Consider the following 116,001-nt stretch of genomic DNA (forward strand, 5'->3'; position numbering starts at 1 on the left):
CTAAATGGTATGCGCCACACGCCCAACGGTGAGTTGTCGCACACTTCCACGCACCCTTTCAAAAATTACTGCACCTTTTTCGTAATTATGAAGATTTCCACGCACCCGCCATGATTGTCGCACCTTTTCAGCAATTTTCACACCCTTTTAGAAGCTACCGTACCCTTACAGAACCTGTAGCGCCTTTTCCGTAATTATCGCACCCTTTCAGCAACTACCGCATCCTTTCAGAAACTGTCGCACCCTTTCCGCAATTGCTGCAATTTCCACACACCCGCTACAGTTGTCGCACCCTTTTAGCAATTCCCGCACCCTTTCCGCAATTACCACACCCTTTTCACATTTGTCGCACCCCTTTCTGTAATTGTCGCATCCTTTCTGAAGTTGTCGCACCCTTTCTGCACCCTTTCTGAAGTTGTAGCACCCTTTTCGCACCCTTGCAGAACTTGTCGCACCCTTTCAGAAACTATCACACCGCACCCTTTCAAAAGCTGTCACACCCTTTCCGCACCCTTCTAGAAGCTGTCGCAACCTTTTTGCAGTTGTTGCAGTTATACCCTTTCAGTAATTCTCGCACCCTTTCAGAAGCTGTCGTGCCCTTTCAGCACCCTTTCCGTAATTGTCGCACCCTTTCAGAAAATGTTGCACCCTTTTCGAAGTTGTCGCACCCTTTCAGAAACTACTGCACCCTTTCCACATTTGTCACACTCTTTCTACACCTTTTTCAGAACCTGTCGCACCCTTTCAGAAACTGCCGCACTCTTTCAGAAGAAAACGCACCGTTTCAAGGAAAACATACTGTTTTCGATATATGCATTGTTTTCTATATAAAAGAATCAATTATTTTATAAAAATTAATATGTTTCTCAATTTATAAATTTTATTTATTTCAGATAAGTTGAAAAAAAACGTAATATTTTCGATAATTTGAAAAAAAAACGTAACATTTTCGATATATAAGAATGAATTATTTTATAAAATATTAATTTATTTTTTAATTTATAAATTTTATTCATTACAGATAATTTAGAGAAATACGTAATATTTTTTATATATAAGAATAAATTATTTTATAAATATTAATCTCTTTTTTAATTTATAAATTTTATTTATTTCAGGTAATTTAATCTTAATGCTTTTCGTGAAAGATAATCAATTAATCGACGAAAGGTAAGTGTTGCGTTTGAAAAATTAGACTAGGGATATTTTTGAAATGAAAAAAATGGTTTACTTAAAAAGGTAAAACGGAGTAATTATTGTCGAAAAAGGTTTATGCGAGAATATTATTGCCTATTTTAATTAATATCCCAAAATTAACGCTTGGGATGAGATTTTGAGTTTTTGGAAGAATTGAGTTATTGTGATGTGGAAAAAAAAAAAATTTGTCGTGACATTAGGTTGAAGAAATTGGTGGCTATAAAAAGGTTATATAGAAATTAACTTTTGGTTTGGGAATTGAGTTGCCGAGAGAGTTAGTGTGATGTGAAAAAAAAAATAAATTTGTGATGTTGGTGGAGGAAAATGGCGACTGTAGAATGATTATGTGGGAATTAATTTTGATTTGCGGACGTGAGTTGCTGGACAGTTGGTGTGAGGGAAAAGAAACATATATATATATATATATATATATATATATATATATATATATATATATATATATGGGAGAAGGACTATTTCCCACCCAACTTTTGATGCGTTCTCAACTTGCCACCAACGGCAGATGAAAATCCAGTTTTTCCACCCGTGACCAAACTGCCGTCCAAATTTTCAGTTAGGGACAGGGGCAAAATCATCATTTGCTATTTAAAACATTAAAATTTTTAAATTTTACCGTTTCCCCCCTCTAGGTTTTAAAAACTAATAACTAACTCATCCTCAAAGTTTAAAAAGTTTAGATTGCACCCTTGGGGTTTGCTTCCTTCTCCGGCCACCATCGACGGCCGATGCATTCGACCGATCTCCCATCTCCGACTACAAAGGACGACGAAGGACGACGCTTCGACGACGACTACAAACGACGACGCTTCGACGAGGGACGCTTCGTCTGTTCTTCCAGATCTCCGTCTCCGTCTCCGTCTCTTCGTTTGTTCTTCCAGATCGACGCCCCCCATCTCCGTCTCCGTCTGTTCTTCCAAATCTCCCATCTCCGTCTGTTCTTCCAGATCGACGCTCCCCATCTCCGTCTCTTCGTCGCATCGTGCGACGAAGGGATCTCCGTCTCTTCGTCGCACCGTGCGATGAGGAGAGGAAGATCTCTTCGTCGCACCACCGCCGTTGCACCAGGAGAAGGAGGAGGCCGGTGACGACGCCGGAGAAGACGTCCGGAGTTGAAGTTGGAGAATGGGGGTGAAATGCTAGTTTTGAAAGTTATGGGGGGCGGCTGTATTTTGAAAAATATGGAAACCCTAGGTTTGGGGTGAAAATGTTAGTTTTTAAAGTTGAGGGGTATTTTGTCATCTGCCGTGGGGTGAAAATGTTAGTTTTTAAAACCTAAGGGGGGTGAATGGTAAAACTCTCACATTAATTTTGAGAAATTAAATTGAGGGGTATTTTTGTCATTTCATCTAACAAGGGTAAAATAGACATTTTACCCTTATGCAAACAGAAATCATCCATTTTAACAGCTTACGGGTAGGAAAACTGGATTTTCATCTACCGTGGGTGCCAATTTGAGAATGCATCAAAAGTTGGGTGGGAAATAGTCCTTCTCCCAACATATATATAAAAGATTAAAGTTTGTGGCAGTGGTAAAAGAAAATTGCAGCAGACGAAGGAATTTCTTTTATCTACTTACAAGAGTTTAGTTTTTGCTGTCAAATTACTCCATCATTCAGTATAGATTTTATATAATAGTATATTTTTAGTGCCGTAAATAAATTATAAATAGTATTATGAATATTTGTACTATTTTGTAATACAATCTTGTATGAATTTTATTATTAAATTTATGATTAAATATAAAATGTTATGTGACATATGATTAGGATGAGGGGACAGAGAGTCCTAAGATTAAGAGAATAATTAATCACCTGTGTCGTACAATGATTTGAATTAAAAAAATTGTATTGAGAAAATATCTATGACAGATTATGTACTATTGAAAGGTGTTGGACCATTGAGAGGACATGTAAGCCATAATATGCACTTATATGGGGGGGCACCTATTAGAAAGTGATATCATTGAGATTGATTTATTTGTATCATAGATTGTGATAGCCATGAGAGAGATAAGTCATATAACTTGGATGTCAAATACTCGATATGGCCTAGACCGATCGACATTAAAAAATAAAATAAATTGAAATGATAATTATTTTTAGACAAACAAGAATTCTTAAAGACTAAATGCGTGATAAATAAAAATTTAAAAAAAAATTTGATTAATAAAATAAGATAAAAATTTTTACTTATTGAGTAATTTTTTATTAACTCGTTTTATATTCGATCTTATAGGTTCGGAATGAGCTTGTGGTGAACTACAAGATATCTGATTATAAACCTGTTTGTACAACATCATATCATAGGAATGGGACCTACAATAAATGATGAGAGATGTGAGCATGGCCCCTTCAAAGGCTAGGCTAGTCCTGTAAAAACCGAAGCTCACCTCATCCAATTATAATCACTGGAAAAACCCCAAGCAACTCTGTATCTGTACCCAATTAATTTATTGCGAGGAAACTTCACTATTAAATTTAGCAATATTTCATGCGTGATTATATTATATTATTTTGCAAGTTAATATTCAGGTCGCCCTAACGACAAAAGAAATCTAGAGTTGAGATGAGACAAGCAATAAAATTAATCAGCTGAAACTTAAGAAACAAAAACACAAGAAGCTTTTCTCTCAAAACCAAACCCACTAGTCATGAAAGAAACGTCTAATTGATTAAAATTTAGACCACTTAAAAAGGGTCAAACAGCCAAACAAATGGAAATTGAACAAAAAGAAAATCGATTTCTTCACGTCCTAGTCCTACTCTTTGAGCCAATCCAATGTACAAGCTACAAATGGGATAATACAACACAATGTTGCTTTATATTTTCTAAAGTTTTCCATACTAGAGTAGAGATGCTGTGACTTCACTCTGCTTTTTTGTACAGTCGTCTTAAACAATAAGATATACAGCTTATGATCCATCGAAAAATAAAGAAACCCACCAACCGAATGCGTGACAAAAGACCCAAAACTTGTCCCCACAATACAATGCCACGGCGGTCCATAAACCCCATCGAACTCCTGCAAACATTCCAAACCCCACAATAAACTCATCAGTATTCGCTAATCGAACATCAACTCAAAGACTAACATTTCAGATTAAAGAAAAAAAGATTAAAAACTTCGAAGAAATAAAATGTCAACCAAATTTATATTACAACAAACAAATGACTAAGAGATTAGTAATTTGCAATCACCTTCTTGAGAGTGAGTGCAAGGGCTTTGGCGGTGAACTTTTCTAAGCTGTCATAAGTCTTTCTTGCAAAATCAACCGCATGGATCTGCATAAACGGCGGCATATCAACTGAAACAACTTTCACACCGCAGTTTGCAAGAACACTACCCAACCCGACCTCTGAGTCACAGAAGGATCTCCTTCGCCCTATTGAAACTGAAAATCTCATAGCATCATGCCCTTGATGTTGTAGATTCTTCACGTCTGTATCTTTCACTAACACCAGTTTCTTAGAATTAACTTCCTCTTTACAAACTTCCTTCTGTTTACTAATCAATGGCCCACCTTTCGATGATTTCTTCCTTATCTCTTTTGAAGCTTCCTCCTTTATACGGCTATCTTTGTCATTTCTGGATGCTGTTTTCTGTTGGGGCTGCATTAATTTGCTTGGTTTAACGTGTGGGAACTTGGAGGAATCAGAATCAGCAGAAAAAATCATGGCATTAGCTTGCAAATGGATGTCTTTGGTAGGTGGGTTTCTGATGTGTTTTTGTGAAGTAGGAGCTTTGTTATGATAAAGGTTCAACCTTGAAAAACTATTGGTCAAATAACAAAAGGGTTTAGATGATGTTGAAAAATCAGGGTTCTTTTGTGTGGTTTTGGAAGAGATGTTTGTTTTGTTTGATTGGTTTTTGAGGGTGGGATCCATAGATGGGTAAGGATCTGGGGTTGCTGCTATGATGCGGTTGTGGTGGGTGATGCGGTGTTCCATGTGATGTAATATGGTTGGGGATAAGGAAAATGGAGAAAGAAAGAAGTGAAGTGGGAACTGTTGCCTACTCGTTTGGGGATGGTGGTAAGGACGTCCGTGTTTTGTGATTGGCAGTTCTGTGGTTAGATCTAGGACCAGGGCTGTTTTGTTTTAACATGCACATCCAAGAAGTAATGGAGGGTCTATGATATGTTTGACCATTGACTTGATCTGAATGAAGAAGAAATCTGATGGTTTAGGTGCCACAGTAAAACTACTGTTAGCCTAGGGATCTGACAGGGAAGAACCATCACCAAAAATGGTCGAAAAGCTCAGTGGCGTCATTTACAACTGTAGAAAAGGGGGAAATGCCATTTGGTCGCAAGCAACTCTTCAGTCTTCTTTATTGTTGCAATATGTAATTTTAATGAATGAATCCCCTACTTTTTCGTAGGAACGAGTGTTATTAACTATCAAATTCCTATTTCATCCCCACAAAAAATTTAAGAAATGTCACCATCAATCAACAAGACCAAAACGAAGATCATGATGATGACACAACAAGGACAGAATTTTGAAAGGGATACTACCCAACCTGATTCTTAAATGTGCAATAACGCAGTGTTAGTTGATGACCATAAATGAAAGGCTCCTCTCATTCTTTACTATTTTTATTTATTCTGGTCTAACATTAATCAAAATTAAGCATCCGTCTTCGTAAAACAGGAATACAACATTAATGATAAAAGCCTTTAATCTAGAGAAAATGATCTTACAATTACAGGTCAAAATGTACATTTCTCATTACTAGCATAACCCGAGTCCGGATATGGAATGACTTTCCACAATTTTAAATTTACAGCATTTTAAGGCAAAATCGTGAACCAATAGTATCTTGATGGTGCCTCTTCATTACGGGATACAAGTAGTATCGCACCACAGTTAAATTTCTGTTTTTCCTTCACCTGATAAAACAAAACGCACAAGAATAGAGGCATTCTCATCCCTCTGAACAAAGAATAAAATGGTGGAGGGGTTCGGCAGGATATGAGAAGTCAAGATATTCACACCAACCAGGATAATTGGAGCATTAAAGGATAACATCGGGTACAGAAAATAATGCTAGATGTTACATTATGGTGTCAAAACCACACAGCTTCTAATTCCATGGACTTGGCTGCCGAGCATCTCTAAATACAGAAGTGCCACCGGATGCAGCTGGGGAAGGAGAGGATGCTACATAATTTGTTCCAGATACAGATATAGCAGGCAGATTTCCAGGATTCCCTTGATGGCTTATAGAAACAAAGCATGATGGACTACCAGTGACCCCGATACTTGCACGAGAAGGGTGTGGAACCTGAATGCAATTGCAATAACATAGAAAAATGAATTATGGACCTTGATCTATTATGGCTACGACCACAAGATTTTGTAATACAGAGGGTTGGTAATGACATAACTCTTTACAACAAGCCAATGTCATTTAATGACACTGTTTCACAGTAGTATTTCAGGACCCAAAACATGGATAATGCATGAAAACTGCATGTCATACTGAGGGATATGTGTAGGCACACTAAGACAAAAGTAAGATCTATTGTTGATCCCCAGAGCTAAACAAACTGTAATAAGTAAAACTTATGCAGTTTAAAACAACTACTGGGTAACACACATCTGAAGCTATCAAACTTTCCATTCTATTTGAGCTCATAACCAGTGCTATTATATCACTTGCTGAAGAATGTGAGTGAATGATGTAAAGTTCAAGACATTACTACACATATGGTTATAAGCAACTGCAAATGTTTATGCATACATAGCATAGAGTCAAGCAGCATAATTGTGCATACAGGCAAACTTTTTTTTTTTTCCTTGACAGAGTGAAAGTGTTTAATATTTGCAGATTTACATAAAGAATTATGCCAAAACAAGTACGAAAATGATATAGTATTCATGGTCAGCAGTCAGCACCTTCGACATTACAAACAAATGCTATAACAATTGAACCAGCAATAAGAATTCCTTAAATTAAAATTTTAACAAGAAACCTTAAATGAAATCAATATATTATATTCAGAGTACCCTCGTCCCAAATCATATGACATAGTATTCCCAAAAGAAAATGCAAAATATTTTTGGAAATGGAATGATCAGTTGGATTGTACGGTATCAATATATGGGAATGTCAAAACTTTAACCAAAATAATACAGTAATCATATAAGTGGAAGAAACAAAACACAACTAAAACAAATAAGGTGCAACATTTTTTTTTTTAATGAACAGAAAAGCATGACTTGCTTGAGCATTTCACTAATCTGTATAAACTAATACTTGTACTTACCACATTGTGTTGGAAATAGGTAGTCCTTCTAAGAGGGGACTCTGAAGACGGTGACATGCTACTCATCCTAAACATATGGCGACAATGAGTGTTTTGGTTTGAAACATCTTCAGCTTCTGCCCCTTCCATATCACCACCAAGATTTGCCTCAGAGCCCATCCTTGCTGTAGTCTGTCTAGTACTGAATCCAGCGTCATTTGTGGTATCCACTTGAAGTTGACCAGCTGGGCGGGCCACCATTCCTTGCATACAATTTCGTCTCTTTAACTCCTCAGCATTTAATATCTGTAAAAAACCACCCATTAGCTAGGTCATTATAACCAAGAGTCTCATCTAAGAAAAAGATAGGGACAAAATCAAAGCTTACCTGCTTCAAAGCTAGCACTAGATTATGTTTTTTCGCATTCAAAGTTTGCAACCTATTCTCCACTTCCCTTTTCCTTTTCTCTTTCTCATCTAGCTCCTCCACTTTCTTGCTCGTCTAGCAAGTAAAACAGTCACTAATTATTAACAAAAACATCTCAAAGATAAGGTAAAAACACATAACTTGAGAATTACTCGGAGTTTCTACATTTAGAATCCCTTTGAGGTTTTACTTTTAAGTTAACTACAACACAATAGATTTGACATACTAGAAAATTAGAAAGCGTTTTCGTATCATTCACATAAAGAATTCAAAGATAAAATGAGTAAAGTCACGGGTACCTGTAAATTAGGGTTAGCCGGTTCAGCCGGTTTCTCCACAAAATCCGAATAACGCAATTTTTCATTAGTAACCGCCGTATCAACCACTTTTTCTGGTGCAACCTCAGCTTCAGTAACCGATTTCACTGTACAATCCCCACCCTCTGACTTCCCCTGATCGTTGATTTCCTGATTCTTAATAACTCCCTCTTCTTCTTTGCCACTAGAAGTTTTATTATAGTCTATTTGAGTTTTAAGATCAGGGGCAGCGGGATGGAGAGGCAGAAGCTGTTGTTTAGAGTTAAGATTAGGGTTTGACGTGGTGATATTGGGGGAACGTAGACGAGAAAGGGCTCTGTTACGACGGTTCAAGAGGGTTTTGAAATCTTTGAGAGAGATTTTGGGATATGGCATTAGCCATCGACGAGGCATCTCTGGAACCCTATGGAGATTCCCTCTGTATAGAGAAATTGCCACCATCTTCAAGAAGGATTCTTGATGTCACTTGTCTCAAACGCAGAAGAGCCTTATAAAGCGGTTATTTTTAGGGAACACAAATGACTGGCACGGCTGGCCTGATATTAACCGTATACCCAACTCTCAATAAGGCCAACTTATTTCATGTGGTTAAGTCAGAGTTTAACCAGTAATCTTTTAATACAACCATTAAGAGAATAATTTTATATAATTATAAGCTAAAACACCTCTTAATTAATTGAAAGACAAAAATTAAGCCACAGGTTCATACTGAAAAAGTTTGCTCAGAAAGACTTAAAAAAGTGTTCATCTGTTCTCCCAGGAAGTTGTTGAGCTATCAGGTCAATGGAGGAAATTGAAAGGAAGTCAGTTAAACATTCAAGTGACTTGATGGAGTAGGAACATAAATCGACTGACCTGCTACCGATGGCTGCATGAAGCCTAACGTTCAACTCCTCTCCTTGGGGTGTGTAAAATTTAGGCTGAGGTCTGCAATTTCTTGCATCTCCGAAGTCCTGGAGAACAAACTCACATAATAGCATTGAAGTTGACAGAAAAAATTCGACATGGTAAGTCTTATAATTGCAAAACCACTAAATAATTTTAACATTACAGACCCTCCAAATTAATCAACCTGCTCTTTTGGGAACAGAAGTCCAGTTTCTAGCTCCATGTTTTGCCGACATCTATGCAAGTATCTTTGCATCTTCTTCGGCAGTCCAAATTCCCCTTTTGACATTAGATAGAATTGAATACTCTAAACATAATATATAAAGTATTATCCAAAGGATATTGGAAATTATTTAGACAAAAAAATATTTTTTTATCTAAATAATATATTTAAATTATACAATTAATTAATTAAGAAATTTTAATAATCTTTTGGTGTTATCAAATTATCCCCTCTGATACTTGCTAAGCATAATAAAAATAGATAATGGGGAGAAAATACAATTCAACATGTGGTAAAACAACTAATCCAAAACTTTGGATATGTCTCTTAAATGAACATCCATGGGATTATAGTCATTTTAGCTAATTTATCGTTGTATGTTTCTATTTGCAGATTTATAACGTCGAAATCGAAAGTGGGTCAGTTCAGTAGTACACCAATCACAACTGTTATGTTACTTTGACGGCTTCCACAACCGAAACTGAAAAAATGAGCAAGTGTAAAGGTGTTCAACTACACAGAACCCACCTGTAATCGTAAGAGGTTGACTGCTGGACACCTACTTTAGTTTGGAGCCCAGAATTTCAGTCTGACTCAGCGCCACACTTCCTCCATAACGGTTATTCTATTTACCTTTTCTTCATATTTATCTCAAATTTTAATTGGTCTTCAAGTTGAAGTTCAACTCTCAACCAACATATTTTTATCTTGTCATCCAATCTTCTGACAAACTTTGTTTTCATTCTTTATCACCTTTTGTTAAATAAAATTGACATTTAACTGGATTCCATTTGAAACCAATTACAAAGTCAAGGCAAACAGTCTCATAAAATCTGGACTGGACCGACACACATCAGCAATCAGCAATCAGCAATCAGCAATGGCTCCTTCCACAAGCTTGCTGTTGTGTTGAGTCTTCATAACCCAACTCCTCAAATCAATCTTTCTTTCCTTCTTGGTCTTTTATTTGCAGTTTGAAGAGTATTCTTACTATTCCTTCTTGTTTTGTTTTAGCCAGAAATGAAAACACTAGCCAAGTTACCTTTGAAATCATCAGATAAATTGTACAAGTTTGGGGTGGATTTTTGTGTGGGCAAGCTAAGATCTATTCAAGTTTTGATTTTTACTGGTCTTCTCTACTTGTGTTTGGTTGGTTTCGAAATTCCATTTGTTTTTAGAACTTCTGTTTCGCTCGAACCGATAACTCGACCTCATGAACTAAAAACTGAACAAGATTTTCAAGCCACCAAGGCCCCGTCTCGTCCTGTGAAGAACTGGGTTTCGCAAAACTCTAACTCGCAGGCTCAGACCCAGACTCGACAAGTCAATCACTCAAAAAGCAGAAACAAAATTCTCTCAAACTTGTCATTTGATAACAAAACTTTCGACCCGAGCGGTGAATCCTGGTCTTCTGACCTCTACAAGACGGCCCGAACCGCTTATCAAGAGGGAAGAAAATTGTGGGAAGAATTCGAATCAGGGAATCTTCAAATCGAAACCGAAAAACCTGAAAACGTATCAGAATTGTGTTCACACTCCATTTCACTATCCGGGACGGAGTTTTTGAAGAACGGAAAGGTGATGATTTTGCCGTGTGGACTCACACTGGGGTCATATATTACGGTGGTGGGGAAGCCAAGGCGGGCCCACCCAGAGACTGTCTCGAAGATTTCCCTTGCCAATGGCGGTGAGGAAGTGATGACTTCACGGTTCATGATGGAGTTGCAGGGATTGAAGACTGAAGAAGGAGAGTACCCGCCAAAGATATTGCATTTTAATCCAAGATTGATAGGGGATTGGAGTGGGAACCCAGTGATTGAGTTAAACACTTGTTACAGGATGCAGTGGGGTTCGGCGTTGCGGTGCCAGGGATGGAAGTCCACGCCTGAGGAGGAGACCGGTAAGGAAAAAAAAATGTTATTTTTTGGTTTAAGAATTGATTTTAAACAATTGAAGGTTAAAAATGGATTTATCTCAGAGACCAAAAAGTTGTTTGTCCATATGTGAATTGTGAATAGAGGTTGTTTTTATGGCTAGGAACTGAGATTTTAGTGATTGATAGTCTTAAGGTTGGACTACAGAAAACTTGAACTTAATTTGGAAAAGAAAATATTAAATTTATCTTTTCGTGGAAATATATCTGATTGTGAGTAAAGTTTTGTTTCCTGGTTAAATTCTTGGCCGAAATTTGTTTTATTTTCAATGTGTGAACCTAATATTTTCTTTTGGGTGGTGTTTTTATTGTTCATGTGGCTATCATTTTACTTGCGTTTGGTTTCAAGTTGTTATGGTGCTGAATAATTTGAAAGTAGGATGTAATGTACTAGAAGAAACTAATTTTCTTTTCTTTCTATTTCAAGATTAGCCCTTAAGAATGTCCTTTTAATTGAAGGGGATTAGATAATGTACTTACACTTAAATTGTATAATTGCTGGCACATGTAACACATTTTTTGAATAACACAAACCATATTTTTTCAGCTTAACTATTTGCCTTTAATTTTCTCTAGAATTTCATTCATTTTAGTTTATACCAAAAATTGTCTTATTCTTTTAGACTTGCTGCAGTTGATGGTCTCGTGAAGTGTGAGAGCTGGACTGAAAATAATGACAATCTTGCTGAAAAGTCTAAATCAAAATGGTGGGAAAACATGAATCGGTTTCTAGGTGTAAAGAACAAAGTGACCATTGAATGGCCATTCCCATTTGTGGAGGACAGTCTTTTTGTACTGACTCTTCGTGCAGGTTTTGAGGGTTATCATGTTGATGTTGGCGGGAATCATATCACCTCCTTTCCTTTTCGAACCGTGAGTAGTGTTTGACAATATGTTCATGTCATGGTCAATTTTGATTGCTCTTAAGATTGTTTGATGATGCTGACAGGGATTTACTATTGAAGATGCCACTGGGCTAACTTTGGATGGGGACGTTGATGTCATCTCAGTATTTGCTGCTTCCTTGCCTATGTCACATCCTAGTTTTGCACCTCAAAGACATCTTGAGATGTCAACTGAATGGAAGGCTCCATCTCTTCCTGAGCAGCCTGTGGAACTTTTTATTGGAATACTTTCTGCAGGCAATCATTTTGCTGAGAGGATGGCTGTGAGAAAGACTTGGATGCAACACGAACTTGTTAAATCATCACATGTGATAGCTCGTTTCTTTGTAGCACTGGTAACTGAAAACTATTGTACTGTATTTACTGAAAGCGATTATTAGTTAGCATGTAACAATGTCATGTTGATTTTTGTGAACAGCATGCTAGGAAGGAAGTGAATGTGGAGCTGAAGAAAGAAGCAGAGTTTTTTGGTGACATTGTGATCATTCCTTACATGGATAACTATGATCTTGTAGTGTTGAAAACTGTTGCCATCTGTGACTATGGGGTGTGTGGTGAACTAATTATAATTACTTACTGAAGAGTAGGGTTTTATTATTTCTGGAGGTGATATTTGATGGCCTTCGTCGTTCACAGGGTCACACAGTATCTGCTAAGTATATTATGAAGTGCGATGATGACACATTTGTACGAGTAGATGCAGTTATTAATGAAGCAAGGAAGGTACCTGAAGGCAGGAGCTTTTACATTGGGAACATCAACTACTACCATAAGCCCTTGCGCAATGGTAAATGGGCAGTAACATATGAGGTTAGTGTAGACAAGTCTGGTCTGCTAACTTTGATATTCTTGAGTAGTTCAGGTGTGATTTTCTGTGTTCATGGTACCTCATCGTGTGGCTTCAACTCAAAACAATACAGCTTACAATTATATTGTGCTAATTTCAATCAAGTCTGTGTATTCTAATGAAAACAATTCCAGAAGCCTCTTTCTTTTTGACCCTTGCAATCAGAATTTTCACAGGCCAGACTTGTCTCTAGTAAAGAAGAGTCTGTTCTGTTCTGCACAAGTGATTATTTTTCGAATTTGTTGTCAGGCTTTGATAAGTTTTGGTTCTGCTCAGTTTTTTAAATTTGTCAATATGAAACTTTTTTTCCTCTGCAATATACTATTCTGTAGTTTTTCCTTTTTTAAGTTGTGAGGTGAGTAACTTAGATATTGATAATGCCCTCATTGTTTGCCAATGTTTTCAGGAATGGCCAGAAGAAGATTATCCACCCTATGCTAATGGACCAGGCTACATATTGTCATTCAACATTGCACGATCCATCGTGTCTGATTTTGAAAACCATAAACTAAGAGTAAGTGTTCTCTTCTTTCTCTTATCTCTGAGTGTAAAATTGTCGGTATGCATCTGTTATGTATGTGTCTGAAGGTCATGGTGGATTCATTCTTTGGGTCCAAGCTAAATTGGAATTTTAATTTGTAAGCAGTTGTTCAAGATGGAAGATGTGAGTATGGGAATGTGGGTAGAGAGTTTCAACAGCTCAAAACCTGTGGACTATCTACACAGCTTTAAATTTTGTCAGTTCGGGTGCATCGAAGGTTATTATACAGCTCACTACCAATCTCCAAGGCAGATGATCTGCCTGTGGAGTAAATTGCAAAAGCTGGGAAAGACTCAGTGTTGCGATATGAGATGATTGTGGTTTCTGGTGAAGAACATGGAAACAAATTTTGCAGTCAGATGGCACTAATTATTCATTATGTATCATGTGGTTAGGCGTATTTAGGTCTCTTTCAAATCCTTTCCTATTATATATTCTTTCATTGTTTCCCCCTTTTGTCTTAAACATTTCAATACACGTTCTGTATTTCACACAATAATGATAGCAGTAGAAGGAAACTGAATGTGATTAAGAATTAGGATCCAAAACTAATTCCATACCTTTGATTGTCATCCTCAAAAGCATGATCTAAAAGTCAAGAAAAGGTTCATCTAGTCGTTAAAAAGAAAAAAACATTGAGGTCTCATACAATGAAACAGAAAATCTTATATATAATAGAGTCAGCAGATTGCAAATTTGGCACCTTGGGGTACCTCCCTTCTCTTGTAGCTTCCTGGCATGGGGTTGGTGGGAGTTAACCATCAGTTTCTCAAGCCTAACGGCATTTTCAACTGGCAACATGGAAGTTCAAGATCAAACGGTAGCCCGACAAATCCAATCATTTACACAAGCTTGAGTTGTTAAGTGAACATTTAGGAAAAGTATGTACCTTTCTTCTTCCGCCATAACCAACATATAAGGACTCTGGAATGGAATGCAAGCACCATGTTATTAAGAAATTTGATCACCATGGTTGTAGGAATATAAAATAATAATAATAAACTGATATCCACAAATTTCAATATTAGCACAAAAACGCTGTTAATCTGGCCAATAACTCAAACAATCTAACTGGTAACTGGCAATTTGACTACCTATTTCCAAAGCCCAAATCTAAAGGGGTTTCGTTTTGCATTGTCGTCTGTAGTGAGAAAACAAATCTTTGGAGACGCTTTATTAGGTGCAGATGAAGTCGAGAGCAACATGGATCTGTCTTGATAAAGATCGGTGTATTAAGATCTGCATTTGAAAATTGATATAATCTCTCCCATTTAAGAGTTCTGGAGCCACATTTACTACGAGCATACTTATGTTAAATGTTTGCTTTCGGAACTTAGGGGAACATAAATGATATCTATGGCTGAATCAATCGTGATTTTGGGGTAAAATGTTAAATTCTGGGTAGTGCAGTGGTCATTAAGCACAATGTTGCTCATTGCAGATCTTCTTGTACCGTAAAGTTGGGAAGCGTATAACCTTTCTAAAGTAATGTGCTTTCTTTCTGTTATGTATATTATATGTAAGTAATGTAACTTCTATTCGAGTCTTGTGTGCTCACATGTATGTGCAATTCTGCCTTTTCCATAAAATATTCTCCAGTCTTCGATTTTCGAATTTAGTTTTATCTTGAAGGGCCTTTAGATTAGAGTTCCCATCTGCTACTATACATTGTTATTTTGACCGCAAGGAGGAGCTACTGAGATCCTCTTAGGGGATGGAATCTAGAAGCAATTGTTGCAGCTTGCCTCTACATTTCTTTTAGACTAGAAAACCAAATGCTTCAGACTATCTGGTTAATTTGTGGCAGGATATAATGCTTCAGACCAGTCCTTCCAGTGGTCTTTCTGGGAACATCAGCTTCGTAGCAATAGCTTTGTAGCTCCAGGAGACGATGGTTGTTAAAAGCACTACTTCCAGACTTATCTCTGCTGCCTGTAAATGTTATTTTGCTTTAGCTTAGTGGATTTTTTACTTCAGGAATTCAGGTGACAATTTGTGAAGCTTAAATGTTGACACATTATTTGACCCAGAATATATTCCAGTAAATGATCTAACTACGTGAAGTCACTTGACACTTGGGCACAAGACCATAAATTTGAAGATGAATATAACTAATTTTCTAGTTTCTTCTTCAATGCATGCTTCTAATTCCTGTTCATCAGATATTGGACTCAAATGTCCCGAACAAGTTAGGTCTAATGGTGTTATTTCATGCCATTGAAGCTGAATAAATTATGCCTAACTTAATTTACCCTTATCAAAACATCCCTTGTGCTGCAATTTTTGCCATCTTTTCATTGAGGAAACAACAAATTCCAGGTGCATGGCCCATAAACACAAAGATATTGAGTGCCTAATCCATTTGGGGTGTTTGCTTCCATAAAATAATGAGCAAAAAGGAGGCTGGTCCATTTTTTTCAGAAAGCAGAAGGATACAAATGAGAACAAAAGTGGCTTTTATCCCTATTAGATATTTAACCTTAAATAATTAGAGAAACCTTAAGGGGCTGTTTGATTTTAAAGATTTAAAAATTACTTTGATAATTTAACTTTTATTATTTACATTACCTTATTTAGTTTGTCAATAATAAAAAATTAGGCGTCATTTGGTTCTAGAAATTTAAAGATTACTTTGATAATTTATCTTTTATTACTTACATTACCTTGTTTAGTTTGTCAGTAATAAAATATTATAGTAGTATTCTATTATTAATATTGAAGTGATAAATAATATAGATGGTAATTTGATTATCACATTCACTTTAGGTATTAAAAGATTACAAGGTAATCTTGATTTTATTATAATTATATTATTATTTATTAATTTTTTGAGACAAAAATAAATTTATTTTTAATTAACATAATAAATAATATAAAAATATTTAAAAATAATTATATTCAAGAGATTTAAGTAAAATAATTTACTAGCATTCTTTTATTACTTTTAATCAAACATAATAATGATTTATATCTATTAAATTTTATCAAATATAATAATTATTTATATTTAATAATCTTTTAAATAATTTATTTTTAAAATAATTTTTTTATTTTAATAATAAAATATTATTCAAATTAAACGATCTATTAAGAATAATAAAAAATTAATAATAATAATTTGTATGGTGCATGGTGTAGGATTGCTAATGTCATATAAGAACGAAGAGGAAAAAAACGGTGAGGGATGAGTCGCGAAAAGTGACAATATAAGCTTCCGAAAGAGCAATAATTGCCATGTACTTCGAATAAAATTGATGAGCCAAGCCATAGGACTAAGCCACGTGAGTGATATGACTGGACGTTTTGTCTTCTTTCTATGATAGAAAATGACCTGACATAACTAACTGCTTAAGCGGTCCTATGAATCAGTGGCCACGTTGTTGCTGACACTCTTGTTACTGTATATATCTATTCAGCGCCTGACGATGAATCACCTTCAAAAACTGGTTTCTGCGTTAACCCTCAAACCGCTTTTGATTCTGTTATTCTCTATCAGTTTTGTAGCTCTGTGAAAGAAGGGCAGTCAAGTCAACTTGTGGCGTGGCCTTTTATTCCTTTACCTCCGGCACAGCAGAATACGAGGGCAGATGGCTGTCAGGTTGTAATAATAAGATCCTAATAAATTCCAAGGTTTCTTTGAAACACTGGAGACCTATAGACGAGTTCAATTAATTGAGTCAGGACTAAGAAGATTGAAGAAAATGTCTTATGCCAGCTTTCTGTGACAGGTTTTGCATATCTTTTGAAGTGGATTTCATGGAGAATGACTAGGCATAAGTTAAACAAGCAGCCAATGTAGGGACCCCATTGACACCACCAAAATTCGACATTTAGTTTTCACAATCAACTTCACTAAGTCCCACTTTACTTGTTGATGCGCACGAAGCTTCAAATGTGTGGACTTGTTACTCTGCATAATGTGTCTTTTTGGTCACCCTCCACGTATACCTACCAATTGAATTCCATATCTATGAACCTGGATAAAAACTTTATTATTTGTTTGTTGATAAACATGGCTCATTTGTCATTTTCTACCTACTTTGTTCTCACTTAATCAACAAGTGACTTGCTATGTCAGTACAAGCCTATCGCTAAGCCCGTAGAGAAGAAGAAGATCACAAATTCTATAAGAAAAAAAATTGTTTAAGAGCAGGAGTCAAGAGGGTCACTTACCTTAAACAAGATCAATTAAAGCAAAATCAAGGATGGTGCCATCAACAATGACAGAGATGTGGACAACAATGGGCTCAACAATTGCAAGTTTCATGTTTGTTTGGGCAATTCTTCGGCAATATTGTCCATATGAGGTTCGGTGTTACTTCGAGAAATACACACACAGAATCATGGGGTTCTTTTATCCCTACATCAAGATTTCAATCCATGAGTTCACTGGGGATCGCCTCAAGCGCAGTGAGGCTTATGCAGCTGTTGAAGCCTACCTCAGTGTCAACTCATCCAAGAGTGCTAAAAGACTCAAGGCGGAGATGGGAAAAGAGAGCACCAACTTAGTGCTCAGCATGGATGAGTATGAAAGAGTAACTGATGAGTTTCTTGGGGCCAAAGTCTGGTGGGTTTCCAGCAAAGTTGTGTCACCAACAAGGAGCATGCCGTATTATCCGGAGCCAGAGAAGAGATACTACAGGCTCACATTTCATAAGCGTTATAGGGAGATTATAACCGAGACCTATTTGGAGCATGTTATGAGAGAAGGAAAGGAAATCAGGGTGAGAAACAGGCAGAGAAAGCTATATACAAACAGTCCTGGTTACAAATGGCCAAGTTACAAGCAAACAATGTGGAGTCACATTGTCTTTGAGCATCCTGCGACCTTTGAGACCATGGCGTTGGAGCCGGAGAAGAAGCTGGAGATTATTGAAGATCTTGTGACTTTCAGCAAAAGCAAAGATTTTTATGCAAGGATTGGGAAGGCTTGGAAAAGAGGGTATCTTCTTTATGGTCCCCCAGGGACTGGCAAGTCTACTATGATTGCTGCAATGGCGAATTTTTTGAATTACGATGTATATGATCTTGAGCTTACTGCAGTCAAGGACAATACAGAGCTGAGGAAGCTTTTGATTGAGACGACCAGTAAGTCGATCACTGTGATAGAGGATATAGATTGTTCCCTTGATCTTACAGGTCAAAGGAAGAAGAAATTTGAGAAATCATCAGAAGATGATAAAGAAAAGATAGATAAGGAAGCTTCTCGAAGAGAACAGAGGGAAGAGAGCAATAGCAAAGTTACTCTCTCAGGGCTGCTGAATTTCATTGATGGGCTCTGGTCTGCTTGTGGTGGAGAGAGGTTGATTGTGTTCACTACAAACTATGTGGAGAAGCTTGATCCTGCTTTAATACGAAGAGGAAGGATGGATAAACATATAGAGCTTTCATACTGCAGTTTCAAGGGATTCAAAGTGCTTGCAAAGAATTATTTGAAAGTGGACAATCATCCCATGTTTGATACAATTGAGAGGTTAATGGATGACACCAAGATCACACCAGCTGATGTTGCTGAGAATCTTATGCCCAAGTCTCCATCGGATGATGTAGAGAAATGTCTTTCAAGTTTGATTCAAGCTCTTGAGGAAGGTAAGGAAGAAGAAGCTAAGAAGAAAGAAGAGGTAGCAGCTGAGAAGAAAGCTGAGGAATCAAAAGAGACAGTCAAGGAAAACGCTGATAAGTCCAGAGTTGACAAAGAAACAGAAGAGAAACTGTGATGCAGAAACCCAATGATCTTTTAGGGATAATTTTTCTATAAATTTTTGTAAGAGAGATTGTCTTATTTGAGCAATTATCATACAGAAATAATGATTCTGCAAATCTTAAGCTCCATTTAGTACGTGGAGACAGGCCATTTAAGCAACATAATAAAACAATTCGGAGGAACAGACAACATAAAATCAGGCACTACAAATCTAAGCGCAGAAGCACAACTTGGAGAGGGTTACTACAACAAAGGTTAAAAGTACTCAAGTAGAAAATTGTTAAACCGGTGAGAGAAACAATAGTTACCATTTGAGGGAGGATGGTGCCATTACAAAATGTAAACAAATTATATTTTTCTATTTTTAATCAACAGACCCAACCAACCCAAATGCCAATTTTTTTCAGCTACCATATCAGTTAAAAGGTTATTGTACATTAATTTGATAATCTAAACTCTCAATGGATCCCCATCCACCTTTCGTAGGTAATCTTTGAATGTAGACATACTAAAAAATGACTACCTAATCTAACATAACTCAGCTTCATGTTGCTCCCCACTGCAAATCTAAAATAGAATTGCAAGGCAGTAGTGGTTTAAGTTAAGCCATGGAAGGGCTCTGACCATAACTTCCATCATGAGTCAATGCAAAATTTATAGCTCTTACTATCATACACTGAGCTTCCTCGACAGAAAATTCTACTTGCTTTTCAGCAGAGGTAAACTTTAAAAATCATCTGTGCCTTCATCTTTTATTGAGTTTGGACCATCATCAAAACCAGAAACAGGAGCAAGCTCATTTAGGTCAAGGAATCGTCTTTTTTTTACACCACCCTCAACTTCACCTTGCCCTGGGCTATTTCGTTTCTCAGGTGGTGGCTGGCTTGGCTCTTTCTCAACTGTCTCAACATAACCTTCAACAGGCTGATCAACTTTTGCTTCCCGCTCATCTTCATGGCCATCAGACTCTTGACTAACTGTTAAATATTCTGCATTTTCGCTCCCATTTGAGTGTTCGTCTGATGCGTTTGACTTATCAGGTTTTGCTGACTCTGTTTCTGATTCTGACAGCTCATACTGCCTGTAATTGATGCGGTTTCTAGTAGCCCTTTTACTTCGTCTTAGACCTGACTGGAGCTCATCTACGGACCTTAATTTAGTTTCCCTTCGAGTACGACCTGGCAATTTCTTAAATTTCTGGTGCTCATCACTATCCTCACTAATACTCAAGGAATCTTCTTCTTCCTCCTCATCTTCAGCATTTTCTCCATCCCAATGGTATTCCTCATCCCCTTCAGAGCTGCTCGACTGTCTTCTCCTCTGTTTCCGTTTCTTCAGATATTCCTCATCATATACAACTTCTCCAACTATATCATCATCACTGTCGAAATCTGCCTCATTATCTGATACCGCTTCAATGAAGTCTTCCACTGAATATCGTTGAGGCCTCTGTCTTCGCCGATTGCTACATGTCATTCATGTTATGGTTAATTTATTATAAATTTACTGTAGGGAACGAGATATAAAAAAATGTATCGTACCTTCGATCTAATTCTTCAGCTTTATGATCTTCATCATTTTCCTCATAATTGGATGAATTAGGGGACAGTGCATTAAAAGTGACATCTTCGGAGGCATGCACAGGATCACTCCATTTACCGTTTGTGGAGGCTTCAGGTTTGGAACCAGGTTCTCTTCTTTGGAAAGGCTCTGGGGATGGCGGTTTCCGCCTGAAACCACAATATAAGAATGTTTAAATAAAGTAGTATCATACCGTACAAAGAAAAACGTAATTTCCCTGAAACAAAGAAATGTCCAAAAATAATTTCCATACTTGGTTATCTTGATGGCCTCGTTAATTGACCGGTCATAATCATCTGCAAGAAAATTTCACTTGTTAAATTTTTATAATTTAAATCATCATAAATTTTTATGATTTAATCATCAAATGAAATCACTAGTAATGCAGTCAAAACATTTCCCACCATGAGTAGGTCGGCTAATGATCCGACTGCCCAAAATTTAGTGGTCACCCAAAGCCAATTTCTTTTTTTTTTCCTTTTTATAACACAAATACATGCCATACTCCTTTAAAATTATTCCATCACGTGGAGAACTTTTTATTTTTCCATTTTAAAATCAATAAAACACCGAAATTCTTACATTAATATTCCCACTCATCATAATGTAACTCTGCAAAGAGAGAATTAATACCCTAGGATTTAAAAAAAAATAAAAAAAGAAATCTGGTTCAGGATTGAGCAGAATCAAAAGACTGATTTACAAAAACAACTTCATTTGGTTGAATTAAGAAATAGCTGACTTAGGTTGAGTAAATCACCTGAGGGGACCTAAAAAGTTCTTAGAGGGCTGGTGGGCATAAGATAATTTACGTTTTATGATCCTGATCTACCAACAGTTGGACAGGAATATGCTCACAATGAGAAAGGGCCAAATTGGAGAGTTGCGTGGATCCACTGAATGTTCATAGCATTGATTAATTTGATCCATAATCTCCAAAAACAGGGGAATGGGGAGTCCAGCAGATGGAATAAAAATCTCAACAGTGACACCCCACTAAATTGCTAATGAACCATCAGATCAAAATAAGGGACCCTCTCACAGGTTACCATAGTTTCTAGTCTGTAGCGCATGATCCAAGTTCCCAATGGTTAAAAAACCCATTTTGACAGACACAAATAAGGCTTAGGTTGCATCTACCAAGTGAGAGACAAAAAAGAAAGAATAAAAAATGCAACACAAACATGATAGATTATTGGAAATTCTTCCGCAAGTGTTTTATTTCCATAAACGTGCTCAACCTTAGTTAGAAATGTAACTGTAGCTGCTAAAAACTTGGTGTCACTTGTAATTGGATGCAGAACAAACAATTATAATAATCAACAAAGAGGAAGTCTGTTGCTCTTACCAAAGGTGTAAGTGACTGGTTTTCTGTCACGAAGTGAGCGTCCTGGACCAAGCCCATCTACATTCAGGAAGTTATCAAGAAGCAGAGCTTGCCGGTGTTGCTTTTTCAGCAATTTCTCTTTTCTCTGCAAACAGCAATCTATAATTTAGCAATATTTACTAAAGTGGAAATCATCATAAGCTAGAGAGATACTAGATTTTTAGTTAACAAACAAAATTATGCTATCAGATACAGGTCAAAAAACAGTTTTAAGTACCTTATGTTCCTTCTCAATTTCTGGAAGCATGTCATTCTTTAACTTCTTCCCAAGAGAAACCTCAGTTCGATTTTTACTTGAAAAAAGCTTTTCCTGCAGCAGAGAGGCAGAACCCCAAAGTACTTCAATACACCCACATATATTAAAAAATCAAACTTTTGCTTCTCTATGGACTTTGGCTGCCAAGGAGTTGCAAGAAAGCTTTTTTTTTTTTCGTAATTTAAATTGGGAATGGGTTTTGGGCTTGTAACTTTTTATAGTATCTTCTGAAGTGGCATACTGTTCAGGGATGCGAATACCAGGTCCTGTATATTTTCTCACTCGTTACAGTGTGACTGTTTTTCATGTCCAGGGGACCTCTACTTCACTTTTTGTATTTTCCATTATCTATTAATATACTTCTTTATTGATTCTTGAAATAAAACATTGTCAGAAATCACAAAGCATCCCATCCATAAGTTAAAAGATTTGATTATAAGGGCCATTTCAAATAGCTATAAAAATAAGATTAAGAAAATAAAAAACATTAACTATAAGAGAAAAATCTTCCAGCACACATCACTGTTTTCTTTCTGAAGGTAGATGGATAGGGTTGGCAAAGTTCAAACAATAAAAAAAGGAATGCAATGTTTCCATATTCAAATATCTTGAAAAATAAAATATTTAGGATTAAGCTAAATAATTGGACAAATCAAAGTGGAGGACTAGCTGAATATTCGAAAATGCAAAAATTCAAAGTTCATGACAAAATTATATTTGGAACAAATTAAATCATTTCATAAACTAAATCACAGTAAGAAATAAAAAATGAAGTACAAAGATCTAACCAATAAACATGTCTCATGAAATCTAGAGGAGCAGGCATACTCATGGACAGACAATTCTAGAAACTTACAGAAACATCTTGAAATTCTTCCAAATTAGTAGCAACAGTTTCCCACTGATATGTTGCATTTGGAAGGACATTAGAGCCCTTTGTTTTTGCCTTCTTCACCTCAACCTTTCTTATTTCCCTATACATCCGATGGCCTATTACCGGATCATCTTCATACCTGCACCAACAAGAAGCTTATATAATTAGCACTATAAACAATGCAGACTACACTTAAAACCAAAACTTTAAACAATCTCTAATAATCACTGGAAAGTCATCTGGTTTATAACAGGAAATTATTAAGAATTAAACTGATGATCTATAGAAGCTTAACTATATTACCAATAATTAATTCCATGTGAATCACCCCCAATCCGTTCTTTGCGAAATGCTGAAAGCTGAACACCATGTTTAATTGAGTTGTCAATGTAATTCCGGATATCTTCTTGCTGCAGATATCACTAAAAGTCAATTCCTCCCACAAAATAAGAAACAAACATAAGAATACATGAATACATACATACATACATACATACATACATAGGGCTTTTGATGAAAAAACTGAACAAAAAATTGAATTATGGTTGAATAATGATGGACATATATTTTCTCTGATAGAACGGTTATCGAGTTCCAAAAGTAAACAACTGCCATGACGGATAAGCCTTTTTCATAAATGTCAAAAGAATAAATCAATTCGGATAACAACAATGATTGTACATGGAAACTATTACTAGCTTACATAGACCGAAAAAGTTGAGATGTATTTGGAATTTATAACTTTGCACAAACATGAAAAATAGATTCAAAACAGACTTAAATCAATGAGCCTTCAGCATATATCACACTTCAAGGATTATGCTCCAAATCCCAGAAAAAAGTACAATGTTATATGTAAATTTCATTGAATACGGACTTGACTAACAAATTATAAAAGGGTCTCAATCTAAATCTTATTTATATGGAATAAGTCGATACATGGACATACACACCATACCAGAGGAATCAAACTGATGCTTTCGTTAGAAAACATCTAAAAAGAATATGCAATTTAACTTAAATTAGCTACAATCAAATTTAAATTGGCATTCAATGAAATTAAACATGTTGAAAAATTGCTTCTACAATTTTATGTAGAATTCCTTAAACATATAACATCAATTATTGACCATGAAAATACCTCAACACGAATATCACACAATGCCTTCAAGATCACCACACGAACTCCAGGATCAAGAGTCTTATATGCTTCAATCTCCAACCTACAAATGAGGAAAAAAGGGCAAATCAGTGATACATAAAGCATCTATATTAGAGTATCCAAAGATCAATAGCTACTCACCCATGTGAAGCAATTATAGGAAGATCCCCTTCTGCTACCTGCAGTAAAATTGCAAGTCATGTCAGTATTGCATGATTATGTATGACACATTATAGTCCAATATCTGTTGAAAGGTGTACAATTATTAAGTTACCCAATGCCACCAGTCTCTTAATTTTCTGCATAGAACAGTGACCCAAGTATCACGTGTAAGGGCCATTCGTGTGATAGGAGGGATTGCCTATGAAAAAGAAAAACTAAAACCAATAAGCAACAGTAAAATTTCCACTAGCATATCATAAGAAAGTTGGATAGCATTAAACAATCCAAATCTAAGCTGTGCAATGAATAGTATATTGAAGACTTAAGCCTATAGCAAAGAACAAGAACCCCAATGGTCAAGATATCTAAGGCATTAAAACATCCAAATCTTTGCCCCATAATGAACTATTTCCGGAGATTTAAGCCAATAGCCAAAAAAAAGGGTAAAGAAATGTTGGGCTGACTAATCAAACTGAACCATCCCCAATAACACTGTAGAAGTACTGATCATCTATGGAAAAAGTTGATTATCTTATTATCCCCACAAACAAGCCTTAAATATTTTTTAAATACATTAATCAGATTGTAAAAGTAGCAATAGACTCAAGAGCAGTCAACTGTGCCAACTATTTCCTTTTCATATAGAATTCTTCAAGAAAGCATAACAACACTTTGCATGAGCAATGAATCAGAAACTGTTGTTATAGAGTAAACAAAAATTCAATAGCACATCAAGTATATTTCAATTTTAATTGACCATAAGCATACCTCTTGAAAAAATAGATGGTTTGATAGATGGACAAGGCAGGAAGAGAGGAGGATACAGGAAACGAAAATAAGAGCTACTTCCTCAGAAAACGAAAAGAATACTTTCATTATGTTGACTTCTTCACAAAAAAAAAAAAAAAAAAAATCTAGAATGGAAAGAATCTTTTTTCATATGAGTCATTTCCTTGAGCTATTTGAGTGGACTCTTTATTAACATAAATATTTTTGTAAGATGTAAATTTTGAGTTAAATTATATATGTGACCCTCATTTTAAAGTTTCTTTTCTATGCTAACTAATCACACTTTAATATTTTATAGCAAAGTAAGAAACTCATAATCTAGCCATCTAACCTGTTCATCACCAGAACTAACATATTTATTGTGCAACATTAATGAAATTTTTCCTCTTGATGGTTCATAGACTACACGACTCAAGAAAACAACATTTCAAATTAATCTGCTTGGCTCATAAAGCCTTTTAAGATCTCACAGACAAATCATTTCTCAAAGAAGGAATCTAAATGTCACCTCTAGGTACTGGCCAGGTACACCAAATATAGGCTAATTTAAAAATTGCGCCAAAATCATGATAAGAATTTATTTGACTACTAACAAATGCACACTTCAACCTTCATGGAAGTTTTGGGTTGGAATAATTTTTTACATTATAAAGTCAGCATACAATCATCTGAAATATACATTCAAGTGAAAGCTCACAATCTAACTCCATTCTTCATGACCTTTCCAGCAAATTTCTCTAAATATTCAAGGGCATGCATAAAAGATGCGGTTCACAGCATAGCTCGCTACTTTTATGATACAGCGGAATTCTATCCACACCATAACAACTAACCAATCCAAAGAACAAACATATGTATCACAATACCGAATCCCAAGTTCCAACATTTAATACAAAGGCATTAGCCTGTCTGTTGATCATTTAAAAGAAAATTACTATTTACAAACTTAGCATTGCAAATGATAAAAAAATTCAAGCATCAATTTTCATGGTGTGACATTATATTAACAGCTAATTGTCTACCGAAAGAAACCCTAATGCCATCAAGTTCATCACAGTCACTCTTCAATGTTTCACATTCTTAAATCTTCAATTAATAATAATAATAAATAATACTACCCCCATCAACATAAGCAGCAGAACACTCTGCCATTACTTGACATCACATCCCAACCAAAGCACTAAAACTTGGTATGTAAATACTCACAATAACCCAATGCAAATACAACAAAAATAAAATTTAGTTGGCATTGCCCTACTTAGCACATCAAGTAAAAACACAAACTCTCAGGTTACAAAAACCAAGTTAAAAACACCAACCTTTAGAATTGGTATATGTATATCACCCAAAGTATCATTGGGTGAAATCAACGCCGTCTCGAACTCCTCAGCCGAAAACTCAGCCGTAATATTCAATAACGGCCTAAAAACCTACAACACATAACCCAAAACTTCATTGACTTTACTAAAACATAAACAAAAATCAAAACTTTACAGAACAAGAACACTCACATGCAAGAAATTGAGTATGGAAGCTAACTCCCACATGGCCCGGAGACTCCAGCGTGGCAACTGAGACGGCGGAGGGGATCCCACTAACGGCGTTACTATTTTACTACTAGCTGTGCATTGCTGCTGATGGGGCAGCGACTCATCTAAACTCTCTGGCTGCTCTTTCTTCTTGGGCTTTCGTTCGATCACGGTCTGGGCCTGAGCCGCGGCGTAGAGGCGTTGAGCAGCACGTATAGTGCACGCGCGGGAGGGACGGTTGCTTCTGTTAATTGGGGGAGTTGTTGCATCATTTTGAGGAGAGTGGGTGTCGTTTTGGGTAAAGTCGTTTGGTTGTTGCTGCTGTTGGGAAGAGATCGGAGAAGCAGGGGTGGATTCATGGGACATGGTTAGAGAGATCCAGAGGGTTTATGTTGGTTATGGTGAGATTACGTCTAGAAGATGATGGGTTTTGGCTTTCAGATAATTTTTAAAAAAACAAAAAAAACAAACTGAAAAGAGAAAGAGATTAATGTTGGTTGTGTTGTTGTGAAAGAGAAAGAAGAAACACAAAGAAACTGGATTATTATTAGGACCAAAGGTCCACAGACATAATTCACAACATAATAATAACTGTATCTATTCTATTCTATCTATGTTGGTTTTTTTTTATTTTAAGGTTAATTTTTGTTCGTATAAGTAGAAAATAGGAGACCATGAAAGAAAGAGAAAGGGGGGAAGATACAGAAGGGTACAACGAATGGGAAGGAGAAAGAGGGACAATAATAACACCTGGGAATTTCCATTTATTTTGGTGATTTTGTTGATTGTAACTTGGTTTCCATTCTTCTAGTTAGTGGTTTAGGGTAAAAAATTAAATAAACCATCTTCTTAAAAACCTTACCTTGTTATAATCGATATCAGAGAGAGGGGAGGAAAGGGATTAATCACAATCTGATTACAAGGAATAAATGCTGTACTCGTTGTGAACATATATTATCCAACTGTTGATACGCATTTGGGTTTCTTTTCATCATTTTTGGCCATTTTGTATCAACTCAACCCCATTGCTTATGTACTATTAAATTACAAGTGATTTTTAAGATAAAAACACATTCCCTATAAAATTGATGGGTAACTGGATCTAGAATATCATTGCTTTTAGTTTATGGCTATGTCTTGCAATTATATACTTAGCTTTGAATCTGCTAATTTCGGCAGAAATTTTTTAGATGAATTTCTAGTGGACCTGGTGACAACATTTATGAAACCATGAGATTCTAGTCTAGAGCTTCTCTACATTGATTTCTTGTGGCCTGACCTGGGTTCACACTTGATATTCAACTTGGAGGATGCAACATTGGTTGTGCATTCGGAGAATCATGTTGAGGGTTTTCTTTCTTTACTGGTTGTCGGTAGTGCTTGCCATATCGCTTCCAATCAATATTGATTGTTCATTTTCTCACACACAAGGTTTATAACATGCATTTATGTACTTTAAAAATATGTTATCTTCGTTATGTAGTCATTTTGAATCATGCTGTCAAAAGATGATATGCAGACTTGAGCAGGTACGACTAGCCTTTATGTTGGCAGGAGACACTTGGACTGGTAGCACAACAATTATGGTTCATGATGCCAACAAATTCAAATCTAGTAGCTTATTCTCGAATGATAATTAACTTTCAGAAAGAAGCTCAAACCCCTATCGCGTTTATGTCTAGTTAGTTATTGTATTAAATGATCAGTGATGACAGATTAGTCCTCAAGTAAAGAAATCCCCCACAAATTCTACCCCATATAAAAGTTGCAAATGCAGCTTGCTGAAATGGATTATAAAGGAGGTCAACCATCCTGATATACAAAGGGCAAAGGAAACCATTCTAGAGAGGGCCCAGTAGAAGAAACATCAAAGAGAATAGGAGCACCAGACTGCCGTATGTGCCTCTCAACTGGTTTGCATGTGAAGGGGCAGATGAAGTAGGACTCAGGGATGGGGTAGTTTCAATATTTTGAGCAAGACAAGACAAGTGCAGCGACTTGGATCAACAACTCTATAAACTCCCATCACTGGTAAGGATAAAGATATCCTTTTTGGTTATCAAATGAGAAGGAAGCAAGAGCCAATAACAGCAAAAGGACACACACAAATCTCATCTCTGGTATATCAAAGAAGCGCACACAAATCACATGTATATAGAAAGCTAGAACTGATGCTGGATGATCATGAAGTTTGAGGGCATCATTCCCCTACCTCAGTTTACTTTTTTCCCTGAAGCCAAGTTGGCAATTTTCGAGATAAGATATATTAATTTCATAGAGATTCTTAACTCTATGTTTAAGGAAGCTGATAAGAAGGATTATTGTAAAGCATACGTTGCAACAGCAAGGAGAGTAAACTTGAATTCTGGTGCAGTAGGGGCATACTCTGGATAAATACTGAGAAATCTGCATATTGACAATATAATAACTGAACAAAAATAAATTATAAATACGTAAATTAACCACGCAAAAGGCAACTCACACTGAACACACACACACACATGAAAAAGTAAAAAGGGGTGGGATATATGCCTTTCTTTTTTGAATTTTAATCTACTACAAATTTCCCTGTCCTCCAAGTCAGAGTATCTATCATTCACTGGACAAATCGCCCCAAAATTACATTTATCTAAAGAACTGACTAGTCTAATCAGACTTCACCATGAAAATGATGAATAACTGATACAAAGAGGTCCCTAACCAAGAAGAAATGAAGGAAACCAAAGGCCTGCAGCAACAAAATAATGTATCTGCTCCAAGAGTTGCCTGTACACAATTTGATCCTTCACATGCTTGCCTCTTCTCTATCTTGTCCTCTCACAATAATATCATTAACCATCAAGTGCACCAAGCACTTTCATATCTTCCAAGAATGCCATATACAAGTCATCAATACTCTTAGGCTTTGGTGCTGATGATGAGTTAATTGATTCTTGCTTCTTCACAACCATTGGAGCTGCAGGCTGAATGGCCAGTACAGTTGTCAACACCGAAGACTTCGGTTTTGCTTTCAGGAGAGCAGTTTCTCGCCTGACTCGGACAGAAGCAGGAACCTAAATTTAAACAGAATATTAGGCTAAAGATATATAACACCAACTATACATGATACAAGCAAACAAGGAGCTCTATCCAACCAAACCAAAATTAAAATACTAAGAATTCATGCAAGGATTTTTTAACCATACAAAGAAGATATTCTTGAACAATAACGCAAGAGTAGTTACAAGGGTTAGCACTGTGAAGTAGCAACATTGCAATTTATTTGACATGGGCCCCACAAAATTATCAAAGAAGCTCTCCACATAAATGCAGCACTTCATACTATGTGTAGGTTAAAGTTGTGAATGCATACCCTTCCAAACATCATAATTCCAGTAACAAAGAAAACCTAGACCTTCACAACATAATAAATAATATTCAAAATTATCAGATAAAAAATATACTTTCCCACACTGAAAAGTGGTGTAAACCTTATCATCGACTATTTTTACTAAATCAACAATTTATTCCCTCCTCCACAGGGTACCGTCATACCCATTCTAATAAACACACACACACACACATATGTATATCAAATGCAATAACACAGATACATCTTGCCACCCACCATTTCTGGAATTAATTTTACACCTCGCTTCAAAGTCCAAATGAAACATTCAAGTCTATGTCCACATATCATGGCCAACTTAAATCTTTTCTGCACATTAGAAAAAGCTGGCTAAGAGTCCAAATTGAAACCTCTTAAATGGACTGCTTCACGTCAATCAGTTACAAAAATTCAAGATTGCCTTGGCTGCAAATAGCTGTCTGTTCTAAGACCTACAAATCATAGCTTGCACAGGCATAACAACATCTTGCCAATTCATGTCATCCACTTATATCCAAAAATTAATTTGAACCCCAGACAACTCCACAATACTTAAACCTGAGGAATAATAACTCTCATCAGTCATCACAATATTTAATCTCCCTCATAAAACCAGTATCCTATGATGCTTTTTCACTATTGAAAAGTAATCTTGACCTAAGAAAGGCACTTCTACAAATGCATTTCCACAAATCTTGACACTGATAACAGATGACACACATCAAAAAGCACAATTTATAATCACAACATATCACAAGCACTAGAATCCGCAATACCTAGAGAATTGCAATATGAGAAAGGAAGAGGAAATCTACTTACCATAGCTGTAAGTTCAGGAGTGTGCTGAGCTAGTGGCCTTTTAACAACAGTTGAAGCAGCGGACTTCACATATGATGGCTTCTGTGGCCCAGGAAGCCTGTTAGCAGGATACTCTCATTCCTGTAAGGTAGGAGGGGGACCAGGTGGAAGTGGTGGTCTCATCATTGGAGGAACCATCAAACCAGGATGGGCAGCCCCACCAGGAACCACAGGTGCAGATAGTGGTGGGCGCATGTCTGGAGGAGGTGGAGGTGGAGGTGGAGGTGGGAGGAAATGCGATATTCCTGGAGGTAATACATCAGGCTGTATAGTTGGAGTCAATGCAGGTCCAGGAACAGGAGATTGTTGCCTAGGAGGTGGAGGTGGTGGTGGTGGTAGAACCACATTAGGAAGATCCTTGGTTGCTGGAGGATTATTGTCATCAGCTTCAGATGACGCACCCTCAGACTCATTACCTGTCGACTGTTGTGACATTCCAGGAGGTGGTAGAGGTAGGGGAGACACCTAAATGAGAAAGAAAAGAAGCATCAGCATTTTATCACAATGACAGTAATAATTGGGAGAAAAAAAAGATGACATACCTAGAACCAAGCAGAAAATTGCACCATACATCAAACAAACAAAACTAATAGCATAACTATGTGTAATGTTTATGATTCTCAAGTCAAAGCATATTCAAAGTAGCTGAATTAGAAAAGGCTTACCTGAGCTGACACCTTGGAAGGGTCATCAATTCTCTCCCTTTCATTAGTGCTGATGACAGGAGGAAGTGGTTGCGATAATTGTTGAAGGGATGGCAGACGAAGTGGTGGATGACCTGCAATTTGTTCTTTGGGTGGAGGTCCAGGAGGAGGTGGTGGTAAAGGTGGTGGAGGCAATGACATAACTATATTTCCTGAAACAGTAGGGGGCATTGGAGGTGGAGGTGGGAGAGGCAAAGACTCAAGGACATCAGAGCTCAATTTTGCAGCATCAGACAATGGAGGAGGTGGTGGTGCTATGGCTAAAGAAGCATCATCAGATTCTGTTTTTGAGGATGATGCCACATCACTTGATGAACTGCCAGACAAGGGAATTCTGGTCCTAAAGCCATAATCAAAGCAGGTTTTGAGTGAGTGGGGTAGAAATTTATCAGCAAATAAAACTGGAAGGTACTCGAGCAGAAAATAAGAAGGAGATGAAGAATATGCAGACCTATTGACGATAAACACATTGGAGGCTTTCCAGGTGGTGGGGCACCGGTAGGATTCAATGTTGGGTGATGGTAAGCAGAGTCCTGCAACAAAATAAAAAAAAAGTACAAAAAGAAAAGGGTAAACCTAGGTACACAAATGAGCAAAAAGCACTAAAATAGCAATCACAAGTCAGCTGATCTACTTCTGGCTTTGGGTGTTTCACTCTCCCTTCCTCTTCCACACGGGTCCTTCTTCGAGGAGGCCCCAGATGACTGAAACAGACAAAAAGGTACAGTTTGTAAAAGAGAATAAATCAGGTTTAATCTATAGAGTTCAAACAATGTACACAAAAATTGATCAGAAAGTGAAACTGATTTACCTAAACATTACTGGGGTCCCACCCTTCTCCATTTTCTCATGAAGTTCCTGCAGATAGAGTAAATAGTGCCACTCAATCATGTAAGATAATAAATCATTAAATAATGCACAAAATACATGAAATTAAGTCACTAATGACTTTAAAGCACATACAAAGAACATAATCCATAAATTTCCCAGTGGATTGATATGCTTTGACTGAAACTGAGATACTATAAAACTCATTGGTACCAGCTTCCACCTATAGACATTTGCAATCCCAATTACATTACACCAGGTTATTCATTGTTTCCGCCCTTTTCCACTATATACTTTCAGTAGAGTCAGGCATATGTTCATTCAATGCGGGACTTAGTTGAGAACCTGCTAGAAAGGTAAAAGACTACCTAGAAGGCACATTTATTTATATAAGTGGCATTGACCTACCACCTCAATAACACTCCACACTTAGGTCGAGAGAACAGTGGCAGAATACCATTCCCTAGTAGGTGAACCCTTGCTTTGGGTGTTAGGGGTTGGGTGGAGCATGCGCGTGTGCACTGTGATTTTTTTCTCTCTCCTCCACATTCTGCATACATGTCTGTAGCAAAAGGGGTGCACATTAATAAGTCTGCATCACAAGCATTACCTTTCTTTTCTTAAGAACAAGATTAAGTGTGTCCTCGAAATGCCTCTTCTTGTGCTTTCTTGCTTTGTCCAGTGCACCATCAGCCTCTGAAACAATCCATAACAGTAAATTAAACAAAAATGAAAAAACACTAACAATCCAATTTTAATTTGCAATTAAAATGATTAAAATTACTCAACACATGCACAACAAGTGAAGCACAGGATGAGCCAAGTTCAGTAAGAACAAAGGCATCATATCTACAGAGCTTAAGACTCTTAAATCTATAGACCAAGCTGTTTAAACATAACGTAGCAACTCAACAAAAATATAGAAGAGAAGTACTACAGAACAGAAGCAAATGAGATTGGATAGAGGAACATAAATGTGCAAAAACTGTAATTCATGTGTCAAATAACTTCATTCAATTTGAAAAAATATTTTTTTTAATAAACCTTATTAGTTTCCTTACCATGTTCTTGGTGTGCCAACATTTCATTTACAAAAGTTATCAAATAAAATTCAATATATATAAAAGTATAATGAACAGATATAAGTTGTATTGATTTCAGCTATAATATTGAAATTTCGTAAACAAAAACAAAAGAAGCATTTTGGTTGGAAAAAAAGACAAAAAATTACAATGTCATATTATTATAAATGACCAAATAAATCAAGACATACTCATCATTTCCAATTTCTCAATCTACTCCCTGATTGCCTCCGGGTCCTTCGTCAAAATTCCCACCTCTCTAACCTTCTTTCTTTCTTTTTTGTTCTGTCAATAAACACCAAGTCAAAAACGTTCTTAACTGGAACATGCCATGAAATCTACTAAACCTCGCAAGAAAATTCAGTCATATTTATTTTCTTAAAACTCAAAAGAATACTACATCAATTTCCGCCATCATAGGGCAATTATACGATAGTAAAAAAGTAAAACATGAAACTGCATATAAACTTTATTAGCTTTAGAAAAATGAATAAACTACGTAGTAATATATTGAAAAATACCCGTTTGAGTTCCTTCTTACGAAGCTTCTTACGGTAGGCATCCGTAGGGTTCATTACTTTGCCTCCCTTCGTTGTCTTCATCTCCTTATTTTATTTTTCTAAAGGTTCTTCTTTCAGTTTGACAGAAACCGAAGGCTGTAACAAACTGAAACTACAAAATTAAAAAGATGATGATTCAGAACAGAAACTTGATCGCCCCTTCCCCTGTGCACTGCACTACGTGTGGGACATAGAATTACGAATGCCGCCCCAACTAATACTGTTATCCTATTGGGTGAGGATAAGAGCCCGGCCCGAAATCTGAGCCATAGTTTGTTCTGTATCGGATCTGGACTGGGCTTAGCCCAAATCTTCTACTATATTACCCAAATCTTCATTTCAGATGCATACCAGGCAGGCAGGCAGGGGAGCTCATGATTCGCTGAAGAATCTTGCGCTGCGGAAAGAGCTTTGGGGATGTCGCTGTCCCAAGTCCACAAATGGACTCCTCTCCGCGTAAAATAGTTGTCTTATTCTCTCTGTATTCTCCCTCTGGGCTGTGATTGCGATTTTCAAAAGATGGGCCAGTAGAAGCAACTAATGTGTGCCCAGAATAGAAAGTGAAGATGTTCTCTAAAATTATAATGATCATAATATAGGCAGCCAAGGCGAGTGCAACTGCAGAGAAAGCATCCAAGTGCTTCTTATATCAACTGATGCTTACTAGACACTTGCGCCAAAAGGAAACAAAAGTTGGCTTGCTTATAGTTTCGTACGCTTCACTTAGACCTGCAAAGCCCTCTCCGAGAAGATTCAATTAAATTAAGGGGTATTCGGTTTGAATAATATTTTGTTATCAAAATAGAAAGATTATTACAAAGATAGATTATTTAAAATATTATTAGGTATAAATGATTATTATGTTTGATAAAATTTGATAGATATAAATAATTATTGTGTTTAGTTAAAAATAATAAAAAAAATACTAATAAATTATTTTACTAAAATGTACTTAAATATAATTATTTTTAAATATTTTTATATTATTTGTTATATTAATTAAAAATAAATTTATTTTTAACTTAAAAAATTAATAAATAATAATATAATTATAATAAAATCAAGATTACATTGATAATCTTTTAATACCTAAAGTGAAGATATAATCAGATTAATACCCATATTACCTGTTACGTCAGTATTGATAGTAAAAAAATTATCAGAATTTTTTATTACTGACAAATCAAATAAGATAATATAAGTAATAAAAGATAAATTATCAAGGTAATATTTAAATTTCTGGAACCAAACAGCCGTGAGTTCAATGCAAAGATCCAAATGTCTTAAAATTAATGACATAAAGATACCAAAATATATGATAACACTTGCACAAATCAAACTGTAGTTAATAGGATTAAATAGGAGGACAATGACGCTACAACCCAAGAATATAAGTTCAGCCTAATTACAATACAATTGGATTAGTTGCAGTCTTAGAGTAGTTGAAGTTATAATAAGATTAGGAGTCCTCATATTCGCAGGAGTCAATGAGAGCATGAGGAAGGAGAAAAGAAGGCCCGGGGTAACACCTGCATTGGCACCCATGTCTTTGAAGACAGACACAGTGGCTAGTGTTGATTGGCCAAAGTCTTGTGTAGATTTCGAAGGTGGAAGTATAGATACCGAAAGTGATGCACTGAATCCATATGCTGGCCACAGTAGCAATACATTTTGAATTTAGGCTCTCCCTTACCATGTCCTTGTCCTGTCTTTAACATTCAATTCTGTTCAGTGACTGTTCCTAGCTTACCTGGTCCATGTGAAAGCCTTTTCTCATTTTGTGAAGAAAATCTGGAGGCTGTGATAAGAAGAGTATCGCCAGATTCTTCCTTAGATCCCTAGAAAAAATCATACATAATCCAAAAGCTGATAATGAGGTTGGCAGTAATAACTCATCTGATAGTAAAGATTTATTTCCTTTATGTTTCTTTGGTGACCTGACATAGAAAATCCAATGTAACTGATGGTTGTAGCCATCGATCTGAGGACCTTTTCACTGCAGCAAATCCAGGTCAACTTTTAATGAATATGTGCTTTCCAGTTTTCCTGAAGTTGGCTGGTGAACCACATGTAACAAACTCAATACACCTCATTAGAATGAATATTCATTTTTTAAGCTTTCTTGAAGTTGGCCACATTTTCACAAATTGCCTGATTGATTTAAATTGCATTATGTAGACATTGTGCGAATTGGAAGACATAAAAATACTTGAAAAAAAAAAAGAAGTTAATGAAACTTGCCACTAATAATCACACTGTTTCAGCCGCTGGATTGCTGGACAACAGATTACTCATTCAAAAATATCCAACTCAAGTAGAGGGGAGGAGTTTCCCGGCCAGTATCTCTTATTGTGACCCTTTCAAACTGGTCTTTGGTAGCAAACACTGTCATGCGTACGTTTCCATGATGAGGTAGCATTCATTGGATAGGTAACAGCAATGTCAGTTGCTGGAAGTTTTTAAGTTTTCAAATTTTAATTTTCAGCTTCTTTTCGTCTTTCTGTGCTGATTCCAATAATAATGCAGGAAATGTATAACGAAGATGGTGTGCATGAAATGCTTTATAATTCAGACAGTTGGCCCTGCATGATCAACTGATTCCTGCAAAAATGTATCCGTGGCAAGATACATTTTTCAGCTTTTTCCAGATCTCCCTCAACATTTCGTAATGTTAATTCAAGAGATCCCCTTACCCAGCAGATCTAGAAGATATCATCTGTACATTGCATATGGTTGTCCATGTGCATGCAGGTGTCTTTCGACCTTGAAAATCAAATGCCTTGGCAGAGCAATCTCTTTCACAGTAAATATTTTGATTGTCAGTTTTATGTTGTTGAAGTATAATGGTTCTCATATTTTTCTATTCATGGCAACGTATTCAAATCAAAATGGGAAAGAACAAGCAAGAATGACAAGCATATTGGATGGGTATTCCAGTTTCAGAAACTGAAGAACCTGGAGCCGAGCTGACCCTTTGAATGGAGCACGAAGCATAAGGGAACTTTACGGATTGCAAGCAAAAATTGTAGCGGAAAATACTCAGTTCCTGTATATATCATTCATTTCAAGAGGTTTACATCTTTAAATTAGACAAATTAATATAAAAAATGTATAGACATAAACATCTTTTCAGCTGACAGAAGGTTCATATGGCAGCAGGAATAAATTGTGCCTTAATTGAGCAAATATGTCAAAAAAGAATATCCAATTTCTTCCACTTATAATTTAGAGAAAACACTCTACTGCATATATTTTTTGAATAATCTTAGTTGTTCGTAATGTCATTTCGGTCTGACATTTATCTTTAATTAGTTTCTAATTTCTACCAAGAAAGCATGCCTCCAGAACAACAATGATTATTCTATTCATTCCATGATTCAGTCATCAGATTGAACTCTGAAATATTGTATCTTAATTCTAAATCAAAGAGATGATATTATTGAAAAACTGTAAAATGTAAATTTATAAGTGAATGACTAACAAAGAACAACAATTGTCTATGAAATTGAGAAAAAAAATGGCCAAAATTGCGGAATCTAACCTATATATTATATAAAAATTTATGAATTGAGCAGAAAAGAATATGGAACGCACTGATCTTAGTCTGGCCTTCTTTATCTATTGATACTGATCAGACTGAAGCATGCAGCAGCACTCTTCAATTCATTTTCTGCAACGTGCTCAATCGATTGTGTTGTATCTTTCAGCGATTCTTCCGAACTGCAACCATCAATTTGAGAATCAAAACAACAAGAATGAATTGAAGTGTAGAGTAGAAGTCAATTAATTACCTTGAGTCGTAAGCCTCCTTAGAATCAATGTATGATTGTCTGTCATCAATGGTATCAAAAAAGGGATGCATCTCATCGTAATCATGAATAACCTCTTGCTGAATGGCCAAAGGTTGATGAGATTGAATGGCTATAGAATTGGAATTGTTGGTGGTAGGAGTAGCATATTGATGTTGAATCCACATAGAATTAACAGCATTATCTTTGGAATCCATGTCAGTTGTGGAGTTGTTATTAATAGAAGAATATGAGCCAGAAAGAGGCAAAGCATGTGGAGTCTGATTGAAAAGTGGAAGGGAATTGCTGTTATTATTATTAGGAGGAGCCATGCCCAATTCAAGTTGTGAAGGCACATCTTCTTGTTGATAATGATAATGATGTCTATACATCTCTAGTTGTGGATGAACAGCACGAAGCGCCTCTTCAGTCTGCCAAATTCTGTACTCTAGTTGACAAATAATGCCCAAACAACCATGAACAGGATACCGATCACGAATATCAGCTTGGTAAATAATGGAACGCATTGCTTCAGTCTTTTGATCAGGGTCTAAATTCTTTAAAATACCCAAGATATTGCGAACACCGAATAGTTTATGAGCATTTTGAAACATTTTAGGTTGGTCAGGAGGGAAATAAGGAGCTAAAGGGCACTCAGCATGGCACTTTCGTCGTTGGTATTTGCAAGCTGCACAGGCTTGACTGGTGCCACCCTTCAGGGTCATATTTGTAACATCAAAATGTTTGTGAGCAACAAGATAGAAGAGTAGGAAGAAAGAGAGGGGTGATGTGGTTGAACTGAAACAGAGCACAACACAAACAATACTTTGATCTGGTCTGATATCAGCGGATTTACTGGATGTGAAGAGACTCAGTAAAACTATAAGAAAATGAAACCCCAAATATCGGGGTGTTTCCTATGTGGGTCATTTTTTTGAAAATGGGATAAGAAAAATCCTTTTGCAAGATTCTATTCTTTCTGTCACAACAAACAATAACAACTGACGGTTTCTTCCAAAAATCAACCCACCCAGCTGCTTCATTTTTCCTGTTTTAACTCACTCTCATGCATACATGTATACATATATTTATTTATCCCTCCAGGAATGGAAAGAAAAGAAGAAGAGGTTTATGAGTTGAGCTTGAGAGTGTTCTTCCTTGTAGGACAAGAATGAGATGAGATCATCATTTTTAGGGGGATATGGGTAAATATGTCCAAAGAAAATATATGAATTGCCTTTTAACAGATTATTTTTTTTATACCGACATGGATTTCTCCTCAATTTATTACAAGAAAACTGAAAAATATAGATATAATTTTTAGGATGATTTTGCAGTACCCAACATGTATATTAATAAAATTATGTATACTTCACAAATGAGTAAACACTTTATATGTGTTATCAATAATTAGATAATTTTGAAGTAAAAATAAAATAACATCTAATCACATGATAACACATTATGTGTGTATATATATATATATATATATATATATATAAAAAATGTATACATATAACAATTTTCCATGTATATTTGCATCAACTAATGCCACTTCATTTTGGATATTGTTAGACTTTATAACAAAAACATCCTGTAGATTCAAGTCAAATCAATTTAAGTTTAAATCTTTTTAAGCTTAAACAAACCAAACTTAAATTAAAACTTTAATTCGAATTCAAAAGTTCATTAATATTTCAGCTCTCTGATATTACTGTTTAACTCTCCAATGTTACTATTCATCTCTCCTGCAACTAGCTTGAGTTGGACATTTTAAATAATCAAACTCAAATTGACTTTTATTCAAATTTGATTTAACCCAACTCAAATTCATTTTTATTTGCCATGATAGGGGCATGCATGCCATATCTTATAGAAGTTTTACATTATTGATAAAGAGTATAAGTGGCTTAATGATCATTCATTTGACAAGTCCTTTCTTTTTTCTTGGCTAATTTTTAGGAACTTAAAAGAAAAATGAGCCTGCTACAGTACAATTTCAATTTCATGCAAGAGTAATATGACATAATTCTTCATTATTAAAAATTATCATAATTTTTATGATTGTAAGATGCTAATTATTCATCAACAACATTATTATAAAATAAAATAAAAAAAAAACTTTCCCAAAATTACCAAAAAAGATATCTGCCAAGGACTTATCTATGAAATACCAATATAACATCAATTGACTGCCCAACTGCAGCAATAACAATATTGCTTTAAATCAGGAAACAAACAGATCCCGTCATCCTTCCTACCCAGATTTTCTATTACCATGCAGATTTCCCAATATACTGAGTTTCAAAATTTCAACCCTTATCATCATCAATTTTACTCTGTGATGGGGTACAAAGAGTTGAAGTGCCAAAGCGGCCATGATTATATCTATACACAACTTTAAATTTGGGAAAATATATTTCTAACCCAAAAAAATAATAATAATAAGCTAAAAGAGATTTTTATTTCTAATTAAACTAAATTCGCCACTTACAAGTATGCTCAGCTCCTGGCAACAGCATTACATGCGCCTTAAATTCATTCATGACTGGCCACTATTTACTTTCTTTTCCCTTCTACCAAGCCATTTTATTAATTGAGGCACCCAAGAAAAATATTCATTGGCAATGGCACCAAACACTACCATCTCAGGCTACTCTGTTATCTCCTTCTATCAACATCAAAAGAAATCTCCTTTTGACACATGTTCCCTCCAAAAACCAACCCTTTCTCCTACAAAATCCTTTACTTATATCACAAAACTCTTGTATCTTGATTTATAACACAATTCTGAAAATTTTTTCCAAAACTTCTTGACTTCTTATTTTAAAGCCAATATTCCAAGTATCACTGTCTGAACCGCAGGGTTGTAAGAGGTAACACATCTCTATAAACAACCTCACATCAGCGACAGTTATTGGGTGCCAGGTAATGACAAACTGATGCTTCCCCTTTGCAGCAAATAATTGAGATAAATACCATACAATATCTAATTTACAGCTTCAAAGGAAGGGCAAATGACTATTTCCCAACCAAGTTTTAGTCTAATCTTAAAAGTATATTTACGATAGTTTAAAAACTCATCCATAAACTATTTTCTGTTAAAATTTTTAATTATAAATAAGGGTAAAACTGTTATTTTACTGTTTATATTAAAGATATATCATTTATATTATTTTCCTCCAAAGATTTTGAAAAATGATATTTTAACCTAGCCTCTCAACTTTAAAAAAGTGACATTTCACCCCCACAAACCCTTAGGTTTTCTTCTCTCCAACGGCAACAATGGCAATAGCAACGACATTGGCCACCATTCTCCTCCCTTCTCTCTCTGCCACCGTCGACAACTTCCCATGACAGATGAAGAAACACAAGTGTGACGAATCGAAGACGAAGAAGTTATCATCATTTTTCGCCTTTCTCCCTCAGATCCATCACGTTTTTCGTCGAATCAGCTTCAAAAAAAGCTTTTGTCATGCAATTCGTCTTTGTCTAAAGTTGAATCGACTAAAAGCAAAGCCGACGTTGCTTCATCACACAGGTGCTAGAGAAGCCCAATACAGCCGAATATTTTCGTCTTTGATTCATCGAGACGATGCTTCTTTGTCAATCGTGAGATGTTGTTGGTGATGCCAGAGAGAGAAAGGAGGAGAATAGTGATCATCGTTGTCGTAGCTGTCGTCGAAGAGAAGAAAACCTAAGGGTTTATGGGAGTAAAATGTTACTTTTTAAAGTTGAGAGGCTGGGTTGAAATATCATTTTTCGAAATCTGGGTGATAAAATTATATATTTTTTAATATGAAAAGTAAAATGGCAGTTGTACTCTTATTTGTAACTGAAAATTTTAATAAAAGTTAGTTTATAAGTGGATGTTTAAATTTTTAAACTACTGTAAATATGTTTTTGAGATTGAATTAAAACTTGGGTAGAAAATAGATGTTCCCCTCAAAGAAAAGAACCTGAGGCTGCAAGCGTCCTCTTTCACACGTCAACAACATCAGCCCAGCTACCAATCGCCTGAATTCCACTGGAAAAACATCACCTTTTACATGGCAATGTTCAAAATAAAAGGTGGTCATACCTTGACTGTTTTGTTATCATACATAATCCACCGTTCATGTTCATGACTATAGGCAAAGCAATGATATTGTTGCTCGTAGTAACAAACCTGAGTCGCAAAAGCAACAAATAAATGATGTCAGAATTCGTGTCTACATCACAAAGATAGATGATTAATCAACCCAGATATTTTTCCAAGTTAACCTGTCTTTTATGAATGGTATTCATTTTATTTGTAAATTCCCCAATAAGTTCTGGTATCAACATATTTTTTTCAAAAAAAAAAAAAAACTAGAGAGAAAACATCCCTAAGTTATTGGCAATAAACTGAAAATTAATAAAACTTTCTCAGATGGGTCATTCCAGAGAATAAGAACGAGAAAACACTTGTCATTCACACTCTAAATCACAAGTCTCGGGCTTTACAATTCTCTCTTTTGACTTTTTCTTTTCCCCCTTTTCAATTTTCCATATATAACTGGCCAGCAAATGATGATTCAAGACTTTTAAGGCAAAATATTCAAAGATGTGTCAATTTGTAACTAATATGCATATATTAGATTTAACTCTTGGACAGTTTGCCTGTGAGGCAGTGCTCACACTATTTGCTTGTTTCAATTCGTTATCTCTCATTCTGCTACTACCTGTTATTCTCTTACCATCACCATAGAGAAGTCATCTCTCCTAACACCCATAAAAAAGAACAATATAACTTTCCTTCGAGATCTACTTAAAGATCCAAACCCATCCTTCCAAATTTATGGCCAAGGCAAAACCTTGAGAATTTGAATTATCAGCTTTACCTTTTGCACCATGATAGACACTTGAAGCATGTGATGCCACTATTGTCTCAGCAGATGATTTTGGGTAAACTTCAGAAAACTTTTCTCTTCTAATGATCTTCACATTCTTAGATCTTATACTCGAAAGTGGCCTGGTGGGATCAACCATACGGTTCTTTGAAGAATTTGGTAGACCACTGCCATCCAAGAGAAGAAGCTTATAATGCATAAAATCAGACAAAAAACTCATTGCAGCTATACCAGCCATAACAAACCGGTCACTAATATAGGAGGTGAAGTGATCACATCCTTTGAAACAGCATCAATGCCATTAGCATTACTAACACAATCTAATCTCCCTAAAGAACTGGAAAAGAAACCCTCTCTGATTCGTGAGAACACTCCCCTTTTACTGCATCTCCCAAAATCACAATACCTACTCTGGCAGAGGTGGAAGGCTTTTGTGTGTTATGCTGTCTTTGTGAAACACAAGATTCATCCTCAGGGAACGTACATGAATTTCAATCAGATGCTTTACATCGGGGACCATTATGCAAAAATGACCGAGTGGTACTTGAAAAATTAGTAATCTGCTTTGCCCGCAATATAAAATTACCAGTCTATGCAATATGCATAAAAACATTATGCTCATCATCACAAGTAAGAATTCACTCATTCATTACCTCAAGTACAAAGATTAACATACAAGTCCACTGTGCCAAACTAACCATTGGCCACAATGTTACAAGAAAAGAGTACAGGAACAAGAAGACATCCCCACAAGGCAGTAAAGTGCAACTGGGCGTTAAGTCAACATTAAGCAGAGACAATTCCATTCAATGAATCATAGCAACAGAACTGCTCAGATCCCATCCATGCAGTAAAACCACCAGGACATGCACTCATAACTTGTATTTTAATAAATCAAACCAACGGAGAAAAGTTTTGGTAAAATCAGTAAACATATGAAATAAACAAAGAAATCGTAGGATGAGAGAACCATTTACAAGAAATTTATTATACATAGGCAAATCTTATCAATAAGAAATACGACAAGAAACCTTGCTGTTATTTTGATATATTTTACTAAAGCTGTTGTTTGGAGTTATGCACTTAACTTCCTTATTTTACCATTTGCAGTTCAAAGCCCTATAAAATTTTTCTTAAATTTTGACATTGATGAGAACATTGAAACCTATTATTCGGATGAAAAAGGACATTGCCTACAGTGAAAGTTAAACAAGTCAATAATGAAGACGAAGTCTAAAGTTAAAAATTTTAAAAAAAAAAAAAAATGCATCTTTCAAACCCGAATTAAGAGTTAAACAAAATTTAGTGGAAAAGCAATTCATTCTAATATTTTCATGAAAAAGGAAATGGAACCCGTTGGTGGTCACGCCCCTTTCTTCTTCAAACTTTGGCCAGTTACCTCCTTCCACCCTTCCTTTCAAATACATGTAAATTTGGACTGGTTTAACCCGCAACAACCCCTTCAAACACCACCATCGATCCATAATAACACCCGAACACAACACACAACCAGCATGGGCTATTGTAATCTGAAGAAGCGTCTAACTGCTCAACAGGTGCTTGGTAAGCCAATCTGGCTATTTATACTTTTGCAGAAGTTGTGGCTGAGTTTTGCATTTTTCCTTCATACTTTGATTGACTACTTAAGGCTACGTGTTGCTCTAGTAATGAGCATCACTACCACTACAGCATCTAAATGAAAGCAAGTGCAGAATCACTTGAACAAATACATTCATTTGCAGCTGGCATAATGAAAAATCCTTGAAGAAAAAGAAATATTTTCAAAAATGAGAAAGAATGGTAAGATCCAACTGGCTCAATTTCATGTCAAACTGGAAGTATCTCTACGCGAATTGGACTCGTTCGATTCAAAGGTATTTTTCATAACAGTCTCACAGTAACATTAAATCGATGGTTGGTGTAATGGGCCAGGCCTACGTTTGTCATTATGGAGCCTTAGAAAATGCAAATAATAATAATAATAATAATAATAAAATCATAATCATTTCTGCCTAAACCTTTTTCAGCAACAATTATTGTGTTTTACCTTTTTAAGCAAACCGTTGTTTTCATTTCAAAAATACCCTTCGCCTAATTTCTCACTTTACCATAGCATTTCCCCGATTAATTGCTTTCCTTTCACGAAAAGCATTAAGATTAAACTACCTGTAAAATTTATAAATTAAAAAACAGATTAATATTTTATAAAATAATTGATTTTTATATATAAAAAATATTACGTTTTTCTCTAAATTATCTGTAATGAATAAAATTTATAAATTAAAAAATAGATTAATATTTTATAAAATAATTGATTCTGATATATCGAAAATGTTACCTTTTTTTTAAATTATCTGTAATGAATAAAATTTATAAATTGAAAAACAATTAATTTTTATAAAATAATTGATTCTTTTATATAGAAAACAATGCATATATCGAAAACGGTGCGTTTTTTTCTCAAACAGGTTGCGTAAAGAGATCCAGGAATTTGGGAAGGGAATGGGTGTTTTAAGAGGTGCGAAAATTTGAGAAAGGGTGCGGAAATGGTGCAAAAATTTGGAAAGGGGTGCGGAAACCTTGTGGAAAACGGTGTGGGTGCGGGAATCTGGAAATGGGTGCAGAAATTTCTGAAAGGGTACGTGGATGGTGCGGTAATTACGGAATGGGTGCAGTAGGTTCTGAAAGGGTGCGAAAAGGGTGCGACAGTTTCTGAAAGGGTGCGAGAATTGCTGAAAGGGTGCGACAACCATGGCGGGTGCGTGAAAATTGCGGCAATTGCGAAAGGGTGTGGCAGCTTTTGAAAGAGTGCAAAAAGGGTGCAGGAATTACGGAAAGGGTGCGACAGTTTCTGAAAGAGTGCATGAATTACGAAAAAGGTGCAACAGTATCTGAAAAGGTATAGAAAGGGTACGACAGCTTCTGAAAGGGTGCGAGAATTGCTAAAAGGGTGCAGCAACTATGGCGGGTGCGTGGAAATTGCGGCAATTGCGAAAGGGTGTGGCAACTACTGAAAGGGTGCGGAAAGGGTGCGACAGCTTCTGAAAGGGTGCGACAATTATTGAAAGGGTGCGGCAATTTCTGAAAGGGTGCAAAAATTACAGAAAGGTTGTGATAGCTTCTGTGAGGGTGCGAAAAAGGTGTGGTAGCTTCTGAAAGGGTGCGGCAGTTTCTGAAAGGGTAGGGGGTGCGGGAAGGGAATGGGTGCATTAAGAGATGCAAAAATTTGAAAAACGGTGGAAAAATTTGGAAAAGGATGTGGATGCGGGTGGGGGAATGGGGGTGCAAGAATTTGGTAAGGGGTGCAGGTGCGTGCGAGCGGGTGCGGGAATTCGGTAAGGGGTGCGGGTGCGGGTGCGCACACGCACGCTAGTTCGGCGTGTAGGTGCGGGTGCGCACACGCACGCTGGTTCGGCGTGCAGGTGCGCACTCGTTGGTGCTGTGTGCGAGCGCGCACGTGCTGGTGCATCCATGTGTGCGGGTGCGGGAACGGGGTACGGGATTTTGGTAAGGGGTGTTAGGGCACCAGTACGTGCGCCCGCACGCATGCACCCAGGCATCAGCACTCGCCCGCCCGCACACACACACCAGCGCGCACGCACACCCGCACCCGCACCCCCATTATTATAATATAATATAATATAACAATATAATATTATATATTAATATAATATAATATAATATGTATTAATATATTAATATATATTATAATTCTCCCGTACCATTTTTATAATTTCCCCACACCCCTTCTGTTTTTCTCTCACCCTTTCACAATTTGTCGTACCCTTTCAGCAATTGTCGTACCCTTTCGCAATTTCCCCACACCCTTCCACGCACCCGCAATGCTTGTCGAGCGCGCGCTGGTGCCTGCGTGTGGGCGCCGCTCACTATTGCCTGCACACCCCTTCCACGCACCTTTTCGGTAATTGTCGCACCTTTTCAGCAATTGTCGCACCCTTCCACGCACCCGCAATGCTTACCGCACACTTTCACGCACCAACACCTCTTCCCGCACCCTTTTCCAAATTCCAGCACCCCTTACCAAATTCCTGCACCCCCATTCCCGCACCCGCACCCGCACCCGCACCCGCATCCGCACCCTTTTACAAGATTTTCGCACCCTTTTTCAAATTTTCGTAGCTCTTAACGCATCCATTCCCTTCCCACACCCTTTTCCAAATTCAGACAACCTGTTTGAGAAGAGAACACACCGTTTCAAGAAAAACCTACCGTTCTCGATATATCCATTATTTTGGATATATAACAATCAATTATTTTATAAAAATTAATTTGTTTTTCAATTTATAAATTTTATTCATGGCAGATAATTTAATCTTAATGTTTTTCGCGGAAGGTAGACAATTAATCGGCGAAATGCTACGGTAAGGTTGAGAAATTAAACGAGAGGTATTTTCGGATTGAAAAATACAATTTGCTTAAAAAGGTAAAACGTCAAATTTTTTGCCGAAAAAGGTTTAAGTGGGAAAATGATTGTCTATTTTAATTAATATCTCTGTTTATCAAGACTAAACCAAAATACTCATTTCCTTGCAAAGATGAAAATACCCTTCTAGTAAAATCAACCTAGCCAACTATACAAACCCACCAACCATGCGTTTACACAAACCTAGCCGCATGCATTCACAAACCCGACAATCGCAACTTCTACTAACAATTTTTGCTCATCTTCCAACCACCAAAATAGTTTAAAAGTTTAGTAAATCAATCATTATCATATTTTATATATTTTAGTGTAAAGATTTAAACTATTGGATGTAGTTTTTGGGTGTTTGTGGCTTAGAGTTTCGAATTGAAATATTTGATAAAATGATTTGATTTGTTGGTGTTTATCAATTTTTTTAGAGCTTTTGTATTGAACTTGGTGTAGAGTTGATTGTTAATAAAAAATTATTCGAAAAATAAAGTTTAAGAGGTGAAATCTCACCTTTCGAGTTCATTGTTCACTTCACAAATTCACATGGTGAACGCTGGTTGGAGATAAGGAGGTATTATTAATTTTTCAAAGTTTTCCCACTGTACAAATTCTTGTGATGGGAGACAAACTACAATTTTTCAAAGTTTTCCACCACACGAATTCGCATGGACAAGATTGGGAAAATTTAGGTCCCTTTTTTTGTAATAATGCATTTATCTTGAAAATTAATTTCGTTTTTGTTATTTTAAATTTTTTCATTCAATTTAATGGGTTTATTGACTTGTAATTTCGAAATTTATTGTATGTTTTTATGAACAATGCATTTAAATTATGAATTGAAGCATTCTAAAATGCTTTTCGAAATGTTCAATTTGGGGATAGTTTGTTATTTTCGTATTAAGCAAGTAAATTAGAAATTTTTAATTTTTAGGCTTTTTTAGTGTAGATTTCAAATATATTGTTTGTATTTCAAATCAAACTAAATACGAATTTATTTATTTTCAATCAAACTCACAGTATCAGATATTAAATGAAACTTAAAATATGCATTATGTGAAGAAAGACATGAAATGTGAGAGTTTATATAAAATGCATAAAAAGTATTTTTTAAAAATAATTAGATATTTGGGAAATTAATTAAATTATCCTTTTTTAAGGGTAATAAACAAATTTACCCCTAATTTTGGGATTTAAACAAAATATCCATATTTTAAAGGATTTAAACGAAAATGTCTTAAATTTTTAATAAAATACCAAAACTACCATTCTTTTTATTTCTATATAAACTATATCTCTTCCTTTATCTTTCACGTATACAATTTTACTTATTATCCGAGAGAGATTTATGAAGAAAGAAAAGAAGTTCGTGATCGGGATTTCAAGCGAGAAGAAAAAAGTCTATGATATCGAGATATTTATATATGTTATAACTTCAATCATTATTATTTTATTGATAATGCAATTGTATGTGGTGTTTTATATAATAAATTAGAGTTGTGTATAAAAAGTAAATTGATAAAAATTATAGGGGCATTTTGTAATTACTATAGTATTATGGGGTGAAATGATATTTTACAATAAATGATATTAAAGTATTAGATTAGATAATATTTGGGGTAAAACAATATTTTACAATGAAGGGTGTTACAAATATATTAGATAATATTTGAGAGTAAAATGATATTTTACAATATAAGGATAAAGTGATATTTTTACAAATTAGTAATATATTAATCAGAGTATATTAATAGTCACAATATATAATCAAATTATGGAATAGGTGTAATTGTGAAACAGAAATAAAATCACGAAATTCAAACTTAATAATGAAATAATGTAACACAAATCTATAAAAAGTATTTTCGGTCGTGTTATTTATATTGATTAGATAATTTATTATAAAATTAATCTAAATAAATGGATATGCTTCAATTAGATAGAAGAAATGGATAAAAAGAAGTGATAATGTAATAAAATATGTTAAAGGTAATAGGAAATTGATTAAAATTTCAAAATACACAACATTCGAGGGATTAATCTAAATAGTAAGCAAAAAGTGTAACATAGATCGAAAGATATTTAACATTCAAATAAGCATGAAACCAAAACATTTTAACAATAATATCCCTATTGAAATTTCGAATGATAAAAATATTAAAGTCCTTAATGGTTTGTCTAACCTCTTTAAAGAATGTGTTATAGTTTTTGTAATAACTACAGTTAATGATGATAGTTATAAGATTCAATAAGTAGATAAGGGTTTATAAAGTGGTAAGCTGAGTAGTTATCCAGAAGATCAGAAGATTGGTTTAAGAAGGATTCAAAATATTGAAATCAATCTGAAACAAAATTTTTCTGAGGAAGACTTTGCATACTTAAATGATATTAATGTTGATGTTGATGTATTGTATAGTGCCGAAGAATTTGTTCGTGGCAACGAAGAAAAATTTCCTGAATGGAGTGAATTTGAAGAGAAGGTTATGCATGATATTCTTATCGAGGAACTGAAGTTCAAAGAGAATAAACATGTTAATAAAGATATTGAAGGTATAAGTAGTTTCCCACAAACAAATCCTAATGGTGGGAATGTTCATATTGATGCATTTCATTAGTTACCACTTTTTTTTTTACCAGCTATCTACATCCCGAAGCCTAAGAATGCAAAGAGATAGTGATTCTCCAAAAAGTGGCACATTATTTTCGAGTAAAAAACATATCATTGATGCGATAACTCGAGATGCTCTTGAGAAAGGATAATAGTTTAGAGTGCACAAGTTAGACACAATCAAATGGGAGGTGAAATGTCATAATGAACAATGTAAGTGGCATGCACAAGCAATAAGGGTGGGAGAAAGTGACAGTTTTGAACTTTGTCATATGGATACCCATCACGCATATTCTAGAGATCAGATATTATCTTATTATAGGCAAATGAGGACCCGTGCTTTAGGGCAAATTTTGAAGACGAGATTTATATTGGTTGATCAAGTTTATCAACCAAAGGAGATTATTGCGAACATCACCGACCGATATAAAATCGATATATCATATGCACAAGCACACTAGAAGAGTCGTTTATGTTGTTGTCAAAGTATTGTTATAATTTAATATGTTGTAATCCAAGAATTGTAACACATATATTAACGGATGAGCAGAATCGATTTAAATACTTTTATATGGCATTAGGTTGTAATATCCATATATTTCAATAACATATTTAGCTAGTCATTTGTATTGATGCTACCTTTTAAAAAGTTGTATATATGGGTCAATTATTTATCGCTATTGCATTGGATGGTAATAATCAAATATACCTATTAGTTTTTGGCATTAGTCCTAAGGAAAATCATGACACATAGTATTGGTTTTTAACAAAGTAAAAAATTGTCTGAGTGAGGTACCTTATTTAGTAATGAGTTCAAATCGACATGTCAGTATATTCTCTACAATGGTTGCAATGGAAAACTTTGAAAAAATGCATTTTACTCTCCATTATGCGAATTCGCTTGTCAACCAATTTTTTAAAATGAGAGTTCTACCCTACCACACAATTCACTGTTTGAAAAGTAGCATTTTGGCCCCTAACCACATAAATACGTGTGATCCCGAAAGTTTGAAAAATGTCAAAAACCTCTTCGTCTCCATGAAATCTCACCATACGAATTCATATGGTGAGATTTCCATTCGCGTGGTCACTGCTGATTTCGTGTGGTGAGATTTCACCTCTCAAACTTCGTTTTTTAAATATCATTTTATCAATAATCACCTTTACAACTAACCTAACACAAAAGTCCTAAAAAAATTAATCCAAATCAACAACAAATCAAACAATTTTATCAAATCTTTCAATTTGAAACCTTAACTGTAAACACCTAAATATCACATCCAATCTACAAAATCTTTCACTGAAATGTATAAAAATATGACAAAGATTGTTTTATTAATCATTTTATCCATTTTCGTCACTAGAAAGCTTGCCAAATTTGCTAGAGAAAGTCTACGTATTCGGCACATGAGCCACGCGCTTTTGTGTGGCAAAGAAGGAATTTTCGTTGTTTTCTTCGATTTTGACATGAAGGGTATTTTTGCATTTACAGTAAAATAGGACATTTTGGTTTAAAATTAAAAAAGTTAGGCAATTTCGTTTTTTTTACCCTCTAATTTTTAGATAATTTAATTAATTTTCCTGGATATTTCTGCTCAAACCTTTTAAAACTTAATTTTTGGATAATTAATTTAATTTCCATTTTTTATAACCGTCAGATCATTTTTCTTTTCCGTTACGCATCCAACCATTATAATTCCCGCCTCATTTTCTTTCTCCGGCTACCACTTAAACCAAAGAGAGTATTTTTCTGGAAGAAATGGGCATGGATTATTACAACATACTAAAACTCAATCGCAACGCCACTGACGACGACCTCAAATAGGCCTACAAGAGATTAGCAGTTATGTGGCACCCTGACAGGAACCCAATTTCTAGAAGACCTGAAGCCGAAGCCAAATTCAAGCAAATCTCCGAAGCCTTTGATGTTTTAAGCGATCCACAGAAACGACAGGTCTACGATTTGTACGGAGAGGAGGCTTTGAAATCAGGACAGGTCTCACAAACTTATAGTTCTGCCTCCACGTCGACTCGTGGACAGAGGCAGCATTTTTTTCAACGCCAGCACCCCAATCCGACGTTCCAATTCAATCCCAGAAATGCAAAGGACATCTTTGAGGAGTTCTTTGGATCTGAGAGAGTTCGTAATAACGGAGGACATCTTTGAGGAGTTCTCTGGATCTAAAATTGCTTTGCCTGTTGAGAATGTTTTTCCCTGTAGCTTGGAGGATATTTATAAAAGAGCTAAAAAGAAGATGCGAATTTTCAGGAATGTTTATGATGCTTTTGGGTATGTTCTCTTTCCTTTCCTGTCATTTTTTTTTTTTATTAATGTGATAATGTTTCAGATGTTGCTTATTGTAATTTTATGTACACTCGACAAATGCTTAGAATGTTTCAAATTGGAAATCTTGCCTGATCATGCAACTGAAGTTAGTTTTTTGTTGACTTCTAATTGCTACTGCAGAAGATATTGAAAAGTTATGCTCTTAGGATCTATGAATTGTTTATTTATGGTTAGCTTCAAGCCGTTCTCATTTACTTGTATAATTATTTGTAGTTTGATTCAATTTCGTCATCCTCCATACAATGTAAATAGTTTTTGTTTGACTCATATTTCTTTTGCTGTATCATTATATATCTTGAGTTCACCTTTTGTAGTGGTACGTTAGTACAAAATAATCATGACTGTATCTTATTCTTTTATGCGAGACATAGTCAATCATTAATTTTGCTGATAAAAAAACTGTCAGCATATAGCATTAATGTAAATTGTCTCACCCACTTTTTTAGCACAGATGAAGATAACATCAAATTGTTCATATGAATTAAGGGTTTCAATAGTGCAGTGCTAGGTTTCCTTGTCCTACTACCACAATTATCTGTATGTCTCAGTGTTCATTCTAAAACAAAAAAACTGGTCTCGGTTTTCTTTTCTACTTAAAACCCAAAAAAAAAAAAAAGATCAACTAAACAAACCAACAGACTTGAAGAGCAAAATGAGGAGCAATAAAATATTTGATATGTTGAATAATTTTGTGAAAGTGCTAATATTTCATAGTAGTGGATGTGAGGGAGATATCTTCTTGAGATTTACCAAAGATGTAAATGAAAGTCACTTCCTTGGATAAAGTTTAATGGATCTTTGTTGATGGTAGTAGATTATCTCTTGGCCCTTGGGTGTGAAAGTAATCAAGTAAAGTTGAAGGGGAACGCAAGATAGAGAAAAGATGAGTAAATGAGTCAAGAATAATAAATATCAGCTATTCTGTTAATGTTTCTGTAATGTGTTTCAGTCCAAGCTCTAAAGGTGTTACTAATTGTGAGCAGTATAGGATATAGTAATTTAGGAAGAAGTTAAACAACAAGTAGCACACTTTCTCTGATGATCCATGCAATTAACACCACTTTGTCTCGCTGCAAGTTTTGTTCAACATTAGACTTTTGTAGTGTTTGTGTTAGTAGTCAATGCATATTTTGAGAACGATTTTTCAAATATGTTGCAGTCTGAAGCGTAGATGCTTCTGATGTTAATGTCAGTGAAATTCACCGGACTGAATTTACTCTTAATATTGATTTATTCAATGAAGTATTATGTATAGGTTAGTAAACGTTTGCCTATGGATCAGGATGGGATTTTTCAACTGTATTTGGAAGAGGCAATGTTGATTAAACAGTGAAAGAGGTGACTAGAAGGTACAGAATTTATTATGTTTAAGAATCTCTTACCTTTAAGGATTTTGGTTGTTCCCGTTTCCTTCTTGGTAGGATGCATGTAGGATTTTGTTCCACAAGCAAACTTACTATTGTTTAATGTAAATAAAATGAGTTTTTCATGACTGTTTATTTACTTTTTAGTGTGATTTCCAGCTGTGATTATAGTTGTTGTTTAATTCTTTCCTTGGTGGAAAAAGTAGCTAAATGTTCGATCCCAGTGAATTTGATGTTTAGGCGAAAATGAGTGGGATTAAGAACTTCCTTCCATTTTTGCTTCTCTTGAAGCTCAAGTTTTCATTGTACATTTGTTTCTGCAATTTCTTGCATTTGATTAGGAGAGGAGAATCTGTTTTCCTGGTTTATGCTGTTAAATATTGAAGATACTCTTATAGATGATTTTAAAGATTGTAAAGTTCATGTTAAATACTGCAGAGTAGATTGTAACAAAAGGTTCTCTCTCTTTCTTAGTTCAAAATATGCAGAGCAACGGATGGCTTTTAATATGAATGTTTTCTCTTGAGATCCACTTAATTTGTTTATGTTGCATTGGTTCTATGCTTATTTATGCTTTTCTTATGTGAACAACGTTTTTGGCGGTAATCTAAGGACTATTGAGGTGATATTAACCATTGAGATCAAACCTGGTTGGAAGAAGGGAACAAAGATAACATTCGAAGAGAAGGGTAACCAGGAGGCTGGTCTTAATCCAGCAGATCTTTCTTTTTTTTGTGTTGGATGAGAAGCCACATGCCCTTTACAAAAGGGATGGTAATGACTTGGTAGTAAACCAGGAGATAACACTGCTGGAGGCTCTCACAGGTAAAACCCTTGATCTGACTACCCCGGATGGAAGGAATCTTACGATCCCTCTGACAGATATCATCAAACCTGGTGCTGAAGTGGCTGTCCCCAATGAAGGAATGTCAATTTCTAAAGAACCTGGGAAGAAGGGTAATTTGAGAATCCAGATAAGTGTAAAGCATCCTTCAGGGCTCACATCAGAACAGAAATCTGAGCTAAGAAGGATTCTGGGAGGAGTTTCATAGTAATTAGTCAATTTATAATGGACCACTAAATTGGCTCTGGAGACGTGTCTCGATCCTAGATGTAAAAAATTATTTATGCTGTCATAGAATGTGAATGCTCAGGCAGGTTTAGGTGGTGGAATGGTGTAGCTAAGAGCTGGGCTTCAGTCAAACTGGAAGGAATAGGTTGGTAAATTCTACCCAAGCTTCTGTCAATATTTCCTTGCAATATTTTACCTTTGATTTCAATGCTGATATATTATAGAACTAGGAAAGACTGTAATTTGTTGGCTTTTTTTTTCAAAGATTATATCCAAGGGCTACTTCTCTTAATCTGTCTTAAAGCATTTGAAGTGATTACAATGGTCAGATGCAGAAAAAATAGGTGGGTACAAACTCTTCTTAGCGGTAGTGGCTAGAAAATGATGGATTTCTGTATCTGTATTCTGTCTCCAGCTCTTGAAGCCCAAATCAGTTGGGAAAGTGGTACAGTACTTTGAGGTGGAAGCTACTATATCAAACTGCTATGAGAATTACCCAGAAAGAGAAGAAACCATCATTGGAGAGATTGTCAATTACCCAAGGTTGGTTAGTAATAGTAACATTTTAGGTGGAAATATTGGTCAAGGAATTCATATTGAAGACATTATCATTATTTTTAGTTTTAAATGCTTATTTTCAAAGTACTTGTTAATGGGTTCATATGAAACTAAATTATTGGCTTTTCTAAGTGGATGTTGTATAGGCCAGTAAAGCAAGTTGGGTAAGCTTGTCAAATTATAGAATATCAATCAATCTAATCACACGGTTGAAAACTTCAACTAATAATAAAGGAGCACGCAGCAAAAGTCTAACATAAACTATTAAATCTAATTATATTATTGGGATCAACAAAAATGCTGATAGTCCATTCACTGACCACTTTCTGCTGTTTTTTATTTTTTTTCTTTGGGTTGTGATTATGAAAACAAAGGGACAGTTAAATATAAAGGACAAAAGGGAAAGTTTGAAGTTAAAAATCAATTAATTAGCAAGTACCATTATTATTCCCATTTAGGCGTTGGGTTGTGCATGAATAATAATAGGAGTCACAAACATCTGAAAATAATATTATTGGATTCTTTGTCCTCTGATAAAACAGACAGAGAAATTTGCACATGCACACAACCACTACAAGGTAGGTGTCTTTAAAAAAGCTTTTTTCTTTTGTCTTTGAATTCCATTCCTCCTCTTTTATTTTATATATCTTATCATGTCATTCCTGTAGTAGAAACAGATGAGAATTGGCCAATGAAAGTTGAGTGCTGTTTAAGAAAGTGAGTGCTTTTCATTAGGAAAGCAATGAGCATTCCCAAGACACCAATGAAATTTATGTTATACTAATGAAAACTTTATTATCTTACCATGTTATACTTCTTTTTCTTCAACATCATTGTTTATCTTCACGGAAGTTAATATTCATTACTTAATAGAAAGTTGAATCTATCCCTATTAAAAACACAAATGCAAGATTAAAACTAATCTTTCTTTGTGAAATCAGATTTAAGATTTCTGAATATTTTGCATGCCTTGCTTTTCAGAACATCTATCTACTTTTAACATTTTTTCTTTTTCTTTAAAGCATAATAATAGTAAGTTGTTTGTATCAGAATCCACTTGCTTTTTCTATCAATCAAAACCCAATTCTTTTCTTTTATGCTTTTTACGTTGACTGCTTACTCAGATGACACAAACACCAAAAAAAGCAGTTGTATATTTTCATTTCATGTGGTTGAGAATACAGAATCCTAGATAGTATTGAACAAAATATATTCATGTGGTAAGGAGTATATAATTTCAATTGAAAAAAATGAAATTATATCATTGAAATTTGATAAAAATATAAGCATAACATGTGGAGCCGTTGGATGGCATTAAATTGAGTTAATTTAAGTGGACCATGTTTAGTAAGAGAATGACAGTATGCTGACTGAGTCTGCAAAATTTCCGGCTCTGCAATGCAAACTCTGTTCATCATCCCAATAAAACAATCAAGCAACATGAATTTCAATTATTGTTCACATTTGTGCAGGTAAATACAATTGAGTTTGGCATGTGATGAAGTGTATTTATATAATCTTCTTTAATTGCTTTAATTGTGAGCCACATGAAAAGATTTGGTGGTGAGATATTTTGGGAATTTAATTTGTTATAGAACTATAAGCTCTATCTACCCAATCGTTGTGGGTTGGGAAATTAGCTTAAAATGGGTAGCAAAGCAACGTATCAAAAGTGAATGATGAAAAAAATTAGGGCTGTGAGAAACCTCAGAGTTAGGGTTGTCAAAAGAAAGGAAGAAAACAATTAAGGTTTCAGCAGGTCTTGGCTATGGGAAACTTTAGAATTGATTAAGGAGGTCTTCAACGTTTCAAATGATTAGAATTGGGAAGTCCCGATTCTTTGAATTATTGGTCTATCAATGTAAATCTCCTTTAATCAATAAAATCACATCTATTTTTAGCTTTTTTGTTTGAATAGTTGGTTGAGTTCCTCCTAACACAAAATCCTACAAAGTAACTCAATCTTCAATAAAGCTTTATAAAAATAAAAGGATAATAATAATAAAAAGGCATTAAAATTGAAAAGGAAAGTGGGAATCCTTTGTGTTCATTCCAAGTAAATCAACGACAAAAAAAAGAGGAAGATTAAAGTGTAAAATAAGGTGATTTGATACTACTGATTATACCTTTAATTTGAAGAAAAGAAAAGAAAGAACAAAACTTTTATATTTTGTATTTAATAAAACTATTTAATACAAATAATATATATAATTTTATATACAAATAATAATATATTATTATGTAATTAGATATTCTTTTGTGGGATATTAATTAAAATAGATAAAATTTTATCCGCTTAAACCTTTTAGGCAAACCTACAGTCATTTTACTTTTATAAGTAAATTTATATGTAATTTCAAAAATACCCTCCCAGCCATGTAGTTGTCATACAGGGTGCGTGCGGTGCGTATAAATGCGTGTAGAGTGCGCGAGTGCGAGGGTGCGTGCAGTGCGCACACTCTTTCTTTTATATATATATATATATATATATATATATATATATATATATATATAAAATATAATATTTAAATAATACAATAAATATATATATATATATATTAAATATTATAATATTTAATATAATATATATTATATTATTATATATATTTATTATATTTTTTAAATATTATATTATATTATGTAATTTTATATATCTATAAAACAAAACAGAGTGCGTGCAGTGCGAGGGTGCGCACACTCTGCACGCACTTCGCGCACTCTCGCACTTCTCACGCACCCATACACTTTACACGCACTCACGCATTCTGTACGATCCTTGACATTCCACACACAGAATGATTGAAAATGATGTAATAAACCAGAGGGTATTTTTGAAGTTGTAAAAAAATTTGCTTATAAAAGTAAAATTACTATGCGTTTGCCTAAAAACGTTTACGTAAAAATTTTTTTACCTATTTTAATTAATATCTCTTTATTTTATGTTTAATTTAAAACTGTATAATTATATAAAGATATATTATTATTTATATACAAGATTAGAGGAAAATGAATTGCTATTTAGTTAGTTTTTTTTATAGGTAAATAACTCCAACCCATGAGAAATTTATGTGTCGTATAAGGGTAAAGTTTGAAAGTGATTTTTTCATTTAATAAAAATATATATAAAGAGTGTATACAAGATGAGACAAATCATGTATTGTTTAGTTGTGTAGATTTCACTTAAGGCTCAGGTTCGACGGTTGAAACCATGATTTGAATTTTACTTTAAAATAATGGTTAAATATAATAAATTATATATTATAAATTACCTTTGCAATCAAAATTATATTATAAGATTTTAAGAATGTAAAAAAAATACAAAATTTTAAACTTTTAGAATTATATTATTATTATATTTAAATTGAGTCATAAGATCACAAGTTCACTAAATTAGTAATTGAAAATTCAAGCTTCACTCGACCTTCAGTTTAATGAAACTTAAATTTTGACCTCGGTCTAATGAATATATAATAAATAAATAATTTCCAAAATGTGTTTCCTTTCATGATAGAAACTCAAGTACCCAAAATTTAATTCTGAGATTCACTGGTAACCTCATGATCTCTTCTTTCAATTTCATATTTCTATTTCTTGTATAAATTTGTAAACAAAGTTGAAAATACTGGTCTTATCCATTTGTTTATTTTTTATTATTATTAAATTACCAATGGGTACATGAAAATTAAGTATTTCAAAAGGTTGGTAACGTGTGTGCATATATATAAACATAAGGTTTCGGAAGATGGTCAGAAGAAAAAGACAGTGGACTGTTATTACTACCGTCATACTGCCACTACTCCTGGCGGTTCCTTTTCTCACAAATTTGGTTTTAGAAGCCTAATCTATTTTTAAAATACAAACTTTGTAACTGGGTAAACCTTAAATTCTTCTCATTTGTTAAGTTTTAACTTTTAAGCGTTGTAGGTGGCTCTTTGATGGTAGTTGGTTATTGTGTTTTGGTCTGTGGTTGGCTTGTAGTGACAAGAAGCTGAGAATTTGAGCTTGATGGGGGAAAAAGGTGAAGTTTTGGAGGCAGTCTTGAAGGAAACTGTGGATTTGGTAATAGATCTGAATTACTTTGTAGCTTTTTTTTAAACTTTTTTTATTGGTGTTTCTGGTGTTAAAGTTTTAAGCTTTTTTGGTTGAGTGCAGGAAAACATACCCATTGAGGAAGTTTTCGAGAATCTGAGATGTAGCAGAGAAGGTCTCTGTAGCAAGGCAGCTGAGGAGAGACTGACCATTTTTGGTTACAATAAGCTTGAAGAGAAAAAGGTAATAGTTTTTTTTCTTCTATGTTAATTTTGCTGTGAAGAAAAAAAGGTTCTTATTACTCATTATGTTCATTTCTGCTTGGTGTTTTGTAGGAGAGCAAAGTCTTGAAGTTCTTGGGGTTCATGTGGAATCCTCTCTCGTGGGTTATGGAAGCTGCTGCTATCATGGCTATTGCTCTTGCAAATGGAGGAGTAAGTGATTGTTTATGTTTACTGAGTTATCTTGCGTTTTATTTTCTCCGAATAGTTGTGTCTTCTTCGACATTTCAGTGAATTGTATCCTTCTATTTTACTTTTGCAGGGAAAGCCTCCAGATTGGCAAGACTTTGTTGGTATCATCACACTTCTTATAATTAACTCAACCATTAGTTTTATAGAGGAAAACAACGCTGGTAATGCTGCTGCTGCTCTAATGGCTCGTCTTGCTCCAAAAGCGAAGGTACAAGGTTCTAGCAACAATGAACATATCAATGATCCTTAAGCTTAATTGATAGACGTGTTTAAACCTTGACAAGTGACCCTATTTATATATGAGTAGTGGACATACATGTTTGGCTCAGTATTATTGTTTGATTATTCAATTAAATTTGTTAAATAGGTTCTTCGAGATGGAAGGTGGAGTGAGCAAGATGCTGCTGTTTTAGTCCCTGGTGACATAATTAGTATCAAACTAGGAGATATTATTCCAGCTGATGCTCGTCTTCTTGAGGGTGATCCTTTAAAAATTGATCAGGTAGGTTGTCAGTAACTATTGTGTTACAGACTATAATTATGTTAATTGGTTTATTCTTCTTGTTAATCTTTTCGTTTTTATTTTTTTGGCTTGGCAGTCTGCGCTTACTGGTGAGTCTCTTCCTGTAACAAAAGGCCCTGGGGATGGTGTATACTCAGGTTCTACTTGCAAGCAGGGAGAGATTGAAGCTGTGGTCATAGCCACTGGTGTCCATACCTTCTTTGGGAAGGCTGCTCACCTTGTTGATACCACTAACCAAGTTGGCCACTTCCAGAAGGCAGGGAGATGAATAAATAGCATCTGTATTCATAACTTACTATGCCTTTGTTTTTAATCATTCATTTTCTGTGTTTCACATCACGTGATATGCAGGTCTTGACTGCGATAGGGAATTTCTGCATTTGCTCAATTGCTGTTGGAATGATAATAGAGATCATTGTTATGTACCCAATCCAAGACAGGAAATATCGTCCTGGAATTGACAATCTTCTTGTGCTTTTAATCGGTGGAATTCCAATTGCTATGCCAACAGTTCTGTCTGTCACAATGGCTATTGGTTCTCACAGGTTATCTCAGCAGGTTAGCTTGATTCCTAGAGACGTTTTATTTGATTCTGTTTGTATGGATTTTGATTTAGTGATGGCTTGTGTTAATGATATTTGCAGGGAGCTATCACAAAGAGAATGACTGCAATTGAAGAGATGGCGGGCATGGATGTGCTTTGCAGTGATAAAACTGGAACATTGACGCTGAATAAATTAACTGTTGACAAAAATCTTATTGAGGTTGGGGGCAGTTGTGTTGCTGGGCTTTTTTTTTAATGCTTATGGATTATAATTTCTTAGTGCATGTCGGAATCTCAATTCTCAGGTTTTTGCAAAAGGAGTAGATGCTGATACTGTTGTGCTCATGGCTGCACAGGCCTCTAGGACTGAGAACCAAGATGCAATAGATTCTGCTATAGTTGGGATGCTGGCTGATCCAAAAGAGGTAACGTGTTGATGCCCTGGCATTTTTTCCTCTTAATGAAGTAATTTGAATGTGAACTTAAGATGGTATTCTGTTTCCTTTTTTTCTACAAAAGGCCCGTGCTGGCATTCAAGAGGTACATTTCCTTCCTTTTAATCCAACTGATAAGCGCACTGCTTTAACTTACCTTGACAGTGAAGGTAGAATGCATAGAGTTAGCAAAGGGGCACCAGAGCAGGTAACTTGTCCCCACATTCTTATTTGTATAGTTGCCCTGTTTTTTTTTTTTTCCTTTTTCAAATTTTTATCCTGATTCCTGGCTGCAATTTTATTTTTAAGATTCTACATCTTGTACACAACAAGTCAGACATCGAGCGAAGAGTTCATGCTGTTATTGATAAATTTGCAGAGCGAGGCCTAAGATCTCTTGCTGTGGCCTACCAGGTGATTGGAATTTTTTTTCTTTTATAATCCTGTTTAAAATTTATGTTTTGTTGGTACTCTATTTTATCTTTCATGTCATTATTACTAATTTTTAATTTCCTTCATTATCTAGGAAGTTCCTGATGGAAGAAAAGAAAGTCCTGGAGGGCCATGGCAATTTATTGGTTTGATGCCTCTCTTTGATCCACCTAGGCATGATAGTGCAGAGACCATCAGGAGGGCTTTGAATCTTGGAGTAAATGTTAAAATGATTACAGGTGGTTTCCATTTAGCAATTCGAAGTCATGTTTTACTTGTGGAATGATATTGTTGGACTACCATACTACTGCCTGGTGAAACCAGAATTGAGCAATAACTTGATGCATGTTTTGAAAAATTACTAAATTTTAAGTTCAGTGGATATCATTTAACTTGTTATAAAAATTGAGTGGAATTCTTCATGTTCTTCAACAGCATACTTTTGTTGCTTTTACAGAATGATGAATCTATTCTCTGAATTAATTGTGCGAATACTGCATAAAAAAGGTCATTAGGTTTTGGTATAGCTGTTAGTATTTGGAATGACTAGTTGATTCTATTGTTGCATTTCTTCTTGGAGTTTTAGTTTTTTTGCAAATTCATCTTAGAAAATTAGGTAGATATATAGTATCTAAGGGCTGTGATTTTGTCCTAACATCTTTGATAGTTGCATTAATAATGTTGAATCAAATTCTCATATTTTGCTTGATATAGTAAATATTATCTCTATGAACTAGCATGTTTTGTTTAAATCTGTGAGTATTTTCAGGAGATCAACTGGCAATTGGGAAGGAAACTGGACGACGATTGGGAATGGGAACAAACATGTATCCTTCATCTGCTTTGCTAGGACAGGACAAGGATGAGTCTATTGCTGCTTTACCAATTGATGAGTTGATAGAAAAAGCTGACGGCTTTGCTGGTGTTTTCCCTGGTACTTTCTTTTTCCCAAAATAGAAAATAGTTTTATTTAGCTCAATTTATTTTCATGCTATTTGTTTACATTTGATGTATGCCTGATTTAAAATGTATACTTGAGTGCTTAGAGCCTAGTTTTCAATTGTCCTTGGTTACATTATTGACTTAAATATGTTTATTGGTTCAGAACACAAATATGAGATAGTAAAACGTTTGCAAGCTAGGAAACATATATGCGGTATGACTGGTGATGGAGTCAATGATGCTCCTGCTCTTAAGAAGGCTGACATTGGGATAGCTGTTGCGGATGCTACTGATGCAGCTCGTAGTGCTTCTGATATCGTCCTTACCGAACCTGGCCTTAGTGTCATCATCAGTGCTGTCTTGACGAGTCGAGCTATCTTTCAACGTATGAAAAATTACACAGTAAGTACTGATTCTGAATGTAGTGCAGTTTCCTTTCCTTTAACTTAAAGTTTCTATGTTGAACACATTTTTTTTCCTATGATCTCTAGGTTATTCACAGTGATGTCATGTTGTCCTGCATAGGCTTGGAGCCTAGATTGACATTAATTCTTACACTCTTATACTTTATACCAGTTTACTTACATTTATCTATTCCCCTTGCCAGATATATGCAGTTTCCATTACAATCCGTATTGTGGTAAGATGTTCTTCTTTTTGGATGTTGTAGATCATATTGATTCATTTTTTCTGTGGTGCTTTAGTCGATAAGATTAATTTTGCTTGTTTGTTATGTTAACAGCTTGGCTTCATGCTTCTGGCACTAATATGGAAGTTTGACTTTCCTCCATTTATGGTGCTTATTATTGCTATCCTCAATGATGGTTTGTTTTGTTCTCACCTCAAATTTCTAATTGAATGTGTAAAATATTAAAAAATTTTGTAAATCTGAAATAAGATATGTTCAGTTGCGGTACTTGTAACATAAGATGATCACCTTGGGAGATCCTTTTTTCCTTCTAATTGGTTAAGGGTTTGTAATTCATTTTTCTTTTTATGCTAGTCGATAATGTTGCTCTTTGCTTTATTCTGTTAAAATTTTTGATGACTTCCAGGTACGATTATGACAATATCAAAGGATAGGGTGAAACCATCACCTTTGCCAGACAGCTGGAAGCTAGCTGAGATTTTTACAACTGGCATTGTTCTTGGTAGTTACCTGGCATTGATGACTGTTATTTTCTTTTGGGCAGCATACAAAACAGATTTCTTCCCAGTAAGATGATATTCCATTCCTAAAGATTTAGTTTGTTCTGAACTTGGATGATATAGCTAGTTGCTTATATATCATTCGAAAGCATTGTCCACCCTAGCATTTGATTTTCATCTTGTTGAAGTAAACTTCCATCTTGGTGCCAAATGAAAGAGGGGTTCCTTCATAGAGAAACCTTGTAGACTTCCGATGGAACTTTCAAACGATTTATTTGCCTTTTTATTTGGCAGCGAACATTTGGGGTATCAACCCTTGAGAAAACAGCTAATGATGATTTCCGAAAGCTTGCCTCAGCTGTGTATCTGCAAGTGAGCATCATCAGTCAGGCCCTTATATTTGTGACACGATCCCGAAGTTGGTCTTTTGTTGAGCAACCTGGCTTATTGCTTGTAATAGCTTTTGTGATTGCTCAGCTGGTGAGCCAATTGCTCCTTTCTGTTTAATTGCAAATTTAAACAAATATGTTTGGTAGATTAAGAAACACTTAACAATTAATTTTCATTATGGGCAGATTGCTACTCTGATTGCTGTCTATGCAAATTGGAGCTTTGCTGCAATTGAAGGGATTGGGTGGGGGTGGGCTGGTGTGATCTGGCTTTATAATATCATCTTCTACATCTCACTTGATTTTATCAAGTTCATCATTCGCTATGCTCTGAGCGGGAGGGCTTGGGATCTTGTTATTGAGCAGAGGGTATGAATTCCCATGATTTGCTGAGAATTTTTGCCTAGCTTGTATTTTGTCTTATTGTATTTTTAACGATTTCTTTTTCGATGTAGATTGCCTTTACAAGGCAAAAGGATTTTGGTAAGGAACAACGTGAGCTTCAATGGGCACACGCACAAAGGACATTGCATGGGTTGCAAGCACCTGATTCCAAGATGTTCACCGAGCGGACCCATTTCAACGAACTCAATCAGATGGCTGAAGAAGCTAAAAGGAGAGCTGAAATCGCCAGGTGAGCTGCAATCTTAGGAGTGTTTTATTTTAAATCATGCTGTGTGAACCTTCTATAAGTTGCCTATAGTCTTCCTTCTAAATGGATATTACTTGATATATCTTAAGAGGTCGTTTGATTCCAGTTTTTGAAGATTACCTTGGTAATCTATCTTTTATTCTCTTGTTTGGTTTGTCAGTAATATATTACAGTAATCTTCTATTACCAATACTGATGTGATAGGTAATATAGGTGGTAATCTGATTACCACTTTTACATTAGATATTTAAATATCACTAAGATAATCTTGATTTTATTATAATTATATTATTATTTATTAATTTTTTAAGACAAAAATAAATTTATTTTTAATTAATATGACAAATAATATAAAAAATATTTAAAAATAATTATATTCAAGAGCATTTATATAAAATAATTTACTAATAATTTTTTATAATCTTTAATCAAACACAATAATTATTTATACCTATCAAATTTTATCAAATATAGTAATCATTTATATCCAGTAATCTTCTAAGTAATTTATCTTCAAGAGAATTTTTCTATTTTGATAATAAAACATTACCCAAACCAAATATTCCTTACAAATATTAATGCATTCCTTCTTAATATATTGACTAGCTCTGGTTTTCGTTCTATGCCTCCGATTGTTTTGGTTTATCCATCTACTGCTTTTCTATCCTCTTGAAAAAGAAAAAATAATTAATTTGTTCTGTTTTGGTGGCTTCTTTCAGATTGAGGGAACTTCATACACTGAAAGGTCATGTAGAATCAGTGGTGAGATTGAAGAATCTTGACATTGACACTATTCAGCAAGCTTACACAGTCTAAACGAGATCATCTATTGACGTAGTCATTTATTAAGAGATTTCCATTGCTGACATTAAAGACATGTAATCCACATGCTGCAAGTTATCCGTCGACAGTGTTAGTTTTGGCATCTATGATTTCCGTTTGAGCACTTTAAAGTGCTGTGACAAGCCTTTTTTGTATGTCTTCCTCCCTGCTCTGAAAAATCGCCTATCAGAGCAATGTGGCGTTTGATGTTTATATTAGTAAAATTTAAGGCCGGTTTTTCTATTTCGGTGGACAAACTCTTTATGGTTAGATAGTTACTTTTGCTGTTGATATTGAGCAATAAGTGCTTAGAGACATGAAATATATTGGATTCAGTATTTTTTGCTTCTGGAATGTTTGAACATGGATTCGAGCTCGAGCTGAATCTGGAATCAGTAACCACCTTTGTCTCCTAAAAAGTGAAAAATGTAAAATATATCATACATATGTTCAAAATTAGCAAACTAAGAAGTAATAATTTTATTTATCATCCTCCATAGCCTAAAAGCTATATTAATATCTGCCCACAATCATGTGACATCTCCATGAATTCTATCTTCTATGAACATAAACATCAAACTAAAGCTTTATCTGATTGCTTTTGCTCTCCATTGTCTTCAAGGGTAATGGAGACAATCTCTTTGTACTTGTACCACCTAGAGCATACTAAAAAGTAGCAAAAATTCAGAGTCCCCAAAGCAGCAATCCCGTAATAATAATAATCTAACCTTCCCTTGTTCAGATCTTCAGCTAACCAATTACCAGTTGCAGATCCTTCTGTTGTTTTGTGAATTACAACTATTAATAGACCACTCAAATAACTTGAACCTGCTAAAGCACAATAGAAGAGTGACCCTGCAATGCTTCTCATGTTCTCTGGGAATTGCTTGTAATAGAATTCCGTCTGTCCAATGGCCGCAAATGCTTCTGCAAGTCCAGCTACTGCAAGCTGAGGAACTAGCAACATACCTGACATTGATGAAATGGCGCCTCTTCTTGGTTGAATCCCTAGAGTTGGCTTGGTCAGAGCTACTGTCCTCCGGTGCTCTTCAACAACGCCTGATACTAACATTGAAATTACAGATAAAGCTAACCCAATTCCCATTCTCTGAAGCAGTGTGATGCCGCCTTCTCTTCCGGTGAGTCTTCGGAGACACGGGACTAAAATTCTGTCATATACAGGTATCCAAAGAGTCATGACAAGCATGAAGAAGACAACATAAGTTGCAGCTGGGATCTTAAAGTTGCTGTTTCCAAGACGTCTATCACTTTGCTGGGCTTGGAAAACTACATAAGTTTGTTGTTGAACAATAGCAACATGATACACAAGGGCTGCAGACCATATTGGAAGCACTCTCAAAACGCATTTTACTTCTTCCACTTGCTGCATACTGCACAGTTTCCAAGGATTTGCCGCCGATCCGTCAGGGTTTATGTGGTCTTCGGGAGTCACTATAGCTGCTTTGTCTAGAAATCTGATAACAAAATATTAGTTGTTTAAATTGAATAGTTCCAGTGATCAGATTTCTCATGAGACTACCAAATGAGATGTTTGTTACCTGAATTGATCTGAATAAGGGAGCCTGGCGTTGATAGAACTAGGAGAAACGTAATTAAAGAGAGAGAGCCAAGGATGGTCTGGCTGTTTTAGTCGCCTTTTCTTGATTGCAACTGCGATAACCTGTGCTACACTAGTAAATGGACTACCAGTGGCTTTCACTTTGACATATATTTTTGAACCCATGAAGAAGACAGCACATGCTATCAACATAAGAAGTGCTGGAATCGCTAAACCGATAGTCCAACTCACATTGGATTGCACATACACTATGAGGGTCAAGGATACCATCTGGGCGAAAGTGTAGGTGAAGCAGTACCAATTGAAAAAGCTATTGACACCTCGCTTTCCTGACTCTGTTTCAGGATTGAATTGATCCGCTCCAAATGCCAAGTTACATGGCCGAACACCACCAGCACCTATTATCATTAGACCGAACCCGCACAACAGAAATGCCATTTGTCCTACTGTTGGCCCTTTGCATGTCGCACTCTCTGCCGCACAGTGAGGAGGATGCAGATTGTGGATTGCCGCAGTTAATTGAATTGTTTGCAACCCCTACCAAAAAAAATACAAAATGTTGAGCTGCATGCAGAAGAAGCAGATTATATACTGATGGTGTTAGAGATGATTCATATGTCAAAATTTAAAATATTTTATGGTTTTGTTGAATTATTGACCAGGTCTATTTCGGATTTTTGTCTGGCTCTGTCACTTCTGTTAGTATTTCAATTCACAGAGACAGACCAGATCAAAGCTCAACGAAATTCCTAAGATTATGTCATGTTTATCATTGGTGGGTCCTGATTAAATGCAGTAATGAAATTCTCTAAACAGCAAAATAAGTACCAAGAAAGAAGCAGCTGTAGCGAACCCCAACGTCTTGTAGCGGCCGAAATAAGTATCACAAAGGAAAGCTCCAATCATAGTACCAAAGTTTGTGGTGCCATTAAAGATATTGATAATTGTAGCAGCTGTTATGCTCTTCATGTTGAAGACAGAAGTCAGATAGATCAAGAGATTGGCTAGTGTACCAATGGCTCCCAGCTTTTCAAACGTTTCATTACCTGCAAATTTATGGAAATTTGTCACTCAAAATGAACCCAAACGAAGTATGAAACAAGCAAACAAACAAGCATGCAACTGTTTCACCTATGATGAAAGGCATGGCTTTCCATCCTCTATAGTTAATTTCAGGTTCATCGTTACTATCAGCTTTCATATCCAGCTCCAGAGTTCCATTGATCTCAGTCTTTTCTGTTCCTAACCCTCCATTCTCAGTCTTCTCCATGTTTTCTCTCTCATTCTTCTCCATGTTTTCTCCCTCACTTACTTCCTCTCCTTTCATGCGAACTTTATGTTAACCATTGGCTCCTATCAGCACGTTTGGGGATTAAAAAATCAACACGGTTTAGAATTACAAGAAGAATTCTCTGCCTTGCCGAACCGCGCGTTCACATCTATCTTGCTTTCCTCCAGCTAGGAAATGCACATTGATCACTCTTTTGTCTGATTGTGGCAGTATTATTGTTCTTTGGTGGAAAATTTCCAACGTCATCCCTGACCTCAGGTCCACTGATTGATTGCAAATGCTTCAGTGAGTGGTTGAAATTGTTATTGACTTAATAAGAAACTTGGTTATCCATGTAAATCAAAGAAAATATACGAAAAAAGGTTAAAACAAGATTCCTTGTTTCTCAAACTGGTGGGCTGCACAATCCACTAGTCAAACTACATAAATATGGTTGTTTTTTCAACTAGTTTACATGCAACTACTCCCACAAAATTGACATCCCAACTAGTCAAACTACATAAATATGGTTGTTTTTTCAACTAGTTTACACGCAACTACTCCCATAAAATTGACATCCCATAAAGTTCTCCCCATGGCTGAGCTCTCTTAGCTTGGAGAATGTGGTAAAATAATTAGAAGAAATCTGAAATATCTATCAATCATGCTGTTGCATTTAACAGATGGATGAGTTAAAACTGCATCTGCGTGTGACTAATTTCTTACTGATACATATTGCAGAAGCTAGCAGCAGTTTAATGTTATTCTGCGGAGGATTTGGAGGTTTTAAGTTAAGACTTGTTATATTTTGTATATTCAGAACATTATTCTTCTAATGCCTGCAAGTTTCTGCTGAGATGTATTGTAAATGTTGTTGGGCATGAGTAATTGATGGGGGTTGAACGATAGAAAGTGTTCCCAAAATGTCACCATTCAAAACCAAGAATGTTAGGTTCTTCACCAGGAATCCTAAGCTTGTTAAAGTTGCATGTCTTTATTGGTGACCCACAATTCGGTTGAGTGGACTCCTTATGTCAAAAAGTCATTATGATTGGTATTGGTGTTGACTGAACTCATGGGTTGCCCTTAAAAGAAGGCAAAAATGTTCATACTTCTCAAAATTCTAGAAGAAATTCATATAACTTTGAAATATTAATGCTAGGTTATAACATTCATTATTTAATTATTATTATTATTATTTAAATAGGATAAGGTTTAAATTTTAGGGAATAAAGTAAATTTAAATTTTAAAAATATTTTATTAGTTAAAAACAAGATAAGAATCAAATTTGTCATAAAGAGAGGAGATATTTTTATTTTAAAACTTGCCTTTAAAAAAATCAATAATAATAAAGGGAGAGAGAGAATTTTTTTCTTTCAAAACAAAGAGGAAGATTTTGAGTATTGGTTTTAGGAAGAGAAGAATTGTTGAGAAGGAGATTAAAATAGTGAAACAGTATTATTGATATTAGTTTATTGCATTAAGATATGTCTCAACATGTTCATTTATTTGGATATATATATAGGTGTTTTATGATTTGAGGATTAGGGTTGCTTTTTTTTTAGAATTCAATTCAATTTTACATTATAAATTGTTTGTTTCATGATAGTTTTATATTAGTTTGTAAATTAACTAAAAAACAAAAGAAAATTTATATACATTTGATTCTATTCATTTTATAAAAAAGACTTGGGAATTTTAGTAATTTGCTTATATACTAAATAGATGGTTTATAGTACTTAAAAAAAAAATTATTTAAGGGATTACAGAGAGCTATTAACCATTTTATGAAATTTTATGATTTTATAAGTTATAAAAATTTCATAGAATTAGCTAGAATTTTTAAATGATAAACCTAAAATTTTTTATGAAGTTTATGCTTATAAAAGAATTTATTTATTTTTATAGGTTTTCTAATCATTTTCAATTTAAATATTTTTTTCATATAAATCAATATGTCTAGTTATGTTCTAGAAATTTTCATAATTTTATCAATTTAATATAATTTATTAAAATTATTATAGGATTGAATGTTAAACCTAAAATTTATTTGGCAGAATTTGTGACCGTTAAAGAAATATAGTTTTTTGCCTTTTTTTGAATTAATTGTGACTTGAATTTTTTTTATAATTAAATTAGCATGTATAGTTTAATTCTGGAAGTTTTCAAAATTTTATAAGATATATGCTATCTATTAAAATTATTACAAGAGTATATATTTAATCTGAAATATTTTTGACAGTGTTAATGATTTGTGATAAAAATTTCGTTTTACATGGGTTTTTTTTTTTTTATAAAAAACGTCAATATGTTAAGTTTATATCTGCAAAATTTCGTAAATTTTTGAATTACATAAAATTTTATAAAATTGCTAGAAGCTTGAATTGTCAAACCTGAAAACTATTGTTTGTGTTCATGAGCTGTGGAAGGAAGTAATTTTTGAGAAGTTTTATATATATTTCTTAAAGCTGAATAATTTTTGGTAAACCATCTATATGTTTTCTTTGTCCCTGCAAAGTTTTGTAATGTTTTGATTTGTGTAAAAATTTATAAAATTAATGGAAGAAAGGTTGTATAGTGTAGATATTTGTTAGTTAGGTCTAGGATTGTTCATCTTAGACACCTTTAGAATTGGAATTGAGGATTTTTAGTGGGATTTAAGGATGTTACTAAGAGTATTATTACAATTTGAATTCATTGGTTTTGGTTAAGATCCGAATAAGTTATACGTGGTAGTTTGGATCATATAAGAGTTTGTATAGATTTTTGTTGTTAATCGAGGTAATTAGAAACTATTCTTTTTTGTATATCTATTAATGTTATATGTTTGTAAATAACAGTCAAATCTGAAAAGTTTGGTTTTCGTAAGCTATATAATATTTTTATAAACGTTTTCTATTACCAAAAATTTCTACAAATGTTTTGTTTATATAATATAGATATTTCTTTGATTTATATATAATTGTTTTTGTTCACGTACATAGATCATAAGTTATATAAATGATATTTCATTTTGTTTGTATAAAATGACTTTTGTAAGTTATAAAATATTTATGTATATGTTTTTGTTTCACCCAAATTTTAATTACTTAGATATTGATTTAATAAGATTACTTATGGTGCATTTATGATCCAAAATTTTGCATATATATATGCAGTTCTGACTCATTGTTTGTAATCTCTGAATATCTGCTCTGAACTCTAAAACTATAAGTTTGATCTAGCTGGATTATTTGTTCTATTGTGCATATTTTTTAAATTCTGATTGGGTCACCAAGATTACAAGTGACATCTAATTTTGAAATTCTAGTTGGGTCACCAACAGTATAGGTGACACTATGTGACAAGAGTTTAAAATAAATTTTGACTTAAGTTTGGTAATTTCGAAAGGTTTTGAAATAATTTATTTATTTATTTGTGGTTTTATATGTGTAAGCACCTCTTTCTTTTTTATCTTCTTTTATTTGATTTTTTTTTTATAAATATTTGAATTAAATGTTTAAATATGTATATATAACATTTAGCTTCTGTTTACCGAATTGACAGCTCACCCTTTGTCATTAATATTTTTACAAATTAGAGATTTCATAGAGTGTGAGTTTCTGTTTAGTATTTGAAGAATAAAAAATAAACGGAGTTAACTTGGAAGATTGGTTAAAAGAAAAATAAAATAGATTAGTAATTATTTGGTTGTATATTTTGGTTTAAAGACTTTTTTATTATAATACTTTTGTAATTGAAAAACTTTATATTCAAGACTTAATTTTATTTAAGAGATTTTCGAAGTATTTTATATATATATATATATATATATATATATATATATATATGTTTTATTAGGGTTTTGGGGATGTTAGATAGGTTGCATTTATTGTATAAGTAATTCTATTTTAGTTGTAAGATTTAAGAAACAAAAACATTTTAACAATTAATTTATGGTTGTTTAGGATTAAGATGGCTATTTATTCTTGGTACGGTTTTGCAGGGGTTTTAATGGATGTCAGAGACTGGTCCATTCATCAGTTAATACTTGTGGAAAACAAAAGGATAACTTTTTGACTTCAAGCTCTAGTATCCATTACACTGATACATAATTATCGAAAGGTTTGAATCTCTTTTTTCATGGATAGATTGGTTACAAGCCAAGAAAATGATGGCAACGGATTCTTGCTATCTTCGTTTTTCTTATTGAATAAATTTTTACTAATTTATGATTTAAACTGGAGGTTTTTCAGACTCTAGTTTTCCATTGCCAGATTCGTGGGGGGGATTAGCACCACTTTCTTTATACTTGTACCACCTTGCACACACTATGAAATAGCCCAAATTTAAAACCCCTAATGCTGCAACAAAGTAATAGAAGTAGTCCAATCTCCCCTTGTTAAGATCATCAGGCAACCAGTTCCCAGTTGCAGCCCCATCTGTGGTTCTGTGAACAACTGATAACAATAAACCACTCAAGTAATTTGATGCGGCAAAACCAACAAATAATAAAGATCCCCCAATACTTCTCATGTTTTCTGGAAACTGCTTGTAGTAGAACTCAACTTGGGCAATTATGGTAAATGCCTCTGAAAGTCCTGTAAGTGTTAGCTGAGGTATTAACCACAATCCTGATAAAGGAGATATTGCTCCTCTTATTAAATCTTCACCAAGTGGCTTACCGAGAGCCAGGGTTCTTCTCCTTTCTTCAATTATGCCAGATAAAAGCATGGTAACTATGGCAAGAACCATCCCAATTCCCATCCTTTGAAGGATTGTGAGGCCACCTTCTTTTTTTGTCAATCTTTGGAGCCTTGGAACAATGATTCTGTCATAGATAGGAATCCATATAGTGAGGCTGATCATGGTGAAGATTGTGTAAGTTGCAGCTGGGATTTTGAAATTGGTTTTGCCAAGGCGTCTATCAGATTGGAGAGCTTGAAAGATCACATATGTCTGTTGTTGGACCAAAGCAACATAAAACACAATAGATGAGGCCCATATAGGAATAACCCTTATTAAGACTTTCAACTCCTCCACTTTTTGCAGACTGCAAAGTCTCCATGAATTGGCTGCTGATCCATCTGAGTTGATTTGGTCTTCAGGTGTCACGATTGCAGCTTTATTGAGGAATCTGAGAACATTTTATGTCAAATTTATTTATTGGAGTTTATATTATATAAGCAGTATTCTTGTTTTGGTGTTTCTAAAAGCTATGTCAACCAACGACTCTCACATCAATCTAAAATTTTTTATATTAAGTGTTATGGAGATCATGCAGCACTTCATTAACTTTTCAATAGAAATTGTAGAAGGCTAAAAGCAGTACAGGATGATGAAAGCATGCTTAATTTTCTAGTTCTTTATTGTTCATTTGTCTTTATAGCCTAGCAGAGCCTGCTTTAGGACCCATATAACAAATAGCAACTGCATCTTTAAAAGCCTTCTACTTTTGTACTCAAACCAGTTTTTTATTATTACTCTTGTTGAATGTTGAGGTTTATGCCTTAACTTCCTAACCTTTTTTATTTCACATAAGTTGTAGTAGTGCTACAAATTAGAGTTGGTGGTTACCTGAATTGTTCAGTGTAAGGAAGCTTGGAGTTGATACAATTTTTTGGAACATGGTTATAAAGGGACAACCATGGTTGATCTGATAACTTCAGTCGCCTCTTTCTAATAGCAGCCACTATAACCTGCACTATGCTTGTCAAAGGACTGCCATCTGGTTTTACTTTAACATATAGTCTTGATCCTATGAAGAACATTACACATGATAGGAACATCAAAAATGCAGGAATTGCCAGTCCCCAAGCCCAGCTCACATCTGATTGCACATACACAACAACTGTTAAAGTTACTATCATGGCAAAAGTGTAGGTGAAGTAAAACCAGTTGAAGAAGCTGCTGGTTCCCCTCTTCCCAGATTCTGTGTTGGGATCAAATTGGTCAGCTCCAAAGGCCAAATTACATGGTCTGATTCCACCACCTCCAACTACTAGCAATCCTAGTCCACTTAACAGAAATGCCAATTGCCATGGCGTTGCTCCATGACATGTTCCAGTTTGTTGATTCTTGCAGGGGGGTGGGTGCAACTGAGAGATTGCTGCTGTTAAAGAAAGTAAAACCATTCCCTTCAAAGTAAAAAAAAAAAAAAAAAAAGGCAAAATTTGGAAAGTTAGTCATTTGAAGCATAACTTTCATAAAGTACCATAACTTAAGATTCAGTTTGACTCCCACAGATAAATATAAAGGATTAAGTAGTTGTCTTAGTACCAGAAACGAGGCAACAGAAGCGAACCCCAGTGTCTTGTATCGGCCAAAATATGTGTCACAGAGGAATGCTCCCATCAAGGTTGCAAAGTTTGTTGTACCATTGAAGACATTAACCAGAGTTGCGGCTTGAATACCCTTCATGTTGAACACAGTAGTGAAATATACCAAGAGATTGTTAGCGGTGCCAGTAGTCCCCAGCTTCTCAAAAGTTTCATTCCCTGCAATTTAATGTTTGTATTGGATTCATGAGGATCAGAATCAAGGAGAAAAGAAGGGAAAAAAAAAAAAAAGCTATGAGAGGAAAAATTTTGTCTGTCTTTCGAATTACCTATAACAAAGGGCATAGTTTTCCATCCTCTATAATTAATTTTAGGCTCATCAGTTGCTACAACCTCTTCATTCTTCTCCATGGTTTCTGCAAAGAACTCTTTCTCAGTTTGCTGCTAGACAGCTCAGGCTTTATGTTTTAAACAGAAATAAAATAATCAAAACCTTAATCTTATCTTTCCTTAACCAAAGGAAAATTGAGGTTTTTGGTGGTTTTATATATATATATATACACACACACACACACATGCATTCTGTGAAGGACATAAAAGAAATGCTGTTTTAATAGGCCCTGCACATGGTCATTTAGTTGTTGGCAATTTGGCGTGGCAACATGTTAAAATCTTAAATGCTACAGTACAGTGAGCTCATCGAAGCTTAGTAATTCAATCCAATATACATACAAAAAAACGTCAAATAGATCTTGCAACTTGAAATGCCGTACTCCTTATTCAACGGACCTTTTTTATACTTCTTTTCTGAATTCTTTAATAAATCTAAGTTCTCACGTTAAGGTTTTGAAAGGGAAAGAACGATTAAAAAAGAAATGGTTTCTTCTACATGGAAACACTAACAAGGTTGATAGTATCAATCTTGCAATTCAATTTAAAACTGAAGGCTTCCACTGTTTGGCCAGCTACTAGCTTGGATGGTAACATGGATTGTCAATCTATCTGACAGATTCCTAATTTAATGATAGAATATTCCTCTCCAGTAGGCCCTAATAAATGATAGAACAATAGTGAGGCAACAAGATATTGGAAAGGAAGGGTCTCCCGTAACTTGACTTGAGAGAGAGCTAGACTAGCTTTCACACACAACTACGGATGAGATTTGTCTTGCCTGCTATCACTTTGCTGCAAGTCTTGTCAAGATTTGAAATTTGATGCCCTGGATAATCTTTTTAATTATGTCAAATTGGTTTTAAATAATATTATCATTTTTAAAGAAGACTAGGTTGTTGACCCACCTCCATCATGGCAGGTTCAAGTGAAAGATTGCATACAGTAACTGTAGTACAGTTTTGAATGTTGATTATGTGTTACGTATCATCCCTATGTAGTCTCTACGGAGTGGAAACCAGTTCATATTGAATACAGTGTTGAATGTTGATTATGTGTTGCACATCATCCCTATGTAGTCTCTTCTTCAGGGTGGAAACAAGTTCATATATACCCTCTACAAGGCTGATAAAGAAGTCTGTCCCTGAAACACTCCTCTTGCTCTCTTGCATTTGTGTGGTAAAAATATAGCAACAGAATCATTGGAATAGTAAGATTCTTCTAGGACGGTGGCATTTTAAATTGCTGTCAGACTGACTTGTTCATCTGAATTGCTTTAAGGATCCCAAATGTGTTCAGTGGTGTCCATAGTTACAAAGGAATTAAGATTCCTGATACCCAAACTGGAAGATAGCTATATATTAAACATTTTATTTGTTTAGCTAGTACTTGCTGCAAACTATATAGTCTAACCATTGTGTATGTGATGTATATACATACTTAACATATTTCTTATATTTTATCGATATAAGATTTGATTAGAGATGTTAACTTAATTATGTTTACTACTATCCGTATCACTAATTAATTATCTCTTATATTGTCATCTTTTTGGAGTGGCTTGAATGCAATAAAATAACCTAAAAAAACTATAATAATTGTCATATCATGTTATAAACAAAAATGAATGAATTAAAAAAGAAGGTTGGTTATCATAATTTTTTATTCTTCAATAATACAAAACTATATTATCCCTATAGTCAGGTGATAGAAATTTTAAGCAAACCACACACTAAAAACTAATTATTGAGATTAACGAATTTAAAATTATATAAGTTCAACAGTAAAAATTCCTACTCATCGGTGTAAGATTGAAGCACAACGTCAGTCTTCTAACAACCTGGAATTTCCACCAGTATGTGAGGGTTTTCTGTAAGATTGAATGATTCATCAAATTCTTGTCTGTATATCTATGATTACCAACAAGTTTTTTACATAATCGTTGGTGTAAAGAAACGCCAGCATTACCTCATAAATATAACAAGATAAAAACACAGTGAGTTGAATAATGTACAAGTGAAGCATCTGAAAGTCCTCGAAATCCATGATTCGTTTCCTTTCATCAAAGAAGAATGGTGCAAGGTTCTGCAGGCACGGTAGACCACATAATTGCACTGCCCACCATTTACTCATATCCATGGATGTGAGCCTAGCTGCTTGTTGGTGGATATAAATCAACTTCTCTTGCATCAATGTGGGCTCTCTATCATCTTGCTAAGAACCATAATGTTACAGTCCACAATATAACCACTGCAGTTCCCTCTCCACAGCAGATATAACCACTACACCTCCTTTCTCCATTCCAAAATAGCTCACCGACGCTAGAGTCGCAGGGAGAGGTTAAGGCCGTGGATCCAACAATGCCCATAACACAATGACTACGGTTATTTTTAACAACCATGCATGCAATTATATAACAATAAAACTACGTATATTTACTTTAAATATACAAATATTTGTATATTTCATATGTGTTATTATGTGATTAAATTATTTTGAATTAAAAATAAAGTAATATCCAATCATATAATAATTAATATAAGTCTGTGTATGTATTGCTCATTATATAATTATTTACCAGTGTGTGTCAGGAAGAGAATATGACCTTAGGCAAGAGCAAGAAAGTGTTACTACTATTTCCTTGTATTTACAAACTTTATTTCAGATGCTGGAAGAAACACTAGGAATGGTGAACATAGCAGCTAGGGAAGTTGAATTTGAAGGTACATCACTGTTGAAATATTGGGTTGACAATTTGTAATTATGCTTAGGATTCTTTCAACAAGTTTAATGAATTTGAAGCAATTGAAATGTGAAGTTGAAGTAGTTGCAACCTTAAGCAGGTTATGAGATACCAAAGAAAGTAATGTTGATTCCTCCATACAAATCCTGAAAACTTTCAAGATCCCACCTACTTCAATCCTCATAGATGGAATGTAAGTGAATTTAATTGATCGTCATGCAACAAGTTTGGTGTGAATGTAACATTTTAGCCAAATCACATATTGGTAAAACACAAGAGAGATATTGGACATATATAAATATCTCATATTGTTTAAAAGTACTAAGATAGTCTTCTTTAACTCGAATTTATATTTTCTTTTTTGAATAGAAGTAAAGAATCATTCCCCTTAATAACATTTGGTTGGGATAGATAAAAAATCTAATAATCTATCTTTTATTATTTATATAGGTCGTTTGGTTTGAATATTTTAAAGATTATCTTAATAATTTATCTTTTATTACTTACATTACCTTGTTTGGTTTGTCAGTAATATATAATAATATTTTATTACAAATACTGATGTGGCAGGTAATATAAGTAGTAATCTAATTACCACATTTACCTTAAGTATTAAAACATTACCAAGGTAATCTTGATTTTATTATAATTATATTATTATTTATTAATTTTTTAAGATAGAAATAAATTTATTTTTAATTAATATAACAAATAATATAAAAATAATTATATTCAAGGGAATTTAAGTAAAGTAATTTACTAAACAGATTAATTATTTATACCATCCATTTTTACCAAATTTTATTAAACGTAGTAATCATTTATACCTAGTAATTTTCTCAGTAATTTATCTTTAAGGTAATCTCTCTATTTTGGTAATAAAATATTACACAAACCCAATGCCCCCATATTATTTTGTTTCGTTAATGAATAATAAAATATTTTAGTAATATTTTATTATTAATGATGATGTGATAAATAATACAATAAGTAATCTTATTACCACCACCTTTACTTTAGTTATCAAGATAGTTTTAATTTTATTATAATTATATTTTGATTTATTAATTTTTTACTATAAAAATAACCTCATTTTTAATTAATATAACAAGTAACCTAAAAAATATTTTAGAATAATTATATTTAAGGGTATTTAAATAAAATAATATATTCATATTCTTTTATTACTTTTAATCAAACACAATAATTATTTATATCTATAAATTTTTATCAAATATAATAATAATTTATAGCAACAATAATCTATCTTTGAAATAATATTTCTATTTTGGTAATAAAATATTAATTTAATCAAATGCATGTTTATGATATAAATTATACATATATTTGATATATAAAATTTTATCAAATATAATAATAATTTTTTATTTTAATAACAAAATATTATTCTAATAAAACATTCTCTTATGGTATAAATGACACAATTCCTTTTGCATGTTAAAATATTTTACAAGGTAAAAATAAATAATAAAAAAACATAAATTTAAGTTACAAGATAAAAAAAGAAAAGCACTTTCAACATTCAAAAAAGACTCTTGCAATTATTCCCAAACACATGGACACCTTTATTTCTTCATGGAATCTGTCTAACTTTGATAGATAGAGGTGTGATGGCGTCCATTCAGGCGGCCCACCTGAAATAAGGAAAGGGGTCATCAATAATCAATACAAGTAGTGAGACCACATAAAGCTTTTTGCCACCATGTAATGTAACCACCGTTTGCTTCTAATATAAGCATCCATGGCTGGTGGCTGAAAGCCAGTCATCATTTCGGACGGGAACATTTTTCATTGAGTATATTTATGGTAAAGGCAAATGGATCCTAATTTTACCTCCAAGTCCAAATGCAAATCAATGCTGCTGATCGATTATCATCTTTAATTTGACCGCAATAGCCATGCTAAACTAAACATAAGATTGATTCTGGTAGTTAATATAAGCATCACCATGATCACATCTTGACGACCCCAATCTGAGACTCTGCATAAATTGGGTTTAAAGCAATCAATCAATCAATTACCAGTTATTAATGACTTTCGTTATTAGTCATGCATACATGTTTAATCTCAAATTTTGATCAAAAAAATGAGAAAAATCATAAGCAAAAAGAAAGAACTTTCCCCAACAACAACGGAAGAACTGAATTATTATCAAGGGATGGAATTTTTCAATGACAAACTTTGCCATTTTCTTATTGAAAGGATCAGTATCTATTGTTGTTGATGCCTGTTAAGCATACACTGTGAATAATAACATCGCCCAATTGTTAAAATACATACATACTGTATTCCTTTTTTTTTTTTTTTTTTCCTTTTATATGTGATGATCACAGATGGAAAATATGCATCCCTACGAACGAAACATGTGGCTGAAGAATTTCAATTAGAACTTGAATTCTGGGGAGGTCAGGTCAGACATGTTTCAATGCAGTTCCAACACTCTTTTCACTTAAATGCAAAAACGGAAAATCACACATTTCCATTGATGCAAATAATGGAGATACTCTCTACTTGCTGCTTACACATGGTCAATCTACTTTTTGCTTTTCATGTGTAGCGAGTATTGATGTTTACCTACTGGTGAGAGTACTGTCTCTGTCAGTCCGTTTGAAACTGCTATTTGTTTGCACAACTTTCCACACTTTTTTTTTCAAAAGTTTGCCTTTCGCTCCCTCTCCTCATAAAATATTGGAAAAAAGAAAGCGCTTTCCCTCTTGGTGCTCAAATAATTATTAGTTTTGTCAACAGTAGTTCGCCCTGTCATCTCACATACACACAGAATCTGCTTGGTGTTATCATCACAGCTTCACATTTCTCTCACTCACCCTTTTGAGCTGAGTTCACTCGTTGCACAGTGGCCCCTTGCTGGCTTGCTCGGCGGAGCATTTTTAACAAGAACCTTCATTTGTGAAGAGAATGAGAATGGGCATGTTGATTTTTGTCTTCTTGGTGATATCTGTAATAACCCTTTTCAGCTCTTGCTCTCTTGCTCTCACTCAAGATGGTAAAATGTCTCTTTAGATTTCATCTCTTATTTTCCAGTTCTAGGAGAGTTTTTATTTTGTCTAAATCTAGATAATATAAAAAAGTTGGGACTTTTGGATGATTTTATTCTTATTTTTTCAGGTATGACACTGCTAGAAATTAAGAACACTTTGAATGACAGTAGAAACTTTCTTGGGAACTGGCAAGCTACCGATAAAACACCTTGCAAATGGACTGGCATCTCTTGCCACACTCATGACCAACGGGTTCGCTCAATGTATGTCACTCTTATTATGCATTTATCCAATTCCTATTTTCATTACGCCCAATTTCTCTAAAGTCTTTGACTTCAGAGCAATTAATTTATTGCAATGGACTTCTCAGAAATCTACCCAACATGCAATTAGGAGGCACTATATCTCCCAGCATCGGTAAACTTAGTAGACTGCGAAGATTGTGAGTTCAATGTTCCTTTTCTTCTTCATTGTATTTATTCCACTAGAAACACTAAAAAGATACAGTATAATGTTTCTAATTATAATTTTTATTTTTATATGAAACAGGGCACTTCACCAAAACAGTTTGCATGGATTTATTCCTAGTGAAATTACGAATTGTACTGAGCTTAGGGCTTTGTGAGTGAATATAGATGTTAGCTAATTTTAACTTTCTCTCTGTTTGAGTTTCTCAGTTGCATCCAATATCACATGCTGTAATTGGTCATTTGTGTAGGTACTTGAGGGCAAATTATCTCCAAGGTGGAATACCAGCAAATATTGGAAATCTTTCTTTTCTCACTATATTGTAAGATCTTAAATTGCCCTTTTGTTGATGGATCCTAATTTTAATCTGGCTTCAGTTGACAATTTTACTATGACATTGTCTTTTGATACATGAATGTTACATGTAGGGATTTGTCCAGCAATTTACTTAAGGGTGCTATACCTTCTTCTCTTGGCCGTCTCACACATTTGCACTCTCTGTAAGTTTAAACAGAGTTACAATTACCTTTTCCAACTGTGTATTTTAATGTGTTAACCTGAAGTGCTGGTAAAATATTTGGAGAATCTGCTGCAATTGTGTATCATGGTGCTCTTTCATGCAGAAATTTGTCGACCAACTTTTTCTCTGGTGAAATCCCAGATTTTGGAGCCATGAGCACCTTTGGAAACAAGTCGTGAGTATTTTGTGCAATCATTTGCTTCTTTTCTCTTGTTAGTAATGGCTAGGCTTGATTGAATATTATAGACCAACATACTATGATTAGTCATTAGATAAGTTGCAACTGTGACTATTAATGTTTAGGCTTTATAGTATGCTTATCTAGTTTATTAGTACCTTGCACTGTCATCCCATATCAACTATTATAGCAATAATTTTGTATGACAACATTCATATTTCTGTTGGTCATGCATTAAAATGAGTAACATGTATTGGATACCGCTGTGAGCCAAATTCTTATATGGCTTCACTCGATACAATGCAACTTCTCTCTAGTAATCTTTGGTTGAGTGCCATATTTAATTTTGATCAAATTGCCCCTTTTATGAGGACCAAGAAAGGCAAGTCTTTATAGAAATAATTTATTGAATGAGATGAATATTGAGGGCAAAATCTCATGTATGGTTACAGCACATACATCTAAACTATTGAAAGCCTCCTAGTTGCCAGACTGCATACTGAGACTATACCTAGTGCTTGAATGTTGTATTGCATTAAAGCTGAAAATACCGGTATCTTGTGACATGACTTGAATGGCTTTTGTGGTTTGAAATGATAAAGTCATCCCATTATAGTGGAGTGCTATCCTGGATGACATGAATAAGTGTAGGCACTCATGATTATCTGTTGCCTATTTGGTCTTCAGATCTCAGGTTAATTAGGCCGTTTACTTCCCTGATTGACATAGATTGCCATTTAGCTTTAGGATGAAACTTCTAGTCATACCAAACTCTGTGGTAACTTGCATGCAATATCCACTATTTTTAAATTATGTGGTAAGCAAATCAAGTATAATATCAACAAATCCTGAAGTATTTATCTGTGATTTATTTTTCTCTGTTGATTGCCTGAGCATTGATCTTGTTCTAAATACTGCCCTTCTTATGTTTAGGTTTATTGGAAATTTAGATCTTTGTGGTCAACAAATCAACAAGCCATGCCGAACCTCAATGGGATTTCCTGCAGTTCTACCACATGCATCCAGTGATGAAGCGGCAGGCAAGTGTTAGTACTATTTTTCTTGCATTTTCATTGGACAAAAAAATGTGCCAGGTGAACTAGTTGCTACTGCTATCTGCTTTTGTTAATAGGTGTGCACATGTACTAATACTGGATTATTCACTGTGGAATCTCTGCAGTTCCTACAAGACGTTCATCTCATTACATTAAAGGAGTGATGATTGGTGCAATGTCCACAATGGGCCTTGCCCTTCTTGTGCTTATTGTGTTCCTTTGGATTTGTTTACCGTCAAAGAAGGAAAGGGCTGCAAAGCAGTACACAGAAGTCAAAAAGCAAGTCCATGAAGAAGCAAGTAAGATGCATGTTTATCAAAATGTTGTTTTTCTTTTTTAATTATTTCCACTAGTGCTAATCTTTAAATTCTTCGATAGGTACAAAGCTTATTACTTTCCATGGAGATATGCCATACCCATCTTGTGAGATTGTTGAAAAGTTGGAGTCTCTTGATGAAGAGGATGTTGTAGGGTCTGGAGGATTTGGTACTGTATACCGGATGGTCATGAATGATTGTGGAACATTTGCTGTTAAAAGAATTGACCGCAGCCGTGAAGGATCCGATCAAGTGTTTGAAAGGGAACTAGAGGTCTTGGGCAGCATCAAGCACATAAATTTGGTTAATCTGCGGGGGTACTGCAGGCTTCCTACCTCAAAGCTTCTTATCTATGATTATCTATCAATGGGCAGTTTAGATGATTTCTTGCATGGTAAGTGGCCCTAACTACACATTCAGACATCGAGGCTTTATCATGATTGTTAAGCATATGGAATCATTGATTGAGGTTGTTGAGACACCTGACCAGCACTTTATGATATTCTCCCTTAATATGATTGAAATTAGCATTTAGAACCATATCATGAATAGGTGTATTGTTTAACTGAATTGCCTAAATACAATCAGAAAAGCTATAATAATTACTTCTGAAGAGGCTGGAGTTAAAAAAGCTTTATCATTGAATAGTTGCTTTGTTTGATTTTCCAATATTTGTATAACCCCCATATTATGCTTTTAGTTTCATTGGCTTTTATTTTTTGAAATTTGTGATTATTTGCTTTTAGAAATTGGCATGACAATAAATGAGATGTGCCTAATTGATGAACTGTGTTTTTTATATTGGAATATTTGTACAACCCCGATTATTTAGTGTTGAATTTGATCCTCTTGAATGCAAGTAACGACATTTTTTTTCCATTTCATTTGCTTGGCTGTTTAGAACATGGCCAAGGAGAGCGACTCTTAAAATGGGGTGATCGTATGAGAATAGCCCTTGGATCTGCTCGGGGACTGGCGTACTTGCACCATGACTGCTCTCCAAAGAAAATTCATCGTGACATAAAATCCAGCAACATTCTCCTGGATGAAAACTTGGAGCCGCATGTCTCGGACTTTGGTCTTGCCAAGCTTCTGGTAGACGAGGATGCCCATGTTACAACTGTGGTTGCTGGCACCTTTGGCTATTTAGCACCAGGTGTGTGTTTGTTCTACCATTCACCTTATATTTTGGTTTTGAGATTCATTCTTGGAGAAAATCAATTCAGGATTTTAACATGAGGTAGCAAGTCTCATCCCAATTTTTTCTCTTTGGTTGTAATGAATGTAGCCATGTGATTGGGCATAATTAGTTACCATCAGAGTTTAATATGTTCAGAATTTCCGACATACATACAATAATTTATCCCCTGGAACTTAATGGTCTGAGTACTAACTGAACCAAGAGTTGATCTTTTTTAAAACCATAATTCAAAAAATTTACGTTATTAAGATCCAATTTGAGAAGCAAAAGATTGTAACTTTGAGAAACATTAATAGAGTGAAACTGCATTTGAAGCATTAAATTTGATTGCTTAGGACATTGTAGGTCTTCTCATTGATTCACTGAAAACATGATCAAGCCAGAACTTATGGTCATTGTTCAGTCAGAAGGAAATATCTTTGGCCATTTAATTGACAAATGGGTAATTCATTCCATGATTAATTTGTTATGCCGTTAGTTTGGAAGAATGATTACACAAATTAGTCTGGATGATTGATTGATTTATTTCAAATTCAAAACAGAGTATCTGCAGAGTGGGAGGGCTACTGAGAAAACAGATGTGTACAGCTTTGGAGTTCTCTTGCTAGAGCTTGTAACTGGGAAAAGACCAACCGATCCCTCTTTTGTAAAAAGAGGATTAAACGTTGTTGGATGGGTAAGCTCTCCCAAACTTCTTGCATTAATGTGCAAATATCTTGGAAGATGCAAAAGATTAACTTCTCTGTATATGTGCAGATGAATACCCTATTAAAAGATAATCGATTGGATGATGTTGTAGATAAAGCCTGCCCTGATTCTGATGTAGAAACTGTAGAAGCGATTCTTGAAATAGCTGCAAGGTGTACAGATGCAAACCCAGATGATCGACCATCAATGAACCAGGTATTGCAGCTACTCGAGCAAGAGGTCATGTCACCTTGCCCGAGTGACTTTTATGAGTCCCATTCAGATTATTGTTAGATTGATACAGAAAGCATTCCTACTGCCTATATTTATATATATACACATATATATTCTGCTAGAGTGTGTAATCAATTCACACCTTATTTGGAAGTGTTTTGCCCCTCTCTTTAGGGCCGGTGTGTTAATGTGTTCACCACTGTGATACCTGCAACATTTGTTTGTCATTTATTCATCCGATGAAGATGTATCGTTAGTAATCTCAATCAACAGTTGTCTTGATGTTGCTTCTTCCCTGATAAGAACTCCGGCCTCGGCCACTGTGATGTGGCCGTCTATTCTGGGTCTAATAGTCAAACCGTCTATTCTGTTCACTTATTAAACTACTAAAATCTATGGTGCCCAGATCATTTGGGTTCCGAAGTCAATCCATGTTTCAGTGTGTTATTACCAATACAAACCACAAAGTATAGTTTATCTGCTAAAAGTTAATACGCCCGTAATGTATTTAAAAGAGCGGCTGGCTTTTCGTTTAGGTAACCGAGGTTGTAAATTGTCCATTTCTCTCCTGGAGGAATATGGTAGGCCGGCTGCTCTTCTGTGCACATCATAATTTTACCATAAATCTCAACTTGTGGCATCCAATCCAACAAGTATCTCTCTTCCCATTCGAGTGTTTTAGGAAAAAAATAAAGATATGATAGCACCAGGATCCATGCAAACGCTGCCCCAACCGCAAAGAAATTGGAAGGTAAAATAGCCATAATCACAGGCGGCCCTAGTGGAATTGGTGAAGGTACGGCACGCCTTTTCGCCGTCCACGGTGCTCGTATGATCGTGATCGCCGATATCCAAGATGATTTCGGTCAACAAGTAGCCAAATCGATTGGCACAGACAATTGCACGTACATGCACTGCGATGTTTCAAACAAAGATCAAGTCAAAGCATTACTTGACTCAACCGTCCGTACTTACGGTCAACTAGACATCAAGTTTAGTAACGCTGGGATTGTAAGCGCCTCTCCTCAAACAGTGCTTGATCTCGATTTCACCGCCTTTGACCGTGTATTTGCAGTGAACGCCCGTGGCATGGTTGCATGGGTCAAACATGCGTGCGGCTCGAGTGATGATCGAGAAGGGCGTAAGGGGAAGCATCGTGTGCACTGCCAGTGTTACAAGCAGCCGTGGTGGTGCACGAATTACAGACTATTGCATGTGGAAGGATGCGGTGGTTGGATTGGTTAGATCAGCGAGCAGGCAGCTAGGAGTGCATGGGATTGGAGTGAACAGCGTGTGGCCATCTCTCCAGTGACTACAACACTGGCTTTTATGCAGGTCGTACGGTGGTATAGATTCTGAGAAAGCTGACAAAATTAGTCAACAATTTCCAAGCCTGAAAGGGATTGTGCCCAAAGTGAATCCTGTGTTGGATACTGTACTGTTTCTTGCCTCTGAAGATTCTGAGTTTGTGAGTGGGCACGAAACTTTTTCTAGGTTTCATAGATTTGATTGCCCACCAAATAAAGCATAGTTTTGACTCCAATCCAATCCAAGACCTGAAATCAGTAATGTTTTAGACATAAATATATATAGCATAAGGTAGAAGAAGAATCATGTCGTTAAGTTGGTATTCCATGTTTTTTCTGTGCTCCTCCCAATTCATCTCTACAGCGTATTGATTTGGTGTGTGGCTAAGGGGGGGTGGGGTTGCTTTGCAATGGAATGCCGTTACAAGGACAGAAAATTTATAACCAACATTGACCCAAGTTAACTTATGATCATCAAACTCATTAATGAATGTTATTGTTTATGATATTTAATAATATTATTATATTTAAATATAATATTTAAAACAATTTTACTAAATTTGGATTTATATATTTAAAACCAAAGAAATTTTGAGTTTAAGTCCCAACAGTCAGATGGCATGATGATGACAGTCAGTAATTGAGTGCTTTTTTTTTTTTAAATTAAAAAAATTTTTGATTATATTTGAAAAGATAGACATGGACACGTGATAAGCAGGTGTAGTGTGGACCTAGTGAAAGGTACTACGTGTCAGAAATCCCCGGCGTCGTTGCTGTCCACTACTACTGGGTGGGCCCATCCCAATGCTTATCTGTATGAATGCCATGTATCTTATTACAAGTGGTGAGGTGAGCCCTTCCCTTTTTTTGACTTTTTCATCATATCATTGCAACGTGGTGGTGGACGTGGACGGTGTCTCTTCGGCAAGAATAGAATAGGCTTTCTTTTATTTTTTATTTTTTGAGCGTTTTGATTCAATCACAGTCGTACACGTGTATGGAAACTATTGAAACCAGCCCCATCTTGCCAATCTATGAATGGTGCATGATTTCGTATGTATGCATTTATCATATTATCACATAGCCAGCCAGCCAGCCATCCTAACGACCTATGTCCGATTTAGATCCAATCTATCATGATATAATTTGAGTAATTCAACCCGTAACTGTCACCTTCCTAGCATTTTCCAATGAAGTAATATGACCATGAGGAACTGATCCTCTTCAAAACTTCAGGACCATTTCTGATTCTTTTTAAAGATAAAAGATATATACATATATATTCATTACATTTGCCAAACCAGAAGTCAACTTTATCTAGCAGCTTACTATCACTTTTATAAATTATAGATGACGATGGTATTGGTAGAATGATTAATAGGGGTGGATTCCAGCCTTGTTGACTCATGTTCAAATCCATGTTTTATTTGAATAAACTGAATTTAAATTCAAGTTTTAACTTGGTAATCTATTTCGAATTCGAGAGTTCATTATTGACAATTTGTGATTTTTCTTCCTTCCAAGGTTATTATTCGCATTTTTAATCAACTTGAGTTTGATGTTTCAAATATAAATTGAATTTAAATACATATTTGTTTAGGTTTAGTTGAACTCCGATAGAATAGTAGTAGTTTTGAGCAGCACCCACATTACCAACTTCTTAGAAATTGAGAACAAACCAATGAAGCGATGAAATTGACAAAATAAATAAAATTTAAAATTTTCTGCAAATTGAAGGCATTATTTATTTAATTACATTCTGAACACAAGTCTTATTCAACTCTTAAAAAATTACAAACTAGGGAAAACCTCCACTAATTTCCAGGTACAACCGAATGTTGCGCAAAATAGGATAGGGGTGCCATTGATTGATTTTATATGTTCCTTTATTTATAGTAATACATGGAAGATAGTTATATACCAAGGGTAATTGATCAGTAAGACCAGGACCAAAAGGTTTGATCTTCAATGGGGAATCCAAAATTACAGGAACTTGTGGGCGCGTCTGAGTAGTCAACTTCTTCAAGCTTTGGGAAGATGTATGGAGTCAACAAGTTATTATCTTCATCTTGTGATAAATCGGATTGGTCAGCTTCAAAAACATAAGATGAATCACCCGTCTCCATGAGTGAAGAATGAACCCCATCAGTGGTGTAATGTGAGCTATCTGAGTCAAATATGTCACTTCTTGTTGAGCTCATATCTTCTTGCTTACAACCCACAATTGAAACTTTTGACACTTCACCCTCACATGAAGAGTCAGCAATCGGCTTTTGTACGGGTTGTTGTTCTTGTGACAATGTGTTGTTTAAATAACACAATTCCATCTTTCCACTTTCTTCCTCTTTGACATTCAGCTTGTCTGTGAGGATAAGAACCTGAAAATTTTCATAATAATCCCATAATTATAATCACAATTCATAGACAATTTTGAGGAACCAATTGAAAATTTACCTCAGCTTTCAGTTTATCCTTTTCCTTAAGGAGATCTTCATAATCTGCTTTAAGGTTATTGTAGCTCCTTTGCAAGATGTCGTAGTCCTTCTCCAGCTGTTTTGTTTTCCAGCGAGCCCGGCGGTTTTGAAACCATATTGCCACCTGCCTAGGCTGCAACCCAAGGTCCTTTGCCAGCTGGAGTTTTCGTTCGGGTTCAAGCTTGTTCCCTACCTCGAAACTTTTCTCAAGAAAGTGAACTTGATCGACTGTAAGCCGTCTCTTTTTTTCAGGTTGGTGAAAATACCCCTCAAAGTCCTCATCTCCATTTTCATCTGGGCGGAGAAACGACCTGTAGGATCCGTTTGCTAGATGAACATCTTTAAAGCTCATCATGGATCCTGAACCTGAATTACAGACACAGCACAAACAACCAGAAGATCTATACAGTAAAAAGTGTAACCGCGCCTAAAAAAGACATAAGCACACACAACCAACCAGAGAAACAAGAGAGATATTAGAAAGTATACCGAGAAAAGGAGAAGAAGAAGAAGCAGCAGCAGAAAGGAATGGAGAGTCAAGAGGCTGAGAAGAGGAAGCTGCACCCTTTTGGCTTTGAATTAAAACACAACGACTTGAACCATCGCCACCCCCACCGCTACAACTACCATTAATATGCATCCTCCCACCCGCCATTAAGTCAAACTAATGATCACTCTAGCTTAAGCTGCTATAACTAGAGCTTTTTATAGAGTTGATCCAACAGTCAAAAACACCAATTGAAAAAAAATATATATAATAATCTAAGAGTTCTTATGACGAAAAAAGCTGGTGATGATAATCTCGGTTATGTGAGAAGTATGGGAACAGCGGCTGCTCATACCCATCACTCAGAAGAAGAAAAATAAGTGGGTTGCTTGCAGGTTTTCAGAAGAAGGTAAGAATGGAAAGAGTGGAGAGGATGAAGAAGAAACTATAAAGAAAGTGAACGTTGAAGAGCTAAAAGAGAGAGTTTTGTTTGTTTGTTTGTTTGTGGTGTTGCTTGTCGGTTTATACTGAGTGCAGCAGCATATGTGCACGTAAGATTAGCCATATCTCTGTTCCCACTTTACTTTGAAGCCCCTCATCGTTTTATAGGTCAAATGATCAAATCCTATTCTTGAATTGGATAAGAAGGGCAATGGATAAATTTCAAGAGAAGAGCACTATTTTCACCTACAAATTTTAATCTAATCTCAAAATCATATCTATGATAAATAAAAAATTTAAATATTCATCCATATATTAATTATCATCCAAATTTTTGATTAAAAATAGAGGTTAAATTATTATTTTATTATAAACTTTAAAACTTTGAAATTGATATCATTTTCTTCCTGTTTTAAAAGTTAATATCTTAATCTATTTTCAAAATTTGAAAAGTTTAGATTTCATTCCTAAAGTTTATTTTCTTCTCTGGCCACCATCATTCTGATCGACAATCGATGCTTTCAACCCATCTTTCAAATTTGGCTATAGAGGATGACAAAAAACAATCATCTAGATGCAACGACAAAGGACAACAAAGTGTCGTCCTTCATCGAGTCTTCTTGATCTAGATGATACTTTGTCATCCAGATTTAGACGATGCTTTATTGTCTAGATCTAAACAACAAAGGGTTGTCTTTATCGAAGAAGACCTTCGTTTCTTTTCGATCGTCAATTGATTCTCTAAACCACTTGAGATGAAATGTAGAAAGGGAGAGTAATGAATTTTTTAAAGTTTAATTATAGGGGATAAATGTCAGTTTTCTAAACTAAGAGAGGAAATGATATAAATTTTTTAAGTTTTAGATTTATGGATAAAATGACAATTTTACTTTTGTTTTTAACTGAAAATTTGAACGGTAATTAGCTTATAAGTGGGTGTTTGAATTTTTTATTTGTGATAAATATGATTTTAAGATTAGGTTAAAATTTGAGTGAAAAATTATACTTTTTTCATAATTTCGACCGTAAAGAACATAGAATCTTTGAGAGAAAGTTTGGGTTTAAAGTTCGTTAGTGTCATAAATTTTATAGATATGAAATGGATCATTAAAATAAGAGATTATTTACTTGATCTCAAATTTGATTTTAATTCCATTCAAATAATAATCAATGATTAGAACGAATTATGATAAAAAATATCATTAAAAAATTAATAGAGAAAAATAAAATAAAAAATATTAATATAATAATATTAAATAAATTAATTTGATTTGAATTCAACCCTCCATAACCTCATTAATACATAAAAATTGATTATAATATAAAATTAAAATAATAAAAAATAAAAATGTTCTTATTATATGTAAATTATTTTTGGTTGATATAAAAGCATTATGAAAGTTTGAGGGGTTAAAAATAGTAAATTAGGGGAGGGATAAGAGAGAACGAGGCAGAGGAAAAAACAAAAGAATCAAGTCCGATCCATCGCTTTCCTTTGGGCAAGTGTGAGTCCCCACCACTAACGAGCCAACACGTCTGGACTTCATAGGGCCACCTCAATTCGCTGTCTGTCCACTGGACCTGTGCATTTCATTTTATGCTGTAAACAATGTTTTTAAAATTGGATTTGTGATTGAATTATTATTTTAAATTAGGCCAAACGACTATTTTTCACCCAAGGTATGCTGTAATGACAAGTTTCTACTTTTTAACTATGAAAACATCAAACACCCACCTATAACTGGTTAAATTTAACAAAACTCTAATGGTGATAAGGGTAAAATCGTCATTTTTTCTATAATATTAAAAATAAACTAAAATAGAATCTACTTTTGTCCCCCTAAACTTTAAAAACTAAAATTTTTCCTCAGCCTAAGTTTTAAAAAATCACAATTTCACCCTAGGATTTTGTTTTGAAATCTTCGGTGACATCTTCGACTCCATTGCCGACGACCTCTCCCTCCCGAAGAATTCTCTCCTTTCGACGATCTCTTTCCTCCTATTTGGATGTCCAATTGGCGTCGGAGAAGCCGTGGAAGACGAAGAACTTCGTCGGGGAAGACAAAGTTCTTCGTCTTCCCAATCGTCCTTGTCTGGGAAGACGAGTCATCTTTATCTGGGAAGACGATCATCTTCCCAGACGATGTATCTCTGCACCGGATGGGTTGGGGTGGAGTTAAGAGGGGCCGTCGATAGAAGAAAAACCGTCGGGAGGGGAAGACGGCCGACGATGGCTCCGGAGAAAGTGAAAGGGTTTGGAAATAAACCGTAGGGGGGGAAATGCGATCTTTTCAAACTTAGCTTAGGGAAAAAAAAGTTAGTTTTTAAACTTTTAGGGGGGAAAATGAGATTAAATTTATCACCGTTAGAGTTTTGTTAAATTTAACCGGCCATGAATAGGTATTTGGTATTTCCATAGTTAAAGGGTGAAAACTTGTCATTACAGCATACCTTGAGTGGGAAATAGTCGTTTGACCTTTAAATTATAATAAATATTTTAAATAATATTATCCTTATAAACACATATATTTTAAAGGCCAAACGACTATTTCCCACCCAAGGTATGCTGTAATGACAAGTTTCCACCCTTTAACTATGGAAACACTAAACACCCATCAATGGTCGGTTAGATTTAACAAAACTCTAACGGTGATAAGGGTAAAATCGTCATTTTCTCTAGAATATTAAAAATAAACTAAAATAGAATATATTTTGCCCCCCTAAACTTTAAAAACTAAAATTCCCCCCAGCCTAAGTTTTAAAAAATGGCAGTTTCACCCTCCCGAAGCATTGCCGACGGTCTCCGGCTCCATTGCCGACGGCCATTGCCGACGGTTTCTCCCTCCCGAAGCATCCTTACCTTCCGGAGATCTCTTTCCTCCCATTTGGACTTCCAATCAGAGTTGGAGAAGCTGTGGAAGACGAAGAACTTCGTCGGGGAAGACGAAGTCTTCCCAGACGAAGACAAGACGACGAGACGACTCGTCGTCCTCTGGGAAGACGAGTCGTCTTCATTTGGGAAGACAATCGTCTTCCCAGACGATGAAGACGAGATCGATCGATCTCGTCTTCGTCTTCTGGGAAGACGATTTCTCTTCCCAGACGGCTTCTTTCTGCATCGGATGCGTTGAGGTTGAGTTGAGAGGGGTCGTCGGTGGAAGAGAAACCGTTGGGAGGGGAAGACAGGCGGTGATGGCGCTGGAGAAAGCGACGGAGAAGGGTTTGGAAATTGGAAGGGTTTGGAAATAAACCCTATGGGGGAAAATGCAATCTTTTCAAACTTAGCTTAGGGAAAAAATGTTAGTTTTTAAACTTTTAGGGGGGAAAATGAGATTAAATTTACCACCGTTAGAGTTTTATTAAATCTAACCAGCCATAGCTGGGTGTTTAGTGTTTCCATAGTTAAAGAGGAGAAACTTGTCATTACAGCATACCTTGGGTGGGAAATAGTCGTTTGACCTATTTTAAAATATAAACAATACAAAGTCATTCAAAACAAATTTGTTCAACTCAATATAGATGAGATGATAAAATATCATTTCGGTAATGCTTCTTTTTTTGAAATTCAAGTTCCTGGGGTTGCAACTGCTCCTGGTGGTGGTGGTAATAGTGGCAATAATGATGTTGATATTCAGGTTGGTGCTTCTTCAGGAGGTGTTAGCGGTGGAGCAGGGGGTTCTTCTTCTTTAATTTCAAGTGGGCTTGTTGAGCAGTGGAGATTGCAACAGGTGCAACAATATCCTTTCTTGACGGGCACGGAACCAGCGACTAGTTTGTATCAGTTCGACACTGAAGGCGCCGAGTAGTTATGTTGGTCAGCTTCGGTCAAAGCTGATGGATTCTCCGGTTATTCAGTCGACAAATGTGAAAATGGAAGAAAATCAATATTGGAATACAAGCAATGCATGGACAGGTGTCTCTGGATTCATTTCATCTTCCACTAGCCAGCTTTTATGATATTTTTTAATCTCAACAGTCCCTTCTCCCCTCTTGCTTAACAGGATTAAAAAAAAACTTCTTCTTTAATCATTACAGTATAAACCAACATGAACACCAATATAAAATCACTTCCACATAATGAACAAAAGTTAACAGAAAGAAAGCAAGGGAGCAGACAACAATTTCATGTAAACAATAAAAAATAAATTGCATATAATGAACAAATCGGGAAGAAGAACACTTACCGGGGAGTTAAGCCACGATTAAGACCAGTTTGATGAAATGGAGAACAACTCACCTGCGTGTTTGGGTTGTGGCTGACTGAGCTTGGGAGATGAGATGGAGTTGCGTTGGAACAAATTTTAGACTTTTAGAATTAGGGCTTATTTGCTTTTTGAAAGAAGTTTTTTTTTTTTTTTTTTAAAGAATAAGTCAAATCAGGTTTTTTCGGTCCATGTTTTGATTGAATCAATTAACAAACTATTTTTTTATATAAATTGAATTAAAATTAAAATTGGATCTGGATCAAACTAGTTAACCCAATCCAATTTGGTTATAAGTTTATTTTTATAAAATAAGTTAAATATTTAATTTCGATTTGTACTGTATTGGATCCCCATGCATGGATCTTAGATTTGAGGCCCTGCTGCCTGTAATAGAGCACGGTCTTAGGCTGTACAAGTAAATCAAGTCTGTGTTGGATCAAGTCCATAGGAGTGGAGAAATTGTTTAGAGTTTTTGTGTCATATAAGTGGCAGCTGCAATTTCTTGGCAACCAAACTATCACATCACTAAGAACTGTGAACTGAAAAGAAAAGCACCTGGTGGATGGGCAAACTGTCAACATGGAAGAAACAGAAAATGCAAAACAGACAGATTCTTCTGATCTTCATTTACACAAGGACATCAATTTCATTGTTAATTTTCTTCTTTAATCCAAACTCAACATCTCCGCTTTGTAATTTACAACATTTGCAAGTACTTTACCCCAAGAAAATAAAATCAACAACATTTAAATATACAACAAGATTCAGTCAGCTTCTTGTAAGCCATCCAAAACAACAGAGCCTACAAACAAACCAGCAGCACCAACCCCAAGAGCACCAGCCACCACCGCTTGCACCACCACCAACCCTACTGAATCATCAGGAATCACCACTATCGCCGCCACGGCCGCCAGAAATATGAGAAAAGCGGCGGATGCCAGAGTGGATGGTGAAACACTAGCCACCTTCTCCAACAAACTCAATAAACCCAACTCCTCAGCTTTAGAAAACAAGCCCAACTTCTCAATAGATGATAGAGTGACACCGAGCTCCTCGGCTTTTGATAAAAGACCCGATTTTTCAACGTTGCTCAACACTTTACGTTTTTCGAGTTTCTTGAAAACGTCAACTTCAATCTCTTCGCTTCCTTCGTAGAAAATTCCAGCACCGAACCATTGTTTTTCCCAGTTCTCATCGTACTTGTTTACCTGTAAATGAATGATAAAAACAACTACTTTCATTGACGGAGCAAAAGACGAACTTTCGAAGTGAATTACGGTTATCAAAATTGATGAAATACCTTCTTTTTAGATGCTATGGCAACGGTTCTTGAGGCATTTTTGGCGGGAAAGAGAGGGGTAAAGCGAGGTTTGGAGGAGAGGAAGTTGTTGTGACGGAAGCCAACAGCATGAAGATGAGGAAATGAAAGTGAAGTGGGTGCAGAGAGCGCCATTGATGATCAGGAATGGCAAATATTCATGCTGCGGGGATGGGGTTTTGGATACGTCGGATATTCTGTTAATTGTCAGCCAATCAAATTGGTCATAGGTTTATCTTGGGAAATCGTATATTTTTTAGTATCATAATGGGATTTGTCCCATGTGGGTAGCCTCACCTTAAGCTAGCTTTCTGTTTCTGTTTCAGTGTTCTTACTTCTGAGCCCACATTTTTTACGTTTTCCCGTGGCTACTCGTTTGTTTATATGTTTTAAGAAATAATGCCAACTTTGAATTTGCATGTGAAGAAGTAAAGGTAAATTCTTGAAAACATTTCTGGGTTCTTTCTGTTACTTTAACATTTCCATTTATTAATTGTCTGCTGTGCACTCCATCCATTGTAAATATGAGTGCAGAACACATACAATTTGAATGTGCTTTTCATATCCATTATTTGGTGAGAAGGACACAATTTATATATGCTGATGTTCAGGGATATTTGATTGTGTTGTGCAAGTAAAACAAATACAAACTGAAAAAGAGAATAAAAAATTAATAATGACAGATAAAATAAGGAGAATATATACATAGCGGATCTTCAGGTAAGCATAAAGAGATAAGTTAGCTGTGCTGTAGAGATGAGGTTGCTGTGCTGGCTGCAGCAAAGGTAAAGTGATGAGGTTGAGGTATTTTGCTCACTTGAGACGGCAAACAGCTGTTTTTATACGTTATGATTATATTGTCAATGCATCTTCATTTGTTTTTTGTCATTTTCTGACCACGTTTGTTGTCCATTATTCCTAAATCTTATCATTTGTTAATGTTATCCTTAGATTGTATCTTCACTGAGACAGCATGTTGGTTTAGTTTCTGTAACCTTTGTTTTTCAATTCTGCCAAGGGTGTAATTTTTAAGGTTGGGAGAATCCTATGCAATTAATATTTGATCATATTTAAGATTCCTTTCACCTGGTGAAACTCCTCTGAGCTTTCCTGTATTTCTATTTATAGAAGAACCAAATAAGACTTTGCAGTGATTGACTTGATTTTCCTCAATTGGTAGATTCAGAACCATGTACGCTGCTTTATTATCCCTTGCTTACAGTTGTTATTCTCATCTTTTTCTCAGTCATTTCGTTGCATTCTTCTCCTGTGGAACTTTTGTAGGTCTCCTATTCCCATTTGAACGTTAATTCACAGCTAACTAATTTTTTTTGTGGGGTTGAATCAAACTGAAAGGCTCTTATTTGTTCTTGTTGTCTATTTTGTAATGGTTTTGCACCTGTAAGTTACACTCAGAACTGGGTTTTTGAGTTGTTTGAATTGCCTCAATAAGTATGTAGTTTTTAATATGAATCTTTTTGTTGTGTGTTTCGTATGATCTATGGTTTTATCTGTTTCTATGTTCCTTTTATGTGATAAATGATCAAATGATGATAGATCTTACAATATATTGACATAAAAAATATATATATACATTGCTTTACTGATATGTTCATAAGGTTGGACCTAATGCCTATATGAAATCATTAGTCATAGGTATTAAAACATGGAGTCCACTGAACTGTGATATTCTGGCTCTGTAGGGCTTCTGTTGTATGATAAGATATGTTGATGACTGTGAATAAGTCAAGCTAAGCTCAGCCAATATTAGTCTTGTAAACGAGTCACATAAACATGACTTGATAGCTGAGGTAAACAGTGCTGGCTACAAGTCAGTGCACAGCAGAGAGATTGGAGGGCGATAGTGGGAGCCAGTAAATGTAGGAAATCTGTTACTTGCTGTTATTATAAAGTGTTTATGTAACACCCTAGACAAATCATATATCGACAAAGCACTAGAGATATGTATGGGTTTTCCACATCACTTGGGAATGCTAACAGAAAATTGATGATATATGTTGAACTGTTAAGACACGTTTTGGATTGCAAAATCCAATAATCTAAGCTTCACAGCAACATCTGCCTTAAGGCTCACTACTAAAATTTCCAGAATTCTTCTGTTTTTCTCTAGTTATTGCTGTTGGTCCTCACTATAGCTTAGGTTTCTTCATCTTTCTCACTATAACCCGATATCATAGAGTAACAATTATCATATTCTTGTTTCAATAATTTCTAATAAGACAATTGGATTTTTAACGTTTTAGAGTTTTAAGTAGATGGGAAATCTATTCTGTTGTGTGCAAGTTGAGCAGTCCACCGTGGTTATTAAGGAGAAATTTGGCAAGTTTGATGACATCCTTGAACCCGGATGCCATTGCTTACCATGGATCCTCGGACATCAGATTGCCGGCCACCTGTCTCTAAGGTTGCAGCAGTTAGACGTGCGTTGTGAAACCAAAACAAAGGTCTGTCTATATAACTCTATATATAAAATTTAACCTCAGTGATAACTTCATGCTCTATCTTGCATCTGTAACTTAGCTTGGAATTATTATCCTCTATAATTGGGGGTTGGGAGGAATAGGGTCACTTTCACTGAGACAAAATAAATCTTTTTTTGCAATTAAACAGGACAATGTCTTTGTCAATGTTGTTGCATCTGTTCAATATCGTGCCCTGGCAGATAAGGCCAGTGATGCTTTCTACAAACTCAGCAACACAAGGTCCCAAATTCAGGCATATGTTTTTGATGGTACAAAATAAATCTTTTCTTTATACCATTTGAAATACGTTTAGTGCTTTCACTCACACAACACACAGAATCACAAGGATGTGCTTGCATGTTGATACATCATCTTCCTCCCAATTGTTCAGTGATTAGGGCAAGTGTTCCGAAGCTGACTCTAGACAATGTTTTTGAACAAAAAAATGAAATTGCTAAGGCTGTGGAAGATGAACTTGAAAAGGTAATCATTTTGATTCTGTAAGCACAGATGCTATGTTGTGAAAGCCAAACTTCATTTAGTAGTGGTACAAGACTGCTAGTTGGTATCAAAATTATGTGAGACTGTTTTTGCATGTTTTTTTCATTATTTTTTACAGGCCATGTCAGCATACGGGTATGAGATAGTGCAAACACTCATTGTTGACATTGAACCAGATGAACATGTGAAGCGGGCAATGAACGAAATTAATGCTGGTAAAGTATTTTTATCTCCTGTAAGTTGATGAGTACAAAACTTTGTTTAAATAGTCTCTTGTTTTAGTTGAGCAGCTGGCTTAACTGAATTCTGCACATTAGACGATGGCAGATTCCTGAGACCTACCCTTTATCAATGTCTTCCTACATTTTATCTTGAACACTAGCGGACAGAATCTCATGTTCTCAGGCCTGATGCCATTTTTATACACATTTGATTTTGGCTTAGAAATTACTGAGATGAAAAAACATCAAACATACATTCTTGTGGATGGTCATCTACCAATTCAAAATATATTTGTTTGCTTTACAGAAAATTTGAATGTCGATGAATGATTTTGTTCAATGAAACGTTCTAATTGTCTTGTACTCTTTCAGCTGCAAGACTGAGGGTAGCAGCCAATGAAAAGGCTGAGGCTGAAAAGATCTTACAGATCAAAAGAGCTGAAGGTGAAGCTGAGTCCAAGTATCTTTCAGGACTTGGTATTGCCCGCCAGAGACAAGCAATCGTGGATGGTTTGAGAGACAGTGTGCTGGCATTCTCTACCAATGTGCCAGGAACCTCCGCAAAGGATGTGATGGACATGGTCCTGGTTACGCAATACTTTGATACTATGAAGGAAATTGGTGCTGCTTCAAAATCCTCAGCTGTCTTCATTCCGCATGGACCTGGTGCTGTCCGTGATGTAGCTACCCAGATCCGTGATGGACTTCTTCAGGCATCTGCTCAACAGTAATTTGTTCATGTTTGAGCAACACCGGTGCATTTGTTATTTCTATTAAGTTTCCATGAGTCTGGTTTTGTTAATTGACAATGGTCACTTTGTCAGTTGTAGTTGTATTGTGCATATTTTATTAAACAAGTTGTTATGCCTGCTTTATGAAGATGATACGAGTATTTGGTTAAAAAATATCTTGAAAGTGGCTGGACTCTGCATAAGTCATCGAATTATCATACATTCTAGTCAGCTTTGCCCTATTGGCTTTTTTTTTTTGGGGCGATCATTATTTTCGCAAATTTTTAATTGAATCATTCACCATTCAAAGAAAATAGATACAAATTTTATTTTCAGGTTTATTGAAATAACACTATGTCTGTACCTGTATGCAAAAAGTCCTTGAAGCTTTTGCATTTACATTTCTTTTCATACAAGAAAAGTAACCTGAGATAGTGGAGCTTCAGGCTCATCATCATCCAGTTGGATTTGAGGGAGTTTTTTCGACTTCCTGAAGCAGTTTCAAAACTTCTTGTTTCTTTACAGCTGGTGCCTGCATCTTGGCATCTAACTTTTCAAGCTTAGCCCTTAGCTTCTGTGGATCCCTTTCATCTTCAGGGCTCTTTTTCTTCTTCTCCTTTCCACCATCTTCTTTGTCCTCCTTATCTGTACATTCTTTGTCTTTCTTCTTCTTCTTCTTATCTTTAGTTTTCTCATCTCCTCCCTTCTTATTCTTCTTGTCCTCGTGCTTCTTTTTCTTTTCCTGCTTGCCCTTCCCTTTGGCTTCGCTGTCAATTTTTTCTTATTTTTCTGTCTCTCCCATATTAACTAAATCTTGATTCACCGAATTCTGGGTTATTGAGCTTCTTCTGCAAACCAAACATTAAACTTATTTCAATCAATAAAGGAAAAGGTTTAAGTACTAAAGGAATCTCATTTTCTTCAATTTTGTCAAATGTTGATAAGTTTTTAATTTGATTTCTTTTTTCACAAGAAAAAAATTGGGATACAGACCTGGAAATTCAATCCTGAAGTGGAGGCTGTGGCAGCTGGTCTGGAATGGGGTTTCCAAGTCTTGATTGTTGATGTAATTCAGAATGCAAAATTAGTCACCCTTTTTATTCTCTAATGCTCATCCTATAATTTTGGTATTCCTATGTTCATTTGTGGCCATTTTTCTGCGAGAATTGTGAAAATCCACAAGAAATTTGTACCCAATCCAAGGTCCTCTTTTATTTCTGATCAGTGGTGCACCAATTCTCTCCATGATAATACTATTTAAGGCCCATATAAAGTTTTGCATAGTATGTCCAAGCACTTGGGAGCTCGCAGTCTATACATATATAATATCTCCCGTGTCTAATCAATGTTAGATTATCAGACTACCAATGGTTACATAGCAATAACATGGCCTGTGGCCAAGTGCCAGCCATACCTCTTTGACCTATATATATTGTTTAACTGTTATGAAAATAATATAATATAATTAATCATCAGGATTTTCACAATAAAGCAGCTCAGTGTTCACACTTTTCTTTACATTTTTACAGTAATTTCTGGGTTTCACTCAATTTTCTTCCTCTCCCGACTATCTCTTCTGTTCACCTCCTTTTTTCGAATAAAATAATGACACTTTCCATTTTAACCCCTTTTTTCACCCCTTTCCAACACAGAACAGTAAACTTTGTTCCATTCTCTTCCCCACCAACCATCATTCGGCCTACAAATTTACTTTTAACTCCTAATCTACTACTCTTCAACTCTACATCAATCGATCTGATAAACTGGGCAACCGTCGGAAGAAGTTCAGGCAAACCGCCGGCATCGGGTCTCTAAACATGGGATGCCTTAAGTAGTAAAATCCTAGTGCCACTGCCACCATTTTGGGTGGCACAACATATAGTACCAAAGTAATGACTGAACAAACACCAATAAACAATTTAGTAGCCCTTGGATCTCTCCAACTTACCAAAGCCTGAACCCTCTCTCCTTGCGCAGCAAAATCACCCAAAACTGTTTGTACCCTTCCAGCCAGAATACGTAACCGATCATACCGCGTTCTAACGATCTCTGGTGGTTTTGAACTGGGTATCATATCAAATTCTTCATCTAACTCATCCAGTTCAACAGCTCCTGCCTGTGATAATCTTGTATCCATTCCTGAAGAAGGTATCCTGGGCCTGAACCTATAATAACACACTCCAATTAACACAATGTACAGAAACCCAGTTGGCACTACCAACTCTGGGTACCAAACAAGAACCAAATACAACACATGTACTAAAACTGTAGTCACCGGATTCTTCCATCTTTTAATATCATGCAACCATTTAGCCAATCCAATTGCCCATGCAAGGACCGCAACAATCCGAAACCAATTTGCTTTACTTTTTCTCATGCTCCATGTATGAGAATCCGCATCCAGCATGTACCTCACAACCTCTTGGCCTAATGGGGGCTCAGACCGACTCAGCCATGCGGCCACCATCTTGGTTGCAGCCCCACGCAATGCCTCTTGCTGAACCACCCCTAGTGGCCGTAAGTAGTGCATTCTTGGAAGCAGAGGCTGCCCATAAACAGAGCAAGTATCAGGCAACATTGAGGGACAGGCAAACCGAACTGCTAATTCAACCTCTCCCATTTTCTTCAACCCAGAACGCATCAGTAACAACAAAGGATACGAAGTTGTATACACTTTGTTATTCTCCAGAGTAGATACGCGTATACGAATTTTCCCCATATGCCAATCGGGTTTGTCTTCTGACATTTCAGCAAACATCCGCCAGTTGTCGAAAACTCCAATGGTAAGAACAGTACATGGATCATAAACCTGCCACGTGTACTGTTCATTCCAACGTGGATCGAAGCTGTCAGTGATTGTCCTCGTACGGACCCACTTTTTACCGTATTTGGCTACACAGTAAGCATCCGTGGAACCTTTACCGCCGTTTTTGGTTTTCATGGGCAACAAGCCGTGGGCACCTAAAATTCCCAGCTCCAAAATTCCGATGGCCGGCTTCCAGAGCTGCTTAGCCGTGGGTCTAAAATCACTACACACGTGCGCCGCTTCATCAAGCACGTGATATCCGCCTTCCAAACATAATCTGAGCCGAATTCTCCCACAGCAGAGCACATTGCCGCCGCAGCCGCAACCTTCACTTTGTCGCTCCAATGCAATCCACTTGCTCGCCACTTGTCGCTCGTCGATTCGTTGTTCGATCGAGCTCACTGGAATCATGATGTGTCCCAGGAGTATTGGCATTGCTTCCTTGCTTGTACGGTCCTCCACCAACAACGTCAACGAGTCTTCGAACGGCTCTCCGGCGACGAAGAATAAGTCCTCGTTCCAATGAAACGATGAACTGTGATTGTTCATAGACCCAAGTCTAGTCCGTGCAGACTGAAAACCTAACTGAGCTTTCACTCCAATCTCCGGCGCCGTTAACGGAGGTAAATTATGAGCAACGTGAAGGTCCTGAGCTTCAATCACAGTAACTCTCAAATACCAGAGTTTCGGCGATTGATAAACCTTAGAGCGCGTATGTGCCACGTTCGGCGCATCGGGGCCCCAAGCTTCAGGAAACGCGTCGTCTGCTTGAGTCCCAATCCATACAGCCAGCTGAAGATCACCGGAAATCCTGCTTTCTTGTTGGGGAGGTCCGCTCTCCAGGCTATACCACTGTGGGGCCAGCGGACTATCTGGTGGGTCTCGCACGGGAACATCGGAGAGATCGAAACAAACACCGCCGAGGAAATTCTCCAAATGAGAGTCCCAAACGGAGATTTCTAAAAGCGCGTTGGCAGAGTCATTCTTATTGTAAACCAGTGCGAATACCTGGTTCCACTCGGGGGCGTCAGTTGGCTCACAGCCACAGGGACGATGCATTGCTGGTTTGGATTTCCTTAAATGATTGGACGTTCTGATTTTCACATAGGGACCCACGTTTGGAGCTAACCCACGCGCCTTAACGATTTTCACAAATAGATACATCATCGGCTCAACCAGATCGTACGGATGGATTCTGTCGGCTAGTTCAGTTTCTCCGGGAGCTTTTTTACCAGTATAGATCACTCTTGGTGAAAATTCTCCATTTGGTCTTTTCAAAACTCTAATTCCCTCAACAGCTGCGCTCTGCATCCTCCTCACCTCCGCCACCGGAATCGGCTTATCTAGCGGCGGATGATGAGGTGGATCCAGTGGTACTTGCACCACGTGCGGTGGAAATTCCTCGATTATGGTAACAGGTGCCGGTTGGCTATGGAAGTTTTCTGGAACAGGATGACAAATCTCCACGTGTCCAGGAACCTCAAAAACTCGACCTTCCTCAACGACAACAACACCGCGCGCCTTCTGCGATGGTTCTTCCGGAGGCGGTTGATTAGGCGGCGGCGGCTGCTCCTCTTCAACCAACTCATCGTAGTAACAAATTCTCAAGCCGATTTCTCCTCTAATCCAGCTGAAAAAACTTTTCTTCTCTAAAGGAAGATACCTCAATCCTTCTTCTCCACGCTTTGAGAATTGGCTACCGTACAACTTTACCCTTCCCAAGAAGTGATTCTTACGGCCACTGCTCTTGCTGTACTTTTTGTCATTGTACACCTGGATATCCAGCTGTTCGTAGTACATGTTTTTTGGATCCGACACAACGAACTCCAGTGACTCGTTCCATACTGGATTGAGCTGGCGAAACTTCGTGGAGGTTCGTTTTCTTTGGCCGTCAAAGTCGGCGATGACGTAGGGACTGGAACTTCCCTGGCAGTCCTTTGGAAGTAAGTGACGTGCGTCGACAACTTCCACAAGAAGTTTACGGAGGGTATTTTGTGGCGGTGGTTGAGACGGCGGGGTGGTCATAGTGTCATTTTTCTGGTTATAGAGAAATGTGGAGGTGAGTAGTTTCTGAGGCAAATGCAATATTCAGAAATAAAATTGAGGTAGCTTGAAGCAAAGGATTGGATTGAGCAAGAGAAAATCGGATGCCCTCTGCAACTGCAAGGCATATGATTCTGGCTCCGAAACTGAACCCAAAAAGCAATCAATTGTTAAATAAAGTTTACCCAGAAAAGCATCACTCCCTTGTCAACAATCCCGAAAGACCAAAATGCTTATTACATTGTTGAAGTTGTGTTCACTAACTAGTGGTTGGTTCTTGTTTTTGTGCCCTTTCACAATTGAAGAATCTGATCCTCCAGTATAAAGTAATTTTTACAGTGCTGTGCTGTTTAGTTTTTGTTGTTTTTGGGCATATTTGAGTGAGTGCAATTGTAATGCCGTAGTAGTAGATTTAGATGCCCATTCCATTCTTTTCATTTATCAATTAAGAATCCAATCACATTCTGTACATTTCATCCCCATTCCATTCGAAACAACATTCAAGTTCAAGCTTGAATCTTCTTTAATTGTAGTTGAGGGGAAGGATTAGTCCCGAGTATGATGATTGATTGATTAGCCATTCACACCAACTTTAATATAATATAAACATATCAAACGGAGTGTGAAATTGATTGAACTTGGTGTAACTAACACATTTTAACACAAATCCTTGCCATGGGATGGGCAAACTCAAATCTTTCATCAACGGTAATCATCTGACATATCCCAGACAGCTTGTATAGTAATCCCTATTTTCATAAAAAACGTTTTTCATGATGAGATGATCATACGACATTATTTACAAAAAATTATAATGTGCTGTGACCACAATACTATTAAAACCATTTTCTTTCTCTACCAACTCAACATTACAGAATCCAACACCAATGCCAACCTTTTCCATATTGGCCATCACCTCACCTGAAAAATTTTACCTTCTCGGTTCACTCAATGGAGAAGCCTACTTCTGGGGCGGATTAAGAAAGGAACCCAGAAAACAAAAAAATATACCACCCACCCATCTTTCTTCAGTTATCCTTGGAAACTTTTCTAATTAATGACCCCAAAAGAATAACGAACATATCAGAACACAGCTGTTAGGAAAATTTCCTCAGCTTTTGTTGGATTATCATTCCTCCTCCAATCCAATTACACCAATCCGCTGTCGCCTCCTGTCAAAAACAGCTTTGAAGGACTCACGTTCTGCTCGGAGATGCTCTTGGAATGAGCTCTGCTTCTCTGACTTGCCAACACTATGCATCGATCCTGATCTTTCTTCTTTAGTTAATGGGTTAGACTTCTGCAGGAATTGGAAGAACACAAAACAAGCTTCTATAAGGTGGATCTTTGTGGACAGCAAATATAAGGTGATATTTTCAATCATAGAAAGTGAACACAAACATAAAGGCCACCCTTCCCATCCTATTGGCCCCAAGAAAAGCATGCTCCACTATCAAAAAATGGAAAGAATATATAGTAAATACTAGTAATGTGCATGAACTTCAAAAACTGCAGTATTAGAACAACTCGTATACAATTATTAAAGATTAAAAAAAAATATATTTGAATATACAAAATTATACACAACATAATTACTAACCAAGTTGTATCCGGCACCCGGTCCAATTACTAAAGACTGCATGTTAGAATTCTTTGTGGCACCTATCGAAAAACCAGTGTCTCCAACCTGAAAGAAGAATTCATGAGATTAATTAAAAACATGATGAGCTAAATAGTTTAGGACATTAATCACAAGGGAGAGACTTAAGTGGAGACACCGAACTTTCTAAACATGCAAGGTATATAAATTTCTTTGTTTCTTATCCAAGAAAATGAATTTCTAAACATTTTAGCAAAAATAAAAATGCATTGTTGTTGTGGAGTTATTTTCTGTGGACATACAAATCCAGGGAAACAGACTACTGCAATTGCAAGCAGTACCTATGAACTGCTTCAGCAACAGTGCAACTACACTGATCAAATACCACATATAAAGAGTCATATGCACAAGAGAACATACATAGGTAGCCAGATACACACAGTGAGAATGTTCTTTTATTAAAGCCAACCTTTCTTTTTATCTTTTTAATCATAAGCTATTACATATGAGAAATTTATTAATGGAAATCATACATCTGAGAAACAGGTAACATTGTCAACTGTAAATAGACAAAAGTCATTAATGTCTTCCCTCTCAAAGTAAGAATCATATAATATCCATAAAATTTCCAACATGTTCTGTATCAGCTCCCCAAATCTTCTCAAAAGCCAGACAAAAGCCCGTAAGTATTAGGTTAACAGGAGATCAAGCCTTGGTACAAGATATGTACAGCATTCAAGACAGAAAAAATTAGGTGTGATCTGGTAGATACCTGGTCACCCCATCGAACAGATTTGCCTTCCTTACCATAAGTTTGGAAAAGCCCAGAAAGAGAATTCAAATTACCCTTCACAACTTTAGATTTTTCAGTATCACCTTCCCCTAAATCATCTGACCACTTACAACTGCCCAAGTCTTTAACTAGTCGTGTTGGATGGTCACCTTCAGCATCCCATCCCTTCCCAGCAGAGGGAGAATCTAAAGCTGAAATAGTAATGTAACATATCAGCCCAAAAATGAGAAAAAGGGGGCAACTTAAGAAACTTTAAAAGAAAATCATTGACATAAGATTGAGAAGAAAAAAAAACTTGACCCACAATAAACCAACAAAAAAAGTGTACCAGTTGGACATGAAAGTCACCCAGCAAAAATTACAATCAACTCTCCACATTACACAAGACTGAATTTGGAAGTAACTTTCTGCTAAGCAAGTTTAAAAAGTCTCCAAACTCAAGGACATGCAGAGAGCACTGCTCTTAATCTTAGCATAAAAGGAGCTGTTGCACCTTATCTAACTCATGTATATGGTTATGTACACACACTCATGTTAACAGGATGTACATATGTACATATATACAAGTATTTATGTCAGCACTGTCAATACCCATTCAATGCATGGCTTGTTAAGGGGAATTTTAGATGTAGGTGAAATGTTCTATACTAGGTTTTTGAACATATAAACAGAAGTAAAGCTTACTTAAGAAGTTAAAATTAGTTCTGGGATAAAAGGAAAAGCGGATGACATTTGATTTAAAGTTGTTTTCTTAGAGTACTTCCACCAAACTGACTCCATTTTTTATTAGATCTACACACCCTGATAATATTTAATAGTTAACACCCTAATGAGATACTACTCCAACATTCAAGTGCTTTTGATCTGTAACTACAAGCAGAAAGAAAAATGTGACAGACTGACAATTCAGATATCCCAATTCTTGCAACTTGGATAATTTAATGTGGTAAACCATAACAACTCAATCAACAAACATGCACATACAAAGATAAAAAAACCATTAAAAGCAAGAATTGAATATACCAGAAGGTGGATGATCCCCAACTACTGTGATGTTGTTGCAGAGTTGTTCTTGTTCTGTCGATAGACCTTCATCAACATCTTCATCTTCCATGTCCATGTCTACCTAAAGGATTTTGGCATGTGAAATATATTTAAATGAGCTATATGAAACATATCAAGATTCCCTACTCAACAGGCAATAAATAAATAAAATTTTGTGAAACAAACAACATAATGTAAACACATAATGTATTTTGACATAATTAATACATCACTGCTGATTGTTATAACGAATTTTTATCAAGGGAACATGGTATTATGAATTTAATATCATAAGCAATATAACATTCTTTTATCTTTTTACATGTTAATTCTTTCTCAGAATTGTGGACACTACCTATTATGATTCACTATTTCATTTCAGATATGTTTCTGTTTACCCCTGCAACAACAATGAAGACTTCTATGCTACTATTCCATGGTTTGACAAGTAGTCAGAGGAAGCAAAACCAAGTTTGGGTTCAAGAGGATAGGCCTGAGTTCAGAAAAGTCAGAATCTAGCTATGCAAGGACACTTTCTGTACTCTATTCTTAAAAAAAATAAAAAGAAAATAAATTGTCTTTTTCCTTACGAAACACATATATAAAAGAAAAATAAGTAAAATCAGTGACAGAAATATTCAATTACCTCTTTAATCCCACTTTTCTTCAAGTCGTCACCATGGAACAAAGACTGCCATGCCAGCAAGATTACAGCAAAAGACCCAAAAAAGTTTACTAAAGTTCTGAAAAATTATAAAATCTAAAAATCTCACAAGCCAGCACATCACAAATAGATTCTTCATCTCAGATTTTATAATGGAAATCATTAAAACTTTGTATTTAACTTTCTCTACCAATAATCAATACTTCCAGCAATTCAACCAATATTATTAAGAATACATGACAATAACCTTTATATCCAGTTGCATATACAAAGATGGAGCTTCTTCCCATTGCCCAGCCATCTCTTCAATCTCATCAAGGGTAAAACCATGCACATTCCTAGCTGCACAGCCCTGAAATTTCACCAAATTATTTATGCACTTTCACTATCAAGTGAGAAGAACTTCTACCCGTAAAATCACAATTTCTTCATACAAAGAACATAAACTATAATTAAAGTAATAGCGAATATCAAACCACATAAAAGGATATAATACTTAGAAAAAATTAATAATAAACAACATCTACACTCACCGCTGGGTCCTTATATGTGGCTTCTAAAATATACACTTCATAACCCAACCTCTGACAAGCAAACAAGTAACTAATCAGAAAAGTAAATAATAACCAAGAGAACCTCAGATTATCTACCTACTTAAAACATCAAACATTATTGTATAACTTAATGCTCAATTGGAGAAATCTAAACATTGTTCCCAATGGATCATGTTTCATTACCATCTCATCCAAAAAAGAGAATGTGCAATTGCTTTTTCCTACCTCACTATATAGTAAATAAAAATCAAATATAACACAAGCCTGATTATTAAATTTAGTAACCATATGTAAAGGTCGGGTAAATTGGAGTTCAAAGTGAGAACTTTAAGTGCACCACACACCAAATAATTAGGCCAGATTTTCTCTTATCAGTTACCAGTGCATGGTAGAAATTTATTTAAAAAGTTTGGACAATTAAGCATATTATAGCCAAAATTCGTTATATTCCATACTTTGATGGCAATGAAAATAGGAAGCATGAAACAATAAATTAAAACTAAAACTTCCCAAACTCTGCCAAACAATCTAGAAGTAGTTGTTCAATCAACACACATGCAAGCAAATAAAAACACCTAGAAATTAGTGTTTTCATACTAAGGAAAGCACAATTTCAAAACATAAATAGCCATAGTCACTCAGCTCATTACTCCAGTTAAACATTGGATAATTTCCTTCAAGTGAGAAGTCCAGAACAAGGTATTTTAGTTATAGAAATAAAGTAAGAAAAAAGAAAAGAAAGAACTCGTAGTAAGCTGATAAAATATAAAACTTGACAGTCTATATAGACCATGTATACCTGCAACTGCCAAGAACAAACTTCTAAGGGAGAAATATAACAATTCAGGAAAAACTTTAAATAAAATTTGTACTAGTATACTTTAAATTACTTACAAGAAAAGAAAACAATAACTAAGCTTAACAAATGATGGATCTCGATACCACCTTTACTCAATATCCAACTTAGCACACGGTATATATGAGAACAATAAGGCAATACAACCCAAAATTCTCATACCAACAGACTGAACAATCTCATGAGATGTTGAGATGTGTGAAGTGGTGATTTGATAAATCATATTACAATTCCAAATAAGAAGACACATCAGTTGGTAACCAAATTTTGGGATGTATTTTGGTATGTCGATCATTACTCATATAACAAACACTCAAAAGGTTAAAAATAGAAGCCACACATGCACAATTATATGGTGATAGATGAATGAAATAGGATGTCACTACCTTTGTTAAAGGCAACTGACTTTTTGATAATAACTTTGGTACAGATCCTAGCTTATTTAGAGATATAAAATTGCATGTTTCCACAAAGCAAAGCCAATACGCTGATATTAAACAGGCAGTGCACCCCCAAAGTTATTGTTACAATTTGCTAGTTCATGATTTATGTTAGAATCCACATTAATGTTCCTTGCTATGCACTTGGATTACTTGTACAACAATCATGGATCACATCTGGGCCACAAAAGAGAAAGGTCCCAATATATTGATAATGCTTCCTTAGGGATAACAAAGTCTCATACTTAATACAGACTATAACCCATAAATTTTTAAAAAGTTAAAACCTGTCTAGAAATGAAGTACAACTAAATCCCAAAACAGAAGGAAAAAAAATAGAGCAAAGAACTTCCAAAGACTGATAGAGAATACTTCATATAGAATTTCCTACTTTGCTAAGTCATTTAACTTAATAATGGCATTCTAACACTTCAGATAGGACTGCAAATAAAAAATTCATACATTGGAATATCCAGAAGTGTACAAAATAGTGCAGAGACTCCAGTTAAAGTAAATCAAAAAAAGGAAGTAAATACTATGAGCAAACAATCATATTCAGCATCAAAGAGACATCCCACGTAGTTGAAGACCCATAAATATAAGCAAAGAAATGGAGCACATTAAATTATTAGCTTCAAACTTCAATGAGACCTGCATATGATTATGTGCACCTGCAGACCTAAACTAGTCCCAGGAAACAGAAAAGACAACATATATACTTACAGATGTTGGAAGAAAAAAAGAATTAAGGGTATACCTTTGCAAATGCCCAAAACTGAGCAAAATCAGCTACCCGCAGATTGCGGTCATCCACTAAGACGAGGCACACATACCAGCAACAAAAGGGTCAATTTCCGAACAAAACTGCATCTGTGGTTAGTGAAAATGCAAGCAGTGCATAGGCACTGCACCACCCTTATTCTATAACCCAATTACATTATTGAAGTTCTTGAATGTTGTGAGTACCCAGTATAACTCAAGGAAAAACTTTAATTACTTTTGACTGTCGTAATGTCTATAGTGCAAATTTTTAAAGAACAGAAAAAAAGTGAGACTGTGAGAATGGCCTATCTCCAGTTTGTAAATTAGGCCATAATTTAGGCAGGTTCATTTGGACCCACATTCTTAAAGAGAATAACATCTCCCACCCTATGCTAACACTAGAAACATATTTCAGATATCAAACACCAATTATAGACACTGCCTTGATATCAAGTAATTAAAAATAAACACTTTCACCAAATTAGAACAAAATTTCAACACAGAACACGATTATTCCATTTCTAGACAAATGAGCATCTCAACATTGCCAATACCGTTGAGGTGGCCAGAATGGAAAAGAACATAAATGATAAAACACAACCAAATCTAATAATAAAAAATGTGTAAATGGAAATGCAAGTTTTCAATTGAGACTAGAACTTCAAAGATCTCATACCAATTACAAAAGTGAAATTCCCCTCCTCAAGAGTTCTCTTAAATGCTTTCAACATGCTTGACCGATAAGCCTGTAATGAAAATAAAATTCACTCAAATTTTAAGTAAATGACAATGTAGTTGTATGATTAAAAGCAAGTACTTCATGTCAAAATGCCAATGGGCTAAGAATAGTTAAGCATTGCATATGAGAGGAAATTTAAGAACATTAATAAGATTATAAAACAGAGAGCTGTATTAAGAATCACCTAAAATAGGTCATATTATAAATAATTTGCTTTCTGAGTGCAAGCAAAAGTTATTTAAACCATTTGTACTAAAAATCTGTCAAAAGGCACAGCTCTGTTCTTCTTCAAAGCATGCCGAGCATAATCATCAAAATCAAGCGAGCAAAACCAAATGGTAAAGCCTAGTGCAGCTAAAGCTAAAAAATTCATGCCGGATTTGAAACAGGCTAAGGGCATGGTAGAGTGATTTGCAGTCCTTTCACTATATTTTCCAGGACACAGGTATCTGGTCATTTGACCTTAATCCCAGCGATGCAGTTTACTTTCTGATTAAAGCAACATATACATAAATTTTAAGCCAGATGCTCACAAAACAATACTATAATATGTTTCTCAGAGATGAAAATTTAGTATTCTAGATAAAATGAACAGTGTTACCTCCTCCATTTCAGGTTCATAGCAATACTCCAACACCTTCTTTGTTATTGGTTTCTTGCTTCTAATCGAACTTGAAGATTTTGAAACATCACCCTCCTCAACCTCCAGAGTAGAAGATATTCAAAACATTCAACAAAGTTAGAATCTTACTGAGAATGACACATAATCTACTGCCTTTCTATGCGTGCATGTGTAAAGGCAAATATGGGAGAACCATATACCATGAAAACAGATGCATTCATGCACTTTATGCAGCAGGAAATGAATGAGAAATTTCCATTCAAAGCAACCAGTAAAGATTCAATGAGAACATTAAACAAAAATGAAGCACACTGCTGACCTTTTCAACTTCAGTCATGAAATAATCATCCATGGAATGAATTCTTGGAGCATCACCACCATTTTCAACCTCGAGGTCACGCAACATTTTTGCTAAATAGCTTTTTCCACTACCTGTAAATATAACCAAAAGAAAGATTTCAACTATGATCATAGAACCAATCATTAGGCATGTTTCGCAAAACTATTAACTATGAACCAGAATTTATGCACATTTTCTTTTCTACACTAATATATGAATGAAGCAAATATCTAAAAGTCACAAAACAAATGAAAATACAGTGTCTGTGACAATAGTAGTCCTTGCACACAGTTGTCTATGTAATCACACCTCTTCAAAGAAAAATTAATGAAAAACAAACCGAATTTCCTCTTAAAACAAATTCCATAATCTGGTCACAGTCCATTAAGAACAATGATACTATAGACTCAGTCAAGTGTCAAATACAACAAACATTTGAGCACTGAGAGTATCTTATACCATAACCCACAAGTGCAAAAATATCTAGTAGTCTACAGTCAAGCAAAACCCACTACCGCGTGGCTGACTGCTATATTCCAACACCACACTGACACACGATAATTTATCCAACACAGGTTAAGGATACCAATCAAGAAGATTCAAAGGTCACAATATTTCTTCTACAGAAGCATTAAAAATAATGACGGACTGTTAACAATGCACCAAATCAAAACAAGCTACCTGGAAGCCCACGAAGTATTATCACAAAATGATCAGGGCGCGATGCTCGATGAGGCTGCTTAAACAACTGCAAAGCGTTCACAACTTTCGGCTTCTCGGGAGAAAATGACTTCAGGGGAAACGATTGGCTTTCTCCCAGGTACGGCATAGAAAGTGACCGGGATTCCTTCTTGATACAAACAAAATAACTTAAATCAAATAACACAATGCCAACAATTAAGACGCAAAATTACAAACCAGGCATATGACAGCAAACAAATACCTCCCTAAGAAATTCGGTAGGAGCATGCGGAATTGGTTGATATGAGGAAGGACCACTCACAGGCACAGGAAACAAAGACGTTTTCTGTGGTGGCGGCGGCGGCGGCGGAAGATATAACAGTGGCGGGTCCACCGGCAAAGGTGGCGGTGGAGAAGTAGGAAGAGGAGGCTGTCCAATGCCATTGCCAGTGTGATGTGATAAATAACCTCCTGGTGTATTCAAATGCTCATTACCGTTACAATAACTTTGGTGATGCCATCCATGTTGCGGCGGAGATAATGGCGTTAGTGCCGGTGGGGGTAGATTGTTAGTAGGACCATAACTTTGCCAATCTTGACTCCCATGAACTGAATTATTAGCTGCATGATTTTCAACAGAATAATCTCCATTCCTATTAAAAAACTCAGGGTTTCCACAAGCGCCGCCGTGGTCGCGAATCAGCTTCAATCGGCGTTCGAGATCAGACGACTGGTAATTGTTCTCATCAATTCTCATTCTTTTATTATTATAATTCCGATCATATTCACTCACAAAACCGTTACTACCAAAGCAGTAATCATACACCGGCTGCACCGGATTTTGCCCATCGAAATTAGGGTTCACACCGTGCCAAGTTCTCGGGTCGAATCCAGGGCGAGGTGGAAATCTAGGGTTTTGATTAGTGTAGGGCGGAGGAGGGGGAGGGCAAAATGGGAAGTGAGAAATAGAGCAAATTGGACAGATGTTGTTTGCCGGTGGCGATGGCCTGAAATGCCATGGATGATGATGATGATCCATGATTTCGATTCACAGGGAGAGGGTGTGTTTTTTCGAAATTTCTAGAAGAACCGAAGAAGGATGAAGAGAGATAAAGCGCGGGGGAGGGAAGAAGTCTGAAGAAAAAGCATTTTATGCTCATAGGCGCGTTTAGTTCAAGTTATTGAATATTAGTTTGTTAATCTATCTTTTATTTTTATTTTTTAATTTGTTAAGCAATACTGATATGATAGGTGATATAAATGATAATCTGATTATCACTTTCACCTTACGTATTTAAAGAATATCAAGATAATCTTGATTTTATTATAATTATATTATTATTTATTAATTTTTAGAGGTGAAAATAAATTTATTTTTAATTAATATGATAAATAATATAAAAAATATTTAAAAATAATTATATTTAAAAACATTTAAGAAAAATAATTTATTAGTAATTTTTTATTACCTTTAACCAAACGCAATAATTATTTATACTTAGCAAATTTTATCAAACATAGTAATAATTTATATCTAATAATTTTTTAAGTAATCTATCTTCAAGATAATTTTTTTATTTTGGTAATAAAACATTACCCAAACTAAACGTCCTATAGTGTCTCAATTTTATGTTATATTACATTTTTAACCCTCTTCTACAACGACCCTCGATTTAGATCGCACTTAAATCTCATGATCTTATTAGCCAAACAATATCCTTTGATCATTTGTGCCGTTGAGGGTAGAAAAGTAATTTCGTTTAACATGATAAAGAATTCCGAATCATATATGTCAGATTTTATTTGATCCCTTCAAAACAGGAAACTTGCCTGCTTCTTCTACTAAAATTTGAACTCCCTACTGAATCCTTATTCACTAAGGGCTGTCAAAATCTTCTATATAAGCATTTGCAGTGGTAGTTTGTACTCACACAGCAAATTCTGATTTCTGAGCAGCTTTCTTCTTCTTTCTTTCTTCTGTCAAGCTAGTTACGTACTGATCAAGCATCACACACACATATACCTTTGAAAACAATTCACTCTGGAAATTCAGTATGTCGTTAAGGATGATGAACCACCACAACCCCATGTCCCGAAATGTTTCAGAGCGTCAAATTTGAGGCACTTCATATGTCCACTGTCACGTT

The 116,001-nt window shown here is 35.5% G+C and overlaps 15 protein-coding genes and 3 pseudogenes across 25 annotated transcripts; 7 read left to right on the top strand and 11 right to left on the bottom strand.

The window, feature by feature from the left end:
• Positions 1-3,865: 3,865 nt before the first annotated feature.
• Positions 3,866-5,572, bottom strand: LOC123204577. The gene is made up of 2 exons (XM_044621314.1): positions 4,417-5,572; positions 3,866-4,240 (listed from the first exon to the last, which is right to left on the bottom strand). Exons 1-2 carry the CDS (start codon positions 5,164-5,166, stop codon positions 3,977-3,979), a joined length of 1,014 nt encoding a protein of 337 aa, XP_044477249.1. The 5' UTR covers positions 5,167-5,572; the 3' UTR covers positions 3,866-3,976.
• A 313-nt stretch (positions 5,573-5,885) lies between these two features.
• On the bottom strand, positions 5,886-9,087 carry LOC123204576. The gene is made up of 4 exons (XM_044621313.1): positions 8,196-9,087; positions 7,858-7,971; positions 7,491-7,775; positions 5,886-6,505 (listed from the first exon to the last, which is right to left on the bottom strand). Exons 1-4 carry the CDS (start codon positions 8,652-8,654, stop codon positions 6,305-6,307), a joined length of 1,059 nt encoding a protein of 352 aa, XP_044477248.1. The 5' UTR covers positions 8,655-9,087; the 3' UTR covers positions 5,886-6,304.
• A 913-nt stretch (positions 9,088-10,000) lies between these two features.
• On the top strand, positions 10,001-14,098 carry LOC123204575 (hydroxyproline O-galactosyltransferase GALT6-like). The gene is made up of 7 exons (XM_044621312.1): positions 10,001-11,224; positions 11,892-12,130; positions 12,207-12,497; positions 12,581-12,709; positions 12,799-12,972; positions 13,416-13,523; positions 13,656-14,098. Exons 1-7 carry the CDS (start codon positions 10,345-10,347, stop codon positions 13,863-13,865), a joined length of 2,031 nt encoding a protein of 676 aa, XP_044477247.1. The 5' UTR covers positions 10,001-10,344; the 3' UTR covers positions 13,866-14,098.
• Positions 14,099-17,056: 2,958 nt separating this feature from the next.
• On the top strand, positions 17,057-19,370 carry LOC123204415 (AAA-ATPase At3g28580-like). Its single transcript, XM_044621045.1, has one exon. The coding sequence runs from the start codon at positions 17,756-17,758 to the stop codon at positions 19,265-19,267; it is 1,512 nt and encodes a 503-aa protein (XP_044476980.1). The 5' UTR covers positions 17,057-17,755; the 3' UTR covers positions 19,268-19,370.
• Positions 19,371-19,509: 139 nt separating this feature from the next.
• LOC123204414 (DDT domain-containing protein DDR4-like) lies at positions 19,510-27,930 on the bottom strand. The gene is made up of 12 exons (XM_044621043.1): positions 26,977-27,930; positions 26,785-26,895; positions 24,789-24,875; positions 24,656-24,693; positions 24,494-24,575; positions 23,656-23,762; positions 23,335-23,491; positions 22,440-22,532; positions 22,184-22,307; positions 21,089-21,131; positions 20,796-20,984; positions 19,510-20,719 (listed from the first exon to the last, which is right to left on the bottom strand). Exons 1-12 carry the CDS (start codon positions 27,358-27,360, stop codon positions 19,981-19,983), a joined length of 2,154 nt encoding a protein of 717 aa, XP_044476978.1. The 5' UTR covers positions 27,361-27,930; the 3' UTR covers positions 19,510-19,980.
• A 1,566-nt stretch (positions 27,931-29,496) lies between these two features.
• LOC123204890 lies at positions 29,497-35,026 on the bottom strand (annotated as a pseudogene).
• A 2,981-nt stretch (positions 35,027-38,007) lies between these two features.
• On the bottom strand, positions 38,008-38,916 carry LOC123204739 (LOB domain-containing protein 27-like). The gene is made up of 2 exons (XM_044621543.1): positions 38,185-38,916; positions 38,008-38,113 (listed from the first exon to the last, which is right to left on the bottom strand). The coding sequence occupies exons 1-2, from the start codon at positions 38,904-38,906 to the stop codon at positions 38,008-38,010; spliced, it is 828 nt and encodes a 275-aa protein (XP_044477478.1). The 5' UTR covers positions 38,907-38,916.
• A 12,845-nt stretch (positions 38,917-51,761) lies between these two features.
• Positions 51,762-55,246, top strand: LOC123204214 (annotated as a pseudogene).
• A 3,902-nt stretch (positions 55,247-59,148) lies between these two features.
• Positions 59,149-66,169, top strand: LOC123204027 (ATPase 11, plasma membrane-type-like). 2 transcript variants are annotated; one of them, XM_044620557.1, is made up of 22 exons: positions 59,149-59,305; positions 59,412-59,492; positions 59,586-59,705; positions 59,798-59,896; positions 60,006-60,143; positions 60,303-60,437; positions 60,535-60,714; positions 60,810-61,016; positions 61,103-61,222; positions 61,308-61,427; positions 61,522-61,644; positions 61,746-61,850; positions 61,963-62,107; positions 62,638-62,802; positions 62,974-63,212; positions 63,418-63,450; positions 63,553-63,634; positions 63,866-64,026; positions 64,254-64,439; positions 64,535-64,717; positions 64,804-64,982; positions 65,720-66,169. In XM_044620557.1, exons 2-22 carry the CDS (start codon positions 59,439-59,441, stop codon positions 65,814-65,816), a joined length of 2,871 nt encoding a protein of 956 aa, XP_044476492.1. In that variant the 5' UTR covers positions 59,149-59,305; positions 59,412-59,438; the 3' UTR covers positions 65,817-66,169. The 2 variants fall into 2 exon arrangements, with proteins under 2 accessions (XP_044476492.1, XP_044476493.1); XM_044620558.1 differs by having other exon boundaries at positions 61,359-61,427.
• A 109-nt stretch (positions 66,170-66,278) lies between these two features.
• LOC123204029 (protein NRT1/ PTR FAMILY 2.9-like) lies at positions 66,279-68,855 on the bottom strand. Its single transcript, XM_044620559.1, has 4 exons — positions 68,533-68,855; positions 68,230-68,447; positions 67,382-67,938; positions 66,279-67,297 (listed from the first exon to the last, which is right to left on the bottom strand). Exons 1-4 carry the CDS (start codon positions 68,726-68,728, stop codon positions 66,397-66,399), a joined length of 1,872 nt encoding a protein of 623 aa, XP_044476494.1. The 5' UTR covers positions 68,729-68,855; the 3' UTR covers positions 66,279-66,396.
• Positions 68,856-72,720: 3,865 nt separating this feature from the next.
• Positions 72,721-75,482, bottom strand: LOC123204105 (protein NRT1/ PTR FAMILY 2.10-like). Its single transcript, XM_044620663.1, has 5 exons — positions 75,423-75,482; positions 75,259-75,345; positions 74,931-75,148; positions 74,229-74,788; positions 72,721-73,788 (listed from the first exon to the last, which is right to left on the bottom strand). The coding sequence occupies exons 2-5, from the start codon at positions 75,338-75,340 to the stop codon at positions 72,888-72,890; spliced, it is 1,761 nt and encodes a 586-aa protein (XP_044476598.1). The 5' UTR covers positions 75,341-75,345; positions 75,423-75,482; the 3' UTR covers positions 72,721-72,887.
• A 5,266-nt stretch (positions 75,483-80,748) lies between these two features.
• LOC123204057 (LRR receptor-like serine/threonine-protein kinase FEI 2) lies at positions 80,749-86,024 on the top strand. Of its 2 annotated transcripts, none has more exons than XM_044620599.1 (13): positions 80,749-81,087; positions 81,210-81,345; positions 81,453-81,524; positions 81,632-81,703; positions 81,801-81,872; positions 81,979-82,050; positions 82,174-82,245; positions 83,182-83,294; positions 83,429-83,602; positions 83,682-84,014; positions 84,522-84,776; positions 85,364-85,497; positions 85,578-86,024. In XM_044620599.1, exons 1-13 carry the CDS (start codon positions 81,000-81,002, stop codon positions 85,800-85,802), a joined length of 1,818 nt encoding a protein of 605 aa, XP_044476534.1. In that variant the 5' UTR covers positions 80,749-80,999; the 3' UTR covers positions 85,803-86,024. The 2 variants fall into 2 exon arrangements, with proteins under 2 accessions (XP_044476534.1, XP_044476535.1); XM_044620600.1 differs by having other exon boundaries at positions 80,750-81,087; positions 83,182-83,288.
• A 220-nt stretch (positions 86,025-86,244) lies between these two features.
• On the top strand, positions 86,245-87,285 carry LOC123204740 (annotated as a pseudogene).
• Positions 87,286-88,744: 1,459 nt separating this feature from the next.
• LOC123203993 (homeobox-leucine zipper protein HAT5-like) lies at positions 88,745-90,550 on the bottom strand. Its single transcript, XM_044620507.1, has 3 exons — positions 90,013-90,550; positions 89,504-89,889; positions 88,745-89,427 (listed from the first exon to the last, which is right to left on the bottom strand). Exons 1-3 carry the CDS (start codon positions 90,176-90,178, stop codon positions 88,984-88,986), a joined length of 996 nt encoding a protein of 331 aa, XP_044476442.1. The 5' UTR covers positions 90,179-90,550; the 3' UTR covers positions 88,745-88,983.
• Positions 90,551-95,252: 4,702 nt separating this feature from the next.
• Positions 95,253-96,215, bottom strand: LOC123204923. The gene is made up of 2 exons (XM_044621736.1): positions 95,957-96,215; positions 95,253-95,864 (listed from the first exon to the last, which is right to left on the bottom strand). The coding sequence occupies exons 1-2, from the start codon at positions 96,107-96,109 to the stop codon at positions 95,421-95,423; spliced, it is 597 nt and encodes a 198-aa protein (XP_044477671.1). The 5' UTR covers positions 96,110-96,215; the 3' UTR covers positions 95,253-95,420.
• A 75-nt stretch (positions 96,216-96,290) lies between these two features.
• Positions 96,291-100,178, top strand: LOC123204922 (hypersensitive-induced reaction 1 protein-like). 7 transcript variants are annotated; one of them, XM_044621732.1, is made up of 7 exons: positions 96,844-97,007; positions 97,103-97,166; positions 98,239-98,439; positions 98,606-98,726; positions 98,849-98,940; positions 99,077-99,173; positions 99,552-100,178. In XM_044621732.1, exons 3-7 carry the CDS (start codon positions 98,251-98,253, stop codon positions 99,908-99,910), a joined length of 858 nt encoding a protein of 285 aa, XP_044477667.1. In that variant the 5' UTR covers positions 96,844-97,007; positions 97,103-97,166; positions 98,239-98,250; the 3' UTR covers positions 99,911-100,178. The 7 variants fall into 7 exon arrangements, with proteins under 7 accessions (XP_044477664.1, XP_044477670.1, XP_044477665.1 ...); XM_044621729.1 differs by lacking the exons at positions 96,844-97,007; positions 97,103-97,166 and adding an exon at positions 96,291-96,408; XM_044621735.1 differs by lacking the exons at positions 96,844-97,007; positions 97,103-97,166 and adding an exon at positions 96,481-96,778.
• A 35-nt stretch (positions 100,179-100,213) lies between these two features.
• On the bottom strand, positions 100,214-105,103 carry LOC123204535 (protein QUIRKY-like). Of its 2 annotated transcripts, none has more exons than XM_044621254.1 (2): positions 100,904-105,103; positions 100,214-100,758 (listed from the first exon to the last, which is right to left on the bottom strand). In XM_044621254.1, the coding sequence occupies exon 1, from the start codon at positions 104,739-104,741 to the stop codon at positions 101,652-101,654; it is 3,090 nt and encodes a 1,029-aa protein (XP_044477189.1). In that variant the 5' UTR covers positions 104,742-105,103; the 3' UTR covers positions 100,214-100,758; positions 100,904-101,651. The 2 variants fall into 2 exon arrangements, with proteins under 2 accessions (XP_044477189.1, XP_044477190.1); XM_044621255.1 differs by lacking the exon at positions 100,214-100,758 and having other exon boundaries at positions 101,874-102,075; positions 102,186-105,103.
• Positions 105,104-105,440: 337 nt separating this feature from the next.
• On the bottom strand, positions 105,441-115,021 carry LOC123204536. Of its 2 annotated transcripts, none has more exons than XM_044621256.1 (13): positions 114,117-115,021; positions 113,855-114,023; positions 113,153-113,265; positions 112,813-112,914; positions 112,149-112,218; positions 111,468-111,523; positions 109,394-109,444; positions 109,108-109,212; positions 108,843-108,887; positions 108,176-108,278; positions 107,132-107,343; positions 106,360-106,446; positions 105,441-106,059 (listed from the first exon to the last, which is right to left on the bottom strand). In XM_044621256.1, exons 1-13 carry the CDS (start codon positions 114,891-114,893, stop codon positions 105,889-105,891), a joined length of 2,061 nt encoding a protein of 686 aa, XP_044477191.1. In that variant the 5' UTR covers positions 114,894-115,021; the 3' UTR covers positions 105,441-105,888. The 2 variants fall into 2 exon arrangements, with proteins under 2 accessions (XP_044477191.1, XP_044477192.1); XM_044621257.1 differs by having other exon boundaries at positions 113,855-114,020; positions 114,117-115,020.
• Positions 115,022-116,001: the final 980 nt, after the last annotated feature.

Source organism: Mangifera indica, chromosome 20 (genome assembly GCF_011075055.1).
Source record: "Mangifera indica cultivar Alphonso chromosome 20, CATAS_Mindica_2.1, whole genome shotgun sequence".
In the NCBI taxonomy this organism is placed as follows: Eukaryota; Viridiplantae; Streptophyta; class Magnoliopsida; order Sapindales; family Anacardiaceae; genus Mangifera; species Mangifera indica.

Bases quoted from the DNA above. Each gene is read 5' to 3' on its own strand.
- LOC123204577 (XM_044621314.1), bottom strand. From the start codon at position 5,166: ATGGAACACCGCATCACCCACCACAACCGCATCATAGCAGCAACCCCA. The intron at 4,241-4,416 runs GTGATTGCAAAT...GAATGTTTGCAG, and splicing joins TTGCACTCACTCTCAAGAAG to GAGTTCGATGGGGTTTATGG.
- LOC123204027 (XM_044620557.1), top strand. From the start codon at position 59,439: ATGGGGGAAAAAGGTGAAGTTTTGGAGGCAGTCTTGAAGGAAACTGTG. The intron at 63,451-63,552 runs GTAAGATGTTCT...TTATGTTAACAG, and splicing joins CCATTACAATCCGTATTGTG to CTTGGCTTCATGCTTCTGGC. The intron at 64,027-64,253 runs GTAAGATGATAT...TTTATTTGGCAG, and splicing joins ACAAAACAGATTTCTTCCCA to CGAACATTTGGGGTATCAAC.
- LOC123204576 (XM_044621313.1), bottom strand. From the start codon at position 8,654: ATGGTGGCAATTTCTCTATACAGAGGGAATCTCCATAGGGTTCCAGAG. The intron at 7,776-7,857 runs GTAAGCTTTGAT...GGTTTTTTACAG, and splicing joins TAGTGCTAGCTTTGAAGCAG to ATATTAAATGCTGAGGAGTT. The intron at 6,506-7,490 runs GTAAGTACAAGT...AATTGCATTCAG, and splicing joins CCTATTTCCAACACAATGTG to GTTCCACACCCTTCTCGTGC.
- LOC123204414 (XM_044621043.1), bottom strand. From the start codon at position 27,360: ATGTCCCATGAATCCACCCCTGCTTCTCCGATCTCTTCCCAACAGCAG. The intron at 23,492-23,655 runs GTAATATAGTTA...TTGTTGGTGCAG, and splicing joins TCACATGGAATTAATTATTG to GTATGAAGATGATCCGGTAA. The intron at 22,533-23,334 runs GTAAGTTTCTAG...TCTCTGCTGCAG, and splicing joins AAGAATTTCAAGATGTTTCT to GAAAAGCTTTTTTCAAGTAA.
- LOC123204415 (XM_044621045.1), top strand. From the start codon at position 17,756: ATGGTGCCATCAACAATGACAGAGATGTGGACAACAATGGGCTCAACA.
- LOC123204923 (XM_044621736.1), bottom strand. From the start codon at position 96,109: ATGGCGCTCTCTGCACCCACTTCACTTTCATTTCCTCATCTTCATGCT. The intron at 95,865-95,956 runs GTATTTCATCAA...ATTCATTTACAG, and splicing joins CCATAGCATCTAAAAAGAAG to GTAAACAAGTACGATGAGAA.
- LOC123204057 (XM_044620599.1), top strand. From the start codon at position 81,000: ATGAGAATGGGCATGTTGATTTTTGTCTTCTTGGTGATATCTGTAATA. The intron at 81,525-81,631 runs GTGAGTTCAATG...TATATGAAACAG, and splicing joins CTTAGTAGACTGCGAAGATT to GGCACTTCACCAAAACAGTT. The intron at 85,498-85,577 runs GTAAGCTCTCCC...GTATATGTGCAG, and splicing joins GATTAAACGTTGTTGGATGG to ATGAATACCCTATTAAAAGA.
- LOC123204739 (XM_044621543.1), bottom strand. From the start codon at position 38,906: ATGACCCTGAAGGGTGGCACCAGTCAAGCCTGTGCAGCTTGCAAATAC. The intron at 38,114-38,184 runs GTAATTAATTGA...TGATGGTTGCAG, and splicing joins AAGGAGGCTTACGACTCAAG to TTCGGAAGAATCGCTGAAAG.
- LOC123204536 (XM_044621256.1), bottom strand. From the start codon at position 114,893: ATGGATCATCATCATCATCCATGGCATTTCAGGCCATCGCCACCGGCA. The intron at 108,279-108,842 runs GTAATTGAATAT...AAAATCCTTTAG, and splicing joins AGAAAAGTGGGATTAAAGAG to GTAGACATGGACATGGAAGA. The intron at 107,344-108,175 runs GTATATTCAATT...TTACTATTTCAG, and splicing joins TGGGGATCATCCACCTTCTG to CTTTAGATTCTCCCTCTGCT.
- LOC123204535 (XM_044621254.1), bottom strand. From the start codon at position 104,741: ATGACCACCCCGCCGTCTCAACCACCGCCACAAAATACCCTCCGTAAA.
- LOC123204575 (XM_044621312.1), top strand. From the start codon at position 10,345: ATGAAAACACTAGCCAAGTTACCTTTGAAATCATCAGATAAATTGTAC. The intron at 11,225-11,891 runs GTAAGGAAAAAA...GACTTGCTGCAG, and splicing joins CACGCCTGAGGAGGAGACCG to TTGATGGTCTCGTGAAGTGT. The intron at 13,524-13,655 runs GTAAGTGTTCTC...ATTTGTAAGCAG, and splicing joins TTGAAAACCATAAACTAAGA to TTGTTCAAGATGGAAGATGT.
- LOC123203993 (XM_044620507.1), bottom strand. From the start codon at position 90,178: ATGGCGGGTGGGAGGATGCATATTAATGGTAGTTGTAGCGGTGGGGGT. The intron at 89,890-90,012 runs GTATACTTTCTA...TCTGTAATTCAG, and splicing joins TTCTTCTTCTCCTTTTCTCG to GTTCAGGATCCATGATGAGC. The intron at 89,428-89,503 runs GTAAATTTTCAA...GAAAATTTTCAG, and splicing joins AGGATAAACTGAAAGCTGAG to GTTCTTATCCTCACAGACAA.
- LOC123204029 (XM_044620559.1), bottom strand. From the start codon at position 68,728: ATGAAAGGAGAGGAAGTAAGTGAGGGAGAAAACATGGAGAAGAATGAG. The intron at 68,448-68,532 runs GTGAAACAGTTG...ATAAATTTGCAG, and splicing joins AGCCATGCCTTTCATCATAG to GTAATGAAACGTTTGAAAAG. The intron at 67,298-67,381 runs GTAACAAACATC...TTTTGTTATCAG, and splicing joins CCTTATTCAGATCAATTCAG to ATTTCTAGACAAAGCAGCTA.
- LOC123204105 (XM_044620663.1), bottom strand. From the start codon at position 75,340: ATGGAGAAGAATGAAGAGGTTGTAGCAACTGATGAGCCTAAAATTAAT. The intron at 75,149-75,258 runs GTAATTCGAAAG...ATTAAATTGCAG, and splicing joins AACTATGCCCTTTGTTATAG to GGAATGAAACTTTTGAGAAG. The intron at 73,789-74,228 runs GTAACCACCAAC...AAATGTTCTCAG, and splicing joins CCTTACACTGAACAATTCAG to ATTCCTCAATAAAGCTGCAA.
- LOC123204922 (XM_044621729.1), top strand. From the start codon at position 98,251: ATGGGAAATCTATTCTGTTGTGTGCAAGTTGAGCAGTCCACCGTGGTT. The intron at 98,941-99,076 runs GTAATCATTTTG...TATTTTTTACAG, and splicing joins TGGAAGATGAACTTGAAAAG to GCCATGTCAGCATACGGGTA. The intron at 99,174-99,551 runs GTAAAGTATTTT...GTACTCTTTCAG, and splicing joins AATGAACGAAATTAATGCTG to CTGCAAGACTGAGGGTAGCA.